The 130,955-nt window shown below is 41.9% G+C and overlaps 2 protein-coding genes across 2 annotated transcripts; one reads left to right on the forward strand and one right to left on the reverse strand.

The window, feature by feature from the left end:
- Positions 1 to 23,454: 23,454 nt before the first annotated feature.
- LOC122574110 (paired box protein Pax-6-like) lies at positions 23,455 to 35,122 on the forward strand. The gene is made up of 4 exons (XM_043741323.1): positions 23,455 to 23,895; positions 28,418 to 28,707; positions 32,787 to 32,874; positions 34,028 to 35,122. The coding sequence occupies exons 1-4, from the start codon at positions 23,823 to 23,825 to the stop codon at positions 34,489 to 34,491; spliced, it is 915 nt and encodes a 304-aa protein (XP_043597258.1). The 5' UTR covers positions 23,455 to 23,822; the 3' UTR covers positions 34,492 to 35,122.
- Positions 35,123 to 63,240: 28,118 nt separating this feature from the next.
- Positions 63,241 to 108,566, reverse strand: LOC122571081 (retinal homeobox protein Rx1-like). The gene is made up of 5 exons (XM_043734350.1): positions 107,584 to 108,566; positions 89,086 to 89,318; positions 66,560 to 66,657; positions 66,023 to 66,201; positions 63,241 to 65,697 (listed from the first exon to the last, which is right to left on the reverse strand). Exons 1-5 carry the CDS (start codon positions 107,756 to 107,758, stop codon positions 65,534 to 65,536), a joined length of 849 nt encoding a protein of 282 aa, XP_043590285.1. The 5' UTR covers positions 107,759 to 108,566; the 3' UTR covers positions 63,241 to 65,533.
- Between the last annotated feature and the right edge of the window lie 22,389 nt (positions 108,567 to 130,955).

A 130,955-nucleotide genomic window follows, 5' to 3' on the forward strand; every position in this document is an offset into this window, starting at 1 on the left:
GACCTGAAAACAGCATCACAGAAACTTCTTTTCACATCATTCACACATCTCGGTTTTCAATCGGTTATGGCACCTCGTACAAAAAACAATACTATACCTTAGCGACATCGTTTATTCGATACATACATCAACCCCTGTCACGAACCTATCCAAACCTATATCCTATCTTTTTGCCGCGAATCGAACGATTCGTGTTCGCGAGTAGCATTTTGAAAGCAAAATCGTGGACCAGCACAAAAGCAACAGTTTGCTCGTAAATCCCCTGGCTGTTAAGTTGGAGCAAAAAGTATCGTGGCACGATTCCTGTACTCCCGTTAAAATATTAATTACGCGTGTTCTCAACATCTCAGGAATGCTTACGGATAGGAAAAACGTTGCTTTTGCAATGGTAATCGCGATTTACTCGAAATCGCTTGAATTTCGTTTCATTCGACACAGATATTGGCATTTTATAAAATCTCACTCAATTTAAATAACGATAGTGCAATGTTATTAAAATGTTATTAAAATAAAGAATCGTCCAAACAAACTTAAGACCGATATCTTAATGATATTAAAACTCAATAACACTTCTTTCATAATACTATTAACCCTTAATGCTCCAAGTATGTTCAACGAATTCTACATATTACTCAACTAAAATTAATATAAATATTGTAAGCAAAATTATATTACTTCCAAATAATAAGAATAAAGATCGTTTTGAATGGCTTTAATATTTTATTATTTGCACGTCATTGTATCATTTAAAATCGGACACTTAAAAACTTGCAAGTCGGGGTACGATGAGAATAAGTTGGAGTTGCCCGATGATATTCACAATTAAAAGTCGGTGCGTTAAGCGTTAACAATATAGTGCTCAATATAGAAATATTAAATAAACTTACTTCCATAAAATAAATCGAAAATTCCCATGATAATATTACAGTACAATATTATCCCCCCTTTTACGACTATCATAAATCTACATCTTCCACAACCCCTTGCCAAAAGGGACTCAAAACCTTCGAAAGTTCTCAGTTCCAGACTAACACGTGTCACTAAAAGGTCGGATAACTCCCCAGAGATTTTATCCGAGTCTAACGAGCAGCGGAAAATGATCCAATAGAAAATCAAGCACGGCGTTGGCGATTGTCCTAGATCACCGGCCCCGCGACCTTAATTCACTATTTAAGCCACGATGTGAACGCCTGATAAGAAGACGGTCACCAGAGAGTTTATTAACGCGCAACCCTTCCTCGTCAGAGAATCTAGAATCTAGATTCTAGATTGTGAACCAGTATTGTGCCACCTTCATAGTTCTGATACAACACGCTGTTAAAGTTTTCGTCGACGGGGTCGTTGAAGAACATTATTGCCTTTTTATCCTTACGATTGCGTGTTACGATCTCTCGTCGAGCTACAGAATTACACGACAGAAATATGCAAAGGAAACGAATCGTTGATTCGTTTCACATTTTCTACCGTTTTAGAGGATTTTTATCCAGTTGTACGGTAAATTGTTTTGATACACCGTGAATGTTATTGCTTCTTTCCTTCCTTTTCAGTTTTTGTTACTATGATTCGCAATTGCAGCAATTGCTTTGTACAAATTAATTATAGCCATAAATTAGCGATAGAAAAACCAAGGGGGTCTAACGAACATCCCGCAGACCATCGAAACAACTACGTAGGGAGTGCTCCAGTGTCAAAAAACAGTAACAGCATGGCCATCTCTGACCTGGCTCCGGCGACACCCCCGGCTACACCCCCTACATAGGAGCCAAATCCATAGTATATAAACCTTCGTAAAATCAGCTCTCCACATCCTCCGTTCCGACACTCTGAACCGTCACTCTGTTGAATTCGTACAATAAATTTTACTACTATATCTAAAGTTTAATTCTTTACCTTATTTGTGAAACGTTCGAACTACGACGCGAGAAGATCACCGGTGATCTGTCAATTTCGTGATTTCTTGTGTCTCCTACGTGACACTGACAACAGGAAATGTAGAGAGTGGAATGGAACAGGGTCTCGGCATGATACGAGATTTGCCTAAAAGATGAAACGTTCCCGACTGTTTTTTAATATCATGGTCCGTTGATTTTGTTGAAAACTCGAATTCCATTTAAATGTCGTAGTGTAATGAGATATCTATCGCTATTAGGTTTGAAATCTATGTACATTGCTGCATAATGGTTTCATATTTTATCATTTAATGATAATGCAATCGCTCAATAATTCAAAGTGATAAAAGATTCAAAAAATAAAAAATCCCACAGATATTTTATAATGAGACTTCTACAAGATGAAAGATTTTCAAAGTAGTAATCGTTCTGCTAAAAAGAATCTGAAAAGAGGAATCTTTCTCATTACTTTTGTACCTACATATATCTGAATCAAAGATATATTTAATAAACAATCAAATCCATCTTTCGAGTTACGTATTCCCGGTAACAAATCAATCAAATATGCATGAATTCTGTGAAACAGCAGAAATGTCTAAGAAATAAACTCAACAAGTAACTACGAAGTAAAGAAACTTACGTCAGTTGTACAAAAAGAATAAAGAGGATTCGGTTAAGCGGCAGTTTTATCAAAAAACAGGCAGGTTTATCTTTCAGCTTTAATGTAGAAACACAATGTTTCCGATAACAGTCGTTTCGATTAATCGCTAAAAGAAAATAGATAGATTTCGCGGATTTCCTCTTGGTTCCGTTTTTATTCGTTGTTTAAACGCGATTCATCTTCTTCGTCGATATAGTCCTGAAGAATAGCTGCCAATATCATGGATAGAAAGATTGCTGTAGATAAAGGACAGCAACCTAGAAAAATATTCGTGCTTGTAAATTTGGTTCGCTCGCCGAATTCTTTAAGGATTTCTTGTAATGAATACTATGAATGATTAATCGTGCACGTTCACGAGATACATTATTGGAAACGTTGCAGAAAATAATATGTAAATTCTGATATTATTAGAGTTTTGTGAGTGTTGTTGAGTTGTGGTGAGTGTTGAGTTGTAGAGTGTTGAATCATCATTTGAGTTGTGAGCGCGTATTAATTCTTCATTTGGGTTTACCATTGTTTAACTTAACTAAATTATATTACACTTAAATTGTTTAACACGAATAGATGTAACTTTTACAAGGTTTAACAATAAATTAGTTTAACGAACGCTTTTAACAATATTCTTGGGTTCAAACGAATCCACGGTCAACGGGAAACTCTTTGTACAATAGTTTGTATTTTCTCTGTATCGCAAATTACGTTAGCTGTATCGCTTGGTATCTTCTAGACTGACTGCCCGACATCCGTAAACTCTCCAAGGAGATCTCGATAAAAGACTGTCTGAATCTCATTTGTCAATTACATATCGATTAGAAATATCAACAAAATTCCAGGCGCCGTTGCTAGGCAGTCCTACATAGAGCCGACATTGCTCCTGGCCGGGGCTTGTCCGTTAATACAGCGTGTCCCTCAATATCGCAACTTCTTCTGTCAGGTTAAACGTTCATCCCGTGACCGTGGCTACGTTCAGCGACCAGTTGCGTCACCTCGGGCCCAAGTATTCCAAAAGAAATTCTCGATGTCTCTACATCTCCGACATATAGAAATATGTATTGAAGAGATTATTGATGTGAAAATTTTGAAGGAGCATAGATTTTCTTACGAATATGCATTTTATAATAATTTATATAAAGAATAATTTCGTTAAATTAATTTCTAGGAAGAACATAAAGCTATCGTTATTGCTTAATGTTCCATAATTTTGAAGCGTTTAACTTGATTTAATTCGTAGTGTATATTACTTAAAAATAGAATAATATTCCCTAACATACGTTTCAAGCATTTTTCATTCCATCATAAACTTCTCCGTTATCTTGTACATGGAGTAACGAATAATGGTTTGACACATTGTTAACCGTGGATAGTATAGATCCGACAAGTCATGCTCTTTTGTCTGCTATGGTTTGTCTTCCACGAACGAGATTATCTTACCATTTTAGTATGACACGTGATATTTCCGACTAGATAAAATAGGAGATCAAACACAGACGAATTATTGCATAGACCTGACATCTTACGAGACTTCGTGTAACATATATATTCTGAAATACCGATCGTTCAAAGAACAAGAGGTTCTGTATGGCACTACGGTTAACCTACAGAGTGTACACATACTAAATGTACCTTATCGGTGGTACAGAATAGACGCGATATGCAATGCTTTCTCATGTCCCACATTTTCAGAGTTAACTGAGCCCCTTACCATTTTCGTAACACACGCGACGTTATCGATTCAGTACTCGGTTTAGTACTAACACAGACGACTATACAACTCCTATTCTTAGTCAATGGTACTAGTTTCAGGTAGGACTAAAGTCTTTTATGAAATTATGAATAAAATGTGAAACAGAATATTCTGTAATCGCAAAGAAGTATTGAATTCTAACCTTCTACAACGTTTCAGAAAGTATTACGCGTTATCACGATCCCTCGGCGTCCCTCGTCTAATAACAAGGCTTAAAACTAAAAAGTAATCTAAACTTAATTTAGATCTTGGCATTAAAACCTACTTAAACTAAAGTACATTAAATCGCGCATCTACTGGCAGCCTTTCGTATAAAAGACTTTAACTTGGAGCAAAATTTGAAAAATGAAGCTTGTAAACACTTTATTAAATCAATTATTTTATACGTTGAAGTAACTACTTCGAGAAAAACTCTACATTTTTATCTATGTACATCCGTGACCTGGAGACTGCTATTACGCAGAAATATTCTGAATAAGGAGAGGTGCATGTTATTATTGTGCCCTTGAATATACATTATGTTTTGGGTTGCAAGGTCCAGGAACAAAGGAACTAATAAACAGATCTTTATTCACGCTCCTAGCGCTCCTAGCGCTCCTAACGGGCGCTAATAATTTACTAAAGTAGATCTATGTTACGATTAATTAGAGCTAAGACGCATGCGTTCTACGTTGCCTGTATAGATTTAGGGTTAAAACTAATACTTAAACCTAAAACTTAAAGGTAAGCGTACACCAAGCAATATCTATTTCCATGGAACGATTACATAGATTGTTATAAAAATTGTACAATAATAAATCGTAGGTTATAGCGTATGTATATCTATTTTACAATTATTTGAAATATTCCATGCCGTGCCACAACAGCTTGTCAGCTCATTTTAAATCATCAAATATTTTCAAAAAGAATATTGGATGGTCTAAACTGGACTGTATTAGCGTAATTCTTAACTTGCTATCGTTTTCCAAAGATTAATCAACTGTTATAAAAACTGTCAACACGACCTATCAATTAGGTGGCGATTAATCAGGTTGCAACTGGTCGGTTAAGGTCGCGAACTTTGGATGTTTTTTAGTCAACGTATCGTGTGAAATGGGAATCTGTTTTTGGCCAATCACGATCATTCAATTCACGATCCAAGGTGCGTAGTGTAACGTGCGTTGGCGTCATCGCTCTTGGTCTATTGTCGAGCTTCGTCGGTTATTAAGGTTTACGGCACGTGGTTTACTGTTGAGAGGACTGGTCGAGTGCTTAGGATGCCAATATTCCGATGCGGTCCGAGCTGTAGACCTTACAATAGGTAGTTTTTGGGAAATTCCAACTTCCCAAAGCTTCCAACACTTTATTTACAATCCTTTGTCTTGCAAAGGAAAATTCGAATCATTATACCAAACTCTAATACTCTATCTTCATATATACTAATATCTTTTAAAATATTGGAAAGTTATAAACTACAACATGACTGAACTAAACTTCTCTTAAAAATGGAAAAATTGCGGTACTTTCGGAACCAACGAGTTCACGATCTTTCGAAACAGTTAACAGACGGAAAGTCATACTAAGCTATCGACCGATGATTTCGCGGTAACCTCAAGGATTGAGCATTAAGCCTGTAAACTGAAATACCCTAACTGAACAAGTAGGATTGCCGGTCCGAGGGCCTATTGATCAGGATTAGAAAGGCATGCCCCAACTGAACTAGTGTGTCAACTTATGGTAGAAATCTACTGAACAGGATTATGAAGGACATCAAATTACAGCCCCTAATCTTATCCGTATACCGAAATACCAGGCAGGGCTGCAAATCTTTTATTGGACTTCATAAACAAGCTAGTGATCATCATATATTAATATCATATCAATATTATATTACTTCTCTAATATTTACATTACTATTTTAGGACATTAATCTCGCACGAGTCCCATTATATATCGTTAATTAATTTTATTTATGTATATAATATCTATCCTACATTATAATAGATTTCGTTTGGTGAATTTAATGCATAATTGGGGAGAAGAAATTGGACAGATTTATACTTATTTCGCAAGTAATTGTTATTTATATTATCCGTAGTAGAAGATATAAAACTATTTCATAGTGAATAAGTAGCGACTATTGAAATTAATACCTAATTTATTAAAGAGAAGAGGTTACAGTATGTAGATTCAATTGTTAACAACATTTGACACTTATATTTGAATTATATTTAATTCTCAAATAATTTTATCGATAATCATGTTTTAGAAATTAGAGAATAGTTGCTAATATATTATGATATCTATATCTAAAATGTTTTCATATACTCAGCTCTGATTTATTTTCTAATATATAGGATTATGTTAAAATATTGCTTTACTTCAATTATTAATATAATTACTTACATTGTTTTTTTAAATATCGCCTGTAATTTGTATTTAACATGTGGTAGAATTTCGTTTATTCGAATCTGTCGTGCAACAACTTAAGTCTTTACTATGTGTTTACGACTTCTTGTTCATATAATAAATTTTACCTTCAGATAAATGAATTCAACAGCCAAATGTTTATTTAATCGAGCGCTAATTAAAATTTTGCTTGAACAAACAGAGGGCATTCAAACTTATGTTCAAACGGGCTTATAGTTAGAATCGCCGCGACACGACGTTAAAGATTGCAGAGGGCGCGAAGAACACTTTGATTTTTTTCGAGGTCGGTATTTCAGAATGTGAAATCCACATTCATGTCAGGTCTATTCAGTATGTAGCCAATGATGGTACCTCAGATGAGGTACAGAACTGCGATGGTTAGACACAAGGATGCGGTAATTCTAAAACTCTAGCTTTTCGGTTACGTACCGCATGTTGATAAGGGGATCTCGCAAATCAGATAACGCATTAAATACACGTAAGCATTGAATAGTATCATCTGTAGTCAACGTTATTATAGACGAGGTCGTCCACAATGCTATTATCACAGATGACCTGCATTACTATACCGGCATCGATACGGTCATTTCGATGTTACCGACTGTGACGCAAATAAAAGTGCAACGTATATTATAATTTCTAAAACGATTGTCACGCAATATTATATCTTAATATCGTCATCTACGAATACTAATCACAATTTACTATATTAGGATATAGAAAGTAAATAACTTGTATTTATCAAGCTAGTAGTGAAAATGTCTTTTTAGTCGAATAACAGATGGCAGTAACATTATCATTTGAATATTTTTTAATCCTTCAATTATAAAAACATTTAAATATAGAATTATTAGATTATTCAAACAAATCTCCTACTTTATACAAAAAGCACGCAAACAAATTCAAATCATTGTTTCATCGAGATTTTAAGTGTTAATTGTTCATTCATTTAAAAACTACTGAAACAGCGCAATCGTTTTGCAGAAGACTAAGACCAATATTATTGTTACATAAACACTTAGAGGTCACACTGATCAACTCCAGTGGTGATTAATTTCTTACTTTCGTTAAAAGTAGACAACTAATTCATAAAACAAATGATCTACATCCATAAATTCATTTACCGCAAAAAGATGACATAAATTTTAAAAGTAGTATTTGTAACATTATCATTTTTCTGTATTTTTCTCTCTCGAGAGAGAACTTTCGATTCCCGACATCCTTGCTTCCGCAATTAATCCCTAGATACATATAAAATCAACGAAGGCATACATAGCTCGTCTACATTTCTCGGCAAACAGGTAACCGCACAGACACGGCGGTAGCAACAAAAACGGTTAGAATTAAAAAAAAAAAAAAGAAAAAAAAGAAAGAAATACCGATTCGGTGGCCTCGAAGCAGTCATGGACTCTATCCGTATATGCGGAGGCTGACGACGAGGAAGGATCACCCCCGACCGTGATTCGCTCGTCTGAAAACCTTGCTCTTTTACGCAATTTTAGCGTTTATTAAAGTTTGCTCGCAAATGAAACGAAGCCCATATAACCTACCTAATTTAGCGAGTAGCATTTTCGAGTGGGGGCCACTCCAGGAGAGGAGGAGAGGCCGGGTTCTATTGACAGCGGTTATTGCCTAACTGCGTGCCTCCACCTAATATGCCCGCTCGGGGATTCGCATGCAGGGCCGCTCGAACGAAAACTGCGAAACACGCCTGTGAATCTTTAATTCCGCCGGTGGTAATCCAGCATCCCTCTCTTCTCTGACTGCACTCCCACCCCTTCCACCTCACAGTCAGCCGGCCTATTCGGGCTTGATTTTTCCCTGGGTTCGCGAGAGACGAACTGTGTATCGTATGGGAATTCTTTATCGTCCGTTTGCAAACGAACCTCCGGCATCGTGCTGACTTTTCATTTATACGATCGTCGATACCTGCATTACACATTGATTTCACCCTTTTCTTTTTTTTTTAATCTCTTTTTTGTGTGTGTTTTTTTTTCACGTTCATGCGTGCATCCGTGAGCGCGCGCGTTTTTTCTTTTCTCTAATCTACTCTCTTGTTTTTTTCACCTATGCATTTTGATTTTAATGACGACGTTGTTTTGTTTCAAAGTACCCGATTTTTTTTTTTGTTCGTTTTTCCATCTACCTTCCATATTTTTTTCCTCTCCTCGTCATCGTATAAATTTTTGATGGAATATCCAGTTGAAGTGCGCGCGCCACGAGAGGTTCATTTAGTTATCAGTTATGAAAAAGTATTATTTTTTTTTTCGTATCATTTTTACTCCCGTCTTTTTTCACTCGTTGTTTTTCGAACACGCACGAAATAACTCGATCCTTTATTTCCGCGATCGAGTGTCATCATAGCGTATCACATGATGCTAGGAACGTATCGTTCAATCGTCAACGAGAGAAAAAAGAGAGAAATGCTGGAAAATGATACTTCAAACGATTACTGTATGTATATTTTTTCTCTTCTTTCTTTAAACTAAATTAAATACTCTTTTCCTTTTTCGATTAGATCTTAGATCTTTGTCGACTCATTCTGCTTATAAAATATCGAATCCGCAGATTTTCGCGTTAAAGCAGATGCGCGACGATCGACGCTCGTGCATTTTTTCCTTTTTCTAATCCTGGCGTGTACGATCGGGAACGGATGCGGGAGCAAATGACGGCCCTGCCTGCATTTGAAACTCTGTTAACTCTCCGAATATTAGCTCGTCGAGCGAGATTAACCCCATTGTACCCCGCTGAAAATGATGACATCACCATTAAACTCCCGTCGGCTTACGGAAATTGATTAAACTATCAAATTAGCTCTACTAATATCAACACATCAACACGGAACGCAGCGCAGTGTGTCTGGCTACGGAGGTTTAAGCCCTGACGACGGCGACGAATGACGTGAATTTACGTGTCCAACGATCGGTTCGACGTTCGCATTCATCGGTCTGATTATATTTCCTAAGAGGTCCGCAATCACGAGTCTGCTGCATGCATGTTGGATTTCGAAGGAACGAGCTTAATACCAATAACATCGTCGAGGGGTGCGCGCGATCATGGCATTCAGGAGTCGAATGATTATAATGGGAAATACATTTAGAACGATTAGAATGGCGAGTCGAGTCACTTTTGAATGCAAGTGATTTATAAATATGTATGACTTTTTACAACTTTTACAACATAATCCATGATTTACCATTAATTACGGTGATTCTACTTTAACGCGTTCACCCCTTTCCTCGCCAACTTGTCAATCCCTCAATTTCCTCGACAAAAGGTAACCGAACAATAACTGAACGTGAAAGATTCTCAAACCATTGATAAATTTCTTTCGTTTCAGCCGACAGACGTTTCAGGCAGCATTTTAGAAACAGTTCCATTGAAGGGCCTGCATTAGACAAATGCGGTTTCCTAATCCACTTACCACCTCATTTGGCGATTCTCTAACCTTATAATCCAACATGAGCATAGCTGCTCAACACGCCTCCTAAGAACAAAGCTTGAATACTTTATCCTCTGAATACACAGATTTGAAATCCGATTATAGCTACCGCAACTATTAAGAACGGAAGTTGACCTGTCCAATAGGGTGGAAAATCTTTAATTCGTCAAAATTTACTTTTATTGTACGTGTACAACGACGTCATCAGACGGGTGTTGGGCCATGTATAACGGCACAGGGAATCGTATTGGTGTGTCGAAGCATCCTTTGCATCCAACAGTCAGGAACTACGGAGCGTTAGATGTACTGTCAAGGGAAGTGTGAACAATTTCGTGCATTGTCGAGACTATAATATGGATGGCTGGCAGGATAATTATTGGAGGCCGTTTGAATCTAACTGTTTCCTTCATTAGCAGTCTCAGTTCGCTCAGCTGTCTCCTTCTTCTCTTCGCTACTCCCTACCCTATCCTATCTCTATCTGTCACTTCTTCTCGCGTTCTCTCCCTCTATCTGAATTTTGTGCAGAATTACCCACCATTATCATAATTGCGCTATTACCGATAATATCTGCGACTCAGCTTCGAAACTGTACCTCGATGCTCTTAATCCATTTTCTATTTGGACAGCGGGCTTTCGGTGGACGAGAAGTCGCAAATTCCGTTGCGTAATTTCCGCCCCATTGAGCGTTTCTCTTAGGTATGGAATTATGTGTTTCGCCTAGGGACGTCGTACCGGCGACTGCCAACGCGAGAACGAACCTTCGCCAGCGTTTCCTAGTGCATCGATTAAAAAAAAAAAAAACGCGTAACTTGTCTAATTTCTGATGGTTGTCACCTTTCAATATTTCCAAGGGACGAACAAGGTTCACTTTATGGGTTACAGTACGTGTCGTGATATAGCGAGATCACAAAATTCATCAGAAATTCCGACGTTCCGAATAAACACGTTTCGACGCGTATCAGCATAGGAGAATTAACAAAATGTGAGCAGATAACGAAATCTTGAGCAGAATTGTACGAAGAACCTCCTAGACAGAAATACACAAAGGGATACAGAGAAAATAACGAAATTATAAATAAGATTGTTCAAATACTACTGCTGTTTACTTTGCTGAATACAGGGTAATCCCGAGTCCCAAGTGAACTTAAACCTAATACATTAACTACCGTCATCTTTGAATGATTTCAATCATAACCTTCTTATACCTTGACCTGTACTATAGTCATTGTTACTAAAAGAGATAATATACGCTATGAAGAGATTAGGAAAGTCTTGCGGTTTATGTTTCCAAAACTGAAACAGCAGTAAACCTTTGGGATCTCGTTCGGGATTCAACGGTATCAGGTCGGAACTGTTTCTTTATTTGTAGTATATATAAAAAGGAACATTTGCAAAAATTGTTACTATACCCTTTGTTAGCATAATTTGCAATTAAGAAATAGCAATCGTATTAGGATCGTCAAGATCTTCGACATATCGATCCTTCGTGTTCCTCGCCGGCAATTAGGAAGGACAGCAGGCGGTAAGCTGAACGTGACAGTTTAGTAGGGTGAAAGGACTGAGGGTTAACCTCAGTTGCCGCAAATAAATCCCGACTTCATTATTGTTTAGTAACGAGGCCGATCAGAGAACACCGTATATCCGGCGTGACCTGTAACGTTCGTTTAACGTTCTTCGATTAGCGTTATCCTCTAAACATGTTAATTAGGTGTCTTAGAAATGGTTAAAACGTATTAACGATTAAAAGCTCTAAACCTTATATTTCTGAAGAATGCTTCAATAGATTCGTGTCAACATATTACGAATTACCTATAGCAATCATTCGTACGATACAAGTAAAACTAATTTAATTTTGACGGTGTTCCTAAACGAAAGAACACATTGCAGCTGAAACGTGATAAAGTACGAGCCTTGAAAGAGAGTTCATTTGAAACCTTTCACAATGACTCGTATTCTTGTTAATCGGATCGAGAAATTTGCGTACACCTCTGCGTAACCTTTCTCTTTCTCCCTTAACTGTCCCCCTCCACTCGTTACGAAGGTAGAGACGAAATAGGGAAAAAAGAAAATTAATACCTTGCCGATGTCGTGATTGCAACTTATCTCGTTAAATTCCTGTTTCTTCGACGGGGCTGAGAAAGTAACCGTTGGAATACGTAGGCGAGGCATCGGATAGAAAGCAACGGTCGGGCTGGGAGGAGAGTCTAGAAGTGGAATGTAGGTGGGGATGTGGCATAATTACGAATATTAATTGCGTTTCCAACGAGCTGCTGGAACCGGGGGCTGCTGAGTGCAGATGTCAACCTATTATCATCCCTTACCTTACAATGGGAGATCTCGCTTTCTGTGTGTTGCTTTATCCACCTCTCCCCTCCCCTCTACTCATCTTCTTGCCCATCTCTTTCTCGCTCTCGTTGTTTCATAGCTATCCTTGCCTCCTCCCCATGGTCCCCATCCTTCTCCTTCCCTGTATTCCCTCGGCTGACGATATCACCCCAGCTTTATTGCAAAGTTAACAATGTTACTCGTTCTTGAATAGCTGCGGAGTATCATTATCAACGTGTCATCAGCAGGACGAGGATCGTCTGCTTTTATAAAGTAAGATAGCATGGCGCAGAAAGGAAGCTGGGTAGACCGATACGGGTTAACGTGCTCTTGCAGGTGTTTCGTTGATATTTTTTATCGATTATGTTCACCTAACTCGAGCTCTTTTTAAAAAAAAAGATACATCTTTTGTGCGGACAAATGTATTTTCAGAAATCGAGATCGATTCTTTCATGACTATGCCGTGAGGGTAGACAGGAGAAACCTGTTGGATACGATTAAATAGTTAACTAGCTCGTTTCACAGAGAACAAAGGATAATAACGTACAGAATTTTTCGTTCGAGCACCACTCGGATTCGTCGTCATTGATGTGACAACGAAAGTACCGGTGTTCTTCTTCGTTAGCTGTTGAATTGGAGTTTCGAGTCCCGAATTCCGATTGTCGGAATCGTTCAGCCCCGACCAGAGGCGTAAGAGCGCGCGGGCTTGGATATAATGAAATTTCCTGTTCTGATATCCCGTTGGATCCTGTATCGGCGTGACGATTACTAAAAAAGACCCCTGATTAATCGTCGGAACTAATTATTTAAGCGATTACACCGTAGACATATCGTTGTTATTCGCATCACGACAAACGGTAAGCCAGGTAATTACATTCTCGGCGATTGGCCACAGAATCACGGCATCTCCTCCTCAACCGAAAGGACAATGGAATAAAATAGTAGCAGAGGGCTTAATTTGCCGTGAGTGCCGGCTATACATCTCCGATCGACGCTGAAGTAAAAAAAAAAAAAAAAGAAGAAAAAAAAAGAAAAAAGAAGAAAAAGAGAGAAGGAAAAAGGGAAAAAAGGAAAGGGGTGCTAGTCGAAGAGGGGTGATGGAAGAGGGATGGATTGAACGCAAGGGGTGGAGACAGCCAGAAGGAGGAAGAGAGAACCGTTTAATAAAAGTATGAATATCGCCAATAACTCGTCGCTCGTTCCCGAATAATTTCCACTCTATCGGAAAATAATTATACTTTATCGCGGCGGTCCTGTCTCCTCTTCTTTTCTTCTCCGCACCCCCGTTCAGATCCTTCGCTTCTCTTCTTCTCCCTCGGCGACGTCTCAAATCGCTCAATTATATTTCCTCCTCGTTCCTTCTGGCTATTGTCTCCTGAATCCTGCCACCGACCAATCCACCGTCGCCGTTACCCACCGCCAGCGAAATTCCTTCGGCGACGATCATTTCCTCGTTCTTCGTTCGTCGTCGATTTTCAGGCTGCGTCATCGAGCCCGGTTATCTATCCGGCCGCCTCTTCAACGGCTAATCGGCGTCTCGTTCTTCTCCGTTCCTGCCAATGCTCTCCATTAATTCGATCATTCTTCCTCGTTCTGCCCTCGTGCACAAAGATATCGAGTATTCGACAACGAGCCGTGTCATGTATACTCGATGGAGCAGACGTAAGATCATAGAGGCGATTGTGTTGACAGGGTAACGCGATCGAGTATCGGTCATTACTTATACTCAAAGTGCGTTGTTTAAAGCAAAGGGTTGCTCGTTCTCAGGTACTTTAATACTAGAATCGTCGAGGACTAAAGCGTACAATATTACGAAATAGTGATGCGCGAACGTGCATCACTATTATAAGCTTGTCAAATTTTTACGAAAAATTACGAATTAATAATTTTTTACCATTCTGATTGTTGTAGCGTTAATAAAACGCTATTTTGCGCATCAATCGATAACAGAGATAAACGGAGATCCGTTAAACCTGTAACTTCTCCGATAACGATGTAAAGTACAATTTACGTTTTCTCCGGCGACGTAAAACGTTCTCGACTTAAAGCGCTTAAAACTGAAAAAAGGCGTCACGTATAACAACGTTCATCAAAGTCCAAGTGAATTCCTTTCTCCTCGCACGGCGACAGTTTATTAAAATTATCCCCGTTCCGGACCCGGTCGTTTTCCTGGTTCGCTTCGATGAAGCGCAGAAAGAACAAAAAACGAGGAGGAGGAAGAAAAGAAGTAAAAAGAAAAGAGCCGACAGATTCTATTCCATACCGAGCCAATCGTTCTCCAGCTAACAACAATCGGTCGGTTCACTCCCCAGAGTCGTTGTTCAACGACGCTCCACACGTAGACAGTACGCACACGTCGCAAACAAAGTGCTGCTCCTCTTTCAGCTCCTTTCAATGAGCGATTAACGCGCGATAATCGAGAGAACGCGCGGTGCGCGTCCAAGTTAATTGACTAAGATAATTCCCGATCGCCTCTCGAGGCCGACGTTAAAAGCTGCCTGGAAAAAAGGAAGATATAGGGGACGGTCACCCTGCCTATGATGCTGTGCGTATGACGATGGGTCCGTCTGTTGTCGTTGTGTCGAGGGCTCCGATCGTTTGGTGGGTTACCAGTAGGGTGCTGAAAGAGATCGGCGTAAAAGGGACGCGGAAGAACGACGAAGGAGGCCAATGAAGAAGGACGCCGCGAAAGGAAGCTGTTGGAACGGCAGCGAAGAGGGAGATGGGGCGAAATATAGAGTCCTTAACGTGCGTAGGGGGATGGATCGTTCGTGGATGGCACGCGTGAATGCGCCTTTATAAAGAGCAGTCAGTGAATTGATATAAGTGAGCGGTTATTTCGCGATCATTTGGAATTCCCCGTGAATACAGGGCGGAACGACGACTTGCCGCCGCGGTGGTGGGGTATCTTCTAGGGATGACGGTGGTGGGACTCATGGGGAGAGTATTCAGCCACGTGCAGTCACGGCTACGCTACGTAACGGATCAAAGCCAATGGCCCTGATCGGACTTCCGAATGTTCCGTCGGTGTTCCTCGTCTACGGTCCTTCTATCCAATCCTGCTTCATCCACCTAGCACACGTTGTACGTCAATGTATGCGGGCTGTCCTCGTGCGCGCGATTTACGCCGTCGATCCTCTCGTTTATACCATTCCCCGATAGCAATCCTCACCTTTTAATATCATACCTTCGTCGTAGGCTTTCGACGGCGTTCTGGCTGTGTTGCGGTAATTGGCATCCCTTTAACGCAGCAGCAGTTCAACGCGACATTCTCTTGGATTTATTTCATCCATAAGATCGATACAAGTAAACTATAAGGTGAAACCGTAACGACTTGAATAAAATATTCAAAGAAGTTTGCGAAAGAAGTTTGAAGACAAAAATTTCGAATTCAAGTATAATTTTTTATGAAATAAGGATTGTTTAAAGGTAACAAGGAGTATGGTTCTACTAATGGACAAGGAGACCTCGAACGAGGGCCGTGAAAATGTAATTTTCAACCAAAGAAAACACAATCACCACAGAGTTAATTGGGACGAGTACTTTTCTAAGTGGATCGTGATGATTTTTTAAGAAGCAAGCAGAGATATAGAAAAGGAAAGAGGGGAGGGAGGTTAAAGCTTATGGCGCGCTAAGAAGAGATTGTGGGAGTGACGAGGGCACGGACCAACGAAGAAATAACCCGGGCACAAACACAATAATTACTGTCTCTTTATTTGGCTGTTTGTCGGAGACGAGGTCTCGGCCTTTTCTATCCCTGTCTGGCTCCAAGGGAACGTGGTGCGCGTCGTCGTTGTGCAGAAGTTAATAAAATCCCGACAGCCGCGTCGGGGTGCGCAGTAACCACCCCCTCTGTCTCCACTGATCCTTCCCTTCACCCCCTCGGGGGTTAGTTTATTTAGCAGAGGCGTAGAGTCGGCATCTCCTCGTTTCTATCCTTCCTTTTTGTCGATCTATCCATCTATGCGGTTAGTAAGTACATTTTAATCTTGTCCCTCTGTCTCGTCGACACTCTTGATTTCTCTGCGATTACACGATTCTATTCACTACCATCCAATATTTATAGCATCCTGCATAATTTCTTATCAAACTCCATTTACATATCTTTCCATTTTTTCTTTGTTCATAGAAACAGAATTTGTTAAATACATCACTCTCCTTGTGTGTTGGCAACTTAATATAAAAAGGCGTAATATAAAAATACGTTCTTTAGTTTCGATATTTTGTAAATTCCAGATACGATATTTTATACCGAATAAGTATTTTATAAAAGATACGTTATACACATGTCAACTTTCACTGCCTGTTGTTCCTTTATTATAAAAATTTAATCATTTCCACCAGTGAACACAGTAAAGCGTTATGCTAGAATTTTATCTTAAAGGAATAAGTAATAAGATTACTTATAAGGGATTCGTATACCACAAGATGTTTACCTGATGTACAGAAAAATCTGTGACACCATAAGATCAGTGCCTTGCTAAGGTAATCCTCCCTTACTTCTTTCTCCGGCACTCTTTCATTTGTAGACAGCGTGTACAAATCTACTTCGCGTTATATACGTACGCAGAGGATCGTTGGTGATCGTACACGTCCACAGAAACGTAAAGAGGTAGTCTTTACCCCGTTTATCCCATAAAAGTCAGCGGTTCTTCGGTCTCGGTTTATCCGGTGCGCAGCGTGCCACCCGACAAAGCCTAGTGGCGCCTCAGGGGCCAATAACGCGACGCCCCTGATATACAACCACGAAAGAGCGTCCACCCCCGACCACCGACCTCTTCGTGGCTGCTCGACCGCGTTGTTATCGCTTGAAAAGGATCCGGGCGTTAACAAAAAAAAAAAAAAAAAAAAAAAAAAAAAAAAAAAAAAAAAAAAAAAAAAAAAAAGAAAAAAGAAAAAGGGAAAGGAAAAAGAAGAGAAGAAGGAGAAAGAAAGGGGATAGTTTTGGAAAAGAATTGTTCCATGACGCTGACTTCTTTCACCCTTGTTTGACTTCTACTCGCGTTGATGAAACGAACAAGAGTAATTCGTATAGTATTATGTAAACATAATGTTTGTTGAAGGGGAATTTATGAATAATTTTCTATTAAATCTGTTATTGCTTCGATCAAAATGTTTAGTTAGAAAAGACGGATTCAGAGTAGCTTGTTTTAGCGAGGAAAAGAGATTTATAATTTACAGGCATCGAGGAGACTTTATCAGCGAATGGATAAAGCGGGTAGCAACATGGAAGGGTGATACGATAATTGTAAGATTAAACGTTCGAAACCGCCGATTATTTTCTGCGCTCTCGTCCGGCTTCAATTCGATTCGAGCCACGTCGATTGCTTAAACATGCAGTCTTCGCCTCGTTTGTCTCGTAAAATTCAATGGTTCTCCGGTTCATTCGACGGCAACAATACGCGCGTGCCCCCGGGGGATAATAACTGCGTCCTTGATATCGTGACTTCCCTTACAGAATCCGCGCTAAGCTCGTTCCCCCTTTTTCCTTAAAAAGAAAGGACGCGGGCCAATTTGAGGCTCGTATTATCTCGTTGTTTTTACACGCTTCAATAAGTCGGACTGCGACACGTCGCATAGGCAAACGATGTTTACCCCTCAGCTGCCGTTTTAACGAAGAAAAAAGCAGATTCGTCCGTTCATTCATCGTTGCAATTCCCGATGCCTTTTTAACATTGATTTAATATCTCCTCCCCCTCTGCTGTTCGTTCGTTACCTTCTTTGTCATTAGCATCGATATCATTTTGCTGTTACGCAATATCAACGCGTTTAACAACCACCTCCGCTGTCGCGCTCGTCGATTCATGTCGCCATCGTTACGATTCTAGCGTTTAACGAATTACATCGCTAGATTATCCACCATAATGTAATCGCGTTATTCGATATTTTTTCAAGGAAGCACTGCACGATTTCTTCGTGTAGCGGATCCTCTGTACGATCGTCCGCAACAATTATTCGGTCTTGTTAACAATTCGCCGTATACTTTGGAACATGCCCGCAATTTTCTCCGATTATCGTATCCGATAAAAGCAAAAGCCAAAGAATATGAAGATAAAATCCGGGAAAATAGAAAATAAAACAGGAAAGATAACAAAAGGAAAACAAGGAAATGAACGAGAGCGAATCTCTTTTATATTCGGCCGAATTAAACTACCAGAACGATTTTCCTCCCCCCATCGCCATTATTCGTCACGTTAATGAAATACAATGCAACCGCAGCGTGAAGCTGGTACGTAGAGAAGATTTCACCATATTTTTGTAGCTTTTTTATTTTTCGTTCGTTGGTTTGCTCGTGATCGAATTAGCGTTATTTCGTCGTCGTCGTCCAGCAAATACACGAAGAGGGAAGGGGGGAGATACGACCGAACTTTCGACACTCCAAGTCGCGCGCCGGTTATAGGCGTCGGTAGTTCTTGCCAAGGGGCTGGCGTTTGATCTTCGAGCCGGTTCGTCGGGTCTATTGTGAATTGTATCTGCTTCCTTTACGTCCGATTCCATCCCCTTCTTCCACTCCCTCAATCCCGTACCGCGTACCGTCGCGCTCGCGGCAGAGAATCTCCTCTTTTGCAGATTTAATGTTGCCTATTGTAGAACGTCGCCTCGCATACCTTCCTCTCCTCTCTTTCCTGTCCCTTCCTTGCTTCTCTTTGCACCCGCTTTCCTTCTTTATTCATCCCTTACTCACCCCTGCTTGGATTCATGATATAACAATTACACCCACGAGTTATCAGCTACTACCCTCTCCAAGTGCCCCTCCGGTCGTTCGTATCAAAGATACACCTTCAGCTTTTTTATTTGGCCGTTTCAAAAGAAACGAAAACTGCCTCGTCTGCTTAGGAAATGTAACCCGTTTCACAGGTTCGTTGATCGAAGATATTTATCGATGATGTTTGATTTTAACGATTAACGCGATCGCTAATCGGTGCACTTGCACAATTGAAATGACGTTATTAGTGAAATTTTACAAGCAAGGGATTACCAAGACTTTCTTGCACAATATCGTTGACGAGATCGTACAAGTCGCGAGTTACAGGCTACCAGTCTTAGTAAAGTTTTCAAATAATACAAAGACTTTCAAATGAATATTAGAAATGATAAGAATCAGTGAATTGATTTATAAATTCAATATTTAGCCAACACAAGTTTATAACTGAAGACTATGGTAACCCTACGAATCTTAACACTTTAAAGAGAAATTTCAGCGTGTAAAAAGTTTTGGGATACATATAATATGCAAAAACACGTAAAATATTCAAAGGATAGTACTCGTTATAATATTTACTGGGCGAAGCAAATTTTTGCGTAGGTTCCATTTCTTTAGTCGCGCAGTCTATTCATAATGCAATGTGCAAATAAACAATTTATAAATTTAAAAATCCTATATTTATATTATAGAATATCGCAAACACGTTTTACGTATCTACATTATTATGAAACTCTTTTTCAAAATTGCAATATTTTTCATTTTCGTCCCACATCCAAATCGAGATACACACAGTGATCGTGCAAGTGATAGTATAAATTGTGAAAATTGTACTTGTTGTTAAACGATGTTAGACGAATTTATTACTTTTATGAATGATAACGAATATTTTTATCAACCGTAGTTAATTTCGATTAATGAGAAAGATTATCTGTGTTCGTGTTGAGAAGTTGCGAGGGTAGCAAGATAGTTTGAAAGATTTCGCAAAGTGTTACTCGCTAAGGGAACGAAGTTAGGAATATCCGATGCAAAGAGCGTGGTCCAAATAAACATTAATTAGCTTGCTGGAAATTTAGCTGGTTGTCGGTTCCCTTGAGAATCAAACCTGTTAATTATTCAACATCAGATGTATAGAATACGTCGCGCGTCATTTCATTGGGAACATTTATTGTGTCACTGATCCATCGCGGATCTGCTTGCTGCTATTTATTGAAAAATTGTTCACTCATCATTTTTCGATATCTCATTCGATATCGTGGCCCTCTCCAGTTAATTTTTTATATGTCATATGTGAGCAGCGCAAATAAATAAATAACAAAAGCAGGCTGGCTCGCGTCAATTCGAGAAAAATCGTTTCCACGCTATCGTAGCTTAGTGTCTTCCATACGATCACTTTGTACAAGTAAAATGACTAACAGGACCGTGAATATTTATGCAAATTCATACTTTTGTTGATACAACTAAGGAACAGGACTCTAAATCGAGGATAGTTTCTCATTTATTAATCGTAAGTATCAAGAGCGGTCATTCTAAAAATTGATAATCGAATAACTAATAACTGAAAATTTCTTCAATATCTTTCAATTAGTAACGTGAAAGCTATAAGATGCGTAAAATCGGGGTTCCCATTTATCTTCGTAAATACATCCTGTATATACATCCGGAGTCGTTAATACCCAAAGCAAGGAATTTTAACAATTTGCCAGTATCGACTGCCGAGACCATCCTGATTCCTTTCAGGTAGTCTACACGATGTAAACGATGGCACTTTGACGTCGTTCGATTCTGTCGCTTCCTTGAACGAGACATTTTCCTGAACTTCGAGTAAGTATTTAATTAAAAGTATGTAGATATATGTATACCTCTACCTCCTAATTATGTCACGATAATCGTTTCAAGATATTTATCTATCGTATTTAAAATACTTGTTTTTAGATCGACTTTTAACTCGTACCATTTCCATTTTTCATTTTTTTTCTTTTTTTCTTTTTTTTTTTAATATAACGTTCACGTGCATTGTCGATTTTCCCCTTGCACCGAATAATCTGCTTTCGTATGTATGTAAAACCATGACGTCGTTTCTCGTCGACAAAGCGTTCTGTTTCCAAAATCATCCGTGTAAGAGATATTTTTTTTCGGCGATACGGTGCCGCGATATTCCTAAAAATCTGGTTTGTAGCGTGACGAAACGCGGAGCACTGACCCAGGGCCAACCGCCCTCCCCCCTCGCCCCCTCGTTCCCCTCTGCAACGGTTTATTTGCATTATAAAGTCCACTATACAAAAGGGGAGGAACGGGGCGATACACTGTACACCCACACCTTTACGTGATTGAAGGAAGATACTCCGTTTGGTTAAATAAATCGCGGAAATTTAATATTCGATCGACGAATCGCACACTCTCCTGTAACGATCAAATTTTTCCCCGGATTGTATGAAATTTAACCGTTTAATTGCGCGACTTTGTTAAACGCACGAGTCCGTTAAATTCGTTTAACCGGGCTGCGTCGTCGCATGCGATCGTATTTTGTAAAATTACACGCAAACGCGTCGGAGACAAACATTAAATTAAGAGAAACGAACTATTTCACCCTCGGGCATAAAAGATATTCGAATACTCGTCGCGGTTCTCATTTATTGCCCGATAAATGATTTACGATCGCCATCTTTATTGCGTTCCTATTATCGACCGTTATCGTTAACGTTATCGTTCCAAAAATCGCGTTAAAAGTCGCTGAAACGAATTAAATACAGTTATATTCAATCTTAACCTCTTAGTATAGATATTTGAGTATTTATAACTTATGCCATCGAATCGTCGTGTTATAGATCAACCACGCGTGTTTATGCGTTTTTTGAGCAAATTTAAAGCTGCAAAAATACGTGGACAGTAAGTATATAACGCGTAAAAGTGTGTGAAACGAGTCTTCACTTTGGTTCTATTTCTTCGGTTATGTTCACAAAAGTAAGAATTTGCACGAACGTTCGCGGTCCAGTTACAAAAATTAATTTGAGAACTGTTTCGTTTAATAATATTTGTCTTTTATAATCGTAGGTACACAGAAAAATGCCAATGCCTTTAAAATAACAATTATCCGAAAACCAACAGGTTGCTTCGTTTGATCGTTTCGTCGCACCGATCCAAATGACTTATTGTTAAAGCAACGATCTGCGAAAGAATGGACGAAAGTTTCCGCAAATTTTTCGGATTAACAGCAGGTCAATGAGGACAGATTATGAAGAGAGATTTTACAGAATGGATGAAATCTTGCAAAGTAACACGAGCGTTCAGGGTTTCGAGAGCGTGTACCTTCCCTTGTCCAGGCTTGAACCGCGTCTTAGAGATTAGACTACTGATTCCATCCAGACTGTGCATCGAAAGGCGTTGTCTTAGAATAAGCAGGATAATCGTAAGCAAATTTTCGAACGGTTCTCGTGAGAATAGGCACGATCTGCATAGACGATCTTATTTCTCGTAATTACGTTGAAAGCACGGGGTTACAATATCTTTCCGGGTTACCTGATGTTACCGTTAGGTTCATCTGACTATGCTAAGGACAACTTGGCAAACAAATAAGTTGTCAGGCATGTGGCACTTGGACGGCGTGTCGTTTTTCGAATTTTCTGTAATAATTGAACATTTCTACAGCGACCAAATTTTGGCTCGCAATTGGTGACAGTCAAATCGAAGAAATTAAACCTCGACGAACCTTCTGTTTTCTCCCGGAGAAAGAAGAAAAATAAAGAAAGAAAATGTCTGAAACACTGTACGTACTTTCGGCCGGCTAACCACGCGGGAGGAGGAAGATTAATTGCGATTACGGAGAATTCGTGTAGATCCGAAGAACGCGGTAAATAATCTGACATTCTGAAGAAAGAGGAAGAAAATATCGCGGCAGTGGATCGAATGCGAAACGGTGTGAGGGAGAAAGGTGGATTGCAAAGACAGATAAAGGGATGAATATACGGGACGAGGGCACGATGAACGAAGATGGACACAGGGTGAGAGAGGATCGGATTGAAGGAGGAAGATTCGAATAGGGAGGGGGTAGGAGAGGAGGTGGAAAAAAATCCGGGGATTTACGCGGAAAGGGCAAAATATTCCCCGCCCAGGTCTCATTCAAGCCCCGAGTACGGGGTGGCTTTGGGTGAGAAGCGTGCGCCCTCATTGGCGGGGAGGCTAATATGGCGGTGTTAGGGGATGCGAGGTGGGGCGACTGTATGCGATATTAAGGGCTGCTTTCATGTCCGACGAGCCAGTTCGTGGTGCGCCGTCGTTTGACGCATTTTCTTTTCGAAGTCAGAGTCGCGTGGAACTATCGACGCTCCGTCGTCTTTCTCTTTCCTTTTCTCTATCCATTTCACTATCCTCCTTCGATTCTTCGTGTCTTATCGTTCAGTTACCTTACACGCGCGTATTTTTCCTCAACGTGTATTTCCCTTTTCTCTCGCTCGCGCCAAAAAGAACGTTTTCCCACGAAGCTCCATCTGTCTGCAAGTCAACAGCGGGAAATACGATTTTCTTGATCGGGTATACCCGATAAGAGAGGATCTCGCGTCAGTGAACTATCGTGTACCGAACGCTGCATCCGATAACCCTTCGACTTACGGTTGCAACTGTAATTTCCGGCGACGCTGCCGCGAAGAGGCATGGCGCAAACTTATAATCAAAAGAGGAACGTGTACAGCATCGATCAGATATTAGGACACGGCAAGGACGAAGGTAAGATCTTCATTTTTCTTCGTGTACCTCGTACAATCGCGTAAAAGGAAAGTGGCGAATAAAATCGAAGTTGACGTCGTCGATCGTTGCATTTAGGATCGTTAGATCGTTGTCGTTAGGTTGTGCGAGCTCAGTCGACGAGTCCAATCGAAGATACCCATTTTAACTTATTTAGACAGTAATTGTTATAAACAAAATGGCTGTAACATTGAAAATGAGACGGCAGTGGCCTGCTAGTTTCTATTTACTCGCCGCGAAACACCCGCGCGGCTTCCACAAACCCGCCGAGAAATATTGTATTATTATCTAGTATCTAATATCGTTAAGTAAACTAAGGTCTCATTTACCAACATTTTATTACTGCCGCATCGATCTGGTCGCGATTGCGATAAAAAGTTTCCTTCTAACTAAAACAAAGTGGGTTATCTATCTTAACCGATCGACCAACCGCATCAGATAGGCCGACGTAATTGTATGGCAATTTAGCAAATGGCGTTTTACCGATTTTTAAAATCGTTAACATCGATCGACCGATCGATCTTCCATATAGTTTTCTCCCTGTAGTTTGCGTTTCCCTCTAATCTACGTAATACGCACGTTAGTCATCGTGTTAGGAAGAAATTCCAGTTTCTCAGCTTCTCCGCTTCGTTACGCGTACGTTACTTTAATTGCCGTGAGCGTAAAAAGGCTAATTAGGTCGAAGTTCGAATCTATAGCGACGATCAGCGCGATGTAAATTTACAACGTGGCTTATAGCACGCGAACGACCCAGCACCGCTGCATGTGCACGCTTGTTTGCGGGGCCATTTTACGTGGGAGCTGCCCGTGCAAACGCACGAACACGCAATTATTTCATCAAAACATATCCAACAATGAATTTCTCAAGAAAAAATCACGATTACGTATAATATTGTTAATTCCTACTTCGCGCCACGTGCTGCCTTCGCTGTTTCGCGATAAATTATGGAGAGTCATTTCTATACACGAGTCAGCACGTTATATAACTGCGCCACGACACGACATCAAAAGACGCTTTAAAACACGATGTGACTATTAACACGTTACAAAGAAGGGGTTTTCTCTTCTTCAATTATGAAAGTATAAAGCGATTAACGGAATAAGGGAAAACTGTTCTGCCAGTGTAACAGTAGTCACGTGAATCTTCGTAGAAAAATCGTAGATTCGTATTTTATACCGATACGTAGCCACTGACACACATAGAAGATTAATCAACCTCGCGTAAAGCTACACTTATTAAATTTCCGCGAAGATACTCGTGGTACGGTGATTTTTTGCTCCGTAAAGGATTATCCCGACCAGTTTAGCGGTGAACGTATTACCCGTAAACCCTCTTAAGGATTTTATTAGATTTTCAGCGTAAAGCCGGACCTTGTGTAATCCGTTCTAGCGAAATATATCTTGTTCAGGAAGACGTGGGGCATGAGCTATCCTGAACTCGTTATCTGCAACGTTTAGGGATTTACCGAATACAAAGGAAAACTATCTATATTTCTATATAGACAATATATTTTCATTTTTCTTTCTCGGTCAGCCGTTAATTATGACGATTCCGGCTTGATCAAATTTCCATACATTACGAATTGGTTTACGTGCTTACGTATGTTTCATGATACATGCGAGTATACAAGTAGGAATACAGTCGATGATCACTGTATACAGGTGGACCGATTATTGGCCCGTCCCGATTGTGGCGTGCAGAAATCAGGATGTGTTTGCGGATTTCGATCGTACAGTCGTCTAACATAATTAATGCGTCTGACAATAGCCGTGCATCGAGTGTCCATTGATACGGTTCGCCGAGTATCACCTACAGATCGACACGTTCTCGGTTCACGGATCAACGGAATCTAGATTCGTCGAGAAATGGAAAATAATCGGAGAATTTCGTTTTCATTCCTTCGACCCAGTGATTCACAGAGACGGAATTTTTTTCTCTAGCTTATTACTTTTGGTCTGGTTTGTGCGTTTCACACACAGGTATAATATTTCTTCGTTAGATAAAAACATCAATCGAGGTTTACGTAGCTTTCCGAACGAAAAAAAAATTCAATCTTCTGTATTACTGAATTTTCTTTACTGAATCTCATTGCACGTGTTTCACGAACAGGTTCGTATTATCGAAATCAAGTGCAGCGAGGATCCTAGATTGCAAAGCTCAATCTTCCATATTGCGTTGAACGTTTCCTCAATGCGAGCTTAGAAAGGTTTCGATTAAAGGATAAATTTGAGGTGCTGGTATCGGCGAAAAAGATATATCGAGGCATGTGGTCAGCGTAACACGGTAAATAAATCTTTAATTTCGCGCCGCGAACTGCCTTTCCGGGCCACCCTCTCCGACTCAACCCCTATCGGTCGGTTGCAGATTTAATAAAAAGCAGCGGAGAGTTAGGCATCAAGTGGGTGCCCCATTGTACCCCTAGCATGAAAACATAAAAATCTCTCTATTCACTGTGGATTATCCGTACGTTATTTGCGTAAATGTTAGTGCGATTACGCGCACAAGCACACACATATGCACGCACGTATCACTTCTTTCTCTCTTCCTCGTATCTTTATCTCTCTGTCAGCATAGGGAGAAAGAGAGTCGACATGCGTGCCAGTTCGAACAATTCGCTTCGTTCGCAATTTATAACAACTGCCAGTTAGAGCGGCACCGAAAAGTAGGATTAGCGTTATTACGCACGAGTAGTAAATGCGCGTCTAATTAGTTCAAGCAAACGTGTGTAAGAGGATGATGGAAACGGCGCACAAGGATGAGATACTGATATTGGAACTTTGTAAGTTACCTGCGGTGGTCGTTATCGCGTTGTTATCTAATTTCGCGGTCGATGTTGATGAGATCAAAAGCGTCGCCCTGTCTAATTAGATAGATTCCGCTAATGAACCTAGAATTTTCTAGATTAAAACACGTTACAGAGAACACTGTTTCTACTCGTGGTCGTTCCTATAACTCTATACCGTTGCACGATTGAATCGATATTATCAATGAAATTTTACAGGTTACAGGTTATGATAAATTCTTCCACGTATCACATGGCTAGTTTGGCGATAAAACGAATGAAATTTCAGTTGAAAATTTTACAAATAACGCAACTTGAAACTTATGGAACACGAGTCTCGTGTTGTATAAATTTGTTCTATCTTCACGAAGCAAGTAAAATCCTAATTGCGTGATAAAGAGCCGATACAATTTCTCTCGACAATATTTTCTTGTCAATAAACACCTAAAGTATTATCAACACGTGCTTTTAAAGAGATCACAAGCATCTTTCCCGCTGCGGAACAGTCTAGAAAAAATATCATACTACATTCTGCGTGTAGTATACTCTAATGAGCTCTTTAAACTCGGTCGACGTAGATGCTCATAGGAAAGACGACAAAGCGGACGCAAATAGAGACGGAAGAAGAGAACGAGCGAAAAAGGCGACAGGGGCAATGAAAGTTAGATAGAGGGAGAAGGAAGGGTCAGAGAAACGGGCGCGTGTGATACGCGTTCGCTACGTGCAAGGGGTTGTTGCATCGTAAGGGGGGTTCGAACGAGCGGGGGGCACCGGTGTACGGACATGCACTCGTGATATTTGCTAATCACTGACGGCAACGGTTTTTAAGTACTATCGAGCGTGTACGTATAATGTACAGGTTCGCATCGATGCGTTATATTTCATATATAGGCGGATGTACAAAAAATGAAGCGCCGGGTGAGGCTTAAAATTGGCAAATCCGCCGATCGGACATGATCGGCGTATCGGGCGTATATCGGCGTCCAGTCGTTGCGCGGCTTAAAAATGAAATTGCACCCACACCGACCCCGCAGCATCTCCAACCCTTCTCTGTCCCTCGCACACTCCCCTCCACCTCCTCCCGCGCCAGTGTTCACGCTGTGCTCCTCGCTGTTTCTCGTCGCTTGTGTATATCAACTGAACGTCAATTTCGTTTTGGCAGCGCGGACGATTTAGCTTAATCGCCCCGATCCTCTCTTCCGCTCAAGTATCGAAGGCCCGCGCGACCGTTTGATACGCGTATCTATCCGAACTTCAATACTAACCCTGGCCCTTTAACACCAGCCATTGGTCGATGTCTCTATTTCGCTATACCTCGCGACGAATCTAGACGTTAACGATTTAAAGACCAATATCGTCGCTTAACACCGCAGTGATGATAAGGTACAGTTATTTCAATCGGCTAGGCTTCTACACTTTGTAATTCAATCTCCGATTTGTATGGAATAATGAAACCTATAATGTACGCTACACAAGATATTATGATACAGTAATGCAAGAAGAAGGAAATATTGTGTACTTTAAGCGCAGAAAGTAAAAATATGAAAAATCTGTAGTAGTATTTCGACGTAGTTTGGTTTTAGCCAATTAGAAAAGAAATTTGGTTTCTAATAATAATGGTTTAGTTGAATGACGCGTAAAGAATGATAGGAAACGGAACGTCTTAATTCGTTGAACGATCCGAACACCAAGTGAATTAGTCTTTTCGTTCTTGTTTCCAGATCACGCGACGTCGTCCGATGCCATCGGTGATGCCGGAGACACAGAACTCGGTCATCTGAGTGATCATCAGATAAACGATGGCCTGCACGACCCTTTAAATCTGGGAGAGTCGGACCGGTTAAATCTAGGAGAATCGGATCGGCCACGCAAGGTTCGAAGGTCCCGCACTACGTTTACCACGTACCAGCTGCACGAGCTCGAGAAGGCCTTTGGAAACACACAGTATCCAGATGTGTTCACCAGAGAAGAACTCGCGATGAGGCTAGACCTTTCCGAAGCTAGGGTGCAGGTGAGTTCAATCATTTAATTGAAACTGCTTACTCTCTTTATTCATTGCTGATAGCTTAACTTCTGAAAAGGGGCACTATGGATAAGTGAATATATTTTAGCTAAACGATCGTTAAACTTTTCAATGCAAAAATAACCAAAAGATCTGACACAATTTATTTAATTCACTGTTTTGTCTTATAAAAGATTCTCAGCTATAAATTATTAAGCATATACATATTATTTAACTTGCCCACTGTACAGTGCAAAAGCGTAGGTAGCGTATCGTACAACCACACGTTTTATAGGAAATTTAAATTTTATATGTACAATTCTTTGACCACTCCAGATCTGTATTCTTGTATTTATGTTAAATTTGTTTACGCGTAAAGTAATTTTCGTGATCTAAGAAGGAATTTGTTGAATGCGCGTTGTAAGATGGTTCTTTCAACGTTAGCCACGGCTCGATAAAATTATACTAGCCAAGATGTTCGAAATTGTCTTTAAAACTGTGTATGCGCACCGCAAGCTTTTCAAGCTTGATATTCGAACGAAAGCCGTTGGTGAATGAGCCGCAACTTCAGCGCCGGCCTCTCAACTAATTACATACTATTGTACCGAAAATCTGCCGCTTCTCTTCGACGTCTGTAATTTCGCGAAAGACGCGCCAAACCATACTCATGCTACAGGGATTAATTTTATACGAGCCAGTCGAACGGTAAAGAGCGTACGGGGTCGTAATCTGCTTTGAAATTATTTTCCAGCCGTGCCTTTTAACGGCCGTGAGAGAGCACCACCTGCACATATTTTGACGTCAGTGAAAACAAAAAATAAAAATAAAAAAAGGGAGCGAAAAGAAACTGAGTTTATAAACTAAAAAAAAAAAAAAAAAAAAAAAAAAAAAAAAAAAGAAAGAACGAAGGAGTGAAAAACGAAAAAAAGACAGACGAGAAAGAAAGGAAAGAGATTTACATGCACAATTATAATTTCCAAACTATTCAAGCTGTTTAATCAGTTTGAAGGTTCAAAGGAACAACCTCGACATAATTCTCTAACGCGTTCCCTCATGGCTTCGTCATTCACGTTAGGTTGATTAAATTTCGATTTTAAAAATCGACAGAGAGAACTTCGTTTTCGATATCGATGTATTCCTTAATTTCTCCCTATTCTACGATACTCTTTCCCTCCGAAAAAAAGGTCTTCGGCTGGAAATCTTTTGACCACGTTAATTTGATCACGAACCCAAATAAATATCAGCCCCAGGGTCCACCAACATTATCGCTCAATCATTCACGAAACGAGTCCGAATTACGTGACGCAGAATCGGCACACGACGATGTCGTCGGCGATGAGAGACTAGAAGAGGGGTTGAACTGGAGTATTGGCGACGCTCCCATAAATTATGACTTTTCCATGGATGGAAATCGGTTACACGATTAGCGTAACCATCGTGGCACCCTCGCTCGTACGTGCAACAAGGAGACGAACAGTGGAACTTCTTAGCTAGAATGAAACAGTGAATTGAAGCGAGACGGAAGAAGGGGTTGATCACGAAAGAGGGAAGAAGAGAGTAAGAAAGAGCGCTGTGTGTGTGTGTGTATATATATATATATATATATATATATGTATATATATATACATATATACACATAGATAGTATATATACGTGTGTGTGTGTGTATGTAGAGTATAGAGAAGGGTCGTGGATGGTGCCGTCGTCGAAGGGTGGCGTGCAGTTGAAAAGAGACAGAGAGCATTCCGATTGGCCCATTGTGGTACAGCCAAGCGACAATGCCGGCAATTGGCCGTCGCTCGACAAAACCGCTAAATGATCCGCCGCGGCGCAGTGGTGCCACGGCCACTTTATTTCAATCTAGGAAATCCTCCGCTACTCCTCCTCCCACGCCGCCCTCAATTCCAGATGCGAAATTACCCATTTTTCGGTATTAATGGCTGGCCGATGTATCGTGTTCGATCGTCGATCGGCCTGGATGGTAATGGAATCGCGAATCGTTTCTGCCCCGCTTCCCATTCCCCGCGTAACAGACGCGTCGCGTCGAGCCTTCTAGCTTTCGCTTTTTTGTTACGGTGTTTGTTTATCGATTCAAAGAGATTTTTTAATCGTAGATAGAACAAAAGACGCCCCGCGCCTCGAGAGACGTGCGAAACAGGAGGAATTATCTTCTTCGTACCCAAAATTTTGTTAGATCATGGAACCATCATAATAGCGATATCAATGTTCATTAACTTGCTTATTTTACTGTAAGTATATCACAAATTTTACTTTTTCGTATTAAATATAAAATACATACATCACAATAGAGAAAACACATTACTGAACTATTCACATCCAGTAAAATTTCATTTGTTAGCCAAAGAAGAGAAATTAATGTACCGTTAGGGTTGCTAACTTCGTGGACATACAAATTTCAAACTAGGTATTTAAATAATTGTTGTTTCTTACGCGTCATTTTATTTCTGTTAAAAATAAACTATATCGTCAAGTCAATCGTGTCTTTATTAATTTTCAAATTCATTTCTACTTGATAAATAAGCCGGTTAACAGGTTGAACGTTCTTTTTGCATCTACTATTTTGTAACACTATATTAGAAGGTCGTAATAGATGGAATTTCGAAGGTCGTAGGAAAAATGTTGGCTCTGGTGCTTTCAACAAGTAAGAGAGAGCGTCGACAGGAAATTTGCGGTAGAGACGGCGGTGGAAACGTTACACCGAGATTGTACGGACCGTAGATGGGGGGATTCAAACTTTCGGGTTCGCGTTGGGTCGGTTAAACGACGCGCTGCAAGGTTTGCGAGCACTTAGGCGTTAGCGGGGTATTCAGGAGCGATTAAATAATTAACAGCAATTAGGCAATTGAATTTCCTTCTCTAGCCTCGCGACGTTCGCCTCTTTCCCTTCCTCCAAGCTCCTCCTCCGTTCAACTGAACGTTCCAAGTCACTTTCAAAACTTTCCTTCATTTCCAGTTTCCATCAACGATATTCCTAATTTCTATTTCGAAATATTTCCAGTAATTTCCAACGCTACTCACGTTAATTGCAATCCTTTTCCAATCTGTATCACGTCTGTCTAATATTTTCGAATTAGTTCGAACCACGTGTGTCTGATCATTCGCGAATGAATTATGAAAAATCTTCAAGTAAACATCTTCGAAATTACGATGCAGGGGCGATAGACATCATCGAACGATCTAGACATCATCTACGCGTATTGGATCAATGGCGACGAACGTCGTCGACTGAAAAACACTGGATTTTCCACAAAACGGAGGCAGGATGTAAAATGCAATCTCTCCCTCGTTGTCTGTCTGCTTCTCGCGGAATCTGCCAGTGGCCACGAAAAATCAGAGCAACCCAGGCGGAAAGCGAAAGCATTTATATGGCAACGGGGCCAGCAGTAACGGTGTGCTCTGGGGGCTTTCGAAGGGGCGGCGAGGTGCGAGGGCAGGGGTTGCTACCACTCAGGAGTACGGAGGAAATCAGGATAATTGTTAACAATTAGCTTAATCAACCTCGAGAGCAAGCTTTTGTTGGCTGGTTCTGATACGGCCGCCTGGGGTTCTCATGCGTCGCTCGCGCGTATTTTCTTCTAAGAAATAATTCGATGATTTTACGCGACGATCGTCCCCCTGATACGGAACAAAGGGAACGGATGAAAAAATTGCGTCGTATCTATTCTCTAACGAAAATTTGGACAATTTACAGCAGAGTAGGTTCTAAGAATTTTATTTTCCGTGCCCGTTTCGTTTCATCAATCTTTATAATTTCTCCTCATACTCGTCGTATGGATTATGGTTGCGATCCGACAGAGACAGATTGTATCTGTAGCATAATATAGTTTCACCACTAGCATAAACTTCAATTATTCGATAAGTATCACCGAATACTAAATAAATATTTTTGGATATTTTCGTCCGATATGATATTGTAGATCAGTGAATAATTAATCCATGCAAAGCTAAATTGAAGGCAATATTTTAAGATAAAACATTTCAAATGATTCGGGCGATTAAATGTTTTTACGATACATTACAAGTGTTGTATTCAAATGAAATGAAATTTATTGTTCTTCTAATTGCAGGTCTGGTTTCAAAACCGGCGTGCGAAATGGCGTAAGAAGGAGAAAGTACTCGGCAGAGACACCAGTTTTATGCACGTCGAACAAAGTGGTAAATACGTGTTTCTTTCAAGAATTGTTCCTCGTTTGATTTTTTATTTCAATACGGGTGAATCGCGTGGTCTGGCGATTTAATATGCGAGAAGACGAGTCGCGAAAGTTAGGGAAGGTAGATGCAATCAACATCAATTACATCTAATTTCAGTGTCGGCCATCGTAGCTACCACACGCGAACAACGTGCGACGGAAGCTTGATCGTTTAATTTTTCATGAATGGTCCGATCGGCGCTGTGTGAAACTTTACGGCCAGCGATCTGGAAGAAACGGATAAATTTTCGTTTTCGAAAAACGATAGATCATCCATCTTAATTTGGATAATCTAATCGTTTTAGTCATTCGTTTATTTTTTTAATGATTCTAGGCAAACAAACCAATGAAATCCTTACTTTAATCGGAACACCTAATTTCAGATCCGCTTTGTCCGAAATTAATTGACTGTTCAAGATGTTCCATCCTCTGATCTGTTAAAAAAATTTGTCGAGTTTTTGACAGCGAATATCTCCTGCATTTTATTTGATAGGATTGGAGAAGGATTCTTTATCATGAATTTCTGCCAAGTATCCAAATGTTAAATTTAATTTACAATGTTTTCTTCTTCAATGAGAAAATGTGATCAATTTTATTCACTATACGTAGCATAGTATCGTGTTTATTTATTTTTCTCTCCATCCAGTTCTTTCAATAATGAATCTATCTAATACACGTGTTACCGTACATGTGTTTTTCGATTGTACGAGCACATAACGTCCGATAAAGCGTGCAGTCTATGAAAATACATTGCCTTTCGATTTTCTTAAAAACCATTTAGAACTTTCCGAACAACCAAGTTTCTCCTTCGAGTCTCTCCTCTATGACCTGCTCTTCCCGAGTTTCCTCTCATCTGATGTCACTAGCAAACATCCGACAACCATCACACCGAAACACAGCCGAAACGAGAAAAGAAACCAGCAGATAGAATAAACGCCACGATCAGAGCCACTCCTCCTAACGAACGGCCAATTGATTCTAGACAAACGATCGAGACAAAGACGCAGTTGGATCGCGGAATGCTAATTCTCCTCAGCGGCCAAAACGGGGCAACCCCGTGGCGGTCGAAAAAACTTTCGCAACGAACTAAAATCGCTGCAAAAACGGTGTGATTGCAGGTGTCAACGAGCTGTCCCTTCACGCCCGCCTGCTCCAAACCGCCGGCGGTGTGCCAGGTGCGGATCCATCGACAGGACCAGCGGGTGCCTTTCCCTGGTTCATCCCGCCGGTGTTCCCACCGCCGTGGCCGGCCAGCGCGCCAAAGCTGCCCCCCTTGCACGCGATCCTGTCTCAGTATATTGGCCTACCCCTTCCGCAAAACCTGGCGTCTCTGAACACCGTTCTTCCGGTCGGCTTGAACCCGGCCTCGACCCTCAACCACAACAACGTTAATGGACACACGCTTGGAAGTCACATACCTGGACATCCACTGAACTTAGGCATGCAGAATCTGCCGCAGAATCTCAGTTCGAAGCATGACAAGGAGGAGGATTCCGCTTCGTCGGACGATGAAATCAGAAGGCAAAGCGCGGAGGTGCTCAGAGTGAAGGCAGAGGAAGTTCTACGCAAAGTGGATAATTAACTGTGGACGTTCGAAAATTTATCAGCGGCCTGATGTAAATATGACGGGGAATGGAAGACGCTGAAACAAGAGCCGGATTCGACGTTGTCGAATGCCTTGACTTCGTAGTAAAACAATGAGGGGTTAAATCAGCGGAGTATCGATGGTTAGGGTCTCAGGGGTGGAACCGGAAGAATTTCGTGCGATCGCTCGCTTCGAACGAAACGCAACAAGCTAGTCTGTCAAGTTATTCGATACAGGCGTTTAAATTGAGCCGAAAAGTGTTGATGTTGAAACCGCTGGCGGTTTTTTGACGATGCAGGGTATTTTTTGTTATTTATAATCGTGATACATCTTATCACCTTTGTTCTTTTTCAATCTTTTTCGAGAAATGACTACCGACGTATACGTATAAATGCAATATGAAAGGTATTGGTTAATGAATAGCCCTATGGATTATTGTATGGTTTCGGAAATTACTAGATTTTGTTACTTTTCAGCGCGTGAACATGATGTTGATGGTAATTTTTACCAAAACCGTAGGATCGTTCACGACCTTTCCTCGAAATACTAACGAAATTGCGCTGACGATCCAATTTCTTCGAAACCATACAGGAGACGATCATCCGGCGGACAAAGAAGTTTTGTAACATACATGTATTATACGCAAACGTACATACATTATATAAATATATAGATCACGTATAGTTTCTTCCGTGTAAATATGTAGTTAATTAATTATCTCGAGAGAAATATATGACACTACTAAGATTTACCAAGTTGTCATTTTTGCAATCCTTTACCCAACTACCATTTCAGGCTGCATCATCGGAGAAAGAATCAATACACATCGTTATCTATGAAGCCAACTAATCCAATTCCAATATCTCGTAACCTGAATATTTTTCAAGCTCAACGCCTCTGTCCTTTCGATCGAAGTTAATATCAAAAGCAGAACTGCACAAATGGCAACCAATGAACGTATTTTCACCCAAAATTAGTCTCTTATATAATTCTCCCTCTGCGAGAACACGGTCAACGTGGTTTACACGCGACAAAATCGCTTCCGTGTCATTAATCATGAAAAGATTTCGTATTGGCGTTGTTACGACAATTTCCTGAATTCTGAATCGGGCAGCTGGCGTCTGCGGTCTCCGCCCTCGTCTACGCAAGCGAGGCGGACTCCATTCCCACGGACTCTTTCGCTGTAAACATCGACGGTGGCATTTAATCGCACCACCCGTTCGCTCTGTTCACCGGATCGCCTTCCCACGTGCCTTGGCCTGTAGTATACATTGCTCATCCTGGCTATAACACGCACAACGGCAATTACAATCCAACCAATTTATCCATCTTATCAGAAATTTATCTTCAGTAAGGACGAGGCGCGTAGCGACGACACTGCCGCGCGACAATTATCGTTATCGTTATTGAACGAGCCCGTGGTCGATGTAGAGGGAGCAAAAGCACCGAGGGGAAGTAATTATTGCGCCACCTGCGCCGGGACGATCGTCATCGTCGTGTCTTGATAAGATCGACCAGATAATGCCACGAGTTTGCGGGAAACGTTGCGGTTTGTTTCCTGACCGAGCTTTCCTGTTATGATATTTCAGTTTTATTTCTCCCTTTTCCTTTCTTTGTGTTCGTTTCCTTTCATTTTTGTCAGGCAGTAGAATATTGGTAGAATTGTCAAACGAATTACCTTTACGATTCGGTGATTCGTTTATGAAATTTATATACTATAATTGCCGAGTTTAGCTGAAAACAAATTCTAATGGAATTTTGTTGACAACATGCATAAATAGAATTTTTCTATATTTCAAATATAACAAAGAGACAAGAAGAACAATATTTCTTGACAAGATTCTTAAAGATCGCGAAACCTTGTTACAACTGTATTTCGGGAGAAAAAGACAGAGAAAATGTGGTAGCAAGAGGAACGATCGTGTACGAACGATACTCGTGATACTTTGCAGACATTTTATATTCGCAACATTAGAAAGAACATGGTTCGCACGCTTTCGAAGTTCCTCACCCCTTGCGTTTTAGCTCAACGAGCGTGTCGCATAATGCTGTAAAGTTTCGCTAAATGGAACCTCTAGAAGGAGAAAGAAACGCTTCGGGTCTACATTCGCCCTGCTTTCATTCATCGTGTCGATTCATAAGCATTCACACTTATACCTGTCTCCATACGATATGCACTTAGGTTATCGATAGTCGCCAGTGGTTAAGCGACCAGGACAAAATTCGGCGGACAAATTCTTTGCCCTTTCGAAATTGCGTTCGTTCCTCTGTCAAAACATTCGTCGAATCGGCGGAAAATTTTTTACTCAATATTTTCTTCGGTCGCGCGCGAATCACGGAGCTACAAACGGATAAAACGAGAAACAAAGGGTGCGGGAAAAACTTCATTTTGCGTGTGCAATGCACGATGGTTCGCGGTGTTTCGCGAAACATTGGCGGCGTGAAACATTGCGAATTGCTCGGCCTCCGTCTGAACTTGGGATATTCCGAATGTAATGAATTTTTAATAAAACAGTCTATACAGGAATTTAATAAACGTTTATTATTCGTTGGAATTTAATTGCCGGCATTACAAGTTCGCGCCGCGAAGCAGAAGCGTGGTTCATCTTCTCCTCTTTTGGCTCCTTTTATATTTTTTTCTCGTCGCCGCGTATAATCATATGTTTTAAGGGGACGTGGACGAGGGATCAGAGTTGAATACCACTGATCGCGATCGCGACGGCTACGAAGGACAATTAGATTAAAAGCAGCGCCTCTCGCGGCGGCTTGAGATCCATTAGTGCCCATTGTACCACCCCATTTGTACCCCCGACGTACCACCCCCGTGTGCCGTTACTTCAGCCCCTTCCACCTTCTCCCCTGAGCACAGCCACCACCATCTCGAAGCCAGGTACTTATTCTCAATAGTAATATGCTCACTTCATACTTCTATCCCCTCCTACACCCTCACCCTCTTTTTCCGCCTTCGACACCCACGAGCACGACTATGTTGTCCTCTCCCTCTTTTTTCTCCGCTTGCACATACACGGCTTGTTTCGTTACTCTCTTCTTTCTGCCCTCTGTTCCATCTATATCTCTCTATCTCTATTTCGCTCCGTCCTCTTTTTCCTGTTTTCCATCCTGCTCCCTTCCTCTGTTCTTGAGAAGCGGAAAGTCGGGAGAAATGGCACGGTCTGAAAAGATTTCTCCGCTTGTGAAAATCACATAGCTACGCTGATACCTACGTCCAAGAACGCCAGCATTAATGATACCCTGAATGACATCAATTAGTCCATCTGCCGTGATAAACCTCCATCGTCGAGATTACTACCTATTCTCAACGCCTGTTCTTTCCTCGCAACGACTCACTAGACGCTAAGTAACTGATTTCCACTGATTGCACTGTCCTGTCCTGCGCGAAATCACGCGGCATAATATCAACGACGGGTAAACTTCGTTCCATGCAACCTGAAATCACTTGTCTCTCTATCTCGCTGTGTATTCCTATCCCGTTTCGTTATTGTCCGACGCTTCTCCCCAATAGAGTACTACTTACACTCGATACTCGCCCTGAATTCGAGGAATCTGAACGGTCCTCGAGTTTCTCATGCTTTGGAAATATCCATTCCTATCTTCTCCACGTTTCCTTTTCCACGTTCTTTTGTATTCAAAGATTCCATACGAAGCAACAAAGAGGAGAATATTTCTTCTTCCAACGTCAGTCGTAGATTCGAAATCAATCTTGCCGATCAAATTTCATTTCAGTCGAGAGAAACGGATTTTTTTATCTATCAATTATTTTATCTAAAAGTTATTTTACTTTTTGTTCTGTAATGGGAAACCGGTTTCCCGTGTTTCCTTCCACAACTAAATTACCTTATTTCCCCCGGAAAAGGTGCAACGATTTTTCCTCCCGTTTCCACGAGCTTTCGTCAAGCTTAAATTGTATTCACATTTGCAACTCGTTAGGAAGCATCGAGCCACTCGAAAATAGGACTATGATATAATAGCGTACGATGCTGTACCAAAACGATGTGCTTACTGTAAACAACGTGAAGCCGTTGCGATACGATTGCACGGCTATTGTTTATCGTTTTATCTTGTGGAAAATCATTCCATTTTCAGAGATATTACTAGCTTCGACTCGTCATAGGTACACCGTATCTAATCGCTACCATATACTCTGTTTACTACTATTGATCTTTACAGCACAGTTACTATTGTATTAATTAATTGTTAATTATTATTTATTCATATTATTATTATTATCTTATATATGTATATGTACGTATTAGTACCACCTGCTACCACCATTACTATTATTCGTCAGGATTTAAATGTACCAAATTGCACGTGATCGAAATTCGTACTGACAGATGGAACACAATCGTACAAAATAACAAAGCCGTTCGAGCAGGCGGCAAATAATAAAAAAAAGACGGAGGAAGAAAAAGAAAAAAACAGCCAATTACAGGGAAGTTTCTGGCCAAAGTATTCCCAAAACTTCAATGGAACATTCGTGGACACCCGCGGCGTAAAAAATTCCGCGCGAAGACGCAGAAGCGCGTTCCGGCGACGCGGACGGTTTTGAGAACCGCTCATGTTCACACGTTGTGAAGCTGAGTGTACGATTATGCTTAAAAATTAGTGTCGTTGCGTTCTAACTCTATACACACGGTGCATACACACTTCATTAAGGCCATTAGAAGGCATCTGAGCACAGCAAGGCGACGACCTGCAACCCCCGACGCCGATCTCTTTCGCCTTTTCAACCCCTCCAAGGGTGACCGACAATAATAGCTTTTACGCCGATAGGCTTACACCAGATATCGTAAGCACCCTATACGCCTGCACCCCTGGAAATTGAGATACCTGCACGGTCCATGGATATTTTCTGTTCCTTCCAATCTCCACGTTTTTACTATTCGTCGTTATTTTCAGGCTACAAAAAAAAAAAATTTTTTTTTTTTTTTTGATTTTGGAAGCGAATCGATGAACATTTGTATCGAAAAAAAAAAACAACCAATCAACATTTTGTGCTGTAAAGCAGGATAGCTAACATGTTAATACGTTCGGTGCTATTAAATGTACACCTTGTTTTGTTGCAATTTTCTGACAATTTGCTAACGTGACTATCGTATTTCTATTTTTGCATGTTTTATAAAATGATCCAGAACGTAAAACAAAACAGTAATTAATGTGTTGGAGCAATAATTATGACTGAATATAGGAACGTTTTTGAGGAAAACATTTTAAGGAACCGCGATATGTTAACCGAATCGTCCCTTAAGCAGAAACTCGCATAATCACAGAGGCGATAGTTAATAAAATCAAATCAATTGTAAATACGTAATAATTTATCTTTGACAAAAGTAAAATTCTAAACGATCTCGAAATAGAGAGATTACATCCAAGAGATTGACAGATCTAATTAACTCGTTTTCCTCCATTAGTCGACTAAATGTTGTTATTATTACGAGCAATCGACACAAAATTTGAAGCATTATTCCTGCAATATTAGTACACAACCTCCGAATTAATGGTAACCAGTTATGGGATTTATGCCCGGTTAAATCGTGGTCGATTAATCCAGCTCGATTAAGAGCGCAAGAAGTTATTACAGTAAATCAAGACGTGCTAAAAGGTTGTACCCTGATCCAGTTTAAAAAGGATCGAGGTTGATTCCATCAAAGACACTTTTCATGACGAAAAAAAAAAAAAAAAAAAGAAAAAAGGATGGAGGAAGGGAAAAAAGAAGGAAAAAGAGCGGAGGAAGAGGGGGTCCGACCGATCGGATGCTCTAGCTCGTTGAAAAGATCAAAGCTCACGGCATTCTAATGGATCGTGGAACGAGGTCTTTCACACTCGATCAATTTTCTCGAATGAGGCGGTTTTCGCGGGATAAAAGGTGCATCAAGCCATGCACGTATACGACGCGCATCGGGGGTCCTCCATCGTCTCCCATACGAGGTCGTGAGGTGTCTAAACGCGACGAAATTTCATAGATCCGGAGAACAAATTTCACCCCATGTATCGTGCTACGCGTTCTTCGAACCAATCTCCGATCGTTTATAACTATTTTATCACGTTACTAACCCGATTGCTATCGATACTTTGCGATCAAAGGAAGACCGTAACAAGAAAAAGTGGAGATGATATTGCATCAAGAAATACGTATTGGTTGTAACAGGCAGCTTTCACAATATGTACGCCCTTCATCGTTATTCGCCGAGGGAAAAGTGTGCCGGAGAAAAAACGACTTTGGCGTATTTTATATGTAGTCATAAATTAATCGTACTATTAATTTCCAGCAGGCGGCGTGCAATCTAATAAAGCGTGAGACACGAAAGGCTGCGGGTACACTTTGATAAACCATCCGTTCCCCGTCTCTCGGTTCGCCTGTAATATTATATTACATTAAGCTGATTATCTGTGTCGCGCGGTTGTACATACTTTTTATCAGCCGGCCTTAGATCGTACCGTAATTCACTCGTTTCTTTTTTTTTTTGTTTTTTTTTTGTTTTTTTTCAAATGCTCGCTACCCAACGTGGAAAAATCGGGTTACGCGAAAAGTCGCTCTGATTCTGCGGTTTGTTCGCGCTGCGATATTGTTCCGTATTGGTCGATTTAAACAAAGGAAAAAAGAAACCAAGATCTGGAGTCCCTTATATGATAATCTAATAATTTATACAACTAATTATATCATTGAACCGATACGTTACAAGCTATATGTTAAACTTCTTTCTCGCAATTATGTAATTTCGCGTAAAATTGGCCAGTCGAAAAATTTGTGATTTACATCTGAAATCCTACAGATACAGTTTCGTTTATTTTATTATCAAACATAGACTATTACGCAAGAGAATTTATTGGCGAGTATCGGTTACCTAGATGTAACTTATGAAATCTCGTTATCATCTCAATTATACGAAAGTATCTTGTTATTTGATCTTGGTATCACGTTAAAATACAAAAGTAAGAGGTTACGCTATTTGATTAACGCTTCAGGTTCTGTTCCTCGGAGAATGTTTCAAGAAACGGAGAAGAAAAGAGGAACGTCTCGCTGTACCCTGATCCCTTTCTTTTGCTAGCGAAGTTATTGACCGTCGTCTTGTCCTCGACGAAACTTAGCTGGCTATTAAAAAATCGAAGACGCCCTAATGCGTCATTTATGTCGTCGAAGAAACACGAAGGCCTATCGATATCGAGGAAACAGTCGCGTTTCATCCCTGAGGAATTCGCGGTAAGAAGTCGAGCGACATTATCAAACTCGGTAGTCCTAGAGCGGTAGTCATGGCAAGGTAGAGACCTTGCAAAGAAAGACGAAGAGAGACATCGAGCAAAGACCCGTACTGTACTGTATCCGTTTAGTCCTAAAGTGCTTTCACGACCGTTTAAGGGGCGGGTTTAATGGCCGTTTAAGGGGATTTCGGTGGATAATTAGCGGCGCTGGATAAAAAAAGAAGCGTCGTCCTGGTATGTACGCGCCTCTCGGTGTGAAAAGCCGCGACAAAGGGGGTCGGTTACACGATTACACGGAGGCAGGGGAACACGGTGGCGAATTCTCGCTGATGATTGGTAGATCCAGCACGAATTCGTCGTTCTTATTGGCGGTACAAAGGCGCTGACGATCGTCTGGACTCGAAAGTACAACAGGCTCGTCCGCACGGAAGCGTGGAAGGAGATTTTTCGAGGGCCTTTCTCCTCAATGGGGTCCTATGACCGACCTCCTGCGGCGCCGCGGCAGATGTAGACACCCGGTATATATGGATATACATGGTCTCCGGTGTGTACGTCCGCATATATACGTCGTAGGGTCGTATAATAATCTGTTCGCGCAGTGTTTGGCCACAGAAGTATCTTTTATTGTAATTTCAGTCGTCCAAAAAGGAGATCCCGAAAAAGGGACCCCTCGAGAGGTGTAAGCTTACAAGCTTCTGTCTGCTCTCTAGCGCCCGTGCTAAACTATCCCTAAAGGAGCGAAGGAGAAAGCAGTCACAACGGCTGATGCCGGCCTAACCGGTCAACGCGAGAAAAGATGCGCTACTTTTACGCGCTTTTTCTTTCGTGCCGCTATGTTTCGCGTGCCTCGTTTCATTGCTTCAATACGATATCTAGCGTAGACGATTTACGATACGAACATGGATGTTACATGGATGTACAGATAAATAAATGTCCCTTCCGGTTACGCTGTAACGCGATCACGCTTTATTTAACTCAACTATAATTCTTATCCAAGATCTGATTACCTTGCAATATTCGATAAGGTTGGCAACGTGGATATCGTTCATGTTTATTAATTTCCATAGAATTTCTTCTTGCTACTTTTATCGCGTTATCAGCTTACCTTTTTAGGTACGTAAGAATCGACGTCATTGAAAACCTTACTTAATACACTCCGTCGGCTAGCCCTTAAACCCTTTTGTGCTGGAGCAGTGGCGCTTTGAACTCGTCGAATTCGTCGAGAGAAATCGAAAGTATTCAGGAGCTGCGATTCCTCTGCCGCCACCCCCGACCCAACCCTTCGCTTCAGCCACCGTTCGCTATCGGAGATCGTTTCAAGATTCGTGAACAGACAAAATGTAGGACGAGGCAAAATGCGGCAACCGGTCCCGTGTTATTGATTTCATCTTAATCAGATCTCAATATCTCAATTACGTTTTGAGCCGGGCTTTCCCATTTGTTTGCCGGAGAGATTTTAAAGCCAGGGCCCATTGTCTGCACGCCACCCCTGAGCCTTCTGCACGGGCTTAACTTTTCATTCTCCTGTAAATTGCAGGTTCTGTATTACGGGTATGGAGCACGGGTGTAAATCGAATGAAACAATGGAAGCTGCCGTCTACTGCGATCCTCGAATCCTGATTATCCGCCTAACGTGTCGTCGAGAGAGGGAATTTAATTTTAGCTCGAATCAGCTGTCTGTCGTCAATTATTACCCCTTCTTTCCGGTATTTTTCGGGGTAAGGATAGGCTACTTATACACAGTATCTCTCTGATTCTGATCCCTTCGCTGCATGTTTTCTGCTCCATGTTCCGAAATTCGGGTATTCTCGCTTCTATGAGCTAGACGATCGATCGATGAGCTATAAGTGGCATCGACAACACGATTAGAGAATCATCGAACGATCACCGAAGATTAATTTCTTCGCGAGTTCTCTTTCGAATCTTTATAACTTTTCTGGGAACGTTCCAACCTGAAAGATATGATTAACTAAAAAATTAATTTTTAACAGTAATTCCGCAAGAGACGAACCTTGTTACTAGAAATGCTTCCAACTTAAATATCTTTAAAGTATTGGATATTGGACGTATGAAGTGTCTAAATTAATTTGGCGCTTTCTTTAAACGAGATTCAAGCTTCGTTTATGAATCATGTAATATAAATTTGATTAGCTGTAGCAGGAATATTACATTTTACGATGTCCTTTCGCCTGCACAGTTAGAATAATAAATCAATAATACAGAGTAATGAAGTTTAGAGAGAATTTAAGCAATGATTAAGATTTACGCTATTTAACTTGCAAATAGAAAGGAAATATTACAAATCCAGGAACTTGTATCTGAGTTAGAGGATCGAAATGTGTAACAACACATCGTGATAATAGAAATTTGAAGAAAATTATCAATATCAGAGAAATATCGATTAACGGTTTGTTACAATTAATCCTTCGGCAAATTTTCTCCTATTTCCAGGTTTATTAAATTTCGCCAGGCATTAACGATATTCTATCGGAAACATACAAAATCTGAATAGTAACAAGCAGTGACCGCGATGAAACGGAGAACGCCAAGAGCGTAAACCACGGAGTAAAGTAGGAGTAATTAATGATCGCGGGATCGTTCCGGACAGACGGTCGCGTCTGCGGTCTCGACGCGGGATTAACGAGCGGCTATTGTTATTTAATTGATTCCTGAATCTGTCCACGGTTCCCAAACTAATATATATCGCATTCCACGGACTAATAATACATTATAGGAAACGTTGGATTGGCCTTTGGGGGAAAGGCGTGCACACGTGTCGACACGTGCTCGCGTTATGCACGACCGGCAACATTCTCATCCTCCGCGATCTGCCTGTCCTTTTATTTAATTAGCGCAACTTCATGAATGCGTCACGCGTTCACATTAGCCGCCGCTCCATTTCCTGCCAATTTGACGGATCAACGACCAACCAATCTGCCAACTATCCCGGCTAACCAGTCGCTAATAATAACAAAATTGATCGGCCACCGCGCGTTTAATATTTTCTTTCCTCGATATCCTTTTCAGCTAAATATCATAGGTTAGGTTGAAATTCTTCTTCGCAAGCATAAATCCGTTTTGGATAAATTTGATCGCGTCTAACCGATTTCCTATTTACATTTATTAGCATTAATATTCATCAGCTACTCGATATCGTGCATAATCAATGCCTACTTGGGTTAAATTCCACGTAAATTGGATGAATTATATTATGCACGATCGATAGGTGGTATGAAATAAATTCCTGTAAATTAAACGAATTACAATTAAGCATTAACGTATAATACGACGGAAATTCCTACACTCGACGAGCCTCCGACATAAACTGCAATAACATTCACGTAATCAGAGTTTATGCTTCAAGTAAATCTCGGAAACCACTACCAACGTCGATCTACCAAAACATCATCAGAAACCAATCCTCTGCTTCGAAAATCTCCTCTCGAAATACCGGCAAACCTTCCAAAGAACCGTGTTATTAAACTTTCCGTACGGCCGATAGAAAGCACGAGGCAGCGATCGCCAAATGTAATAACTCGGTTCCGTGATCCTCGCGGTGGCAATTTCTCGCGATTCGTCTTCCTATCGCTACTTACAGAGCAGAGTGGGCATACCTACCTACCCTTGCGTGAATCCGTGTCCCGAATCAAACACTTTTTACCAACGGAATCTGCCAAGACTAAGGATGGATTCCCTATCAACGGGGGAAACGTTTGTCGAGGCGTCCATGGAATTTCCTTAAAAAGCTGCATTCGACGACACGCGCGACTCCCGTTGGACGAGGAAGTGCGCCACCGCGTAGGTAGTTTCATCGACGAAGAACACAGGATAGCGCGAAGATAGACAGGAACCGCACATAGGCGGACGCGGCGACCGCGGCAAGTTCCATTCACGCATACACTCGCTCGCAAACAGATTCCCGGCTTGAGTCGAATATATTGAAATAATCTGGGCAAATACGACAAGTTCGGTTATGAAATTTGCCGAAGGGCTTGTGAGCTCTCTGCTCCTGTCTCTGCCTCCGTTTCACCCGCCTCCTCGCCGCTCCCCATCAACCCACCCTCCCCCTCCCCCTGGCATCGCACCCTTACCTCTTGGTCCCTTTACCACCCCCTCCAAGTCCCTTTTCAGCCTCCTACTTCCTCCCTTGCTCTTTCAGCAACCTCCAACTACCCCCGTCACTACGGCATCGCGAATCTCCCCGACCTGCTTCAAGTGATATTTGCTCAAAATCGGTTCAATAGCAACTTGGGTATTCGCCTGTTCCTCTTATACGTTTCGGGTACCCCCTCACATATAATGTCTACGCGGCTATCTATGTATACGTGTGTGTACGTTGATATCCGTAGCGTGTGTATGTATGCGAACGCGAGCGAATATGGTTTGTCGATGGGTACGCCGCCGCGCCGCCTGCCGCGTCGTCATCATCGCAAACCAAGCGAATCGTCGCGAATAACCGCACGTTGCCCCTTACCGAGGTTTTGATACTACGCTTCGAAAATCAGTTTTTCAAGCGACTATGAAGATGAAAGAAGAAGACAGAGGAATATCAAAGAGTTGGGATAATTTCTTTAAACGAGCACGCGTTTCTTAGGATTCTTGGCGAGAGGAGGGACAGTTGGAATTTCCTCGGTCGAATGATTCATAAAGGAAATTCGATGAAATTTTGACGGACCACATAGGAGGAATCGAGGAGAGTAGTGACGCGACAAAATTTATTATTTTTTACTTGTTTTCTTTTATCGATAATGGAAGATTAATGGCGATGTCTTACGCGTAACAATAACCAAGCACGGATCATGTATAAACGTGCGAAACGGCGAACGTACGTGGATTTATAACGCGCGTAGTCAAGCAGAAATCGAAACCTTTGATACACGGGGTGGGACAATTAAACGCTAAACTACCCCTCGAGGGCACGAGCGCACCCCTAATGCGCTCTTTATGGCGACTTAATGCCCCTAATATTGCATGCGACCCTTGTTTATACCAGTTCAGCGCTTCCCATTTTCGTCCTGTTTTCACTTACGTACGTACCACTACATACACTTTGCGTCGTTCGTCTACACGCGCACGGAACATCCGTGTATCCACGAATAAATCCGGGTTCTTCTTCCATAAACTCTCCGCTGGATGACCGGACTCGGTGATACACGGTATCGCTCGGTTCATTCCACTTTGCCGAAAAGACTTCGCTTTTAATGTCGGCTAATGAGCTTCAATAATAATAGTGTAAGCACGAGTAATTACAAGCAACGTGAAATTTGTATCGGATAACTGCAGTCATCGCAGGCGCTGGTGTATTCTGTCTTAACGTTTAACGTATCTGCAACAAGCTTTCTAGGGAAAGCTTTCCTTACCGCAAGTGGAAAACGAGGCATTATTTTAATCATATGGTCCGTCGTTTTCGTATTAGGAAAAATATCCGTTGTTTCAAAAAGACAAATTATTCCAATGTTAACGCCTTGTTTAACTAACTATTGTGCACTATTTTCTGTAATTGTATTCTCTCACGACAATTTTGAAACCCCTCGGGAAAAATAATCTGATGTTATATCTGTGAAATATGTAAAACGAGAATGAATTTCATGAGGTTCTTACATATTTGTTTCCAATAGTGACATAATCTACATTGTCTGCTAAATTCTCGAAGAAGAACTAGATGTAGTATAAATCAAAGATATCACCGTGATAATGTACGATACGTAAGCTACTTAAAGCCACATCGAAATTACTTTCTCGCTAATTCGACCTATTTCAAGAAGACACGCACTTACCTGATATCTCAATATCTCGCAATTACCTCATCAGGGACTTTACCAAAAGATAATATTCTCAATTAGCAGATGCCAAAGATCATCATCTTCCGCGAGAGTAGAGAGCAGTCACAGCCGAAATTCGATAAACATACCCGGTCGGAATCAATGATTCCTCCTGTGCGTCACGTTTGTCCAGAGGGAAGATTCTCGCAAATACAGGGTTGACATCAAGAGACGGGCTGGTTAGGAAGGGGCGGCTCAGTGAGAACTACCCTCGTGGTAGCCTCTGAGAACCCCTGCCGTGTGGAGGGAGGGCTGCATGGGAAAAATTGATGTTGTGTTTGTCGTAGAGATCTACCGGTCGAATAATGTGTAACGCGGCCTCCTCTATTGAATCGTAGCTAATATATCTGTCACCATTTCCGGAGGCTGTACGTCGATTTGACGTGGCCCGCGGGACCCTGGTATCTTAATTAAATTATACCAAGTTACGGTATTATAAGTTCGAATTGTGTGAGACGAAAGGCAAGAGTGGATTCGGCTTGATCGATACTTGGAAGGTGCATCCCATTCAACCGTGGTTGGATGGATCTTTCCGTGAAAATTAAACACGGCGCATCGCTTAATTGAAAAGCGAGCAAGACCTTCCCCCCGGCTAAGATGGAGCCGGCTAGAGAAGTATTTAAGGACTTCTTTGGTTAGCGCTGATTAACTCGGACGCGCGTCGATATACGCCCTTGTTCGTGTCTGCTTCGGGCCAGCGTACAATGGATTCCTTCATTATCTCTAAATGAAGAATTTATAGAAACTTTTTTCTCGCTTCTCAACTTTTCTCCAGTAGTTTGAATTAAAAATGTGGAATCACTAGCGTTTCGTAAAATTTAAACAAAATCAACTTGGAATGGCCTTATCGAAAGTTTAGCATCACTACTGACCCGCAATACCTATTATAAAAATAGTCAGCTTAGAATTCCTTTATCTCGAAATAAGTGTCGTAATTAAAAATTCATTCAACTAAAAGAAGTTGCTACCAATTTCGAATCAATGACGATTAATCGGAGACTCGGTAGAAGTAAGCACTTGCAACGGTCCCTCATATCAATTGGTACTTTTCATATCAATTGGATTTGCCTTTTAGCTCTAATTAGCACAAAGATTCGTCGATACACGCCGTTGTTTCTGATTTAACGTAATAATTTAAATAATTTAATATTTATTTTAATAATTTAAAGCAAAGGACGAATTTCCTTATTATCTCTAAATTAGGAGGTACTTCGTGGAACATTTTGCTGCATTCGTGAGACTTGTTTTCTTTCTCCTTTTTTTTTTTCTTTTTTTTTCTTTTGAAGAATTTGCAACATTCGTAAAAGATTAGACGAAATCAAACCGCTATTTATTCCCTTTTAAAATTATTTTCAACGTTACTATACGTAAATTATTGACAGTAAAAAGGTAGACGACGGAAATCTAGCTTTGCTGTCGTTAAAAAACCAAAATAGTACCTAACTCTTTCACAAAGAGACGTTCGCCTCATTGAGGCGCCGTTTAATTGAAAAGTGAAAATCGAGCAAAAACCGAGTCGAACCAACGAGGCAAGAGACGAAATCGAGAACGTTTCGTAGAGAAAGGATTCCCGTCAGGAAGGATGAAAGATGTTTGAGGATTTTTTGGTTGATCAGGGCGCGGCGTCACTTTTACGTAACTCGCACTCGTTAAAACCGTCATACGAGGAAGCTTACAAAGCCGTCCGACCGGGTGCATTGATTTCCGGCTTAAAACTTAAGCTGCCCGGCTGGCAAAACTAATAACTGCTCGGCAAGGTCCTCTCTCCTTTTTTCTCCGGCGTTAGAGGATTTTTTAGCTAGTAATTTTTGATCCTAGATCGGACTTCGAACGGTGTCGCTTCTTTACCGCTTCATCTGGATCGATCGATTGATGGAAATTGAACGTATTAAATTATTCCCTGGGTTAATTGCCACGATCATTTTGGTTAACGTTTTATTTCGCGTTCTTCGATTATTATTTTTAGCAGCTTTTCATTCCGTTTTCGTTGCATGATAATTGCTCTAAGAACGTTTCGATACAAATTTGTACCTTTATGAACATTCACAGAGAAATAAAACTCGAATAAAAGGATGTCTTGCGATGATTCGTAAATTTCTGCGTTCTTGTTAATAAACTGTTACTCATTTGACAGATGATTTAGATATACGTATGAATCACGGTGGAGTTTAATTAAAATGTCCGAAACGTTTCTTCAAAAAATTTCAAAACGAGAATCAAACACGAGGATATCTGAAAACAGAAACCTGATGTTTTCAATATATTGGAACGATTGTCGGCAATCATCGATGTAATCTTCTTTAAAAAAGAATTCTAAGGCGTTAATGGAGGCGGGTTAATCGCTGTCATACAGACGAGGGATGATCGATTTATTCAAATATTTTTGGGACCGATGCGAGATTACAATCGGCGGACAGGTATCGCGTTTTCGATTGCACGTGCGTCATCGAATTTGCATCACAATTAATATTCCATGATTCCATCAACTTTTCGTTGAAACGCGTGGATGATTAATATATCGTTCGTTCACGCACCCGTACACAACGAAGAAGTCGCTCATCATGCGTTTTACGATTCGATACATTATAAATCACACGCGATGTTTTTCCGTTTCACTGACCCCTGTGTGCGCGCGCGCGCGCGCGCACCTACTTGATAAGGATCGTAATTACTCGGGTACGACGCTTCGTCTAAAAAATATATATTTTTCCATTTTCTTTTTTTTTTTTTTTTTTTTCGTCGACACGTACGAAATTGTTTGATCATCGTTATTACCATTTCATGCTCGTGATAACTAATGGCTTGCATTTACGATCGAGATACAACGGAGCATCTATTAAAACGATGTTCGCGCACGCATTTTATTTTCTCGAAGTAGTCGAAGAAAAGTCGGCTAATTCTCAAAGAAGTTGAAAGGACATTTTACGAAACGTTTATAAACACGAAGTAGTTATTTCACATGAAACAGTCAGAACTGGCTAAGCATCGGCAAACTAATCGCTGTGTCGTATATCGTACGAAGAGAACAATATACCAAGTTCTAATCTCGTGGCCAGTTTAATCGTATTATCCATAATTTACCGAACATCAGTTTCGCGGCATAACCATAATCGTGTCACCCGCAAATAACTCGTTTCCAAATTCATATCGTCTGATCGATAACTCACTCTAGTCTCTGCTTCTCTTCCTCGATTACCGCTATCTGAAAAGGAAAGTAAGTTTATCAATTTGATGCGAATTGGTCAGTTTTCTCCACACTGATAATTCTAGCGTTAATATCGCAAATCATACTTATGTATCTATGTAGTATATATTATATCAAGGATATAAATTTCATTATGTGCGAATCAGTACAATCTAGAAGAAAAACAACTGCTCTTTTTGATGGAACTTGATCGAAGCCGTAGCAAAAATTTCAGAGACGAAGATCGGAAAATATATCAAACGTGATACCTCGGAACAGAACGAATGAAATATCACGATTCGTCGAATGTCTCCCCCTTTACGACAAAACTTCTTGGTGTGTACCACTTCTCACGAAGGCAACCGATTTCGAAATCGACAAACGACTGGGTTTCGCGCGGCGCGGTGCAGACACACAAACGCATCACGACGAAGAAGGTGCGTGTCAAGTGGTGGCTGGTCCACCCCTGGCTGGTTTCGAGATACTCGTCGGTAAACTTCAACGTTCTTTGCCGCGATTTCTCCGCGTCTATCTCCACCGGTTCCACTCTCTCGATCTCCTGCCGTACCTCAAACCCCCACCGCCTGACTTGCTTACTCTCGTTGGTTCGCTCTCTCCGTCTATTTCGAGAGGGTCTCGTTTCTCTTTTAAGCCGCGTACAATGCGGCAAATGAACCGAATTTGCGAAACTCAGGGATCCAGGGAGCGGCGAATGGCCCTCCACAACAGTCTTAGTGGCCTGTCCGGGCTGATCCGCAGGCGTTAGAACTAACACCATTCAAGGTGTCAGGGAAAAAAAGAGGTTGCGGGTCACAGGTACTTACGAAAAATCCCTCGAGATCCTGAAGAGTTCATTACCGGTACCTGGCTGTGCGCGGGCGTCTCTCCGCGTCGAGGGGATATCCTTGCAGAAACCTCTGAAGCGGACGCCACTGCGGACTCTTTCTCACGGTAATTCCTCCTTAAACGCGGATCCCGCTTCAGCGATCCAAGCCATTATCGTTCCGCGTTGACTTCCATCCTCCAACAGAACCGTTTCGAGAACCGTCGCGACACAAACAACCTTTGGATTGTTCGATGGATTTGTAAACGACCATGGTTCGTCATTCGGGAATGGACGAAGAGCAGCTAATTTAAGCTAGAGACGTTTCCCTAAGGTAATTCGGGTAAATGTTTTCCAATAAATCGAGAAATTCTATTTATCGTTAGAATAGGGTAAAACTTGTACCAAAGATAATAGTAATTAATCGACATGCATAATTACACAGTCTACTAGATGATCGATTGTACTTGTATTATGATCGCTTCTTATTAACCCTTAGAGTGCTGAATACTCGGAGCCTATGCCATCCGTACGGACGGCACGCTGCCAGCGCTGACGATCGCTGTGGACTGAATACTTTTTCGTTATACCGAACTCTGTTCATTGACTGTTCAAAGCGCAAATCGTAATAAGTTATAGTGATTCTTTTGCGCGAGATTAAATGATTCAAGAATTCATTATAAACATTGAAATTTACAGTAAACTAGAATTTGGGTAGTAAACTAGAAAACAATAAACTAGAAAACTAAATTTAGTAAATATATAACACGAGTTGATAATTCAGTCGTGCATGAAAAATTTCGAAACAATCATCGATACGTAATCCGACATCGCATTTTCTGTCGTTCCTTCTCTTATTTTTCACGCAAACAACACATTTTCTTCTTGATAATTGTGTTGTGCCGGCACGATTATTCTACCAAATGTCCAAATTGGACAAATTGTGAATGCAAAGTATTAAATAAAAAAAAAAAAAAAAGAAAAGACAGTTTCTTCGAACGCGGCATTAACATTGAAATGCATTTATATTTATCTCACTCGAACGTAATAGTATTACTTCTGCGCAGGTGCTCGGAAAAATTGACAAACGCATATATGCGTCCTTAGTCCAGATCGATGGTTTTCGCCAGACGCATATATGCATTCATAGCACTCTAAGGGTTAATTCGGTTCTTACGATTGGTAATTCAAGATTTTGGACCTGTTGGAGAAACTCATTCATTGATATTAATAAATAAGTTTGTCCGAGAAGAATAATATTCACAGAAACGTTTGGTGAAGGAATTATAGTATGCAAATGAAAAATTACGTATTGGTCGTTTTAATCGCTGTGATAGTTCCGCAGCTAATTGTTAATTATGGAAACAGGGGAAAAAGGAAACTTCGATCCAGGTCTGCTCCGCACATCTACGAAATTTCACGCGTGGCTGAACGACGAATACAGGTTTAGCATGGAGTATCGAGGAGCGACGAGAAATCGACGGGAAAGAAAAGAGGCGCCGCGGTATTTTCGCCATTAGAGAGCGGCCGGGAAGCAATTCAATGGTGCGTTTACGCGGCACGAAATTGTTGGGCTAGTATTTGCGAGATTAATGAGTTTCATAACGTGCTAACGACATTCACGGTCAAAACGAAAAGTAGATTACGCGGCTGAATTGGAGGAGGGAAGGATGTGACGCGGGCTGAAAATGGCGTGGGGGTTGGAGGTGGCGGCGGTGCCCCCATACCAAACGAGGGAAGGAGGGTTGGAACGCGTTACGTTTAGCCATCTGCGAGTTTTGGTGACGATGATTTTACTTGATGAGGCCGCTGCTACTATTGTCAAACCGTTCCCCTGGGTGGCACTCGGAATTTTCGAATCGTTCCGTGACGATTTAAACCACCGCCCGTACCAGCCAGCACGCGACCGTTATAATGCGCACATGGATCGAGCGTAAGCCGATCTTCGAGATACCCGTCGACCACCTTGATCCTGTAATTACGTTACGTAACGACGAACTGTACGGAGGTTAAGAACTTGTAGAAGTATTGGCGTAAAAATCTAACTTGATTATTTGATTACTCGCGTACGCGATTAGATTAGAAAAAGATTGTCGATTCGTTGCTAAATGATAACGATAATGTACGAAACATAAGGCGATTCGTGAATAAAATGCGGTGTTTCGGGAAGAAGGATGAAACGATTCCTATCTGTGCGCGCGATTCCATGATTTTACCATGCGTCGGGCACCGACGAGACAGCCGAAACAAAAATCGCTCGGCGTTCCCACCTCCATCCCTCGCACCCCCTCAAAAAAAATCAGAGTGCAGAGAATATAGAGAAAAGCACGGAACCGGTCGGAAAAACGTGTTGCGTACAGGTCAGAACCGCCTATGAACGACGACGTCAGCGCGTTACTCGCGTTCTCCTTCTTCCCCCAGTGCCGGTTCGCGATCCTTTCGTCTCTGTCATCGGGCGGACGCACAGAGAGCACACACAGAGGCGCGCAACACGCGCGCATTTTTTTCTCTAATCTAATCTATCGACAATTTGACGGGCGAAAAACTCGCCGCCATTTTTGCAGCACCCACCGCCTCCCTTCTTCTCCTCTTCTATCACCCATCTACTCTACTACTCGCTCGCGCCCACGAGCCTGCACCCTCCAGCCACCCCCATGGTCTCTCCTACCACCCCCACATGGCGCGGCGTAAAGCTATTAAAATTCATAACCCCGGACATACGCCGAGGGGTTAAAACGCGTAGCGTTCTACGCGAACAGGGGGGATGAAGGAGGTGGAGGAGTAGATGTAGCAGGAGGAGGTGGTGGTGGCGGCGGCAGCGGTGGAGGAGGCGCTGGTAAAAGGAGGTGGGGTGGCCAGGTGGGAGTTGGGCGGTGGGCCAAAAGGGGTGGTGGTCGGGTGGTCAGGGCTCAAAATGAAGTAACCGAATTTGCGGACTCGTGCTCCGTGCCTGTAGCAAAACAAGAGACTCCGTTGCCCTGGCAAGCCGCCCGCGGCTGGATTTTGAATATGCATTGCTTCCCAGTGCAGTGTCGCATCCATATACATGGGAACACGTCTTTGTGCTCGTGTTTTATGGATATGGTGGTGTAGAGCGGAGAACCGAGCGGGATGAGAGCAAGATAGATAGAAAAGGAAGGAGAGGCAAGGAGGCAAGGAGGCAAGGAGGGTTGGTTATGTCCGGAGAACGGGCAGACAATGGGGCCCTATTGGATTATACCGACCTCTTTGGACCGGCCGGGCGGTGCAAATCTCTATTAAAAACTTCGAATTGCAGGCTCTGCTCGCTTCGTGTCTCTGTTACGTGCAACGGTCCACCGGTGACGAACGTGCCTTTACGTCGATCGTTCGTCGTCCAAGGAGATTTCGTTTGGTCTGGTAAGAGGCAAAGATATCGATGAGCCCCAGTCATGGGTTTACGGAATTGCGGTAGCTATTGAATTGATTCATGTTGGTTTCACGCAATCGTAGCTGGTACGAAGGGGAAGATGAATATGACGAAACATGGAAGATACAATCTCTTTTCGTTTACCGTCATTCTGTTTCCCATCAAAAGCTTTTATTTATGAAAAACATGACATCGTTAATCTTGCTTTTCGATGTAGCAATCAGACCAGTCCCTTGGTAGATAAATAATGAATAAACGACGGGGAAAAACGTGAAATCGCAGGAATTTTTTTAAGTAGCACGTGGCATGTAGAGTCTGATTAAATTTATTCGAGATAGAAATATCAGCAAATACCTACCTATGCAAGGTATTCGGACTGTTGGAGGTGTCCAATGGAGAGCCATCAAATATTTGCCAAACGGAACGTGGATCGCGCAAAGCCGCTTGTATATACATTTTCTAATAATTGGTACAAATCCGACCACCGGTTACGTTCTACGGTTCGATGAGTGGCTAACCGTTGGCTTAATGAAATTCTATACAAATTCCCGAGCCTCTCTCACGTATACGGGACTGGAAATCATGGCGAATTAATGTTACTAATTGTAAACAGCGCGATTATGGTGGATGTGGAGAGGGAGAATGGGAGGCGTTTCATTAGAACCGTTTTAACGAGTGGGATCGGAACTACCCGCGTGTCAATAGGATTAATTTCTATACGGATAATTTCAAATAATTGGAGGCATGGACGTTTGATGTAATAATGAATATGCGGCAACGCGGAATTTTCGCGACTAATGCGCTTTAATGTCCTTATAACTCGTTTACGGAGAAGGTTCGTTTATCTTATTCGTAATTTAATCGGTTTATCCATAGTTATTTCCGTTTTATGTTGAATTTTCGCCGAAATTCTGCGATATCAACTTTCTAGTTGATAAAGATCGAACAATATTTTGGACCTGTTTTATTCGCAAATTCAAAAGTAGCTACGTAGTAGTAGTAGTAGTAGTAGTAGTTTATTTTTTATCGACGACTCTTTTATCGATAAAACTTTCACCGATAAACAGCACATTCTGTATTATCCAATGCTAGTACAATGCTACCGACAGAGGTAAAATTTTGCCGACGTTCTATCGATCTTTCGACAAACGAAACAGTTCGTTCGAGTTTCTGCTGCTACGCGTCAGCACCTGGCTCTTGGTCTTTGAAAAAGAAGGGGATGAAGCTCCAGTTATTCCCTCGATGTCTGTCATCTTTACCTTTTTCCTTCTACGTTTTCCTCTGCACCATATACACATCTCTATATAATCCGAATTAAAGGACAGCAGTCAGTCTGCTTAAAATGATTTATCTTCAACTTATTTTTTTAACCTATTTACCTGTAATTTAGTTCCCGCAAAAAGATCGCATTTTTTATTTGCAGCTTCGACGAAACAGATAGCAGTCGTTTCACAAAAACTGTACGCTTTGTACCAATGAACAGTTGCATTGTACAACAGTTGCAAGCATCCGCTTCTCGATGCTTGGAGGTTTCGATACCGGTGTCTGTCAGTGCACCGTTATAATTACGGAGTAGCAATCAATTAGTACACCAATCATGCGTTGATTAAGGGGTCGATTGGAATGTAATGGGACTGTAGCTGGTCAGTGATAATTAACGTTCGTGGAAACCACCCGACGCGTACTGCGTAAAATCAAATACTGAACGGCCACCCTGCGACGTAGGAAACGAAATATTCGTTCTGCGGGGATTGCCATTTCAAGTCTCATCCTGATCGTACTTCTCGTCTATCCCTTCGAATCTCCACGTTATAAAATTGATCGCTTAACTCGATACGTATTCCTTTTGCCATTTACCATTTAAAAATACATCGATCGAAGAATAATTAGATATTCGCTCGTTCTAGATACTTAGAAAGTTTATTCGACTGTTTTCCACGACTATTTCTCACAGTTCGATATATTCAAATTTCGATTAAACCGCAATTTCGCGGAGATTTGTCGAAAACAGCCTCTTTTAACGAAGCAACCGATCTCGAGGCAGTCGACCATTTATCATTCCGTTATCCGGAAACGAATCCCGAGTGGAGAGGACGCGTGGATACTCGAGGAGAAACATTATATATCGCGGATATAATCGTAGGCGGTTCGGCCGAATCGGCGCTAGGCAAGCGGAAAAAGCGCGAATCGACGTTGTTCCATCGACGGCTTTAATCCGGCACGAGTTTTATACAATTTGTCGTTCGCAAGCGGCCTGGGCCGCCGGTGTGCGTGAATATACGGTGGAATCGTGGAAGATACACGTATCGGGCACGCACACAACGCCGCTCGCCGCCGCCAGTCAACTTTTAACGGAGCGCATTTTATTTTTATGCCGGACTACCTTTGAAATGCAAATCGATTGTTGGCCGAGCCCCTGCAAAAAACCGAGCAATTAGCGGCAGAAACAATCCTGGCGTATTTGCACGGGTACTCATTTCGGAACTTCTCCACCGACCCCACACCCCACCCACCACCCACCGCACCCACCTCTATCCACCCGCTATACCACCACCAATTCCCTTCCTCCCTGCCCCTTTCGTTGGTGCACATTCTCCGTCACCCAACCTCTCTGGTGTGCTCGCGACCAAACCCCTGCCCAATGGCCGTGATCCGTGGCCGGAAGTCGCCCTTCGATACCGATACCCGGTTCCGCGGACTTTTTTCCAATTACCAACGGCCATCCACCTGGCGAAATTGTTTAATTAAAGCGCCGATGCGACGTTGTCTCCGCGGGCTTTATTATCCTTTTATTATGCTACGTCGCAATTTATGACGTTCGACGAGCAACGAAATTGAAGAGCCAGCAGCGGTGGTGTCGACTAACAGGCCACGATACCATGTGGACGCGTGTGCGTTATACGATGGTGTGCAGCGGAAAAATTACGTCGATGAGAGCTCACAGCCGCGCGCAACGACAACCTTTTAACGGATTATCATTCGGTAGTATTATAATGATAAATTCGCTGGAAATGTAGGATTTTGATTGCCGCCGAATGGCGGACAAGTGGATTATATTTATAATGGTAGCGCGCCAACGAAAAATATATTTTCCGTTCGTTTGGATCCTGTCGATGCAACAACGCCGTATAGAAAAAGCGACGCGCAAAATTTTTGCTGCAACGAAGCATGAACAAACGGATCCACCGTTTTTATTCCCTCGTCGCGATATACTCAGCGAACGAGCCGCGTTTATCCACGGGATTACATCCGTTCGCGCAAATTAGAACGTTCGCGTCGATATTTATTTATTTTATTACCGCTCGATTCCCGTTTCGTTCATCCGCCAGCGGATGGAAGTTTTCGATTTTCGTAGAAACAAGATATCCTCGTTCCTCAAGCAGTTTCATCCACACCGCTCCAACATAGCTTTTCTTTTTTATTTCGTCCGATTAAATATTGGTTCGTCAATTTGATACTACGAGTTAAACTACTTGGGCAGATTTAGTCGCTTGATTTCTAAAAAAAAAAATATATATTTGCAACCTTGTATTCTCGTAGCCGAATTAGGATAGCTTCGAAATGTCGGATCAATTAGTTTTATTACGGAGACTTTGAACATCGATTCCACAGAGTTTACAGAACAATTTTATCCGTAATCGCGTATTTTGACATTAAGATCGAAAAGTTTTCGGAAAATGCGGTCGATCAGTTTAACTTGCGAATAACCAATTTATCTCTAATCGCGTATCCATTCCGATACTAAAATGTAGGAATTTTCAATTTAACTTCCGAGCGTCGCGATTAACCTACGCTTTCGTTTGCTGTTGCTTCGTACTTGTTTTGATTTGGCAAAGGAGCTTTTTCCAAATTCCAAAAGAATAAAACGCGATCGATACTAGAAGAAAAGGAAGATAAGGAGGACGATAGGAAACGGCACGTGTAACGTTCGTAAACGGCGCGGTGGCTGAAAGTCATCCTCGTTTAAATCGAAACCTGATAAAGCTGCCTCTTCTCCGTCGCGCCGTTTGCGAAACTCGTCTGAACTTTCTCGCGCACAGTTCTGCATGGGAAATTTCCGCGAAAACTCAGCCCGCAATACGGTTCCTTCAGACGCAGATTCGCGCGCCACTACCTTTTTAATCCGCCATGCGAGGAAAATTTATTTTCAGTGTCTCGCGACGGAGCGGGAATAGGAGGCGCAACATGGAACGAACGGACACGACGACGATGTACATGTTAGGTTGTGTTCAGCCGCAGGTGGTGGTGGTGAAGCTAGAAGCAGCAGGAAAATCAAAGGTGAGCGAGAGAATGACCAATTAGCGTGGCCAGCAGCGGCAGCAACAACGTCGGGTATTACATTAATCAGGGTGAAAAAACGAAATTTTCCCTGAGCGTATTTTCGCGTTAAGGGGGTAACCGCGACTTTCATTTAAGTTACCTAGTGGTAGCCAAACTACCCCGTAACTCATTCTCCCCACTTCAGCCGCTCGTTCACCCCTTCCAACCTCTGTTCTTTCTCCTTCCTGCGCTGTCTTCGTTTCGCTAAATAACGACGAGAAGGGAAAACGGAGGAAAAGCGGAGACACGGAGAAAGACAGCAGAGAAATGAGGAAGGGGTAGTCGGGTGGCTGGCTCGTTCACTTTGTTCATCCCCTCCTTTTGTCGTTTTATTCTTTCCGCTTTTGTTCTTCTTTTTGTTTCTCTGGCGTCTCTGTCGCTCTCTTTTTGGTCGGTGCCACGAGCGAGGTAGGCTGCCGCCGCGCAGAAGGACGAGCTGGGGTGGGGAGGGCGGCGAAAAGGAAAGGCAAGGTTATTTTAATGAGAATCCAACCCGTTTGCGGCGCCATCTCGTGTCCTCTGCCACGTCTAATGAACGCCCGTGCAAATATTATTTCGGCTTATGTACTTGCCAACTTAGAATGACTTTGGCTCTAATTAATAACGCTAAATGGTCGCGGCCCCGAAACGACGAGCTCGAACCTTCCTCACCTCTCCGTCCGTGTTTCTTAGCTCCGCTTCTTTCTTCTCGTCTGCCTGACGAATGCCGCGGGTGGCATTTGGAGGGGGGCGGCGGGATATTTATCGAAGATACCGAACTTTAGAATTCATTTCTCACGTTTTAAAGATCGAAGATCCGACTCTACCTTTTTCCCAATATTGTTATCTTTATTATCAAACATTAGACATATATTATTATCATTCTGCTTCGATTATAATCTCGATAATAACTCTACCTGAATTATATAATTTGTTTTGGTCTTAGTTTTAGCAAAGGATCGTAACAAACAACATTTTAGAAAATTGATCAACGTCGTATAATAACGTCTGCAAAGCAGATCTGCAAGCTTCGAGCTAAACTCAGGACGACGTGAAACGGTAGCCGAACGTTCTCGACGGCTTGGTATCCATTTCCATCGTAGCCACCGAATTGTCTTCGGAACTGTTTGAGCATTCCGCCCCGTTGGTTTGGTGTTTCATTGATCTGCTTGGCCCTAAACTGGTCTTATTCGAGTCCCTTGTCGGTTCTTTACTTTGTCGAGGCAATAAGGTTAGGCAGGCTAGGCATCGAGCAATATTAGACAGACGAGGACGGTTCGCCCAGAATCTAGGTCCTCCTCGCCAGCTCGCTCTTTCAACTGACTCACCTAACCCCTCCAACCCATCCCCTTACCTGTGCCTAAACAAATTTAATAAAGCCACGATTTCCGTGCCAATTTCAGCCCTTAAAAGATTGCCGCAGAGACTGCCGCCTCCAATCTCGACCATGTCTCTTAACACGATATATGGGTATTACCGACCGATGACCTCCAAGATAAATCAATTATCACGCAGGTTTCTTGGTTACGATGCAATCAAAAAACAAATAATTCTTCATGAACTTCGGGCAAGACCTGTGTTCTAAACGGGACTCTAATTCCAGTGTCATTATTACGATGGCAAGTGGCTGACATGTTTAACTTGTTCTACTTACATAAACAATTATTGATGATTCACGTCGTCAAAACATTTTTCAGCCTATCGTCTCTTTGCATAATCGAAGCAACGTTATTAGCGAAATACTCAAGTCACAAGCTACAATTTAAACATCAGTAGTGATTAATCATATGAAAACAACAAGTTACATAATAAACAAATCAAATTTTAGAAAATTATTTACAAAATTGTAGAACTTGTATCTTGTCGTTAGTATTTACATCATTTACACTATTCACTAATATCGTTTAGTTGTAAATAACTGTGCAGGAACGATCGAATTCTGCAAAAGGAATTTACGACATTTTATGTCATTTTATGTCATTTTAATGCTCAGTGTAATCGAGCCAGTTCAGAAAATAACGTATTGCAATCGTAATTGTTATTTGTTTGCCCATCGCCTCAGCCTGAAAAACTGGAACTGAAGGAACTGAAAATACTATTTTCCCCTATCTTGTCTTTCCAATCTAGAGTCTCTGTTTGCCCTCTCTCTCTCTCTCTCTCTCTCTCTCTCTCTCTCTCTCAATTCATTCCTTAATTTCTCCACCGTGTCACATCCCCCAATTTTCCATCCGCGTGATACACATACACTTTGAAATTTCCATCGATAGATCCCGAAAATAGATTCAAGATCACGCGGACGTACGCGATTTCACGGGCTTTCTTCCGTACAACTATACCACTGTCGGTAGCTCACTTCTCGGCCCCGAGAGTATTATTAGTCTTTGGAGTTAGGGAGTACGCATGGACTCGAATCTCCAGGCTCGCTCGCATGGTTAACTTCTGCAAACAGGAATTACCATTTTATTGGGCGAGTTCTGCCACCCTCTTACCGCCGTCCCCTTTCCAGCCGCCCTCTCTCTTTCACTCTTTCTCTCTCTCTCTCTCTCTCTCTCTCTTTCTCTCTCTTTGTCTGTCTGTCTGTCTCTCTCTCCCTCTCTCTCCCTCTCTCTCTCTCTCTCTCTCTCTCCCTGCTGCCGCACTTCACAGCGACCCCTAACGCGACGATTGGAATACCTAATCGTTCAGGGACCATTCAGCACCATTGTTTCAGCGAGCCGGCGTTGTTGGTGCTGTTAACGTCGAATCCTTTCACGCCCCGTCACCGCGCCCGCCCTCGCTTTTTTTCCCCCAGTCACCCTCGAAAAAGGTAACCAGCCAGAGCCGCGTCTCACCACCTCGCGCCTCCCGCTGATTTATGCAGTTTTTCAGATTTTCCGCTTTCGCTTTTTTGTTTTCTATTATATTTTTCGCTCTTTTTGCTTTTGTAGAAGCGGGTTGATCCTTTGTAGCCCCTGTGCACGATAGATGAGTTACGGGGTGGTAGACGCGTTTTTCGATTATGATTCTACCTCGCCGGTGGTTTGAGAATACTGTCGAGATCACGTTTTCGATTTTTAGGTGGCCAGAGTGGACTTGGTTTCGTTGGTTTATTAATTGGAGACGTCAAATAGCAATTTGCCGCTGCTTTCAGAGTTTTATGTTGGAATTTTTTTCTTTGTTAAATTTTCGATAATTTGATTTCCCTATAAATGTGTGGTTTCTGTTGGATAAAAAGCTGTTACTTGATCGATGGATTTCCAAATCCAAAGCGTTTTGATCAGCGAAACGAAATGTTATTTCTCTATGTGCATTTAACATTTAACCGCCAACACCCATTGCCAACTATACCGATCGAAACATTCGTATAGTGATTTTTAATAATTCCCTCGATTAGTTTTCATACCCTCTCACCAAAACGTTTCAGCTGCTAGAATTCAGCAGGGCGGTTCTTCGATTTCAATTAAGTCGAAAGTAAGACGAACAACGAGGCGCGCGGCGCCAACTTGTCCCGGCATTCTCCGCGAAATTAATTAATCCTTAATTGAAATCGTTCTTTGAAATGCTAATTCTTTAACAAATACGCGCGGCCGCGCGCGGAACAATTAAAAATCCGTGGCTCCTCTTTCCTCCCTTTCCCCTCCTCTCTGAAAATCGTCCCGCCTTTTTTCTTTGTGCGTTATTAACGCGTGTCCATCGAACGAAACGATCGATCAGAGGGACGAGTCCCTTAGAGGAGGCGCAGAAAAAGGAGAACGGGACGAAACCGGTCGATCGATGCGCTCGAAAAAAAAGGAGCCGATACAGACAGAACAGAAGGGAAAAAGGACATTTCATCAAGGGATCTCGCAAAAACGTGCAATTTCATCGTGACCCAAGCGAATTTCCTCGATGCTCCGTGGTTTTCCGCTCTCGTGGAGCCAATGGGGAGGAAACGTCTGTTCAAACAAACGTATGGTATGATTAAATATGTACATCAAATTTTATTTCATCACGAGCAGGTATATATACAAATAGACATTCGGGGGTGGGTAACTTGTCTACGTTCTCTCTTTCACCCTCTACTTAGTTTTCTCACGCCGCTTCATGGAAGCTGACTGGCAGAGGAATCATCGTCACGCGAACACTCGGTATTGGAATCAACCAGTTTGATGGATATAACGATATTTATATATCTCATTGAAATACGAAATAAAGGAAATAGGGGACGAGTTATGGAAGTTGTACTATCTAAAAGACAACTATTTCTGTATCTACACAAATTCATTTTCTATATATCAACATAAGATTGGTACTAAAGCCACTTTGACCTTTCTTTTTCCGATCAAGCTCTTTGATTCCAACGTAGATCTGGCCAGTCCCCCTCCAACATGATCGTATCTGCATACCGTAATCGTTTATTACGTAACTATATGCACAATTCTTCGCCTTAACGTATTAATACTGCAGAATATTGTTTATGTCAAAATGCGTCTCCTCACTCCGGATCTTTTCGAATCTCTATGCTACAAGAAATATTGATCTAGTCTGTGAGGGTTCGCCGCAATAACCCGATCCGTTTCGATCGAGCGACTCGCTAACAAATTTTGGAAGAATCTCGCCTCGTTAAAAACAAGACGCTCGACGCTTTACGTTCATTCGACAATTAATCGAACGATCGTTCACGCGAGCTATTTATCTTAGTTATTCTTCGCTCGATTTCTCATGGTCTCTCGTCTACGTTTCGAATGAGCGGCAAGTGTCGTTCATAAAATAGCAAATATTTCTTTTAGTCTTGTCAACGCTGGTTTCGCGCTCGTTCTATCCGAGGTACATGATTATCAAACAATTATGCTAATCGCATTTTCGATACAAGACCAGCGAACACCAGAAAACGATCGCTTCGACTGGCACCGGCCACTGACCCTTCGCGGTCTGTACCGATTCATTTCGTCGACATAGCCATTTTGCATATTTGAACGCCCACTGAATCAACTCGAGCAACTGCCACTCCGCTCACGTGATTCGTCTTGTTCTAATAATATTCCGTAATCCCGGGAAACGTACTTCGAACGCCTGATTCGAAGGAACATTTTCGGCTTTCGTGACACCATGATTGAGATTCAGATGGAAGTTGAAAGGATTTTAAGTACTGGACATTCTTTGAATTAACTGGTTTCCACCGGGTTGATTTTCGACTTTTGATTCGTAGCTTTCGGTGATTGTTACTTTGAAACTGCGAAGCTCGATGTTATTTATCGTAGTGGTTCGCAAACCAGATGTAATCTTCCGACCGAAATTTCTGTCAACGATTAAATTTAGAACACGAGCGTAATAAATGTAAATTTCGGAATCGTGTTCCAAATTTGAGGAGCATTTAATTTCCAGTCGAAAGTGCCGTCTACGTTCTTATCGTAACTCGTGGCTTTTACGTCACGAATCTATACATATTTGTCGTTTGAACGTGCCAGATCGTCAATCGCATCTCAGAACGCGCGCAAAACAAAACACTTGTCCGCACGGTCCGATTCGAACATCGTTTCTCGCGATCTTTAACCTCGTTTAAAATTATACTTAATATATTACTTACTGAGCTCGTATCGTTCAGGAAGTTAAGGGAGGGGATCCTTCGTGGCTCTCGAGCTAACTGAAACGAATCGTCTTTGCATCTTACAGCTATTCTCCATCCGCAACGCACTACGAAAAGTCTCTGAACCTCTTACTTTTTTTCTCGTTTATTGCACTATAATCCTCAACTAGTTCATACACGGTACCGAAAAACCGACCACCCAATGGAACGGGACATTCGAGCTCGATACTTTTCGATAGTCAAACTTCTCTTCTTCCTGCTTTTTATCTGTCATCGCCGAGAGGACTCGAACGAACGGCTCCATCGTCCCGTATCAAAGAACGATATAACAAATTTGATTTATCAATCAGCTAGGGTAATAACTTGGCCCAGCGAGAGAAAGACTAGCCTTCCCCTCCTCTCGTTCTCGATTACCACTGAAAATTAGTACTCGAACGCGTTGATCGTCCCTTTCTCTCGGCGAACGTTATTATTCGCTCCTGTACTCTTCGGCGTATTCGATAACCGATAAAACGGCTTCAACGTCGGAATAAAAACGACCAGTTCATGAAGTCGTTCACCGACCGTAGAAAGAGGGACGAGAGGAACGTATTTGTCGATCCGTCTGCCTGTTACCGGACAGTGTCTTCGTTCTGAAAGGGTCCAGTCGTAGAGAAAGCGGTAGTTTCGCTTCTCGTCACGCCCGCGGTGTTAGAAGCGTGGCCACAGCCAGCCTGTACTTGGATTCATACTGCCTTCCTGGGTCGTACGTTAAACTTCAGACCATTTGCAATCCTTTGGTAATGCTCTCGACGTGCTCCTTAGCTCGCATTCTTAAAGCCTGGATGCTCGTTGTGCGCGGATCGTGCCCTGGAGGACTCGGTGGCGCTGCTGCAACGTGACCTCCGCTTCCTATGCTCGTCATTCCTCCGCTCAGGGTACCTGTCAACCGAGAAAAAGGATTTTTCTTTCATATCTGGCATTCGATTGGTATCATCGTAAATTATAACAAATACTTCAAACGAAGGCGCATTCATAGAACTTTATGCAACGATAAGCATGGAATGCACGAATTCTTGCATCATTTTTAGCGTCGAAGTTGAAATTTTAGTGTCGAGGTTGAGATCTTGGTAATACATAATTCGATAATCAACGGTTTCAAGTTATAGAACTTGGGACTTTAAATTCGGCACTTTAAACGTTTAGCAGATTCCCAAGTAAGTTTCTATAGCAGTTTCCGAAAATATAGTTAGAATAATAATTTCACCTGGCACTGCGCTTCCAACGGCTCCAACGTTTGGCGGCGACGGCAGTCGTCTCGGAGACGTTAGATAACTGGGATATCCTGTGTGAGGTGCAGCCAGAAAGCCAGGAAGAGCGCTTAATAGGCCTGGAGGAGTGAGCCAAGGATCTCCTGGTAGACCCAAAGCCGGGCCAGCTACGTTTCTGCAACGAAAACGATATATTTCAATCGACACGTTTATTCGCGAATTTACATATACGCATTAACCCAGATATGCTTGTCATGCTTCCAGAAAGTTAAATACGTGCAAAATATATTTCCTATCTGTTTCATTATTTTTGCCGTATAGTGTAAACAACAGCGCTATCAGAATTTAATCGATACATTCGATTTAAATCTTAAATCTTAAAGACAAGTATTATTTTGAAAAACTTTGTAAAAAAAAGAAAAGAAAGAATCGAAGAATATTTCGATTAATTATTATTTTATATATACATGATATTACTCAGGAATATCTAAATTAATACTATGATAAATCGTATACGATCGTTGAAACGTTACCTCATATTGGCTGGATGATGGTACTCGCTGAGGCCGAGTCTCGCGGCTTCCATCTTCTCCTGTCTACGCCATTTTGCTCGCCTATTCTGAAACCACACCTGAAACATAAAAACACACAACCATTTATCACATATGCGCTACACGCTAAATGCAGCTTCGACTTCGTGTTTCACGGTAAGTCGATCGCGAGAACGTTCGGTTTCGTGGCAATATAGCGAAGCGAGGTTACATTCGCCGTTCACGTAACTTTCAACGGAAAGTCATGCATTCGAATCGTACGATTCTGCCGTCGGAAACAGAGAGCGGCTACACGAAAAGCAGCAAGTTCGTCGCAAAGTTAGTAGTTTGAAAAATTCTTCTTGCAAGAATCGAATGTTAAGAGCTTTACGAAGAGGTTCGAAAGGAAAAGACAAGCCGCGAGCAAGAGTAGCCAGAAAATGGAGTTCCTTTGGCGATCCACGATACCGTGCAGGCGAGAAAAGTGGCTAGCAAAGCTCTCTTATCCTCTTTCTCCGATTCCTATTCTTACACAACTCCCTTTCTCGCTCTTACCTTCTCACCCTAATCTTCCGTCTTTCTTAGTCTCATTCATCCACCCTATCCGCGGCATTCGTTTCTTCGAGTTGGCTGTCTCGCTCGCTCAGAAATGGCAAAGGAGGGTTGCGGAGAAATGTCTCTGGGCGGGGCGGTCCACCCCTGGAGGCAGCACGGGCCAAGAAAAGGAGGTAAGAAGAGAGCTCGTAGGGTGAGAAGAATCCGCGCGGGGACCACCCTTCTTCGACATCAAGAGAGTAACGAGGGTAACTGTGCGGGGCGAAATCGAAAGTGAGCGACGTGACGGCGCTCTCACCGATCCCAAGGTGGACCGAAAGAAGGGCAGGAGAGAAGAAACGCGGCGCCCGTGACACCCGAGGAGGGAACGTAAAGGACGGTCGGCCATGTTGATTTCTTTATTGTAACATGGCTGCTGTTGGCAGCCCGCTAAAGTCTATCGCGATAAGTATCGGCTGCTGGCTTCTCGCCTTATGAATTATTCAGCGCCGCAGAGACACGCCGATACCCCCTATTCCGTTTTGATCCGTGACGAATGTACGAGAGCGAGGGAGAAAGTAAATTTCAAGAGGCAGACCAAAAGGAGGAGAGAGGGAAAGGTCGATGTGAACGATCGGTATGGACATCCTTTTTTTTTTTTTCTTTGCCTCTACTCTGTGAAATCGCATCGTCACCACGTTTGCGTACATTGCCAGTCGTGCCTCGTGCTCCTTGTGTATGAACAAATAATTGGCTCAATAAGCGTCGAAATACAAGATTTATCGAGTTTCATTTTCGAGAAATTCCGATCGTTTACACAACCGTCGGCTTCCATCGGCGCGTTTGGATACAACGAATAAACGAATCGGATTCGCGCGGGAATCTGCAGCTCCTGAAATCGGATTTCCCAGCAAGACTTCCGTCGCAACGAATATCCTGCTCGTCTCCGGTGGGCCACGAGGAAACGCGCGTGCGTCTCCACACAAACCATATCCTATCTCGTCGTCGTCGTTCTACGTCGACCTAGACGATACCGTACCATTTCTCTCTATCTCGTTTTATTGTGTAATCCACTTCATAATTTCCCGTTTAACTCCCTGAATTCTCTCGTCATCTGCCTACTATCTTTTCTCTCTCTTTCTCAATCTACCTCGCTCCTTCCACATACCGTTTCGTTGCAACGAGGAGAAGTGTCGCGTTCGAATAATAAATAACGAATAAATTGAATGTCCCGTCGTCATTATCGTCGTCGTCGTCGTCGTCGTCGTTGTCGTTGTCGTCGTAGCAGACGATCGTGACGAAAGAGAAACGGCTAAAAATACGGAAGGAACGAGAGCATCCGTGTTAACGGGATAACTCTGGTAAAACAGCAATGTTAAAGGGGCGGAGGGGAACGGATATCGAGGCATTCCCGGGCTCATCAGGGCGATATTCCACTCTCGAGGACGAGAAGCAATTTTCTTTCCTGGCTCCGTAGATGAGGAAACGCCATGGACAAGATGCCACGTCGAAATGATGGGAAAATAAGCGAATTTCCCTTCGTATCTCTTATATATCCACTTCTTCCCGTCTTTCATCCTTCCACCGTCTTGTTTTCTCTCTTTGTTTCGCTATATATATATCCATCTTTCTCTCGGTCTCCACCCCCTCGAACAACGACGCCCGTCGTGTATATAAGAATCGTACCCTCCTTCTCTCTTCTCTTCTCTGCAGAAGGAAGGTGAGTTGCTCGTTGGTGGCCGGAATGCTTCGTCTATCCTTTCTTACTGTGTTTCTCTATCGCTCTCGTTCCTCTCTCGCGGAAATATAAAGAACAGGGCTAACGCGGCTTAACCATTTTAGGTCGTAAATTTATTAGAGTAGGTACTTCCATCTTCTCCATCTCCGACCCATCATTCTCCGCCCACCTTCTACGTTTCGCTCCTCATCCTTCGGCTTTCTTCTTTCTCGGCCAGTCAGCCGAGCCATCCATCCATCCATCCATCCATCCATCCACCCACCCACCCACCACCTTCTCGATGCAGCGCGACGCTCCTCGGCAATGATATTGCCAAGGTAAACTCGCTTAGACGATTTAAATGCAAGAAAATTGGAATAAAATGGAAGTAATTTCGAGATTAAAATTGCACGTTGCGTTTGCCTGCGTGAACGCGGTCTGCCCGCAGGGTGCTCTTCCTACAGCATCGACGACAAGGGATTCTGCACGGAGAAAAACGCTGCTTTTTCGCATTTGGTAGCTGTCGATAATTTAAAATTTCTTCCATCGCTTGTTACATGTGTAGCATCTAGAATTTTAAACACCTTACTGACAACGAACTTTTACCCTGAATAGTGACCTATTTTTGGGAACGTTTTTAGAAGATGAAAAAAAAAATATCGATCGCTTCTTTTTTAATTACTTTAGAAAACTCGATGCACATGCAATATTTAGATATCGCAGTACGGTTGCCATCCATAAATAGATCGCGAATTTTTATACGCTCGTGCGAAATTCGATGGCGCAAAGATATATGAAATATCCATAGTAGCGTACACGTTGCGATTTTCAGTAGGCGAAACAAATCTGTTTCGAGATAAGATGCAATAAAGTTTTTCTGTTGTCAAAGACATCAACTGAGATATTAATCGAAACATTAAATAAAAAAAGAACATATACGTAGCTTTTAACTATAAAAAAATTACAATATTCTGCACTATGAAGAACCGAGCGTCGTAACGATAAAAAAGAGACGATGGAACAACACGCACACATAGCTGAGATGTAATACACTACGATGGCTGCAGAGAGGTAACGGTTGCACGATTTTCGTTAACGATTTTCCCTTCCATTTCGCGCGCTGGTTACGCTCGAAACGCGGCCGAAATCACGTTCACGCCAAGCCCCGTTACTTTCGACAGAAAACCACTTTGCTAGGTTGGCGCGCTTTGCAGTTGGACCCGGAAAATCTCGGTGCCCGGTTTCGGGGAGAAAAGAAGCTAACAGAGTGGTCGTTTACAGGGAAATATCGACGTTAACGTCATTCAGGCGGCCGCGTAACAGCTTTCGTCGATCACTATCGCTATACGGTGACGAGACAAGCTCGTCGAGACCCGCGTATCGCGGCAAAAATCACTTTTCCATCCGGTTGTTGCCATTTCTTTCATCCCCCCTTCCTTATCCTAGCTATTCCCGATCATGCCGCCAAGTTCGAGAGCGCATCGTTCCGGGACGATGATCGCTTTATCCTTGCCGACGACCCACGAATTCGGATTAGCGCCGGTAAAAAGGTATTCGAGAGCCGCTCACGCCACGTCGAACTCATTGTCGTTCGTGCTGGTATTAACAGATTTCATCTATTGTTCCACTACCATGGTGGCCTTAAGTTTGCTGAAGGAGTTGCGAACTCCAAGAGGTGTCAGCGTGTGTTTCACGCGTCTGCGGTTTCCCGTTTGCTCTTTAGATTGCAACTTTCTACTATTTTCTGTCGCACCTTCTAGACAATTCTCTACAGGAAGCTCGCGAAAGTTCAATTAATCGACTTTATTTTATTTATGCCGCTTTTTGGAAATTTTTCAACTTTAACACATATTTCGATCTGGGATCCAACGTCAAAGATATTCAATTCTTTGTGGACGAATTACTTATACAGCTTTATTTGGCGCAAGATGCATAATCGTACCTTGCTACTTTTCAATTTTTAACTCGCGTCTCCCTCTATGCTCCATATGTATGTCTCATGTCACGACAGTTTCATGCGAGTCGTAAGCTAGATACGCGGTACGTTCGCTATATTCGTCAATTAAACTGTCTCGCACAATGGTGAAAAAATTATTATTATAAAGAAGACGGTTTCGTTTTCAGTCTTTAGCAATCTGCACATGTCGATATATTTACTAACGAAAATAGTGATCGATTTTTGAAACTCTCTAAAGTGTCGTGGGCCATACGGTTAAAACGATTATCCTAATAATGATCTAGATCTTGTACGTGAATATATAATTATATCAAGCGCATCAAGCGCATAGAGATTCAGGAGAGATTCACACAAACAACGCACTCTCCCTGGCGCAGCTACTGTAAAACGGACCGGTGTTTCCAAATGGAAGAAAGGTACGTTGGATATCATTTATTTGTCCTTCGAGTATATTACAAGTTTATCAAAGCTCTATCGTGGACGTAGCGCGACACAGGAAAGGGATAGACGGGAGGCGGACACGTTTCGAATATAAGGCTAGATTCCGGTCCAAGGCACCGCGACCGTGGTATGCATAGAGAAGGGAGATGTTTGGAGAGGGTTGGAGTCTATTATTCAGCGTGCTTTTTATACCCCCCCCCCCTCCCAGAAAACCACTCTCCTTCTCTACCCTCTAGTCCTATACTATTTCCCCCTTCTCCTTCGAGGCCCTGTCAAACTGTCGTGCAAATTCAATTCTATACAGTCGTTCTCATTTCGATTCGAGTCGAAGGACGCGGCAGAAGCGTGCTGAGCAGAAAGGGCCAGCGCACAGCCTGGTCGTCTATGCACCCGCACTGCGGATACGTTCGAGGATAATTGACGATGCGGCGTGACTCGTGCAGCGTGCGAGTTAAATCAATTCCACCGGGTGGAGGGTGGTCAGTTTCTAGTTAAACGGAACGAGCTGGTTCGCTGATCGGTCCGACTTTCCTAAACGTTTTGATTTTCCACGTGATTTTCCGTCTGTTCCCGCGGCCATCCCGATCATCGCCTATATTTCTTTCTCGTTATCCAACGCGAATACTTTTTGCCTCCGATCGATTTCTAATTCGTAGATTTTATGTTTTAAGCTGAATATATAGGTTTTACGTACGAGCTGTTCAGCAGCCGAATTGGTCAACTCCGGAAATTGAAAAATATAAACACCATTTTCTCTAAATTATTTTGAAATTTATCTATTCTAAATTTTATGTCATATTCGTGCGACGCAAGTAAGTCGCCCGTTTTTTTTTTCAGAATTGAATGTTAATCGTGCACTTATGTAACGACACAAAGTAATTGATAAAAAGTGGACTTAATCAATTTGATCCGTGAGAGACCAGAATTTATTCGGATGTAAATAGGACAGAGATTTTTGTTTAAGCAGAGAATTTGTCTGAGTAGAGAGGGTTTGGAATTTGAAGGTAAACGTGTTAGGATAAAGGATGAGCGTCACTGGGAAACTCCTCCAATAAAGCCACCCCTGTCGTTGCGTGTAATCGCCCTTAAACACTCCAACGCCCCGGTCTAACCCCAGCGTACTGCGATACAATACTAATGTGCTACAAATAACATCCCAAACACGAGGCGATTTCACTTCTACAATGAGGCTAAACGGTTCCATGTACGACAACGACGGATACGAAGGCATCGGATCGTTCGCTCGTTGTCGAGAGGATCCTTGTACACACCCGTTGCCGAACAATGAGCCTTGTTGTGCGTTTCTTTTCAAGGCGGATGATCGAGGATCGTTTTTGTCAGGAAGTCAATCGATGATGAAACAGTAGAAAGTACGTGGATATGTTTCTTGATCACATGGTAAGAAATACAATGAGAATTCGATATTTAACCCGCACGTAGGCGATCAAAATGCTGCAGCTATTCAACAAATGCATGAAAAAGGTTTGAAATTTGTGCACAAGTCTCGACGTAGAAATATAAAAAAAATATATATATATATATATAAATTTAGCGCGTGATATTATAAAAATATAGAGAGAAACATAGGAATATTCGATTTTAGAGATTTCTTGGAGTTTATTATATCTCATCCATTTCGAATTTTTCAACAGTGTTTGAATCAAGAGGATATAACCTATGGATTTTAAACTACTTAAATTTTTATTTATAACTCTTACAAATAGTCGCAACAAACTTTTTCAAAAGTTGATGAAGTTGCCAAAGTTGATGAAAACATAGTATCTGATTGAAAGATAGACAGTAGGAAAAATTTTCACAATAAATCTATTGGATACTTAAAACAAGGCATTTTTAACGATGCTGGAGGGCCGTGTTCGCTTACACTGTTCGCTGGTATTTATCGAAATTCAAAAATAAATAAACGAATATTCTGGTTATTTGATTAATTGTAAAGAGAGAGAAAGAGAGAAAAGGGGAGACACAATTATGTAAAGTACCAAAACGATATTAATCGCGGTCAAACAGTCGCTTAATCGATGCGCTTAAAATTGTCCTACTTTGCTTTCCTATTCTATTTGCGACCCGTTCCGCGCCATTTGTACAGTTGGTTCTTCTATCTTTTTAATGGCGAGTCAAGTACCGAGAATAAATGTTATTAATACGCCCCGAGAGGACGCGGTCTTTTCAGATAACAAAGGATTATTAGATTGCAGTTAATCTAAATATAGAAGGACGGAAAGTGAAGGCAAATGCTGGTATAATTCTAAAGGAAGAGGAAACCGTGCGAGCCAATGAGAATAATATACTGGCAATTACGTGCAAGGGGCTTGCTGAACGTTTCCTTTTCCTTTCTTTCCTTCGTATGCATTCCTTTCCTTCATTCTTTTTTTTTTTTTTCGCTCAAGGATTACGAACGATCGACTTTCTCAATGATCGGAGAAACACGGAAGTGTCAAGAACACGAATCATGCCCTGAAATTCGATCCTTCTTATTAAGACCCTGTCGACGTCGAAAGAAAGAGGGGTTTAAATCGAACGCAGGATACAGGGGCTGGCCGTTGCCGAGGCAAAAATAGTTTGAAGAACTTGTGAAAATTCTGCAGCTTCTCTGCTTAAGAAAATACCAATCGATTCCGGCAACAGTGTGTTAAGCATCCGTATACACGTTACTTCGATCGATATAGGTATCCTTTTAATCATTACATTTACATACTACAAAATAGAATTACGCTTTAGTAATTACACTATATGTTCTAGATTAGTAGACACGCAATAATTTTCTCGTTCGTATTATTCATTTTCTTAAAATGTTCATAAATAATGATATTCCGACGGTTACAAACATTAAAACTGGTTTCATAGGAAATGCGATAATGAACCCGCAATACTCCCTCGAGAGAATATTCATCGATCAGGATTTTGTACATGTTCCAAAAGATTTAACACACTTGCCAAAAGTTTGTTGGAACTATTTACAGGAGTTGTAACAGAGGCATGACAGATTATAATAAGTACGTATTGAATTTCACAAACTGATTTATATCTTATTAAAAAATTTGGTAAGGATTAAACGAATTCCAGGAAATTTCACCAAGATCTGCATCGGAATTGTAAAATTCGAATTGTACATTTTGCTCTTTCCATAGGCCGTTATACCTAACCGTCGCTCGTGGCAAATATACAATGTAGCAGCCAACATCAAACAGAGCGAGTTTTAGAAACGTCGACTCGTTTCGTTATTTTAAACACACTCATAAGGTGACACGCGTGATCATGGCGTGATCAGTGGCGTGATCGGTGGCGTGACCCGAGCATGGTGGGGATCGCCTCCCATGAAACACAAAGGGCCCATCGAAGGGCAATCAGTGTCGATCGAGGATCCAAACGGAATGCACTAAAAGTCTCCAACGAAACACAAGTCGTCTAATCTATCAAATACAAGACACATTGTAAAGTCGAGTCGAATCATTATATCAAACTAACTGCATCATCATTCAAATAATTTGTGGCGCTTCATTATACTGTTTTTTATATATATACTGTCAAATATATCATTCTTTGTTAACCCTGTTAATTCAGTGTTAATCTCAATTAGCCACCTCTGTCATCTTAACCGACACAGAGGAACGAGTAATTCGCGGCGTCGATTTTCTGAATCGTAGCGAGAATTTACGCCTCCCGCTGACGGTCGTAACACAATACTTGCTATCTAAATATCACCGCTTGTATTAAGTTCTCTGCCTCTAATCAAATCGCCACGATTTAATCGCCCCTTGACGAATGTGATTCTTACATTCACGATCGACACTTCTTCCGTCGGAGTTTACAAAAACCAGCGAACATCCGGCACAAGCACAGCTATCAACGTTCTCGTTAATTAACCATCCTGCGAGTTATCCGGGCCGTTTGAACCGCAGTCGAATCGCGGCGAAATCAAAGCCAAGGATCCTTTATCCGACGGCGGAGCTCCGGCTGTCATCAGTCTCGTGGTCTCGTTTTAAAAAGTCGGTCACAATGCGAGGTGGCCGAGACAACGGGCCGCGCCAGACTCCGACCTAATCACGAGGGTGTATCGCGTGAATGAGCTCCGCAGAAATTCGGCAAATTAGCCTTATGGCCCTCGTATTTTGACACCGCGCGTTCATTGTCCCGCCGTGGACTCCCTTTCTCGCTTGCCAGCCGCGGAATCGGATTCAACTGAATGCACCCTTTGTCCGCGAACCTATTTACCAAGCAATATGCTCGTAACCCCGACACGAGACCGACTTCTCCCTTTTTTACTGGATACACCCAAAGACTTGGAATTTTCTCGATGGCTGCACGCGCACGTTGGACCGTTTCGCTGCCATTACGGAGAACCGACGATCACAATGTCGATCGACTTTCGTGGTTGTCCACCGTTTTTATTCTTTTGTTCCTTATTTTTTTTTTACTGGAAAATTGCATAAAGAAACGAACACGATTGTTCATATACGGCACAAACGAGTAACAGGATGCTGCATCGTTGTAACACTTTGTAACACTTGTGTGCAAAATGTACGAAGCGCAGAGTAGAAAATATCAATTCTCCAGGTTAATGGCGGACAAGTTTTCAAAAATCGCGCCTACCATTCATTGATGCAGGAGTTTGCGAAAAATATCGCTGTCAGCGCGACTACAAAGGAAATTAACGGTTACCAACCGGCGAACCACCCCCGATTACGATAATTGGAAGCGGAGAACGGAGCAAAAAAGTGGAAAAACCGCGAGAACGGGCGGAATAAAGGAACTCTTGTGCAGCAGCCGGGTGCAGCGTGGCTGCACGTGAAAATCCGTCGCCGATGTAATAACTCTAATAACTCGTAATAAAGCCCGGCTGGAGTCATATTAGCGTCAGGAGCACGCGTGGGCGCACAAAGGGCGGCCGCCCTCGACAAACACTGTGACTTTTGATGATTATTAACTTCACGGGCCAGCCACGTCGACCAGGAGATGAGTAACGGAGGGAAAAGGTGAAAGGGGAGAGGATCCGTAGGCCCTACACAGTAATCTGTTGCCCCGTAGGCTTTTCTAGTCCTGCTTTCTACCCTTCTCTTCTCCTTCCTCGTTTCACAGAGATTCCCATCTCGCTCGCACCCCCTTCATCTCTCTGTTTCACCCTTGAAGAGCCAGCCAGCCAGCCAGCCAGCCAGCCCTCCTACTACCGCCTGGGAACCAAATTAATAGTTAGTTCTACTGGATATATCTCGAATTCGGTGTATTCCCCGGCGAGTGACCCACCAGCTTCCCTTTCCTTCCTCCTTGTCTCTGGCTGCGTTTGACATCGGTTACTCGTTAAAGGGCCGCGCGATATCTCGATCAAACGAACCTCTTGCGGCCCTCGAATGGGGTTAATTGAACGGGATCGCAGAATTGATAATTTACGGTGCCCTTTGCACTGACCAACAGTTCTTACTCGACCGTTTTCGGTAAACGAGTACGTATACACATACGTATAACATATGTATACACTCCCGGGAATTTAAATCAGACGGTCGTATCCTATGAAAAATTTAGTTCTCGTTAAATTATTAGCGTATAGAATATGTAAATGAGATTGTGGGTCATCTATTTACAAAAATATGAACGAAACAACATTTGAGAAGGCACAGAGAAGGAAGAAGAATATTCCGCTCGCTCAGAGAATATTCCCTTACTATCATACGATGCTATACGGCTTTACTTATAGATACGAAATTATTTTATTATTTTCGTAATTGTGATGAATCTACGAGAAGTAACTGATCAGATCTAAATTCTTTCCGACAGCCTTTCTTTTATAACGATATTTATCAGCATTCATTAGGATATTTGAATGGAAGAACTAGCTCGCTAATTAGGTTTCGTTCTTTCAATTATGTCCATATAAATACGAGTGTCTATAAAAATCTACAGTGTTAATAATATTCGAGAGAGATTAATTTCTAGCCAAAAGCATTGTTCTAAAGTCCCTTCGTTGTGCAAACACCGCTCTATTATCTCTCTTCAGAGAACAAAGCTTTCTTCGTTTAAGAAAACGGGGGCTACTCAGATAGTTTATCTCTAGCCGATCGTTCAAACGATTCAAGGAAATCGACGGATACGAGGCGGATCACGGGACAGTTTAGTGTTACTAATCCCTCGGGGGCGCGATTTCCAGGTTGCGCATTCATCGTTCTGCTCGAGCCTCGGTTGCCTACCTGGCGATCCACCGGGACGTTCACGGCCAGAAATCTCGAACTCTTGAAACGGATATATTTTCACGAAGTGACATTCATCCCCGTCGGAGAGAGTGGCTCGGTTCTGCCTTTGTAAGGGATCCCCTCACGGTTGCATTTTGCATCTATGCGCCGGTGTCCCGGAGATCCGTGGAGAGCGGTGGAGAGCCGCGCATGCAGCGGCAAGAAATTCGATCTTAAACCACTCCGGAAAAAAAGGAGACGAGCCAATGAAGGCGAGGAAAGGAGGGGGATAGAGAAACAGGAGGATGAGGAGGGAGAAGGGGGTAAAGAGGGGGAGGGGCAGCAGCAACCAGTGGAATTGAATACGTTTGTACCTGAGCCCGACAATGGGCTTCGTAATTCGATTACAAGGACCGCCAGCTAATTGTTAATTGCTGGCCTCAGGACCATATGCCGACAAAGGTTTCATAACATTATATGGAATATTAAAACGAGCAGGCACATGCGTGGATTTTCTATGCGTGTGCCCTACATGAAGGCCCTTTGCTGGCCTCGTAACGCGGTTAGGCGAAACCACCGCCACTGGTTCCACGATCCAATTCCTTCGTGGGAAAAGCCTTCTTTCCTTTCTTTCTTCTTTCGCTCGTTAATGTGTACAAACTTCGCCTTCTTTCCATCCATCCTTCCTATCGATAATCCTGATTTTATCAAATTTAGTACTCGTTCAAGTAATTCCTCTAGATATACGATTTTTAGAGAACTGTTGTTTCCTTTACATCATGTCTCCTACTACTGGATTTTAATCTTACAAAATTTAGTATTCGTATTAGAATAATTCTTCCAAACACAGACTTTTCGAGGACCCCGCAGTGATGGGTTAGAAACGAAGACTTTCTGTAATCTATCGACGATGTTACGTCGGTAGAGGGGGGAGGGGGAGGGGGAAGGGGGAGGAGGGGGATAAGGGCGCGATAGTCTTTGGGGAAACAAAAGAACGCAGTGATACGATAACTTTCTTCTTGTCCGCAATTAGCAAGATTTAATCATGCTCGCGTGTCATGCGGCATATCGTTAGAAGTCTCAACTTATATGCATGCAACGTCGCTCTTATCGTCTTCTTTCCATCGAACTCCAAACGCGTAGTCCTCTTTTCTGAACTCGTTAACCAACTCTCAAGGACCGACTCCGCCGCAATTAATTATCCTCGTAATTACATCTGTAATTTGCGTCGAACGACGCTTGCTGACGAGCGCAGCCTTTTTCCAGCCAACTCTGTCTCTGTCTCTCTCTCTCTCTCTCTCACACACACACACACACACACACACACACACATTCGCTCATTCTCGAGGCTCATCCCGCTTAAACCAGCTCGCGCATTTCGTACCCTTGGTGTTTAACGGCTAATCTGCCAAATGAAGTGTTTTTGTGTTTGAGCACAACACTTCGTCTCAATAGAGGAGCAAAACCGCCCTCGGGAAAAGGGTTGCTCTGACATGATTGATGCTCGAGGGGGCAGAGCAAGGGTCCGCCAACCCTTTTTAGTCAAGCGCTAAACGGAGTGCTTAATTGAGCCACAGACCTCAGAACCTCGGACAGCTAATCTTCCGAACGTATTTACAGAAAACGATGGACCTTTCCTCTTTCTTCCTGCTCGCACGCCACGTTTCTTTCGTCTTTCGACCGTAACTCAGTTTTTTTGCCCTTACTGTTGGCTATAGCATTTTAGAGCAATATTTTTATTCGTAAATCACGGGAGTTATGCTTTTAACAGCGCCATTAACTGTTATCGGTTTATCGAATAGTAACAACGGTAAGTCGAGACGAGTACAGAAAGAAACAAGGAATCGTAATTCCGCGAAGATGTAGCTTGATTCTCGAAAAGTAGCAAAGAAATTTCGACATTCGCCTGATATCGTTGAGTTGTAATTTTAAAGATAATATATATTAAGACTTTGATTTATTTCAAAGAAGTTAGCAACAGCCATAATTAAAAACTTAATAGAATCTCGCCCATAATTCTTTTAGATAATAAAAAGTTTGGATTAAATTCCTTAGTGTTAGAATATTTTACTCTAATTTACATTTTACGTTAGTTGGATACAGAAATATAAATTAAAATTATCCTAAAATTAAACTAATCTAACTCAAATCTATTTCAAATTCGCAGCTCAATAATACCAATTGATGATTAAAGATACATATATATGTTTTTAGTTTCACGAAAGCGTAAAGTTTCTTTATATTTCACTCGGATTGATACCGTCCTCAGGGTCGACAAGGAAACGGTGAATGCCGGCGCGCATCCCCGTCTGAACGAGCGCGCGCGCGCACGAACGAAAGGACGAACACTGGCCCGTAATGGAGTTTCCAAATATTCGGGGAGCCCTCGCTCAATTTCGAACAATTTGCATTTAGGGTGAAGTGCAATTAATAGGAGCGGGGTGTTGTCCCGTGCCATTCCACGCCTATTAACACTATATTCCGCGGGAGTTTAGCATATCGAGGGGGCAATATTGAGTTACGCGACAGTAATTATAATACTCGTTAGACGGCGCTGCAAGAGTTTACCCACTTCGCATGCTCTCGCGAGCCGCAGGATCGAAGGACGTGTTTCTGCGCCGATTTAAGGGTCTTGACAGTCTGTTACCGTGAAAACGAACCACCTTCCCAGATCCATTGCCCCTCCTTAAAGCATTTAAATTAGAGATGGAAAAAGATGCCTCGTCGATTAATTCGAAAGCGTTAATCACTTAAAGGGTTAAACCTATGTTTTATTCCCCGGGAATTGTTTTCTTAGGAATAAAACACGACAACCTTTATCTGCAATTGTTTCACGAGTTTAAAACGGGAAGTTTATTATCCTTCTGATGGAAGGTTGCTTAATGAAACAGCGGTAACCCGCGAGTTTCGTGTAACTTCGATTAAAAAAGGGGGTTGATCTTTCCGAGAAATCTACGAAGGGCTCGTTCACGCAACTGACGACGGACTTCTACTTATTTTTAAACGAAGAACTTGCGCAAGGGGCGAATCCAAGGAAATTATATCGTGGTAAGTACCGGGAGGTGTTACGAAAAGCATAACAAAACGCGATAAGAAAGTTGAACGTTTCTTGCAAACAGATTAGTAGATCGTCGATGTAAAAAGATGAACGTGCAAGTCGAAGTGCTTGATTACTGAATATTTTCTCCTAACACTTTTGCCCGTAGTACTATGTAAAAGATGGTTCTCGAAATTTCTAGTGGGTGAGAAGTGATGAATCTTAGTCTTGCTATAGTATATTTTCTGAGTTATCGGAAGTACATTTTCTGAAACATCTTGAAAATATCTAACCGATCATTTTAGCCATTAATGTTAACCATTAAAGAGAATCCATTATGCATACAATATCCATACTTACTTTTACAAACGATTCAAACATATTTTCTACCTATCAAAAAACTTTCTATTCTTAGAGAAATTCTTCGAATTTCCCAATTACACGTTCCATGCTCGAACTCCGAGCTGAGCGAATTCGTCTGACTTATTACGTCCGTTACCACTTGACACTCAATCGAACTGGCGCAAGTGGACAGTAGCGGTCGACGTTTTTCTGCTTTCTGCTTTCTCAGTGGACCAGGGGACCAGAAGAGTCTTCCCGACGCGTTCCGTCGCATTATATTCTTTTTCGTTCCTTCGTGACGGCCTCCGTCGCACAGCAGGTGTCCCGCTCTCACGATCTTCGCTATTTCCCGCCACCCCATTTTCTCTCTTCTCCGGACGCCGAGACTGTTCTCGCGCCTAGCACGAGGCCATTATCTTATTTTCCGCCTGGAAACATCGCACCCACAAGAAAAACGATCTGATAGGGGAAAGAAGGCCGACAGAGAAAGCCCATTGGCTGTTCACGCGGAAGATCAGAGGTGCTTGCGTGTAATAACATTTGTATCTGCGACCGTCTTTCTTTCTTCCCGACGATATCAGGAACAGTTCGAGATATTCGATGCCATCAACCTACCATGATTGGATGGATAGTTCGAATCATTATTAACGTTGTTGAGCGATGATTTTAAGCTGCTTGCTAACGGTAAAACGAAAAGAAGGACAGGAACGATGCGAACGATGGAAAAAGGTGTTTTTCAAGATCAAAGAAGCTAAAATCATGTTCGAACTCAGAATTATTTAAAAACTATGATGAATCGTCCGGATCGTTTTACTGGCAATCGAAAAAATTTCAGAGTCATGGAGGACTATTGAGGTCATACTAGTAGCAATCAAGATCGACGAAAGGGTCATACAAGTGTCACGTTTAAATCGTGTCATTGTCACTCGGTCTTATTTTCATTTACAAAGGTGTACAATGATGCTCATTTAAAGAATATGAATCTATTAGAACGGCCCTTATTACGGGACAAATCTACTTAAGCAGATTAAGATATCAATATGTACCTTCCTGGTTATTATCGTAGTTACGGCAGGAAAGAATTACGGTTGCACAATCATATGTCTTTCTTCTCACGGGATATACCGTATATTATGATACGTTATAAAAGCCGTACAAATAGTAACGGTACAAGCGAAGGAAGTAAGACACCGCTTCATCGAGACATTATTTTGATTTATGTATGTTCGCAATCGAGCAACCTATAGGAATATCTTTATCCCGGCGCAACCTGGTGCAAGAATTCTCACTGCCCTCTGCTAAACAGCTTTACGGTGCCACGCATGGGTATTAATATCACGACGCGAAGCTTATGGTTCTCGGTCTACTGACCACGAGGGGTACGAGCAAGTCGGTTGCAACCAGGGGAACAGCTATATCCGTTCTACGCTGCCAAACTACGGTACACAATACGGTACATAATTGAATCCATAAAACAACGGTAACTACAAAAAAAAAAAAAAAAAAAAAAAAAAAAAAAAAAAAAAAAAAAAAAAAAAGAAAAAACAAAGCCATAAAATTTATTTCAATTCAACATCCTCGATCAAAATACTTTTCAAAGAAAAGGGAACGCAATTATCGTGACATTCGCTAATTAAACAAATAGAGATCACTGAACGCGCATAATAATTGAAGAGCTGAAATGTTAAAAGATCTAAATGCAACACGGACAATGATTGTCAATAAATATACTTTTCAATAAAAAAAAAAAGGAAAAAGGAGCAGGCCGCTGGCGCATGAGCCACGGCTAACGCGTTCGTTAATTTTCTCTACGCTTTTTCCGCATTGCGTGCGCAATTGCGTCGGGAAGCGGCGCGGAGCCGTCGTGCAGAGATATTCGCGGCAGTAGCCATGGTTACGGGCGTTGATCGCCAGCCCGCTAGGCGGAGGCGGCGTGCGTGACTAATTTGACACCCCGTAGATATAGGTGCGCCTAACCCAGACAGTCACCTGCGATTCGTGCCGGCCTCGTGTCGGTGCTAACGATCACGATTTGGCCCCTTAATAAAACCGAATTAAACGGGCCGACAAGCGCCGCCATCGACTCGCTTCGATTCGAGTTATTCAGTCTAAATAATTGTAAATATAACCCTTTTTAATAAACTGTTACACGCATATTTTCTGATGAATCATTTCGTACACACATACATACATGTATTCGTGTAAAAGGAAAATCCACGACTATCCGAAGCTGTAGGGAGGAGCGTAATTGAACGTGTTTTGAAAATATTTATGTAATTCGTCCAAATGTGAATGAAAGAAATTATAAAGTAGAAGAATCGCGTGTAAGATGTTTAAATCAATTAATTCTGAAGTGATAGCCGTTGAGCTATCGTTCCATTATTGCCTGAATATATAAAATTTTATTTCGGTATCGGCATAACTCCCTCTATCGTTCTATTCGTCTAGAGATAACGCAATAAACATTCTTACGTTACACGTTAAAGCAATTGTACTTTTATCCAATAAACGAACGGTGTGTAGTACGTTAAAGATCAAACGATGTGTTTGCCGAGTAAAATAGACGTGGAATTATTGTTTGGAACGAGGGTTAATTGTTTAGGGAGTAGTAGAGGTAGAATATTATTAATGCAGTTCGTATGCAAGAAAATAGTTGTAGAACGACGCGTGTCTCTTGCCTTTGAACGGGGTTTCCATGCCGACGTGACGGTAAATAACGTCAAGCACCGTAGAAGCCCCTTTTATTTCGTACATACGTTCTTGCTTCCTGGTAAAGATGATTTTCTTCCTAGAAACTAACCCGTTTTCACCCTTCCTGTTCTTCTTGTTCAGTCAAGCTGCTCGTACAGGGGTCGCGCATACACAGGTATTTCGAGGTTTTCCTCGTACATACGCATGCAAATTACTTTCGCATGATCGTCGAAAACATTTTTCAACGGCGTAAACGCGTACGGCGGTTCCGATTTTCTTTGTAAATGGAACGAAAACAAGGAAGATCGCTTTTAAATTGCGCTCTCAAAAGCTTTCAGAAACGATTGCAGCTTCGATATTAGTTTCACGTCCCACCCCCGTGGTGCCTCCATCCCCTTGCTACCCACGCCCATCTATCACGCTCGACGAATGTATTTCTCGTCGTAGGCGAGAGCGGTTTGAAATTCTTCCGCGACTCGGTGTGCCAGCGGACGAAAAAAATTGTAATCGAATTGGAGTATTTTTCCAATTGGCTATCGTCGAGCGGTCGAGCGCGTCGAACGATCGACCATCCGGCCACGGCGGATTCTTTTTCTCTTTCCCTTTCTCTCTCTTTCTCTCTTCAAATTAGTTGGCCTACCGCGAAAAATCAATCTGCCCGCTTTTTTCCGCCCATCTCTCCGTGCCTTTTCCACGACGATTGTCGATTCCATTTTCTCTTTTTCGTTCGCTTCGGGAAAATACGCCGGCCATCGATTCGAATTCCCCATGGCGAAATGTCATAGACTCGTCGCGATTTCCGTGCGACGCGTTTTCTTAGGTAATGAATTTCAGCATATAGATCCGGGAATTTACCCTCCTTCTTTATTTCCCAATTACATTCAGCGATAATTCTCCTAGTAACTCGTATTCAATCGTATTGAGAATTGCGTATATTTAATTTACTATTTGAGATCAATTCTATAAAATAAGAACTAGACGCAACAGACGATGTTACAAACATTATTTTTTAAGCCGGCCTTGGAATTTATTTTCTTTATGCTATCCTTTTCAATTAATATACCAATGGAAGTAACTTGTTTGTTTCTTAATAATTCAACATTAATTGTATATTATTGTATAGTAAAATTGAAATATTTACGGAAAACGAAGTCGATCAGTTTGGCTCTTGAGAAGCCCAGTTAACCTAATATTAAATATAATGTCTATATATTTGGCTGCGATTTTCGCTTTGTATCCTATACCTTATTCAACGACAATCACCCTAATCAGCAGGTGTTTCATGATAGAGCCAATTTCGATGAGTGTTTCCAGCGAAGTTCGCCCTTATATCGATTCCAATTCTACCAAATCGCTGGCCTAAGGCATGTTTTTTAACAACCGAACTCACCGATCGCGTGACGGCAAGGAGAAACGCGCGTCGACGATGCGCCTAATCGTATAATACGCAGCAGTAAAATTTTGTTATTCTCTGATTAAGTACGTGGGAAAAGAACGAATTTAAGAGGTGATAAATTATCTCGCAGTGAAAATTGTCGAAGGTCACTGCTTTTAAGAAAACTCTACATCTGGTCTTTTTAGCTTTCTAAAGCACTGAAGCCATCGACAGCGCATAGACAAAAGACTGCGACGAAGGCAGACCATAAACAGTGGACAGGAGACGTTGGCTTCAGGGTTTTTTTCAGTTATAGAGTAACACTGCTAGCGTGCGGATCTGGACCAGCTCATATTATTATTTCAATTTTTTGTACTTTTCACTTCCGTATTTCAAATATATTTTTCTATCTTGTAATTTATCCACGCGTCTCTCTCACTATACATCTAATAACCTCAACAAAAATTAAATAACTTTCAGCCATAGAAAGTTCTAATGTTAAGCTCGTTGATCCTGTTACCATAAGACAGTAACGAATGGAAACTGCTAAATGCAGAATCGAACTTGTGGAATAATCACGCAACACACTTGCACTACCGATTATCTTTATCTTCTCAGAAACCTCGTACCTTTTTCATTCTTTTCCATTCTTCCCTGGGTTCATTCGACTTTAGTTTACCCACCTTGTTCACGAGTAGTTGAATTTCCAAACGTCGTCACGTCACTCGTGAAAATTAATGAAATATCAAGAAGAAGAAAATGTAATGGGTTAACCAGAACCGTAAATCCGAAGAATATTGGCAATTACAAGCCATGTAACCTTCTATAACGAGTATTTATTCAAGAAACCATTTTAACTGCGAGAGGTTGTCAACGAATCTTTTCCTTTCACGAGCCGATTACGAACGTTGCATTGAAAACGATGCGTAAACCTGAATTACAATAACAAGCTTAACAAGCAATTCGACGTTTCGATATCGGCCGAGGCGGAGCGTAGCTGTGTATCCAATAAAATCTCCGCACTCCGTGAACGATAATTATCGCGGGAAAACATTGTTAATCCCCGCAATCAATCTGCCAGTACGTATATTATACACACGCGCATATCCATATATATGTGGTGTGTGTGTGTGTGTGTGTGTGTATATATATACACAAATATATAACGTACATACAAATATATATATATATATATATACATATCTTTGTGTGTATAGTATATATACTCAGGAGGCAGAGAGGATGCATGGAAAATCTGGAAAACGCGTTTTCCCGGGTCACACAATCGAGGCTATGGTGACCACCGACCGGGCCCCCTACCACCGAAACAACCCGGTTTGTCCAATAAAAGCTCCGTTTCCCTTCGCTATCACCCCCTTCCAACCCTCCGCAAAACCATCTCGTCGAGCGGCCTAATAAATCCGACAGATAGGATTGGCGTGCGCTATCAATTAAAAATGATGAAACCGAACGTGCGTCCGCCTCTTCGTTGCGCCTATCATCTTTCTCTTTTCCTCTTCCACCCTCCTTTCTCCATCCTTTCTCCCACTCTCTTTACTCGTAGCTTCGCGGCTGATTCCTTCGCCTTGTCTGTTCGCGTAATAAGCTTAAGCGATTAGGTGTACCTTAGGGGCGCGCTGGCGTTCCCTTCTTCGATGTTCCAGCTCCTCGCTTTCCAATTTCTCTCTCTTCAAGTTGAGAGAAGTAGCGAAAGGGGCAGCATTGTAAGCGACAGAGAGAAAGGAAGGATGGAGAAAGGTCGGCAAACTCCTCTACAGAAAATTGAAAAAAGTACAACGACGACAGCGGTGGTGTGCACGGCGACAGCACCGGCAGGTTTTAAATGCAATTTAAATTTTTAATTGCAACTCTCTTCTAGAGACAGTGGCGCCGTGGCGTTATCTATCATCCTTCTGCCACGGTTCCTCTATGCCGTACTCCCTCTTTTCTTTCGGTGGTTGTTATTAATTGCTTTGCCTCCTGATGACTAGGGTTGTTTGGCCGCTGCTGATTGAAATGCAGATGTTACTTTTCCTTTTAAAGCTATGAAGCTCTATGAAAAATTTTGCATCTTCTTCGCTTATATTCGTCTTTGGGTAGCCAGGTTATAAGAATCGTCGACGATCTTGTAATCGTCGTTTGTTGGACCTAGTAAAATCGGGTAAAGAATAAATTCATCCTGGGATCTTGCATTTTTATCGCTTAAAAGAATCAAATTAAATCGATAAAATTACACGATTTATTATTGAACGTTCTGACGGAAATACTAAACTCGTCTTAGGCGAATAGTCCGACAAAAGGAAAAGTAATCCGGCAATTAATTTTCAACGCAAGACTTTCTACTTTCTCCGTTTTAATTCCTTTTGAAATGACTTTAATCCCAAGGATCGTTGATAAAATCGCGATGATTGTTATCATATCGCTTATCAGGCATGACGAAATGGTAAAGTTATGAAACGATTTAAAAAACAATAGGATGAAAAATCAATTTAGCTGCTTCGATTTGTAAAAAACGCAGGTGCACCTGAAAAGTTGGCGTACTGGTTGCTTGTTATCTGGCAAACTACGTCGCTCGTATATACTTTTGTTAGGTGGCACGGTCGGAAAGCGTGCCCCCGGGAGCCTAATCGATGCGTCGTCGCATGCGACTGCGTGCTTTTATCGCTGTCACGCACATAATTAATTTAATTTAGTTTAATACGTCGGGGCCAGCGTCAGCCGGCGATTGCTGTTCCGATTGTTTGCACGGAAACGCTGCCATTAAACTCGGCCCGCTTGCTGGTCGCGCGCACGGCACTCGTGTCCGCTTGATTTCAATAGAACAGAGAAAGACCAAGACTGACGAAGGAAAATATTAAATCGCTTGATTCGTGCTCGAGCCCTAGTGTCTATGAATCTAACTCATCGCCCTTCAAGACGAGAAAACGATAGTTTTATTACGTGAAGTTGTACGAATCACAAGTTACAAGTTGCCAATAAAAACGTTGGTTAATAATCTAAAGGAAATTTTACAGATCTATAAATTATAAAGCCTCTAATTATTGTGTTTGATATAGGATTGTGAAAGAGAAGATTGTAAGTCGATTGCAAATATTTATGCAAATAAATTTTCATCAACACGACTAAAAGAATAAAGCTTAAGAGATTACTTTACTTGCTAAATATTCTAAATAATCTATAATTTGTCAACTCACTGGAATCGTTAATTAATAAATCGTCGTGTAAAACAGTTCAGATCGAACGAATTGGAAAATCGTTTGTTTTGTTTTCATACAATAATCCCTGTCGAAGAGAAGTTCTTTTTCGAGTGACGTTTTTTCCCAGACTGTAAAGGTAAAGAAAAACATTGGATCAGAGATCGTTGTTTTTTTCATTTTGTTTTTTTGGCTTTGGTTTTCGATAAAAGAGCGAGGTAACAGAGACGGTGGTTGTTTAATAAACATCGTTGGAAGTTATGGCACAGTACGATGCCTTTCTGACCGTTCGTTTATTCCCTCCCTTCTTTTTTCGTGAAATCGTTAAGGTAACAGGATCGCGCGCCGGTGTCGTGAGGGTTAACGAGTTAATACCTCGTTAGTCGCGTGACTCCGCGGTCGGGTGATTATTTAAAAATGTATGAATATTCGTTTTACCCGCGAGAAAACGATCTCTCGCTGTATGCCGATTAACAACGCGATTTCAGACAATTATTCTTCCTAATCGCTGATCCACCGACAGGATCTCCGATTACAAACGAACCCGCCTTCGCATTTGCGCAGTTAATTCTCGAAACTTTTTCAAGTTACGTCTATGCACACTATTTAATAACAGGATTATTCTTATAAGATGAGAGAGGAATTAAAATCGTTGAAAACAGATTCCAAATTATAGGATAAATTTTAGATCTGCCCATCGTTCCATCCAAAATCTCAATACACACGTTCCACTCTCTAAGCTTCTAACTTTCTAAGCAACTCTCCAAGTTTCTAATGTTTCTAAGCTTCCAAGTTTAAGATCGTCAAAACCAGCGAATTATAATTTCTCTTAAACAATTTTTATATGTGCAACGATACATTTGTGTGAATTTGTCTGATTTTAAGCAGACTATTTGTACTAACAAAGGCTTGATTTTTTTCTTGCCGTTATATACACTATATATACGTTCTTTAGTTCCGATTTCTTTGGTGTAAATTTTATACTCTAATATATAATCGGTAGTTCTGGAGATAAGTACTAGGTATCCTCGTGCACACGAATTAACTCGCGTTTTAACTCACCTGGACGCGCACTTCCGGAAGATTGACTTTCATAGCGAGCTCCTCCCTGGAGTACACGTCCGGATAATGAGACTTCTCGAAGGCTCTCTCGAGCTCGTGCAGCTGGTAAGTGGTGAAGGTCGTCCTGTTTCGACGATGCTTCTTCTTGCCGCCGTTCCCGTTCAAATCGTCCCCGCAGCCTGCTCCGAGTTCCTCGTCGCTGCCACCGCCGGTGGAATTGCAGCTGTTCTCACCTGGAACCCACGGGAGTGGTCAGGTCTCCTCGGAAACGGTCGTTACGGTTAATAGGTACGGTAATGGTGATCGATTTATCCCAGTCTCGGCTATTACCTCTATTATGCGCGTATAATGCTAGCTATTACAAGTGTTGTAACGCTCATCACTCGGAGTTGGATCGTGCTCGATTTTTCACGTTCGCGTGCACGTTTCGACTTTGAGATTTCCGTAGGAATTTCTCGCATTTCAAACTCTTGATAGGTCAGACAAGAGTTGCAAATAATAGTTGTTTACATCTAGCGTAAGTTTAAACATCTATTTGATATTATTGCAAATATGAAAATTTAGATTCGTGATGAACGGTAGTCAGTAAATTAGTCAGCTTAAATCCTCGGTTGGTTGGAACACGGTACGGTTTTTAGTTTTACAAAATCTAAATATCTGTTCAACTGGATTGCAATACGCGAAAGAAAAATAAATATTTTCGTTCAAAGATCGAGAGATTTTTAGGTCATTGAATATTTTTTGTTATTGATATTACTTTGATATTAATTCGTTTCCTTGAGTTTGAATTTGACATTCTACATTCTTATCATTACTGTGGAACCACATGTAATCTCTCGAAACATTTGGTAGTTTTATTCATCAACTTACTTCTGGCATAACTATTCCAATATTCATTTTCTGTCGCTTGTTATTTTCTATTCCTGTCTGTTTTGCAAATATTAAAAAGCGATAGAGAAAATGAACTTTGAAACGATTCAGTTTGTTTGGATTTTGAATATGGTTCGTTGCAATTCAATTTCATCAGGGACCTAAATAGGCCGTGGACTTTGACTTTAATCATCTACGATTTCTTGTAACGGGGGTACAGTTCGTAGAAATCGTATCGACTTAATGATGTCACGTTTTTACAGTAACACAGGCAAAAGTCGTGTAAGAGAAATCATTTGAAAAGGCTTGGCAATTCCTCTTTTGCTGCGAAATTATTTCATTTTACTAACATTTTCGATTACCTGATTATCGACGCTTATTGATTTACACGAATTCGTAATTATTACAATATCTCTAATGGATTGAACGCGAACGTGCGACAAACTGCAACTGTATTTCCCAGAATCTTACGCGAACAATTAATTATCCGTTTCAATATTTACGAGATGGTAATGAGTTTACTAAACGAGCAATTTCGAATCTGTCCGAAATCAAAAGTTCCGCTAATCGAACGTTAATGGATTGTATGAAAATGACGTTATAACAAGTCGCTCTCGCGTGTCCTTGTTCTTTTTATAGAACCAGCATTCGAAAGTTCAGTGGACGAGACAAGATTTCCGCAGGAATCACACCGTTCATAAAAGCTTGTCGCTTTGGCGAATGTTGCACGCCAACGTGGATCGACGCGCGCGTTTATATACCGGGTGGCAGGCTAAAGATCGCAAGCCAGATTGCATTTGCAGGCTGCTGTATTAAATGAAACGTAGCTTATCTGTCGTTTTACCAACGAGTACAGTTATTTTACGACAAGCTCAGTACATTCCGCTGTGACGCGCTATCTTGAAAGGAGCAACTAGAGAAAGGGAGATTTATGAGTTACGATATCGTACTTATCGCAACAATTTTATTTGTCACACAGACAATATTTTCAATACGGATACGAATTAAAAAAGAAAAAAGAAAAAAACACCAGCCTTATCCCAGATTAGAGTATTTAGGGAAACCGATAAGTTTTACGCGAGAATACAATTAATTGACGATAATAGGGCTCGTTATCGGGACATATTGGGCAATCGAAAGCGGCGTTCGACATCGAGACACGAGGATACACGTGTCGATAAATTCCGTGACGCACAATACGGCAATTTATCCGTAGAAATCAACGCTTGAACGCAATTTGCTCGGCGCGATGTTCAACGCAGTGCAACGGAAATTAAGAGGTCACCTGCAAAAAGGGAAAACCAGAAATTTTCGTTGTTTTGCGCAGCGCGTCAGCTCTTTGACGATTGTCCAACGTGCACCGATCAAGGAGAAAGAAAGGAAAAATAGGCAATTAAAAAACGCGTCTTTTCCAAGAGGTTAATTTTCAGCAAAGTTTTATGTCAATCTTTTTCAATTTGATAACCCATAAAATCTCTACCGTTACTCAAGTAGCTGGCGTCTCGCTCGACGACATTTCGTCGTCGTTAAACAAGTTATAACACGTAACCGCGTAACTTGCACTTCCGACAAACTATTACATGCTCCTTTTCGCTGCAAATTACCGCCATCTCCCGCGTTATCCGTCCTTATTATAGTATCCAGGAACACGAGCGCCGTTATCGAGGAAGAAATTGATTGCGCGGAAGCACACGCCTCGTTCGAACGAGTGTACTCGCGGCCACTGGTGGCGAATAGACATTTTCGTCAACCAAACTTTACACTCTATGGCCACCGTTCTACGTTGCTACCACTGCAGTGAAATTCACTCGCGGCCGAGTCACCCCCGGTCTCGTCGTTTCATATGCATATTTATACCTATCGCTTTTGTACGCAAACATAAAACGCGAACGCGGGTTCCATATCAATTTCGAGGCAATCAAAAAGCACCGAGTTTTCGCCGACTGTGCCAGGCGTTTAAACACCGACCTCGAACGTTGTAACGCGATTAATTTAAAACGGGAAGGGAATGGAGCACCGTTTTCCGGCGTTCTTCGACCATAACCAAATTCAACAATCGAGCTGGAACGGGATCCAAATGATCCTCTTTTCGCCGGGACCATCCCGACACCCCGTAGGGTATATATATTCAGCCTCTCATTAACTGCATAATTAACCTTCTCTCGCATCGCAGCGTAGCGCATTAGATCGAATTGTGGGGGGTAATCGGGTGGCTCAATGGCGGCGCGCACACAGATGCATACATACGCGGCACGTAGCCACGCACAAACACACGGCATCGTGCATACGCCTACACACAGACGAACGGACACGTTGTGCACGTCGTGTACAACGTATCCTGTGCGTGACGGCGTGTGCGCATTCGTGTGTGTACGTGTGCCATCGGGCCGGTGCTAACCAACAGCCTAATAACCTCGCCTTGCCTCGTGATTGACGCGCCTGTACCGGCTAATTATCAACAACAATCAATAATGGCCCCCGAGAGTGCCAACACCATCGTTCTCCTTCGCCCCGGGCCCACCTTCGCCCACCTCCCTTTTCCTCCGTCCATGCTACCAGACAGAACTGCGCACCCTTCTTCCTCCAGGCTCTCTACTCGTCGAACTGTCTAAGCTACGGCCAGCAACTTCTGTTTTAGGATGCGACCTGCTCCACCGCCGCGGAGAGAAGAGCGATGAAAGGGAACTGAGAACGCTGCAGATGGAGGTTAAACGATGACGTCGTGCTATGGAAGAGGCGAAAGCTTCTGACGGTTGAATTCACAGGCTGGATGGGTAATCACGAGGTTTAAGTGCAGAGGTTTCGCTTGAACTTTGGATTTTTAATTTTTAATCGAACCAAGAATAAAAGCTTTCTCTGTTTTCGTAATTAATAGGAGGTCAGATCTTTCTATTCTATTCTATTCTATGGAGGATAAATAACGTTTTGTATTTACATGACATACAAATATAAGTTGCGTTTACTGATCGTTCATACTGCGATAAATTTCTTGCAAATTTGTAATTGTAAGCTCCCTTTATACGATTGATTTGCTGGAAGAGTAATAATCCGTCATTCGAGTGGGAAAAGTGATTTTTGGGGGAATCGGTTTTAGGATATGAAGTTTGCAATAGAAAATTGGTAGTCAAGCCATTTAACAATGAAAAAATTCTTTTCTTTTATGGTTTAATCTTCGGAGATTTTTTTGTTAAAATATAGGTATAGTTTACGAACCTAACCCCTTCTTTTTGTTAAACAGTATAATTTTATTAAGTAAGCTAACGACGCTCTTATTTCAGAAAATACATCGCGCTCGAATTTAATTTTTCCCGAAACAATATCAAGTATTTTCTGGTCTCGACAATGGACGCAGAAAAACAAAGTTTTATATAATAAAATACCATATGCTGTAACTACAGCTGCGCAATAATACACTGCCGGAAAATTTTGCGTCTAAAATTATTTACAATTTCCATTTTCATCATTCGGTGAAAATCACAAAGTTTCTAAACGTTGAACGAATTAGTAGTGATGTCTGCCAGTAATAGAGTAACATAGCCGGTGGTCGGACATTTTGGTGGGCGACAAACACGGAATCGCATGCGTTCAGAGGGAAATTAATGCGGTACATTATATCCATTCGGGGATACGGAGATTTATATAGGTGCGTAGAGAATGTCCGCATCACGGGCAGCGTAAGCGCGTGTGTGAGTACGTCTGCGCAATAATTGGTTTCGGTCGGACAGAGTAACCATCGTGATTAAATTCTGCGAGGTGCAGGTGCAGAGCGTCGCCGCGCCGTCGCTGTTACCGCGTGTTACGCCGTTATATCGAGATCACCCGGTATATATCCCACCAAGTGGCTCGAATTTTCCTCGATTAAAGGCGACACCGTGTCGCGAACCGGAAGTTTTCCCTGTCTAATTTCAGCATCATAATTGATACCGTTATTTCGAGCAAATTTCACTCTTAATCATTGATTTCCTACCTACTTTGGAATCGATGTCGCTTATCTTTGATTTTTATACTTTTCCCGAATATTTAAACTAATCGAAATTGATTTGATTCGAGGACAGAAGAGTCCCCAGAAAGAGACCCAATTCGATTCATTCGTTTCTGGTTTAGTTCTGACTGTGGATCGCTCGTTTGCTCTTTGTCTTCTTTATCTTCAAACCAATAACACTATTTGCACATAACATTATTTTTTTAACCGCTATTTTAATATTAACCGATAACGATAACACAAATTGCTTCACGTGACGCACACAGCACGTTATCGGTCAGATTGGGTAGACACTGCATGACGTACGTGTACGATCTTAAATGGGTTAAAAAATGATATTTACGAAGAATATGTTTATGTCAGCGTTCGTATAGATATAACAATGTGGACAAATGTATTCGCGTGATTTTATTATGCCGCTTAATCGACTCTATAGGTGCAGGTCCCGGCAGAAGAATCGAACGGTGGCCCGTGGCGTTTTGAAATTTATCAACCATCAGTGTTGGCCCATTAGAGCCGGTGCTCGATTCAGGAGGAGGCTACAATTCCTCGACCACTTCGTCCATTATACTATCTTCTCGTGTCAATCTCTTAAGTAGCTGGAATGGACTAGAACCGCTTTACACTGACATGATACAATCTTGTTTCTCCCCCGAATTTGGAATACCAACGCGAATACCTTCGTTATTCTTCTTTTTTCTTCTTTCTTCTTTTTGTCCTGAGATCGTTTACAATCGTTTAGATTAATTTTATTCGGTTTACAGGTTAGACATTTCAAAGTGACGAAATAATAATCTCAGTTAGGACTATTTCGATAAATATTAAGCCATCAGTCTTTATTTGTGGCGCGAAAGTTTGGATTTCATCAAGCGCATTAATAATCGTTATCGCGTATAGCTTTTCAACCCGCGAAACGAATTTCATTCCCTTGAAATCGTGGTCGCGTTTGATAAACGATTGACAGCGGATTAATGAATCCGTCGTGACAGTTTGACAGTTTGAGAAGAGATTTCGGTTCGCGCAAGAACTGGGACGAGACAGCTCTCTCGTTCCGCGAAATTCAAATATCCAGCTAGACATACTCTCTCTCTCTCTCTCTCTCTTTCTGTGTACCATTTCAACTCGTCGTGTATCTCTTGTCGGCTAATTAAATATCACTTAACGCTGGGGTTACCCGACTGCTAATTTTCCAACCAACCAAATGAAATAGAATCGAACAACGATCGGTATGGTCATCGATCTTACTACTATAGGACAACGATTCTTCTCTTCGAGCAAAAAGTCGATACCTTTCTGCCTCGGTTTGTCTGCTGTGAATTCCTGTTTCCTCCTCGTTCGGCGATGTCTCCTCGTCGTTTATACTTAAGCACGGCTGTCGATTCGAAATCTAATTTCCTTGATCGGCGTGGGAGGACAGGGGTAAGACAAGGAGAAGCAAAACGACACGAGGAAATAAGAGAAAGAAGATGGTATGCCGTCACACAGAGGGCTTAGCTCGCCGACCAAAGAGGATTACAGAATTTGTCTTCTCGTGGACCGTCACTGGTGCCCTGCTCTCCTCTCTTTCTCACTCTCTTCCTATCTCTCTCTCTATCTCTCTCTCTCTCTCTCTTTCTCATATACTTTCTCTCGTTCTCTTTCGCTCATCTTCTCTGATCTTTATTTTCTCCTGTCTCCGTGGGTTTCTTCTGTTCGCTCCTGCCGGGCTCCACGGCACGGTTTTTATCTCCGGAACGAAACGCAATGGCCACTTTACGCGGCACAAAGTTTCGACGGAAATTTCTTCGTAAAAGCCACTGTCAACTGTCGCGTACCTTAATCTGACGCACGTATCGGCCCACGAAAATCGCCCGTTCTATAAAGTTAGCCTGTTTTCCCACGCGACACGCGAGTATTTTTGGCACGTCAGCAATGAAATAATCGTAATTCATTGGAACGAATGGGACATCAAAGTGAAACTTCTAAATCGACATTCTATGCGATCAAAGCAGCGACTGTTACAGTTAATAAACAGATTAGACACGCTCTTCAAACGAGAAGTATGCAGTTGCATTTTCCAACGACCGAACCTCAGACGCGGCTACCGTCGAACCAGAATCATTGATTTACGCAGCGCTTTGCAGAACCTGGTTCCAGGGCGAGAGCTGTTACTCGAGTAAAAGTCAGCCTGATCGGATAATCATTTTTCTGTGGACCTGGTTGACGGTTTTAGCAGTCGTGCGGGATGATTTTTATCGCCTGCAAGGGACGAAGAAAGCGTCGCAGATGTCGGAAGAGAGAAAAAGAGAGCAGAAACATGGAGAACATGATCTCTCGATTGGCAAGAGAAGGGTATCAGGTTCGTCGATTATTCGCGTACCGGTATCGAATTATTAAATTGTCAAAGCGGCAGCGAGAACGCGAACGACGAGAAAGAGAAGGAAGGAAGGTAGGAGAGGAGAACGAGAACGCGAGGAGAGAGAGAACGTGCACGAAGCGTGTCTTAAGAACGGCCGGCGAAAGGCTCTTAAGCTGTCATCAAGTTCTTGCAATGGGGATAAAATTTCCATCTAAACGGGTCAACGAACTGGTAATCATCTCGAAGTGCGTTAATTGAAACGATACCGGAGTTAGAAATTGTTTAATTGACTGGGGGGGTCTCGTGTGAGCCTAATTGAACGCCATCGTGCCGCGGAATCTCGTTGAAATCTCGCAAGCGGAAATGGAAACTGGTCTTAATTTACTTGATTTTTCAGATATCTACAGCAGCGAATTATATGTATATTTAGCGAAAGTATTTAAACACCTGCCATAGAAAACTTCTATATATATTTCCAGATTTGTTTCAAACTTCACCAACAGAAACATGAGATAGGTAACGTATCTTGTCACGGCGCTAATTAAACAGAGGCTCATAATAGCTGTTTACAAGTGTTTTAATTTTTTCATAAGTCACTGCACTTTTTAGTATTTTTACTGAGCAAAATCGCGAGAAAGCTTTCGGTTACGTAGTTTTCTTCGCAATACATCGACGAATTTCCTGCCTATACATAAATGAATTTAATTGTAACAGTAATCGACGATCGTTCGATAATGAAACATGGTAATATAGCAAGTTTAGCTACATAAATCATTGATAACGTTTTTTGTATGAAAAGAAATGTTTTCCTAGTAGTGTTTCAAAGGCAACATCAGTGTCGATCCACAAAAAAGGAATTAACATTACAAGACTGCCCACGTTCCGTGTTCTCGTTACCATAACTCGTTTCTACATCTAAGATTTTGTAAATGCAGTGCAAGAAACGCGACGAGATCAAGTAGCAGGATATTTGCTTGCCTTCTCCTGCGAAAGTGCCGCGATTCGTTGTGCCTTTATTATAATAGTATTCAACGCGGCCCCCGTTATCGTTACTACTTAATAATTTAATTGTTCGCTGGCGTGCAGCTGTTATTGGGATATCTCTGGCTGCATCGTATGACGCTCGATCATCGTTGTGTGCGATCGTTCGTGAATTTTAGCCTTGTATTTTACAAACACGATCTCGAAGAAACCGCAAAGATGTTGCAATTAAACCAAGAAAATAAACGTGGAATATTAAGCTTCTCCTTGCTCTTTGTTCCGAATATTATCTTATTTCGTAAATTGAAGGGACTGTTGCGATAAAGACACACCTTCATTTTCCAGCAACTTGAACAAACCAGCAAAAACTAGCACGAAATCGGTCAAAACCAAATCACTTTTTCAAACGTGCTATAAATTCATAGGCAACTAATGATAATAAGCTTCATAATAATAAGGTCCCGCATCATTAGATATGAAGATCATATTCTTTCTTTCCAAATAAATACAATTTAAATATTAAAGTTGCCCGTTTACCGCAACCCCTTCGATTAATAATCGTACTTTTTGCAGTTTGAAAATCGAAAGCCTTGAATGTAAATTTTCTATCTGACTGAGAATGTGGGGAAACGATTGAATGAACGGACGGAACCAGAATGCGTCATGCGATAAAACAGCCCGCCGTGCACAATGTACCTACTAATAATTTAATTGTTCTCCAGCATGCGAGCCTTATTACAATCTCTCCATCGACGTCGAGCAGGCACGAATACGAATTCTCACATACATGTGCGAGCTTCCGAACGAATCGACCTGACCAGGACGGTTTGCGTTGCTTTAAGGTAGCCGAGGAGTACGTTAAGAAAGAGATATCTTCGTTGATGGAAATGCTTGAACATTTGACACGTTCAAAACAGTCGATGCGCACGTCTTCAGAATTTCAATATTCTTCGTGTTTCTTGTCTTGTGTTATTTAGGAAATTTGAAAATCTAGAATAATTGAATTTGAAACGGTTGAAAGTTGACGGTTCAAAGCGTTTAGCACAAGATAAGATTCATCTAAATCTTTAAATTACAGATACAAGAAACATGCGGCGAATCCATAGCAGTGCACTGATAAACCCTTCTATTCCTTAAGAAACTATTTCACAAAATTAGCATATTATAAATTTTAACTATAGTCTAGTCTATATAGCCTAATCGGTAATTCTGACATAAATTACGCGAATCACCTTACGAAGATCTTCATACTCGAGTCAAGCGCCACTATCTCTCCATTATAATCACGATTTTCAATTATAATCGCGATTAAATCTCAACAACGTCACCCCAATCGTTTCTCACCCTACACACGAACGTTCGAGATTAATCGCTTCTAATCGCTAATCAGCGCGCAAATCACAGGTATATCCTGCGTCGAGCGTCTCCGCTTCCTTTGTTTCCGCCAGGCTGTCGGTTCGCCCCCTCTATCAACTCGTTTTGTCTCTCTGTATCGTCGCTCGATGATGTGTCTCATTGGATTCGTCTAGGCACCGCGTCTGTTCGTCCTATCGATCACGAAACGTTTCGGTATCCGAGCGAAATAGCTTCCCCGACGGTCGGTGTACGATTGATCGACGACACCTGTGCACCAATTACCACTCGCAAGCTTTGATCCAACGGTAATTCGGTTAAATCGGCGCCTCTCTCGCTCGCTCGTTCCCGCGAGATCACCTCGTCCCTGTCTTCGACCGACTTGAACAAGATCGACGAACGCCCGGAAAAAGAAGACAATTTCAGGAAAATCGGATGGAGACGCGACTCTGTCTCTGACTTTCTATGCGCGATGCCAGAGGAATCGATGAAATCATAAAATCGAAAGGGGGTGTTGTTTAAGAGCGAAAGGAACTTCACTGTGCGACTCTACGAGAAGCTTTCGGGTAAAATCGATTAGCGAGATTGTCCTTTGTTGAAGTCTTTTAGAACTTTGTTAGAAGTATAGATTTCCGAGGGATGAATATACATTACAGTTTAGAAGTACTTATTTGGATACTTTTATGTTATTGGAAATATACAGTGGATATTAATGGTTGATATTTATCGGAATATATAAAATAATAATAACTGGAGATGAATGAAAATTAAATATGTGAATATTTAGAGGTAAGTGACAAATATTAGGAAGGATCAGCTATTCGTTGCAAGTGTATTCCATATTTCGGGACAGTATTTGATTTCAGTTACGGTGAGAAACAAGGAATTAACAGTAAAGAGAGATTCGTTTACTCTATAACTTTGAAAATATAACAAAGGTACGAACCATTTGATAAAATTGCATCAGATGCTCCAGTAACGTTGTTACTTTGTAAAAATTGAAACTGAAAGTTTGGAATTTTATTTCAGGAAAGAATTAGTAGGCAAGTTTGAGGCCATGAAACAAATTACACTTAACGGTAAATGGTACCTTCAAAGTTTTCAGGTCCTCCCCGATCTCTATCGCGTTAAAAATCAATATTACCGAGATCATTAGTCACTGGAACTTGGCGCTATTTTGTTCTGCGCTATTTAACGAGCGGCTTAATATCACGAACACGCGACACCGTTTTATTCGACAAGGTAAAATCGATTAATCTGACGTAGCCAGCTCGTTTCGAGTTCTCTCCGCGCGCCGATCCGAGCCGATCGCCGCTGGTGAGACTCGAGAAACAGTCGAAAAACGAGCTCTCCCGGCAATAAATGGGTATGAAATTACACGTAATTGCCCGTGCCTCCTTCCACCAGCTCTATATTGCCGTTGTCACGCGATCGAAATTACTCCCCCTAACAAAGCACTTTTACCTGCGGCGTTCCAGAACGCCGCGACGCTGTTACCTCTATCTGGAGACCGCTTTAATTCCACCGTTCCTTTCAATGCGAACATTTTCTCCCTATTAATAGTTCGTTCTCCATTTCTTATTTACATTTGCCTCCCGATTACGTACGCACATTCTATTATCTCGTGGCGCCAGTCAAAAAACGCATATTCTTACTCTTCCGAATAATATATATGTACTATGACCGATAGTCATGATGACGCTACGCTAGCGTCATACGAGTATCATTTACTATTATTTACTATGTTAGTGCATAATACACATATATTTATGTATCGATTTATGTGCATTGCTTTCCTAGATTGCGGGTGTTTGCGTACTTATGGGAAATTCAGTGGCACGAGGATGCACATAATATGCAAAAATATCCACAGTATGATACTCGTTATGACATTTAAGAAGACACTGAGCAAGTCTCTACGAAAATTTCATATTTGCAGCTTTGTTAATAAAAATTTGTGAAAACACTCGCCGTTTACTTATTCGTTGCTTCTACCCTTTTCACTTTCCAAATATTCCAAGTTATTGAATTCTTCGTCAAATACAATCTGGATCATATTTTATTAATTTTTTGAAATTCCGTTCGAAACTAGACAATCGTTCACAACGTATTTTTAACCAACAGATACATCTTTTACTATTGCGTTCGATAATTTTGTAGGATTCTTCATCTTCCCTTTTTCGCGATGAGAAGAATCAAATACAATATTTGGCAGGAACAGTTTCTTCTTTCTTTTTTTCTTTTTTGTCAATTATTCGATTTTACTTTGCTGCTACTCGATCATGCATTTTGTTTCCACTTTCTAGCACGAATATACGTATTCACGGTTTATAATTTCTCTTAAAAAAAAAAAAAAAAAAAAAAAAATGTTAATGACCTATACCAAACAGAGTCTCGATAGTCTTCTTCAGAATCGTCGAGTGCCTCTTTCTACCAGCTTCAATGGTGTTGTACCATTTTGAAGTACCGATGCCTCGGATCGAGTTCGTGCAGCTGCTTATCAAAAGATCTCCTCGCAGTGAAAGTCCGGGGTTCACCTTCGATTTTGCTGTACCTTTGAAGAACGCCGACTGTCACTGCAGGGATAAATGCCTATCTTCGAGTAAGCAAAACACGATGATTGGTTCTTAATTGATCGCTCGTTACAGGCGTGTAATTCAAATTGAAGTATCCTGTACTCGACGAATAATCTTTCAGACGTGTTTAAGTCACAACTATCCATTAATCGTGGGTCGAAAATTGGCTAACGCGGGAATACGGAGAAGCGTACTCTATTCCTTCCATGATCTGCAAATTTAGATGGAAGAATGATAAATGTGATCATTCCGGTTAATAACAGAGATATGTAATCTCCTTCTAAAGTAATGAAACTGTATTTACAGGAACTTTTCTAGGTCACATTTTTAAGAATCAAAGCGTTTGCCTCCAAAGCACATCTCTCGGAATATGACACGAATCATTGTCAATAATTATATATTGTTCTTATTTACCTTTTTCTTATCAAAGTTACCATTTTAATTTCTACGACAAACAATCCACTCGTTACAATCCTCCGTTACTTTTGGAATAAATGACATTCATGTGCTATATTTTGAAGATTATGTCCTTCTTATCCTATCAATATCAATAAAATCTATATTCCTTCCTCTCTAGTCAATCGTTCACTCGCGAAATCTACTTTTCCCACGTATCCCATTACGTTCGACAATGACCTCGAAGTCAACAAGTTAGTAACATTAAAGTTCAAAGTTGCAAGAAAATTACCAAGGGTATCTCAGAGATCAATCTCGAAGCAAGTAACAGAGTCGAGGCTACAGTCGATCGTTTTGGGTCGTGTCTCGCACGCCGGGATCTCCCACAAAGACATCCGATTAATTGTCCTGATTCGTAGCAACGACATACTTTAATTACGCGGAGAGATTCGTGGAGGCCGCGCGTGATTAATTGGAAGCGTGCTCTCGAGCAGTTAGCTCGGTGCTGGCCGGAAAATCAGAAAGGATAATTGTGCGAATTACCAACGAATTGATGCAATTACAGTGCGGAGGTTCTCGGCGGCATTATCGTGGCGTTAAGGAAAGTTATTCGTTCGCCCCGCGGCTCATTATGCAGCGAAGAATTAATGAAATTTGAAAGTGTATTAATCTTCTGCCGCGCGTACAAGGTAAGATTGATTGCGGCACACTTAACGCTTCTCCCGCGTCCGTTTTCTTTTTTTTTTTTCCTCTCTCTCTCTCTCTCTCTCTCTCTCTCTCCCCCTCTCCCCCTTGTCCATTTTTACTCCTTCCCTTACCCTTCTTCTCTCCCCTACACTTTAATTCACCTATCAAGCCGCTTTATCTCGACAACGTGTCACTTCGAATTATATCCTTACGAGAAAAACTTATCGAACAAGCCTAACTAGACTGTAATTTTGTATATTAAGGGAACAGTGTGTTCTCGAATTCATTAACACCGCCAGAGCAAAAGTGTATATTCGATGATCTCGATGAAAAAGAGAAGGTAGGAACGAAAGCGACACGGAATGATTAATCTCTGGTCTCTAACTGAAAATATTAACGATCGTTTCGTACGCGTCCGGAGGATTGATCTCGCTCGTCGCACCAGAGATTCGTTTCATTAAACGCACGACCGGGAGGAAATTAAAACGGGCGACAGGCGACGCAAAATGTCGCGTTATATGAAAATGCGAGCAAAAACGAAGCTCGCTTAATGTCCTTCCGCTCTGCTTTTTTTTTGCCGCGAATGATTGTATCATACAGCACGTTTGTGCAAAAGACAATCGCGATACTCGCTGAGGAAAAAGATGGACAAATTACAACATGTATTCTCAGCATCGTGAAAGAATACAATTTGAAATTAAGGTAAATATTACTAAATAAAATACGTCTGATAGTGGCACTCCGTTTATCCATTTGTTGGAACCAGATTTTAGGCAGCGTCCGATTAAATGAACTCCTGCCGACTGAATTTACGTATGTAAGCCAGCGAGCATGGATTATTGTTTTAACGAGCAATTATGTGAGTACTAGAACGGACAATCAGCAAACTCACGACTAAACAAAAAGGTAAAAAAAAAAAGAGGTAGATTTTTCGGAAAATAGAAAAACGAGTTTGAAATAGAAAATTAGAAGTAGAAAATTATTTCTACACAGTCGAACTATATTTAAGCAACAATTTTTAACTTTTAAAAATCTGTGATATCTCTCACACTACGGATTGTTTACCCCTAATGAATCGAAGTCAATTGTTAAGTTCTACTAGCATATCATTCACTAGCGAGACATATCTTGGTAAATCGCAGATTCTTTATCAAAATGTCCGCTAAAATTATAATATGTCGCGTGAAAACGAAGCGTTTCGCATTTTCAAGAACACTTCGAATCCGCCGAATGACTGTACGCGCGTAGAAACGTCCTCTCGACGAGGATATAACAGATCTGTTTTAAAGCTGTGAAAGTAGCCGTGCCGGTAATAGTGGCGGTACACGAAGAAGAGGAAGAAGAAAACGAAGTCGATGAAGAAAGAGAAGAAGAAGAAGAAGAGGAAGAAGCAGATGAGGTAGAAGGGAGAAGAATGACGAAAAAGAGGCTGAAGAAGAAAGTAGATGGGGCAGGCGCGATCCATTAGTAGACACGTCAATTCAGCTCTTAAGAAGCGACTGACTTAAAGCCGCTTCCATCTATCTCTTTTTTTCGGTCATTCTCTATCCTCGTTCCGCTTCCATCCCTCTGTCGTACTTATTAGCGGAGGCTGATCTTGTCTTTTACCTCTTTTTTTCTTTCTCGCATACGGTATCATAATTAATGATAATTCGATTAGCGGAACAAGACTCTGGCTAAGCAGCCTCCGTTCTTTCTACCCGTTTGTCTTCTTTCTCCTTCTTTTGTTTTTAATTCTTCCTATCGTCCTCCCACGCCTTCCTCATATTTCCTCTCCTTTCGATCTTCTCGTCATGAGAATCGGTCTTCCCGAATCGTTCAGCAGCGTGAAACCGAAAATGACACGATTACTATTAACTTTTGTGGAAGAAATTACCTACAGCTGTACACGTTCCTCTTCAACTTTGATCGTTTACATAAGAAGTATCTTCGCGATGTTTCATACATATTCACATGTATAGCTGACTAGATTTTCGCCAAAATAGGATAATGTTACGTGAAAATAAAGTTGCATTCTTATTTATCAGACTTTCTCCACGTTTCTTTCGTACTGTCGTTAACACATACATCGCTCCATTCGAGCGTTCGATCGATCATCCTCCATAAAGATGTCTTCCAATCTCGAATTCGATACTCTTCGATTCAACTTCAATTTCGAATTCGACGACGTTCCATCCTTTGCCAGTCTCTCCTCGCGCCGATCGAACTTAACATACGATCAAATAAAGATAAATCGAGTGCTACTTAGTTGCTACCAAACGCCAGCGACTGACGGACAACTCGAAGCGATCGCGCTATCGGGGCGCATTAATCGGTGCAAAAAGGGACTACGGACAGGGGGCCAAAAACCCGAGCCAAATAAATCAGAGAGTCATTCCACGATGACTTTCTTTCTTCCCGTGGTCCTTCGAGGATCGATCTGTCCGATCGCCTACAGCCACAGCCTGTTACAACGAACCGATCTACGCTGTGTCGGTGACAAACGACAAGTACATTATGTAAAAGCGTTTCGGTTATCGATTACGGTAATCCATTCGCGACCAATGAGATTACACAAAGCTCAGCGATGCAACAAACTGAATATCGAATCACAAACCGGAAGTCGAATAAAACCGTAGTCAAGTTGAGTTATTGCGTTCTGTCGATCGGTTACTGTCCTAATTGTATTTTTCATATTTCGCTTAAACGATATCTCAAGTTTACTGTTATTAGTACGCATGTGATTTGTTGTTGCAATTTCGTATTAAAGTATTAAAGTTATTCTTTGTTCTGTAAAATGAGACCAAAATTAAAATGTAAATACTCGAGGATCGCAGGTTTAATTCCCCTCGATTTTCGTGCCGCGCCGTGTATCATCGATTGATACTCTTTCTCTCTCTTCCTCTCTTTGAGCCCGTAATTTTTTCGTTAACGGTGGCTTTCGATGACGCAATGGGGGTAAAAAAGGAACACACCAGTGCCTGTACGAAATTGTTTTGTCGATTTTGACCCTTCCAGGCGAGAGTGTTGCGTCGATAGCTTTCGAACCGCGTGCAGCCGATACAGAGTGACATTATAAAGGACAGTCGGTGGCTAGAGCGTTTTCGCGACGACAATCGACGACGATCAAGAAGGACGACCGTTCGTTCTCGAAATTGGAATTATCGGATATACGTTCCGACTGGCCGATACAGCCGACCCGGACGTAATTAGCCGCGTGCACCAGTAGCATACCGCTACCTACCACCAGCAACCAGATCCTAGCGATACTAACGATTTTTCAATTATAAGCTAACGTTGCCCGTTCCATCCACCGAATTCGCGAAAGAATTGAGAAGGCTGATCCGCACGATGCTAATTCGACAAGTTATTGCGCGTCAGTGGTTGAATGTAGTAGAATTGCAACTGTGAAAGGGAATGAGGCTAATAAAATTCGACAAACTAGACCATGTAACTATATTGGTACACCGATGGTATAAAGAAATAAAATTGAATGACAATTATATTTTTTATATGCTTGGAAGTGTTTATCTGTTTATGTTAATGAAACAAAAATTAAATTTTTTGCTATTTTCGAACCTTGACACTCTTATCATCGTCAATTATTTCAATACTTTTCTATCATTTTCATAGAATTCTTCTTTCGAAAATATAAAATAATGCAAAAAGAGTTGCGTCCATACGTAATGTTGATAATAATCGAACATTCCTAGTACTAATATAATGTAACTTCTGTAACGCGTTAAATTAAAAATCTACGGAATACGTCTCGGTCAGTGGAATAATTGCACCATAGCTGGTGAGATTAATACTTGTATTTTAGAAAGGAACAAAAGATTTATGTAAACGATTACATTCTTCTTACATTTACGTAAAAGCATTAAGAATTCCGAACAAGATTAACGCGATAGGATTTGTATCAAATGGTGAATTGAATTTGTTGAATATATTTTGACTGAAGCCGACGCAGTGCGTTAGAGTAGGTATTCCGTTTGATAACTTCTGAATAATATTATCGGATTCAGACGTTAGATGATTGAACGATCTCATAATTCCAAAGAAATCTTGTTCGAAAATGTAATTATATAGGTAGATCGGGCGCAACAAGATGTAAGAGGTAATTAGATGTAATAAACAATCTCGATCTAAAACAATTATATTTACCGTTTCCAAACGTCAATGAAACTAGTTGATCCCATTAACGCATTACCAATCATTAATGTTACGAGGAAGGTAAGGCGCATTATGGTTTTTCAAGAGAAAATTATAGCGAGCGTGGTCGCAATTTGCCTAACTAAGCAGTATCGTTAAATAGGCTGATCAGAAGAATATTGTCACGCACGCGGAACGACAATAATTTATTTGTTACGCTGATCATGACAGACTAGCGTATCGTACCTTAATCGCACGAAATAAATTTCTCGCAAAGAAATTAAAAAGATAATAAAATAATATGACAGAGTAACGTTTCGTGCTCTTAGTTTCCATTTAATAGTTTTCCAGCCATCTTCATATTATTTGATCAATTTATTTCGAAATCCTATACCGGCGGAAAATATCATGAAAAGTTACTAAAAACGGAGATACTTCGCTAGATGCTTGCTCGTTGACGTACGATTAAATCAAATTGTCGAATCGAGCGCAGGCTAACCGTGAAACCAGTAATTGGATGAAATGATTGATCGAAGCTGCTTTATTAATAAGTCTCCAAGGGTAACTTGAGCCGTTTTGGGATTTGGGATCCAGCGTACTAGATCCGAGATATTGAGGCAACGAGAGAAACGCTCGAGACCCGCTGGTTCCTGAGTATACCAATCCGACGGATGGAACGTGCCACGTTTGTATTAATTATATCTCGACAAACAGTTGACTTTTAATAATTTTAATACGCAATATGTTAACGATGTATCCGATGTATCGAAAGTTTTGATACGCGTATATTTCCGTGTTCGTTCGAACAGGTCATTTTGTTAGTTAGAGGTAAATTGACGATGGATGTTTCGTTATAACGTGGTATAGTTTTAATTAAGGTAGTTTTAAAACTTAGATTATAATTTTAAAGAACGATAGGAAAAATTTCGAAATTTAAATTGCATTCGAGTCTACAATTAAAAATTCAATGTCACTGTGGTTAAATGGAGGCCGATTACATCCCTTGACTAAATTCTCCAATTTCTGTTTCAGGAGATTTTCGAAAATTCATTGCAAAATATTCCGACGAAAGCGCATCGAAGCGTAACGAAAGGACAAATGTCAAACGAACCACAGTTCTTCCTGTTGTTCCTCTTAACTGAAATAAATTAGGTATCAAGGCGAAACATAACAACGAACGTTACCTGTGTTTTCCTGTGCGTCGCGAGCGTTATCCTCCATTTCCTGATGAGTCCTTTTGTTGTTCGCCAGTCCAAGAATCGCATCGATGCTGTGCCTAGGTGTACTGCTTGCTGGTTTCGGCAGCACGATGTCCTGGCTGTTCTGAGATGCGGTATCAACGAGCTGCTGCGAGTCCATCGTGGAAAATCCAAAGTATGCTCCTGGATCGGACTAGCGTTTGATTTGCTTGTCGTTTCGGGCGAAAGAATCTCGGTGGTGAACGTTCGTAAACACACTACTGCTTAATCGAGACACGAAATGATTCTCCAGTACACGTGAATTCAATTTCAAAATACATCTTGCGAAAGGTTACTCCATCGCGCGATTGTGTTATTTCTTCTTTCTATTGCAATATGTCCTTGGATACACTTGGATTCCTAACTTGCTATTGGAACATCACCGTAACTATTCTTGTACACAAGGCTCGACGAATAAAGTTTGTTTACTTATTCAGTGGATTATAATATCTACACGGAGATGCACATAATTCTGACAACAGTACAATCGATTGGGAACACATCTCATGGTTGATCCTTGTCGCACCACAACACTAACTTAGGTTCTATACGATATCTATTTTCCAGTTTCTTTGTCACTCTACGATCAGCAATATTTCTCTTCTTATTCTATCAGACGATCGAGTCCGACTAGCTCGGTAATAGAATTCCCATGAACATTATTTACGCAAGGTACCTCTAAGGATACTCGTGACATCGATAGATTCTTTCTCTCTGCTGTATATGTTCAAGAACCTCGGTCCGATAAAATCCAATCTAACCGCTCCAAATTCTTCCCATCCTATCAACTTTCCGGATCATCGAGTAAAATTCGAAACTGGCCAAACGAGAGATTCCAGCAACGTCCATGCAGCGTGTCGGATGACTCGTGGAGGCAGCGGCGGCGGCGGGCTAAAGGTGAAATAAAATTGTCGCCCCGGCTAAAGTCGAAGTTGTTGAGCGTGCGTCGTGCCAACGAGGACTAGTCGGTTGGTCGAACAGCGGGGTGGCCTTTGTTGTAGCTGCACACAACTACTCGCACCAAGACGCTCGCTGGAAAGAGGTGGTCCAGGAGTTGGCGTTCGAGGCGTGGCTTGGCTCGGCGAATCCGCTTCTCTGTTCGCGGGATTTCGAGCCAATCGGGCCTTGGATCCGAGAACATGGCGAGACAGTGGTGCTCAAACGCCACTGCAAACCGCTTCACCCTCTCCCTTACGGTGTCTAGGTGGGGATAATTCGCAGGGGTAGAAGAGGTGGACTCGAATCGGGCTTCTGTGACACCGTACATCCACCGATTCGACCGTCTTGTACGTGTACACGGCTCGTTCCAGTGTGTGCCGACTCGAGGGATGGATACACGGAGCGGTTGAGCGTGCACACGCGCGACACAGTGGGGTGGCTCGCGTAAACGGACGCAACGCGCACACGTTCGCGTGCACACGTACACGTGCACACGCGAAACCGGTGCGGCTTGATTCTTGCGGCGGATTCTGGCATCCCCTGTAATTGCCAGAAATGAGGTAAAGCTTACCGCTTACGCCAAACCTCCTACGCTTCTGGATGCTTGAAGCGTTCGGGCCGACTTGGCGCGCGCGCTACCTGACCGTGTTACGCGCGCATTACGCGTGCACCAGACGCCGCGATTTTTGCGAAGACGCCCAGTTGAGCCGTTTAACTCTTCTCTGCCTCAACGCGACCAAAGGACCACGACCGGTGGAGGGATGATGACACTTCGACGCAGTAATTACTTCGTTTCGATCCTATTCTGCCTCCGTTGTTCGATAATATCGTCGTTCTTTCCCCCCTATAGAGTTAGAGAGCTTTTTCATTGACGGAGAATGCTTTTCGAGTAAAAATTGATTCTGAACAGCTCTCTCGTTCCTTGTCTTTTAGGTTCCAGCCAGTACGATAAACAGAGTTTAAAGATTTCACGCACCGTCTTTCACAAAAATTGATAAATTTAGTACATAATTTTTATACCATTTTCGTTTCACGGTTGTTGCAAGGCTGGACAATAATTGTACAGCCAGTGCGAATATTGTACATATGAGCACGTTTGTGTGTGTCAGGCTTTCTCGATCGTTAAAAACGTAAAATAAGTTAGAGCTCGTTAGTTTTTGTAGGAAAGAAGAGAAAATTTAAAAGAAAAAGAGGAGATTTCTTTTCACCGAATTTTCGGAATTAGCTTCGTGACAAAGGGACAAGGTTTCGTGGACGATTATTTTCGATCGTTTAGGACAACGCGTAGATTGTTTCTCTTTTTCATCGTTCGCGCACCGAAAACCGACGCGCACAAAACAAATCCCCGTTTCCCATTCCGCATTCGATTCCGCGTATCGTCGTTACCATTTGGCGTTTTAGCCCAGGGGGAAGTGTACGCCCACAAAACCGCGGCACAAAAGATATCCGCCTGTAGCGAAACAGTAGCTGCTCAAAATCGATCCGTCGAAAATCGAGGCAAATTATACGTTTCACGTCGATTCACGGTCCTTCCGTTATAGAAAATCCCGCCCCTCCAACCCTCTGGTCCACGCGTCCCGATTATAATTGTCCTGCGAAATAATGCGTCAACGTTTCACATCATGGACATCTAAACGTTCTATGTTACAAATAATTGGACTTCGAAATGAATCGATACGCGCGGCCAGTATCGTTTACGACTCTAATTTTGGGGTGAAACGTGAAATTTACGTGCGGTTTCTATGATTTCTGATGAAAGATATGTACACGCGGATGGTTAATGATACGTGCGCTCGAAATTCATAGTTGGGTTCGCACATGATACAAATTTCATACCAATTTATGGACAAAATGAAATTCGTAAAACAAGAAGTTATTAAATTGGTTTCCTTTTTCGTTCGCTATTGGTGTGAAATTGTGATATTCAATCGCGCGAGAGAATAGGAAGAGATATGATTTATGAAATCGTAATTAGAAAAACAATAACATCGATCGATTTTTAATCTTTCGCGAAGATTAATCTGTTAACAAGGAAAAACCTATTTATTGGATATAGTAGCCTCTTTATCGATCTCTTATTCTTCCGTTGCTGTTTCATTTACAACAGAATAAGATGATATTTACATGTATAAAGATTAAAACTAATCTAACTGAAATTAATTCTCCTTTATTGATTTCCAATTACGTTATTACAGAACTCTGTAGTCGAGAGATGATCCGATTAACAGCTTAATATGTATATATATATGATATATATATATATCAATACATACAATAATATATAGATACAATATAACAACAATAAAACAACACAATTATAAAAGTAGAATTCTATAAACCATTAAAATCATTTCAAAATTTCGTTCGACTCCAATCATCACTCTTCTGTATAAAAACATCGTGACATTGTGAGATAGATATTTAACAACGTACGCGAATAATCGACATGTGCAATGGATACATACGTAGATCTATATCGATCCTCTCGAGATCTTTTGTACGTGGTTCCCACGTGCGCGCGTGTTGTCGCGTATGGCGTTTACGCGCATTAACAAGCGACGCCGTTTTCCACGCCGGCAATCTCGGTCACGAATCTAGCTAAACCCGGCACGAGGAAGAGGAAAGTGCTTTTAGGTTCTGTAGAAATCAGATCACAAGTTGCATTTAACCGGATCCCACTTACCGCGATAAATATCTGCCCGAGGGAGCCGGACTACGTTACGAGATCGACGCGTTTATTTCGTGGCTGGCCCGGTTCGAGTTGCAGCACTTAGCTCCAGTTTTAGCTAATTTCCTGAACGTTGATCCTCCAGCAGAACGCTCAAGGGATCCCAAACGCCGTTCCTCCAAAAGATTACTCTCGTTGTTCGGAAAAACTCAGGTAGCCTCCGTGATGGTTAAACGTTTTAACCTGTTTGACGTATTGGTAGCGGCTGATACCGATCACAACTTTGGTAGATAAGCGAGAACCCTCTCTAATTCGGCTAATTTTTAGGCATTTCACCGAGGAAGAAAAAATATGCGCCTGCTTCTGTGGAAACTTTTTTTTCAATTGTTTTAGCAAATAGCAATTTCCATTCTTTGAATGCAATAAGATTAATGATTTTCTTCCGAAATGTTTGAACAAACAGTTCGTACATTTGATGATCACATGACCGGAATTTATCTTGCTCGTAACTTCTAGTTACCGCCAATCCGAATAATCCATTTACTTCAAAGGAATGGTATAAATAATAGCAGATTTTAAGGAACATTAGAAAAAAAAAATTCACCTGTAACATCATCGCTTTTCAGTTTTAGAATTGGTCGAATATGGCGCCTAAGCTCTAACCGCACAGCAGAAATTTGGAAGCTACAAATTGCTACAAACTTGAAAATTACTAATAAAAACAGCGCAAATAATCCACCATATTACTCAAGCCCTCAACTGCAATCTCCCACAATGTCTTACCATTTTCACTCTCCTTTCAAGCAAAAGAATTTCGTACACTATCCAAAATGCTGTACAAAGTGTCCCATTGAGTCTCCAATAAAGGGAAGAAAATCGAATCTCTACGAAATTGGCTAGAAATCCCGTGCATGAAAAACCTTCCTGAATGAAACTCTTCGTTGTGGAGCATCTTAAAGATCGTTGATCAGGATCGATCGGCGGTTGACAATGGCGCGTGACCACCGTCGCCGAAAAGAGCAACCGTGTATTAGACAGACCAAGGAGGACTGTTTGCAAATCGGGACGCGAGCCTTGGAAACGCAAGTATAATAAAGAAAAACTAAGCCGGTCTATTCACGGGGATGTGAATCCTATAGCCAGGCAGCTGCGTGGTGGTCCTCGATGACCGAGATAAGTCTAATTTCGTTGTGCCGGCCATTGAGACCGTTTGCACGACGCTGGGATCCGCTCCAATTTTCCACGGGCGGATTTTCTAGGGCTTCAGTAACTCGCTTGTTGCAACGACGATCATGAGGTGCGAAATAGAGAAGCAAAGAGGCGAGATGAAAGGAATCCAAAAGCGATCGTAGGCTGGTCGCAGAAACATGTTTTCCGTGCTTGAATCGGGGAAAGAATAGCTTGTTTGGTTTACAGTAGCCACGGGTGGCGACGCTCCAGAGGTTTTGTGAACGTTAGACGGATTTCGCGACAGGTTTGGGCAAAACTCTCAGCGGGTAGTCGAAGCGACGAAATAAAGATCTTTAGGTCTCGAATGCTTAATCCGTCGTGCGCCACTGTGAGTTTTCGAGTAATCTGGAAAATTCGCCAGTGCAAAGAAAAAGAGTGTCGAACGTGGAATTGCACCACGAGCAGTTTTAATAATTTGTTCCATTGTAATAATTTATTTTAATAATTTTGGGCAGATTGATGACGGCGCGAAACATATGATAATCTATTTTTTTTTTTCTTCTTTTTTTCATGGAAGATAGAGTTTGCTAGGTAAAAACTCGATGGACACTGTTCGGTTATTTTCCAGATTGATCGTCGAGGCAAGGAAAATCGTCGCGTTGCGGCGAACGCCACGAATTTAGGTTTCATTTTTGACTTTTTCGGCGGTTTCAATTCGCTCGTTCGACCAGCTGCCAGTGGCGTAGTCTGCGACTAACGCGAACCACGCGAGATTAAAAGAGCGACATTTTTTTAGGGATTGCGAGGGGCGGAGCTCGGAGAATTTGGATGGAAATCGAGTTAGAAAAGATCACGGGCATGTACGTGCTATGTGCGCACCGCATATACTACGATGCGCATTTTGAACAATCCCGAAAAGTGTTCGCACATTGGTTTTTAATTCGCGTTCCGCGCCGATAGCCGGCGGTACGTCGTCTGCAAGAATTCCACCGTGGTAGAAAACGCAATTTCATTCGCAATTTCTTTCGACAATGCGCGCCAATCGCGCAATAATCGCTGCTGTGGGAAAAAAACGCCATCGATGTTTCACCAGTCACGTTCCGGCCGGTGGAAAAAGCCATCGTCGGTCGAAACAGTCCCGTTTATTTACGCTCGTAATATCGGCTAGTAAGGACCGAACTACCTCAGGGACGTGTAGCATCGCGGTGAAAAGCTGGTCGATCGGCAAAGAGTGTCTCCGGCCCATGGAACTCTCCTTGCAGTTGGGTCAAACGAAATTTCCAAATCACCAAGCGAGAAACGATGGACGAGGCGCGGCCTGGAATCTCGCGTGAATTCGCCGTACGTTTTGAGAACCACTGAGACTGCATATCCAGAGAGCAAATTACCTTTGCAGCCCACAGGACAAAATCGTTCGTCACTGTCTCGCTCGCATTAGCGGGCGTACGTTCGCCCCGTTTCACCTCGTTCAGTCATTCTTCCTCTTTCTCCATTTCCCTGCTCACTCTCTCTCTCTCTCTCTCTCTCTCTCTCGCTCGCTTCACCGACACACCTCTCTGTCTGCCGTTCCAGCGATCTCTCCCTCTCCCGCCTCTCTGCACCCGCGCTCCACCGTCCTCCGTGGTACTCCGGCTTAATTAACTGTGTATACACTGCAGTCAACTCCTACCGTTGTCTTGCTCCCGCCAATTGGAGCTCGAGCCGAGTTCTCCTGCTCCACACGCCGGCGACGACGACGACACACGCCACGGGTATCCCCCGGTTTAATTCTCGCGGCATGATTTCATCAAGTCAACCATCTCTGAGCTGCGTCCCGTTCTCGCCGGCCGCTGTTTTCCTTTCGCTTGCTCGTTCGTTCTCGCTTTAGCTGGCGGCTCGTCGTACCCGCGACTCTACTCGTCGATTTAGCGTCCTCGACGTCGACGCGTTCTCGTCGAGACGTCGCGAATTAATTAACCACCTGGTCGGCGACGATACCGTTGCGTTTCACGGCGAGAATTTCGTAGACTCGGCGGATGCGCACATGTAAAATAAAACGAAATTGCTTTCGGATTTGACATCAGGTCTCAGTTGCAGTTGCAGTTTTAGCGAACATTCGAGTCGTTCTCTTTCCATTGATCTTTCGTTGAACCTTCGTTAATCATGTGACAGAATTAGTATTCCAATGTTCAGTATTAATTTCGTAACATCTATTCTTTAATACATATATATATATATGTATGTACTACGGGCGGTTTGTAAAGATGACTAGCAAAGCGGCACGAACCAAACAGATATACCTTTTGTTCGTCCGTTAATCTGTAGATGTAGATGGTCAGTTTATAAACATGACAATTTCGGAGAATAATAGAAGCAAAACTGTAATTCGGCGCTTTGAAATTTCTAACGGCCAAAATTATACGCGTACACGCATGCATTGCACAATTTAGAACATCATTTTTAATTGCAAAATGTTGTTTTAATACATGCCGCGAAATCGCAACGACGTCGCATCGCTTGTCCGACCTCGTGTGTCTCGACTCCTAAATTTACATATATATATATATATATATATATATCGCGTCGCGGAGGGAATTATCATTTCAAGAAACGTTCGTGCACCGAAAAATCATTCCTTTGCCAATGTGATACTCACGGTCGATCTTTCTCTCTCTCTCTCTCTCTCGAAAAAAACGGTATCGCGGAAAGCGAGTAAATTCGCGACGAAATCTCTTCGACGCCTGCGTTATCGCACCCGTTTCATCACGATGAAGGCGAAATACGTGTAGAGAGAGAGAGCGCGCGAAACAGGGCGATAGTAAGCGCGCGCGAAAGGGAAGCGGAGGCCGGGAGAGAAGTGGGAGAGACAACGATTTGGCGTGTACAAAAAGCACAAAATTAAATTTCGGTCCCCTCGCGCACGCAATATACGAACCTTGGTATATTCTGGCTGGGAAGGGACGCGAGGTCCTCTCCAATGGCGTTTAGCGGTACGTTAACTATCATTCGGTCTCGCCCTGGGGCCAATTCGCTAACCCGTGTTTACCGATGCCCAGGGCGCTGTTAAATAAACTACAGGGACGAGAACCGGGGTCAGACAGTTGTACGCGCGATTAAAAGCGTAACCGTGACCGGGGACCACTTGGAGGAACGCTTCGTGCATCACTTAGATGTTTCTCGTGTCAAACTGGCAACTAATGGCACATCGATGATAGTGTTCGTGATATTTGCAAGCGATGTTTGAAACACTCGGAATCGAACTAGATCTTTCGGTCTGATCCAACTTAATAACTTGAGAGATTTCTAATATAGATCCTTCATATGGATTCGTATCAAATTTGGTTAAAAGCTAATACTATCGTCAATTTTAGCTTGGAATAGAATTCTTATTTCAGTTGAATAGAAAACGATGCAGGGAGAAGAAACTGCAGTACTTGGGATCGCTAAAAGTTCATCGATCTAATCTAATTTTAGATTCCTGGTAGAATTACATTTCCCACAAGTTTACGTTGCATTTAAATTCAAAGTATAAGCAAGGACTTGTGAATTATGAATTTGATACTTGGAAGAGAAACTTTATTGAACCGTGAAAGATCGGTTCTTCGCAGTTGAGTTTGAGAATGAGAAAATAGACAGACGAGCTATATTGCAATCGAACAATGCTTTTATTTTTGTCTATTTTGTAAAAAAAAAAAAAAACTGTACATAATGTGGAGAATGTTTGATTAAAAAAAAAAGAGATCGTAATATCTATACTACTGATTATTTTAAAGCTACAAATCCATAAAATCTATTACAAACAGGACAAATCGCTCGCCCGTTTTATCTCCGAAATTACATCGCTATGCCTTTTCGTTACCATTACTTTTCGATTTCTTCGAGCTCGAGCGATCCAGGCAGCGCCACGAGGGTAATAATTTTATCAAGAACGGATGAATCGACGAGGAACGATAAACCGTACGAGATAAGGGGTACCGCGTTCTCACACATACTCGTAGGATGTTTTAGGCGTTATCAAATTTGAAATCGATTACACGGGCTTTGTCGCAAAATCGGATCGCTGCAGATGGACCAAGCGTGCTTCCTGCTGCGTGCATATGTGCCAAGATACACGGCAGAAACGCGCGAGGCGTACGATGGAAGTTGCCACGTATTTATCTCTGTTGGATACTTTTGTAGCTGGTACAAGAGTACCCTTTCGGGCCATGTGTTCCGTTTACCAAGTCTCTCGTCGCTATCTCGCTTTCTCTTACTCTCCGTCGCTCATTTCGATCGCCAGCCTTCTTCCCGTGACCATTATTACTCGTTACCAACCCGTGATCCCATGCTTGCAATAATTGCAATGGGATTTTTGTCAACGAGTATCATTACTGGATCGTCAAACAGGATAACTATGCTTCGTATCTCATATGCTTCAGCAGAATTTAACCTTCTACCCGCAGAGCACAAGTGTATTCAACATTGATGGAGCGACAGGATACTTGCCGCGTAGATCGTAGATGTTTATGCGTTTATAGGAGATTTACAGTTACAAAAACGCATAGAATTTTTGTTTGTACTTGTTGCGTTTCTTCTTTGGAACATGTAATAACATATAATAACGCATCCATGATGTTTCGTAACGAGACTAGGTCATAATACATTCTTTGAAACATTCATGCAAAACGTATATTTACTCCCTGAACCAGATAAAAGGACGTGTTAGGAATATGAAATTGTCTGGCGACATATTGAACTTTAGAATTGCTTTCTAGGAAAGACAGAAGATTTATCATTTTTACGTGGAAAATTTCAAGATGCAAAGAACGTATTTAATGTTAAAGAAAAAAAAAAAACGAAATAAATTTTTACGAACTAGTCGCGTTTAAAAATATAAATCTACGTAAGAATGGATTGTTTACTATTTTTTAAGCATCTTGACGATTCTTCGAGGGACGAACATCAAGAGCGAGTAATATTTTCCGCGAGCAGAGAATCCATTAGACTAGACGTAACAATCTCCGTATCAATCAGGCAAAGTTGGCCCAGAATTAGCCAGGAGGAATACGTAAAATTACGTTACGGCAATCGAGCGTCGGATAGAAGATTCTGGCGAACGAAACCGGAAGTGAAGCGACAGCCAGAATTCGCGAAAGTCGAGCGAAGACCGAGTAACGAGATCACGCTAACGGAGTTCATCCGGCTCGTTTATCAGGCACACCAGCTTCCAGCTTGCTTTTGCTGGGATCAAGATCCACGGGTGCGTATGACGCTGGGTACTAGACAATTTTCCTCGCTTTCCTCCTTTCTCCTCGTTTCGTCATCGTTTTCCTCATCCTCATCCTCGTGCTCATCTTTGTCGTCGTTCTCGTCGTCTTCTTCGCAAAGCTCTGATGTGTGTGCTCGCCGGTGCTGGTGGGCTCGGTCGTTTATGCGAACGGAATTTACGCGTCTGCGGCACATGGTGCACGACCGACTCGGCTTTATAAATCCGATGTTCAACGTTGGCGTTGTGTGTCGGGATTCGGCGGTGGCGAGGCGAGGCAAGACGAGGCGAGACGAGCGCCCTCCGCCAGCCATGTTTGCGGGTTTATAAATTGGGTTCGGCGCTGGGGATTTTTCTATTAGGACAAAATTGGTTCTTTCAACCGCCACCAGGGCGGTCGGTTCTTCCCTCTCCCTCCCTCAGGCTTCGTCGTTTCAGAACCGACGGCGTTCCACGCTTACCCGAACTCGTCGATCCTCTCTCTGTGTGTATACGTCCCATCTCGTCCTCCCTCCTCTTCACCGTTTTCTCTCTTCTCGCTTTATCTCTCTGTCGCTCTCCCTTTTCATCCTAAAGCTTCTCTCCTTTCAATTCTCCTCGCGCTTCTCGCTCTTTCCATTCCTCTCTATCTATTCCTCTTTCTCCCTACCGTAGCTTCTCATCCGGCTGTCCTCGTCACGAGCCAGAGAACGAGAGGAACGCTCTGCGATGGGGTGATTCGCCAGGGGCTGATGTGCCTCCCCGGTAAGGGGAGGGGATGCTCGTGGCAGCTCTCAAAAGTCGATATTTCCGTCACCGGTGTTATCGGTGTTTCCTACATTCTGTGTCCAGCGTCACCATAAACGAGGTTACCGATCAAAGTGCCGCCGTCGTCGACGTCGTCGTTGCCACGACGCTCCCTCGACTTTCCGCGGCAGAATCCGCAGCAACTGATCTACCGATTCGCCACCGATCGTTCTCCATCTTTACGTTTGGTTTCTGAAAACTATGGAGCACGCTCGGGAAATATCGTTAGGCCGTTCCCTAGCGGGGAAAATGGTTTATCTTTATGGAAGATAACAATAACGAATTCTATAATTTTGTACAAACCGAAAATGCCATTACAGAGAAACCGTGCAACACTGCGAATTTCACTGCTGCCTAACTTGTTGCTTAGATCGCGGTCAATTTTCGCGAACAACATTCGCGATGAAAATTTTCCTTGCGCGAAAATTTCTAAGGTTCTCGCGTAGAGCCATTTACGCGTGAATAGCGTGACCGATGTTTCCGCGAATTGTTCAACTTTTAGATAGACAGTCGGTGATATTCAAGCGAATGGAAACGCGCTTTACACACGTTGTATCGTTCGACGGAGTTAATTAGGCGACTTTCAGCGAATCCCGCGGCAGGAACAGCGAGATTGCCATGCGAAATAACGTAACTCGGTTAAACGCGCCACTTTAGGCGGCTTTCGAACTGTACTGATCAAACTATCCTCGAACATGACTTGCGAAACACTTTGGAATCGGTTCTTATTAGTTTCTCTATTCCACGAGTTTGCTTCGGTCTCGATACTTACCGGCAGAATCTAATTAGTCGACGCGCGTTCGACACCGTCGGAATTAATTTCATTCCTGCCGCACGATTAAGAAGACAATTGTTCGCGATACTGGATTTTAAATGGCGTTATTCTTTTCATTACCCTTCTTCTTCCACGCGTCCTTTAGTTTTTCCCCTTTTTCTTTTTTCGTGCTCTTTTTGTGTGCTTTTCTTTTTTTTCTTTTTTTTCTTTTTTTCGTCGGTTTTCGCTTCTTCGTCGGCGGTGTTCCAACGCGCGGCTAATTAGCCGCCGCCATTTTTCCATGGGGCAACCTATTATCGGCCATTGAGGCAAGAACCGGCTAGCCGGAATAGAAATTTAATGAGGTTTACCGCGGCGAACCGGGCGATTTCGCGAATACCCTCGTTTACGAGGCTGCACGTCGATTTAAAATGTTAAAATTGATACTAGTTTGATCTTTTCCCCGGGAGGAAACTTTTCTTTTCTTCTTTTTTATTTTTTGTTTTTTTCCTTTTTCTTTTTTTCTTTTTTTGTTTTTGTTTCAATTTCTTTTCAAATAATCGAGACGATTAAAACGATGATAATGGAAGTAATATTATATATTCTTTTTAATCTTAACGGTTAATAATCACAGAGTGCTCTTTAAAGCTGCACTTCGTCGCACTTCTAACAACATTGTCATAACAGAGAGACCATTCCTCCGACGAGAAAACGTTTCTGCGCGTACGCGCAAGGGTGGTGGACTTAGTCGCTGCAAATATAATAAAGGAAGATAATGGAACCGGCTTCCGTAACGAGCAACAATCAAATCGTGCTGTCTCTCGATTTCTTCGCTCGACAACGTTTCCCTTTCCTTCTCTCCCTTTCTCTTGCATCGTTCTGCTCCCCCTCTTTGTCACGACGAAACGAACAATAATACAAGTTATACACGACAGGCAGACCGGCTAAACGGGAACTCGTCGTCCCGTTCCCGGGGACAAAATTATTCGATTTGCCCGCCGTGAAACTCGAAAGTTATCGAAAGTCCCGTGAGGGGTGACGAAGGGCCGGCCGTGCTAGAGGGCGAGCCCCGGTCATTTGGCTTGACTTCATAAGTCATTAGAATCAGCCTTGAATCGAGTCGTTTGTCGCGAAAACACCCGGTACACGCGAGAACGGAACTGACGACGAGGACAGTGGCGGCGACAACGGTATAAACGGTATACCACCGCGGGGGTTGCGAGCCGCACGATGGTGCAACGAAGACAGAGACAGCGTGGCAGAAGGGGGTCGCGCGCCTAACCAAATTACATCAATCCCATTTCACATCGTTTTGACATAGCAATTGAGTTGAGTTCCGCGCAACTGTTGTGTTTTTGCTGCGTGTTCAGGAGCGAGAGGAATGCGAGGGCATCGTTGGCGAAGGGAACGGGGAAGGAGAGGAGGAAAGGGAAGGAGAGGAGGAGAAGAAACGAACGAAGAAGAAGCACATCGACGTCGTTCATCGTCGCTGGAAAACCACCCCCCGCGAGGAACGCTTCAAGTTTTCACCCCTCCGTTTTCGAGCGAGCCGCAGAGGGCTCGACCGGAGTTGGATGTGATGGTGGCGAGGGGCAAGTGCCTTAACTTTTCCTTATCGAAAATAAGTCGTTAGCCGGCCTTTCATCTTTAAACGAGTTTTCGCGGTGCGCTGAGTTTTTACCCGGCCGTTCCCCTGTCTCCTCCTTATTTCTCTCTCTCTCTCTCTCTCTTTCTCTCTTTTGCTTTTCTTTTGCCACTTCTGCTTATCCATCCCTTCTTCTATATCTCCATCCAGCCACTTTTGCTCACGTTGCCTCGGTTTAAGGGATTTTTCAATTTCACCGTGAGAAGCTAATTTAATTTCTACGCGGGACCGATGCGGCGCAAAGAACCGGTTATCCGTTGATACCTGTGCTGTGGACGATGCGTAGTTCGCTATGAAAACGCGTCCCAACTTTAACGCGCAATTATTTCTGTAACTATCGAGTTTATATACTCGGATTAGAAGATAATTTTGACCGCGTAGATTCGCCTCGTGTAAGATGTCGCCTCTAATTACCTGCTGCTTGATGCAATCCAGAGAGACTGCGAGCAGTTACTGAATTCGTTACAGCCTGTTTCTCGCTTTATTTTTCTAACGAGCTATTAAATATTCAGCAGTCGTAATAGCCCGGAGTTTAATTAAAGCGACACTGTAGCAGCAACCTGCTTACAAACATCTTTCATGGTGTTCGTGTATACAGTTAGAACTCTATCAAACTTTTTCGTCGGATCATTATGTACAATGTACAGGGTGATCCTTAATTAACGTCACTGCGCTGTAAGAGGTGAATCGAAAGCTGTTTGGTAATTTATCGCTAAATGTGCGAATTTCGATGATAAAACGACGCGCCTTTCTCACATTTTCATCCTTGCCAGATTAACGTTAAATCAAACAAGATAAAAGATTATCTCTGGTAACAAATATAATTAGCTCTATAAATACCAAATCCGTTGAATTCCATATATCTCAATAATCCGGTTCTTAAACATTTTCCTATCTTAATTGTACAAAAACGTAGTATACGCAATGCAATTATCGTTACAATTATTTTTAATTAATTGTTATATTTACGATCGTGCCATGTCTAATAATATATAAGATATATCTGCCCGTATCAATTCGAATTGCTGCAGTAACAAACAAAACAAAAAAAAAAAAAGAAAAAAAAGAAGAAGAAAAAGAAAAGAAGAAAATCGAGTTTCGATAGAAGAATCAGAGCTTCTCGAATGAACTACCCGAATCTAGGAATCGATACTATTACACGGTGATCTGTTCGATCGTGCCCTTTTTATGGATGAAAGGAAAACAGTTTCTTGTGCTTTCGGTCAATGGAAAAATGAGATCGAACAGGAATGGAACGACAAGAGAGAAACTTGGAAGCGTGTTGCCTCATTGTCGGCGTCGCTCGAGGGAGAAGCGGGAACCAATGGTCCCCTTCCTCTTTGTCAGCCTCGTGGTGTGGCTTAGAGGAGTACAATGCTGCAAAACCGCCAACAATCCGCTTACCAAGTGACATCTTTACGCAATTACCAATAATTGGTGGCTGGTCGAGGCGCAGAGCCTCGCAAACCTAATTAGGATAAAGAATGTAATCGGAGACGGTTTCACGAGGGTTGGCTCGTACTACTCGTTGACGACTGTAAGGAAATCTTCTCATGTTGTTTCAGGTATATAGTAATTGACGGAAATGTCCGAATGCTTGTCACGCAAGAATCTTTTGCGAATAAACTCTACCCACTATTATGGAAAGAATGAAAGAAAGAAATTTTATTAACACTATGATAAGACACGATTATCATGGTTACAAAGATACATAAAATTTATTACAATTCTACGCTTCACAAAGGCGATAGAAGTAATCGATCGCATATAAACCTTTCGACGGTGTGCTAAAATGAAGGAATTCGTATTTCGTATATTCTATCGACATTAAGTTGACTTAAGTTAACATAAACTTTTATAACGTTGTCATGTACGACAATATTTAAAATATGAAATTTATAATACTAATTATGTACATTCTCCTTCTTGTTGTACGGAGAAACAGTTGAGATGTATTTACATATTCGTGATCGTGATAATCGTGTCTCACAATAATAGAATAGAAATGATAATAATCCTAATAATTTCGCAAGTCGGAATATTCAAAATGATAAATGCTTAAAACGAGCTCTCCTTTCTTTTTCTAGCTTATTTTAACAATCTCTTTTATCGTTAATTTTTCTTTAATTTCAATTTGATCCAGAGTGGAACCAAGGAAGTCGAAACACAACGTTCCGCGAGCTAATTACAAATTATAGAGGACACACAGAGCGCACCGATTTCGTTAATAGCTGAAATAAGATTTAAAACTAGTGGTGCGTTCAGACGTATTTTCAAAAGCGATTTAATCTTAATTCGATTGGTTCATTATTCGAACGTAATCGGGTTAATGCTGGTTCGATACGAAAGTAATTTCTACCGTTGCATAATTCATCCTTCGCTCTTTATGGGAAGAAAATTCGCGGCAAATTGACAGAAGAATCGAATGTCGCGTGGAATTAAAGGTACGTTCGTTTTGCTTCTAAACGAAACAATCCATTTACAAATGCAATATCGTTTCTAATTAATCGAAATCTACAACACACGGCCAACCCCCGTTTCTCGTAACGATTGAAAACACCAGTTCACCGTATTCCGTGTTTCTTCGTCCACGGCTCATTAACATAATCATTTAACATACCGTTTCAACTGCTCACTCGATCTATGCTCGAAACGAGACGAGACGAGACGAGACGAGAACGTAATCTATTCGCTCGGCTTAAACGTGATAATCGCATTATCGAAATCGAGTAATAATCAAATGAAAGCATTTCGTCCCGACCCAGATGAGCGTCTTAACGAAGTTCCACCGAATTATCAGCAATTATCGGTCCTTCGGTGTAATTCCGTTAGCCACCGTTGAAGTTGGAAAAGGCGCCAACTAAAAGCTCGCTCTATCGAAAGGTCAAATCGGATTTCAGCCTCGAGACCGTAGGAGAATCCTCTCGATTAAATCAGAATTCTCCTCGTCTCGCGCCTCCTCAATCTTGCTATTATGCGAACGATACGCGAAGAAAGCAACCGATCGAACGTAGATTCGCGTTTTCCAGCGAATTTCCTTCTATCCGTGTATCAAAGTGGCAAGGAAAAATCTCAATCGTGGTATCAAAAATCAGAAAGAATCGTGGAAGGAAATGACGAAGGGAGACGAGTGGAAAAAGGAACGAAGCGGAACCATCGACGGCAAGTCTATAAAGGGGGACACGAAATATTCTCCACCCCTTCTGTGGCAACGAGCTCCGTTCATGCCCGAATTGTAACCGATACGTTTGTAAAGGAAACCTAGATCCGTTGATTCCGCCATCCTCGAGCACAATAAAATTGCCCTTTTTTCTGCTTTCCAATTCCACGTTCGTAGAACCCGACTCGAGCCACGATTGCCATGTATACTTGAAACCTATGTACGTACGAGCTACGAGCGAAGAGAAAGAAACAAGAAATAAGGGAAGAAGCTACGGATCGACAAGGAGAAAGGAAAAATCGTGGAAAGAGAAAAATCGTGTGAAAAGATAAGCGAAGGAAACGTGAAAATGTTGTGCAACGTACGCGGACAAAGGATGCGGTGGAACGAAAACAGAAAGTTAAAGGGTGGTACAGGCTGGAAGAGGTGAAAGGGGCGCAAGGTGGGGGGTGGGGGGGGGATGAAAACATACGTAAACACATGTTGTGTTACACTTGGGAAAGCACTTCTGTTAGAGGGTCTCTTTCTGAGACGGCTTATAGCGTGGCAGACAAGGCGAAGAAAACGTCTCTTACTCCTCGAAACGACGTGTGGCGACAATTCTATTGTGCATTCCATTCGGTCGGTCGCTTTGAGATACAAGCACGCATACTACTTCTTTGTCCCAACGAACCACGGAAGGTCAGGTTAGAGGGGCAAGAGGTTGGAGGAGATGTATAGGTACATGGAGGATTACGAAAGGTAGAGAGAGGTATTTTGACACCCCGTATAATGGCTCGACCACGGGGTGCACCCAATTAGGTAACGTTGGGCGTGAAGAGCGTAGTTTGCGCCCGGAATAAAATACAAAACTATCTCGTAAGCGTTCAACCAACTGAATGCACGGAAACTTTCGGCTCTATTCACCAAATCGTTTAGGATTTTTCTTAGCGGCAACAACGTTTAGAAACACTCCATCAACGAGGGCAACGTCGGTCATTAAACAATAACCTTGGTACTCGGGTTTGTAGTAGTTTGAACAGGATTTCTTAGAAGCGTTCAATGTCTCTTATATAATAGTATTGCGACGATCGTAATGAAATTTGATATTTATATTATTTGTTTTCTTTTTTGCTCCTTTTTGCTCCTATATATATATATATATATATATATATATATATATATATATATATATATATGTCGGAGACGTAGAGACATCGAACATTTCTTTTGGAATACTTGGGCTCGAGGTGACGCAACTGGTCGCTGAACGTAGCCACGGTCACGGGTTGAACGTTTAACCTGACAGAAGAAGTCGCGATATTGAGGGACACGCTGTATTAACGGACAAGCCCCGGCCAGGGGCAATGTCGGCTCTATGCAGGACTGCCTAGCAACGGCGCCTGGAATTTTGTTGATATTTCTAATCAATATGTAATTGACAAATGAGATTCAGGCAGTCTTTTATCGAGATCTCCTTGGAGAGTTTACGGATGTCGGGCAGTCAGTCTAGAAGATACCAAGCGATACAGCTAACGTAATTTGCGATACAGAGAAAATACAAACTATTGTACAAAGAGTTTCCCGTTGACCGTGGATTCGTTTGAACCCAAGAATATTGTTAAAAGCGTTCGTTAAACTAATTTGTTGTTAAACCTTGTAAAAGTTATATCTGTTCGTGTTAAACAATTTAAGTGTAATATAATTTAGTTAAGTTAAATAATGGTAAACCCAAATGAAGAATTAATACGCGCCCACAACTCAAATGATGATTCAACACAAAACTCTAATAATAATTCGACACACACACACACATATATATATATATATATGTAATGACACAATGTAAAGACGCACAATGTAAAAAGCAGTAAAGAATGTATTCGTTAGATACGTACAACAAATAACTGAAATAACATACTTGTAATACAAATAAGAAAAGAATAAAAGTAGCGGAAAGCATTCGATTCGTGTGTACCGGACGTCACAGTCACAGTTCATCCGGGCACAGGTGTTCACATACCACTTTCGAGCGGCTGCGGGCGTCAATAACGTGGCCATAATTGGCGGCGAATTCTGCGACCGGTTACAAAACGAGGAACAACCTATCGCCGAACCGATTAAGAAACACTTTTATCTCATAAGCACGTACCGCCGTGAATCAGTCAAAGTTCACCGGGTGACACGATTCTTTCCAATAATCTCGCGCCCGTCGAAGGAAATTTCCCGGCAGTTGGTAGCCGGCCTCGAGGAACTGGCGCCTCTTCTCGATGAATTCTCGACGATCGACCAATACGGGGCGAGGCGACACCGTTTCCAGCGGGAAAATAATGAAATTTGCAGCATAATCGGTAGGCAATTCATAGTCGCTGAGTGGTTTCTATTAAGGCTAACGACAGCCGGCACCGAAGGGGCTACGGAGCACTCGAAGGAAGACAATCTCCCGTGAGGAGATGGGCCTTTTTTTTCATCCCCCGCTTTCGCGCTCCTCAGCCTCAGCCTCGGCCTCAGCCTTCTGATCCTCGTCTCGTTCTACCGCCAATCGTGAGGATCTATTTCCTATCGGCGGACCTATCGTCTCTTTCTTTTTCACCTCTTTGCTTTCGAGAACTGCGACACGATTTCTCCTCCTGGTTCCTGCTCCGCCTCCTTCTCTAGCCTCCGCCGGTTCGACCATCCTCCTCCTTTCTCCCTCTTTCTTTCGTCATCTTCGTACCTTCGTTACCGTGGTCGTTGTTCCTCTTCGGCCTCGTCCAACCTCGCTCGACTATCCGCCACGTCTCCTCCATCGAGAGACCAGCTCTTTCTATCTCACCTGTGGAGCTGACACCGACTGGCAAGGTGGGGAGAGCTGTTCAGGTGGGAAGCAAGCGTAAGCGGAATCGTCGGAGAGTTGATTTTAGGTCGGCTAATGTCGTTTCGCTTTTAATGAACTTCTCCGTTCGTTAAGTACGTTTCTCCATCTCCGTCGCCTGCCAATCCGCGGACCAGTTTCTTCTCCCCGGAGCACCTGATCGGATGTTCTTTATTTCTACCTCGCGAACGGTCATCACGCGTCTCAGAGATATTTGCGAATTTTCAGAAGCAACGCCTCGATATTCTCCAATGAGATCTCCTCCGCCAAATTTTCGACTTTTGCAACACGCGAATATATGGTTGCGATCCGTTGGATATACATCGGAAAACGCGGATTGTCCTAATATTGTATAGTCAGGTTCCTTTTTATTCACTAGCGCGCCTCTTTCTGTTGCCGATCGTTTAGCCTCTGAAATAATTCTAAATTGTAACAATTTTGTTTCCAGAATCTGTGGAAGCAACAAACGCTTTATATTTATTACAGTTTGCCAAATAAGCGTAAGATGTCGCTACCAAGAAAACTCGATATCGTTTAAAAATCAGCAATCGAGATCGCTTCTTAATGAGAATGACCATGACCATCTTTTCTTTTTCCATAATCGTCATTCGAAATTATTCGAAAACATGTTGCTTGAAAATTGCAATATTAATAGATTTTAAGAGGAACAAACAAGATTATCGAATAAAGATTCCAAATGAAATCGAATAAAGAATCCGACGAGTCTATCGATCAATGATATATCGGAATTTTCTAGTCGCAAAATGGTAAGCTCGTTCTTTATCGCAGCTACGTTAAGTAATAACGATTGTTGCATCATGTGCATACATGGAAAAACACGTTAACGTAAACAGGCAAATAATACAATGATAATCGATAAGAATGGTTGGTGTAATTTTTGAAAATATTTGTGTTATATAAATCTGCAACACTATCTAATTATCGTAATAATCTCAAACTATCGTTATATAATTACAAGTCTGTCACTGTCATTCGTATTATTACCTATTCTGAAAAATTCGTTAACGACAAGCTCGATAACCTCTGGACAACTAATTAGCGATTACCTTTGAACTAGCATCGTCCCAAAACAAATGGGTTTCGTTGGTTAATATCACGTTGAACTTTCAAATGCAATCTTGGACCTTATCGAACTATCGTATCAGCAAACTAAAGGAATCGTTAAGAAGACGTAACAAGCTTTCCGTAGAAATTACTTTGAGATTAAGAAGAAGATATTTTTTCAAACCATTAAACGTATAATGGTATGTATGATAAATCATTCGAATCATTAAATATACAATAATGTATAGAGTTATTAATATTTTCTTTTCTTTAACGAAAGATTATCGTCTCGTCAGAGTACTTAGTTTTTATATTTCATACGGAAATACATGGAATAATTACTTTTGAAATCTTATTCCCTCTTAATTTTTCGTTATTTTATTAGGCTGTCAAAGGTTTAATATTAGAATCTTTAAATCGAAGAACCTATTAGTCGAATAAACAGTTCACATTGTCTATCAACGAATTGTATCGTACTTAAGATCGTCATTCCACAAACTTTTTAATCTCTCTATAAAAGTTGATAAGTATATTTATTATATGATAACTATAGGATGACGGGAATATGACAACAAGAGAATATATTGATTTTATTGGTAATAGATGCGATTGAATGTCAGTCTGGCGGTTGCTTAAATTCATTAGCGGAGGAAAGTGGCAAATGAAATCGCAACAGTGTGACGTTATCCAACCGGTTTACGCGAAACCACTGCGCGAACGTTGCTTTCGTTTGAATTCCTTCGAAACACGATTCATTCGGCGTCATTGAACTCTGAAAATTCGAGCATCAATCTCATTGAACGAACTGAAATCGGCGTGAAAAATAATTCTCCATTTCGCATAAACAGATACCAAATTTATAAGACACGAATTCTCCTTCCCTGAGTTTCTTAGAATTCGTCTAATCGTTTCAATTGTGATATAATTATAAGCAATTTTTTTGTAAAATCACACGGATATCTTTCTATTCCCATGCATTGCGTAATTGACTCAAATATGGTGTATCTATAACTACAGAGATAAAGCGATGCTATCTCGGATTTTGCATAATCAAATGGTGCGATATAGTTGGGTCACGTGTTTGAGAATGTGCCATTTCTTATTTTGTGTTATATACATATATTCTCACACTCACGCATATAGCGGTTCTTGAGAGAATTTGAATATGTATAGAAATTCTCTACAGATATGTTATACTTTATGCGTCGCGAATAAAACATTTAAAATTTTGAATAATCTTTTAACGTGCATTTTTTCAATAAATAAACGTACAGGACATAGAAAAGCATTTACTTAAAAAATTGTCTTGCGTGGTAACGCGGTTGATAGGTCTTGATAACGTATAATACTATAATGCTATAATGCTACCTTCTATACTGTGTTTCACTTTTTACACAGCAAATACCTTATAATCTCCATGTGCATGTTCCAACTGATTTCAATTTCAAACACCTTTATATATTTTATATAGTATATGATATAATCGTAACATATATATTCACAAGTATTTACATATCAATTGCATACGATTAACTTTGAAGCTGTGAAAAATTTCACTCGATTCGATACAGTCGCGTCTACTCTCTCAATGACTCCTAAGTAAACTAAACTTAATAAATGATAAAGTAAGCATCGCAAGTACTTAATACAACAGAGGTTCGTCGAATTTCGCCGAGAAGCATCGAGTTAATGGAACAACTATCGCTCAACTTTTACCTAGCGAATGGAACACAAAAGCCAGAAGGTTTACCGTGCAGTTACCCTTCCAGCAAACTTGCCACCTTCTGCCGTGACCTTCGTCTACAGTCTACGCGATTAGACGAGTTGTTGCACGAGAAAGAAACGCAGTCTACATAGCAAACCTCGATGTTTCTTGCATCAGCGCGACGCGCGACGCTTACGAAATACCTTGTATAAGATTAGCGGCGGAAGAAAAATAATAAAGCTGGCGTGCTCCAGCGATTTTCTGGTGGGAGTTGGTTCGTCCCACCCAAACATCTACAATGTACACTTTCGCAACCAACATACGTGTACGCTGGCTGACGAAAATATTTGAACGCTCGTCATAGAGAACCTTTATGTCCATGTGGTGCGCGTCGCATAAACATTTTTTTTCAAATTGAAAGTAAAATGAAACTAACGTGAAAATGTATATAAAAGTTAGGACATGTATTTATTGCAAACGTACATTTAGTAAAAAATTAATATACGGCATGAACAGCCATTTTAAGGATAACGTAAGTAATTGGCCGTCGAGATGCTTTCATGATCTCTGCGAAATATATGTCTCGCTATAGTGCCAATGAAACTTCAAACGTATTATGATATATTTAGAGAAAGTGTCTGCAACTTGTAGACGTGCGTTTGAACACTTTCGTGAACCTGTATGTATAAAAACATACTTCAAAGGGAACGACCGATTAATTAAACGAAGGAAAAGAATTTATCAGGACCGATTAATTCTTTTACTAATTAAAAACTTCCATTTCTCGCGCGTTGACAATCGAATGTCACGGTTGGTCGATGATATGCCAACTCGAATCATCCTCGAACAGACGAGGAATCGACGTTGATTCGTCGTTTTATCTGTTTCTTAACCACTTCCCACGAACGTATCGCAAACGTGGAAGAATGTTTTTCGAATTGCCCGCGCTCGAAATGAAAGAAGAAGGACGAGAAAAAAAAATAGAGTCGTTGACAGGCCATATCCTGATGCACGTTCGTTCACGAACTTTCGTAGAAACGATCGAAATAGGGTGCGTTTTTGCCTCAAACGCCAGACAGATAAAGGCTTAGACGAAGAGTAATTTCGTAATGAAGCAATTAATCTCGTCACGTCGTGCTTGGACGACGTAATCGTTAGACATAGAAAAAGCTTTGTACGAAAGTTCAGTGTTTTGTTCGATTTTACTTACGGCGATATTGGATTTTATCCCGATATTGGAGTTTTAGTAACAAATGGCTAGTTCGATTTGATTAGTCTCTTTTTTGTCCTACAGTAATATAGTTTCAGTTCGATATTTTTCTCCCCCACCCCCCCCCCACCCCGCCGCCTCTCCCCCTTTTTTTTTTTT

The sequence above is a fragment of the Bombus pyrosoma genome, linkage group LG1, assembly GCF_014825855.1.
Source record: "Bombus pyrosoma isolate SC7728 linkage group LG1, ASM1482585v1, whole genome shotgun sequence".
Classification (NCBI taxonomy): Eukaryota; Metazoa; Arthropoda; class Insecta; order Hymenoptera; family Apidae; genus Bombus; species Bombus pyrosoma.

Excerpts from the sequence above, each read along its gene's own strand:
- LOC122574110 (XM_043741323.1), top strand. The coding sequence starts at position 23,823 with ATGGCGCAAACTTATAATCAAAAGAGGAACGTGTACAGCATCGATCAG. Across the intron at positions 23,896-28,417 it reads AGGACACGGCAAGGACGAAG|ATCACGCGACGTCGTCCGAT; the intron begins GTAAGATCTTCA and ends TCTTGTTTCCAG. Across the intron at positions 28,708-32,786 it reads TTTCCGAAGCTAGGGTGCAG|GTCTGGTTTCAAAACCGGCG; the intron begins GTGAGTTCAATC and ends TTCTAATTGCAG.
- LOC122571081 (XM_043734350.1), bottom strand. The coding sequence starts at position 107,758 with ATGGACTCGCAGCAGCTCGTTGATACCGCATCTCAGAACAGCCAGGAC. Across the intron at positions 66,202-66,559 it reads CATCATCCAGCCAATATGAG|AAACGTAGCTGGCCCGGCTT; the intron begins GTAACGTTTCAA and ends TTTTCGTTGCAG. Across the intron at positions 65,698-66,022 it reads CGTTGGAAGCGCAGTGCCAG|GTACCCTGAGCGGAGGAATG; the intron begins GTGAAATTATTA and ends CTCGGTTGACAG.